At 39.2% G+C, this 133,325-nt stretch overlaps 3 protein-coding genes across 3 annotated transcripts; 1 reads left to right on the forward strand and 2 right to left on the reverse strand.

Annotated features, from left to right (window-relative positions):
- Positions 1-18,878: 18,878 nt before the first annotated feature.
- Positions 18,879-44,647, reverse strand: SEC23IP (SEC23 interacting protein; the record flags this gene model as incomplete). The annotated part of the gene is given in 22 exon segments (XM_082486057.1): positions 18,879-19,158; positions 22,388-22,488; positions 25,603-25,765; positions 26,676-26,861; positions 28,583-28,685; positions 29,440-29,595; positions 30,253-30,459; positions 30,637-30,732; positions 31,107-31,277; positions 31,880-31,998; positions 32,813-33,021; positions 34,398-34,539; positions 35,210-35,299; positions 35,633-35,753; positions 37,040-37,129; positions 37,474-37,667; positions 38,183-38,378; positions 39,827-40,356; positions 44,169-44,328; positions 44,331-44,453; positions 44,455-44,560; positions 44,562-44,647. Coding segments are annotated over 21 exon segments (3,330 nt in total). The 3' UTR covers positions 18,879-19,158; positions 22,388-22,406.
- A 2,592-nt stretch (positions 44,648-47,239) lies between these two features.
- On the forward strand, positions 47,240-61,994 carry MCMBP (minichromosome maintenance complex binding protein; the record flags this gene model as incomplete). Its single annotated transcript, XM_082486395.1, has 13 exons — positions 47,240-47,314; positions 48,087-48,205; positions 49,792-49,910; positions 51,326-51,477; positions 52,213-52,313; positions 54,017-54,324; positions 55,210-55,333; positions 56,975-57,092; positions 57,768-57,933; positions 59,865-59,998; positions 60,643-60,807; positions 61,212-61,300; positions 61,619-61,994. The coding sequence occupies 13 exons, from the start codon at positions 47,240-47,242 to the stop codon at positions 61,743-61,745; spliced, it is 1,797 nt and encodes a 598-aa protein (XP_082342521.1). The 3' UTR covers positions 61,746-61,994.
- A 2,061-nt stretch (positions 61,995-64,055) lies between these two features.
- Positions 64,056-112,276, reverse strand: INPP5F (inositol polyphosphate-5-phosphatase F; the record flags this gene model as incomplete). The annotated part of the gene is made up of 20 exons (XM_082486297.1): positions 64,056-66,717; positions 67,921-68,008; positions 68,770-68,898; positions 70,181-70,254; positions 70,346-70,417; positions 71,432-71,630; positions 72,159-72,276; positions 73,803-73,931; positions 76,069-76,189; positions 76,934-77,011; positions 78,361-78,485; positions 78,939-79,006; positions 80,880-81,059; positions 83,364-83,562; positions 85,099-85,155; positions 85,465-85,632; positions 86,319-86,447; positions 87,862-87,998; positions 95,172-95,252; positions 112,180-112,276. 20 exons carry the CDS (start codon positions 112,274-112,276, stop codon positions 65,583-65,585), a joined length of 3,384 nt encoding a protein of 1,127 aa, XP_082342423.1. The 3' UTR covers positions 64,056-65,582.
- Between the last annotated feature and the right edge of the window lie 21,049 nt (positions 112,277-133,325).

Genomic DNA, 133,325 nt, shown 5'->3' on the forward strand with positions numbered 1-133,325 from the left:
GGAGAAGGCTCCAGAGAGACCTTATAGCCCCTTCCAGTACCTAAAGGGGCTACAGGAAAGCTGTGGAGGGACTTTTTACAAGGGCACGTAGTGATAGGACAAGGGGGAATGGCTTCAAACTGGAAGAGGGGAGATTTAGATTAGATATTAGGAAGAAATTTTTCACTCTGAGGGTGGTGAGGCACTGGAACAGGTTGCCCAGAGAAGCTGTGGCTGCCCCATTCCTGGAGGTGTTCAAGGCCAGGTTGGACGGGGCTTGGAGCAACCTGGGCGGGGGGAGGTGTCCCTGCCCAGGGCAGGGGGGTGGAATTAGATGATCTTCAAGGTCCCTTCCAATTTAAACCATTCTATGATTTTATTCTACACACTAGTATAGCTCCAATTTTAGCAGAATAATGGCCAGAAAGAGGATGCCGGTTGTTGGCACGAGCTTATCAACTACTGTATAAACATAGTTTTATAGGAAATGTCCTTAGCAGATCATGCTGGTAAGGGCAACTGGATTCATCCTGTCCACTGCCCTTGTCTGGAACGTGTTGTTTGAAGGTGGAATTGTTGCTCCTATATAACAAGCACAACTGAAACGTAATTTTTGGCTGAACTTCTTTTCAGAGCTTCATTTATAAAGGAACTTGATGGCTGTGTAAAATTACCTTATTCTTTCTTGTATACAAAGATTGGATTTAAACAGTTCAGATTGTCAGTTCTGTCCCAGGCACTTTGTATAGATGAGTTTACAGTTTTATGATTCAGCTGTATGGGAGAGAAAATACGATGCTGTGCTAAATGGTAATAGTAAAAGCTGTACTTTACTCATTTTTTTCCCAAACAGTTTGAGGATTTTATTTTAATTCCTTAGTTATATTTTAATGACGTTTTTTGAATGAAGTTCAATTTTAATTTGTGTTGAATTTGCTATGTTAAATAGACCACTTCCATTTATTTCATATAAATGTTTTGCATGTAATTTTATAGTTTCTGCAAGAACACATTACAACTACTACGTCTTAAATCTTATGAGATAATAGAAATGTCACAATTTCATGTTCTGCATCAGAGATAAATGGAGCTGTCATGCAATCTTCCTTTTCTGACAAGAAACCAATAAACCAAGAGAAGTAAGAAGGAAAAATCCTCAAAAAAAAAAAAAAGCAACCAAAAGAAGCTGTGATTGATGGGCACGTAACTGAGCTAGGATTTCCATGAATAATGTTAGTTACACAATATGCCAAAAGACAGAGTTTCCAAAGAGAATGATTTTATGATTAGATGTAAATTGCAATCAGGACCAGAATAGTTCTAGGAATTAAATGCTGCTAAGCATGGAAATGAAGAAAAAGCATAACTGTTCTCATTTTAAATAGGGGTTTGTTTTTCTTGGCATCTTATTTTGTGGCAGCTGTCCTGCTTATAAATTACGGATTTAGTTTTTTTTTAAATTGACAAGTGAAAAATCTCATTGAAACAAACCCCTACCTGTGCTGCTGATAATAATCCATGTTATTAAATCTGAAAGGATTTTTTAAAATCTCATTTACTCTTCAGTAATTTACACATTAGATGTCTTGGGCAATAAAAATATCTGTAGTTGCTTTGCTTTCTGGGATGTCATGTTTTAACAGAATTTTGTAACATGTGAAGTGCTGAGAGAGGTTTGTAGGCAAACATTTCATTCCATTTCAACAAAATAAAAATACAATAAGAGATTTTAATCAATATGCGAGCCTGTTAAATGTATTTTGCCATCTCACAAAACATAAATTATCTGACAACATTAATAGAGAGACAACTTTTGAAATTTGGTTTTAGAGGCCAACGCGGCAGAATAGCTAACCCAGGCTGTCCAAGCACAAAATTCCAGCACCCAGCCCAAGGCTGTGGATGGAAGTGGAAATTCAACGTGTTCAAATCTGTGCAAACTCCCAGTAATCCTCTGCACAGTAAGACGTCTATGGGATACCTGCGAAGGGGCTGTGACCACCTTACCCTGTTTTTTCTTCTACTCTTCCATTTCTCTCAGGCGGAAGACCAGACCAAGCTATCGGCATATTGTGTGAAAATGTGTACGTCTGCAGACACTTGTTGGCACTTGATAACCCATGTGCACCTAAGTACCAAGCTTAAGACTCTGGTTATTGAATAAGGATCCAACATGTGCTGAAGGATCTACCCCTGGAAAAGCCAACTTCAAAGTGAGGCGACTGTCAGCAAGACGGCCAGATGCGTTGCAGGAAATGCGCGTGTGCATCGGTACCGTTTAGGAGGAAGCATGTGCAAGTTGAAAGGTATGGATTGCTGTTGTTCAGAAACGTCAATGAGGATTTACAGGGAAGCGATACCGAAGAACTTAAGAGGTAGCCAGCTTTGTGCTCTTGGCAGCTTAGCAGGACCTCCTCTCGGCTGTGGCTTAGGCTTGGGCTGCACAAAGCACTGGGCGACGCTGCTGCGGGCACAGCGTTGGAGGCTGCAGCCTGACTAGGTAAGATATGTGCAGAAGAGGGGGAGGGTTTTAATACCCAATCCCATGAACACTGCAATGGCAGTAAATATGAATCTGCTTCAAATTATGAGGCATGTTACTCTGTTTGCTCAGAGGAGGGACTTTATCGACCTATTTTTAGGTAGGTTTTTTTTTTAAAATCCTTTTTCAGTAGACTTTCAGCTTTAACTTCTTTCCTTACTCCTTGGAGTTAAAACTAAAGGAGGAAAAATTTGTCAACTTTTGGTTTCACATCTCACGCACAAATTATCTTACTACAAGGTCAACATTGCATGCATTGTTCTCCCATGGATTGTCTGCATTTGCTGATAATTCATTCATTTTCTGGCTCATCACCTCTTCCTTCCAAGGGATTAAATGGCCCTCACGTCTCCTCGAGAAATACGAGAGAGCTTGATTGCACAGGGATGACAAGAAGGATGAATGGATTGAATTTCGACATGGCTCTTTCCTTTACTCCTCTTATTTCTCTGCTTCTTGACGGGAACACAAAAAACGATCTGCTGCCAGTGCAAATGCGCATGAGGAAAGCAGGATAGACCCACGGGGAAATTTTACTCTCCAATAAACAACTTAGGGCAGATGCTAACAGGTGAAATTTCCCTGCGGAAGAATCCCTCTGAACGGGAGGGTGCTGCTGTCTGCGGGGGGACTGGCACAAACCACACGTCCTTCCCACCCGTTCATTTTTGTCTCTGGAAAAACTTCTTGCAATTGGTCTTTCCTTTTCCCCGTGTCAAAAAAGAAATTTTAATTAATTTCCACAGCGATACTAAAAACTTTATTTCCTTATTCCTGAATAAAAGTACAGATGAAGTGCCCTCTCCCTGACACATCTTCTCAGGAAAAATCTGTGTGAGCGTACTGGATTTACACTGCAAAACAAATGACTGTATCAAAGCAAGATACAGGTTTTGTTATTTTATTTGACTGCCTTTATTCCTGTATCTGATTATTTAATGCCAATAAACACATTGGTTCAACTTTACATCTTGGATCCCACAAGGCAGGACCTGTTGCAGTTATTTTTACTTTCCAACGGGATTTTTGGACATCCCGTTCTCTTTACATTTTTGTAAACTGATGGACTGAACTGGACATGGAGAGAGGGGCTGGAGGTTGTTGGTCCTACCGACGGGCTCTCCAAAAGCATGCCAAGTCAGACCTAAAGTCCTACTGAAGCACTAATGAACTCAACCACCTTGTCTGTCAGCAAAAGTCATGCTCTTTCAACTGCCTGTCCATTTCTGATGCAATTAATCATCATTTTATGTGGTACTTCCCACATTCAGTACTGGGCAAGAAAAATAGCTAGTAATTTTTGCTCAAGCACACTCAAAAAGGCAAAACTAAAACAGGTTCTGTGGCATATATATAATGGCCAATATGTTACATTAAAGGGTCAGTAGAGCTCCTAAAAGCCATTATTCCCCTGCAGTGGGAAATACCAGAGTCATAAAATTCTCCCAGGCGGGGATATCTGCTGTAGTTGAGTTGAAGGAAGGAGATGAGTTCACAGAATCATAGAATCGTCTAGGTTGGAAGGGACCTTTAGATCATCAAGTCCAACCATCACCCTAACACTGCCGAAGCCACCACTAAACCATGTCCCTAAAAGCTGTCGGTGCTGTGGACGCACCAGATGGTACTGTGAGCCATAGGAGGCACTTGTGCCCTAACTGAGCTCCTAAGAACTGAGTTATGCGGAGGCTAAGGAAGCTCGAGGTCACGGAGCAACAGAAGTGCTTTAAAACTGTTTTATTTCTCTCCATGTTGTGTTTCTGAGCAGCTCAGCCCCAGCATCAAGCGCCTGCGGGGCTGAGCACCTCGGTGGGAGCCTTGTGCTTGCGCGTGCCTCTGAGCCAACGCAGGCTATTATCAGCTCGAGCACCTGCTTGCAGCTTCACAACTTGAAGGAAATGGACTCTGAAAAAAAAAGCTCGCTGTTAAACTGGAGTTTTGCAAGTGACATGTCCTGTGAAACCATCAGGAGCCGATAACAGAGATTGTGCAGAGCAACAAGCGCCCCTGCTCGCGTTGGCTACACCAGTCATTGCCACGCAAACGTCAGAGGAACTCGCTGATAGTCATCATACTCCATCCCGTACTCCAGCTCACACCTGTGATTCCAGTCCAACTGTGCAGCTGCTGCTTATCAAAAAGCATATTCAAAGAAAACATGATTTTTTTCCTGTTCAGCATGAAACCCATCAAGCCACCACTTGCTCAGCTGGTGAGCGCTGAACCAGGGCCCCCTGAGCGAGCGTTTCTGCACGTGTGGGTGGCTTTTCTGCACAGACCTACCCAAACGAGCATCAGATCCCTTTGGTGCCCAGTCCATACCAATTTGCTGTGTAAGCAGGCAGTATGACTTTTCTGCCAAGAGATGCAATGAAAGGCAGTACACGGTCCGTATTCAAGTACGTAGCTGAACACGCAGCTAAGCTATATTTAAGCTAATTGGTATTTTTGCAGTCCACAGGACACGTTCACAGTATCAAGGTCTCTTTTTTGGAGGGCAGGGTATCTCATGAATACAATCCTTGCTTGGGTGAAAAGCATTGTCGTTATCTTTTACTAAGAACGATACTTAGGATCAATCTCGTGTATATTAATGACACGCTAATTGAATCTGGAAATTCATTGCTCAGGAGCAATGGATTCGGGGCTAACATTAGCATTTTATAGCTTTGGATAGAATGCAAGCAAGGGTTTTGCCAAGATAAACACAAGGTTTGCTTTTATTGCTGGCAGGCTTCGCTAGAGCTCCATCGTTACAGCTGGAGTTCAGCAGAAAGCTCAGCCTGAAGTCTAACTCGTTGCTGTGCTGGAGGGGAAGTTCTACATTATCTGCACTGAAATTCCCTTACTAAAGAGAATTTTAAGAAATTGCTGTCCTGTCCTTTCTGAAGAAGTTCTTTCTTGAGGCTCAGCATGGAAAGGTAAAAGATTGTAGAGGTCATTGTTGCTTTAAAGTGCACACAAGAGAGTAGGAAATAAGACATGTATTACCTTTGCATTGCAGGTTGCCACTGGTACACAAAATTTACCACTGGGTAATGGGGAAGGTTGGACAGAAAAACTCTTTTATCAGTAGAAAGTTCTTGTTAAAACATTAGCAGCCTATTTTTGAGCCAGACATGGCTAGACATCCCGTCAAAAGTTGCAGGGGGCACAAAGGAAATTATGCTCCACTTCTTTGTCCTCAGAAGTTCTGTGGCTTATCAGGCATCTAGAACAAACTTATTTTCCCTCTATATTCCAATGGGATTTGACAATCACTCCCTTAGTTGCCTCAAAACACATTCATCCAGAGAGCTATGTTCCTCACATCGACTTCGTCCGCCTGGCTCCGGAGGCAGGGAGTTGTGGAGCCCTTTAACAAATCTTGGCAAGTGGCACGTATTCATTGCATTGGAAACTTGGTATATTCCTAAGGGAACTGCTTTCAAAGATGACAAGCCATCTGTCTCTACTTCTGGTGTTTTCTCTGCTTCCACATCCGTATGTTAAGGTAAAAATAATGTTTTCAACTTGAAAGCCTAATTTGGTCTGTAAATTGCAGCTTGGCATGATCAAATCTAGTTTAAGCCAGACAATGAAGGTTTTTCCATCACCATTCGGGGACAGGAATTCCTTCTCCATAGCACTAACGGCTCACATGTTACTGCCCCCAGTACTTGTATTTATTATGGGATATCATATCATCACAAAGTCCATGTTCTGGACTCCTGCTTCTTTCACTCAGATCCATGATCATTTACAGTAACCATCCTGCTGCATTGCCTGCTCTCTCCCAGTGAAATTTCTATTACGATAAATATGGGCAGTGTAAACAAAATGTTGCAAAATATTGCTTTGATTAACAAAGTGCTGCAAGAATGCACTGGAGAGTCTGTGTTGCATATACGCACACCTGGAATGAATAGCAGTAAAAGGAAAATATTATTTCATTTCTCCGCCGACACGTCATGCATGGGCAGAGCTGAGCCCATCCTGCAGACAAGATGCGTGTCTCCGCGACCAAGAAGAAATGAGATCAAATAAGATGCTCTGCGCCAGGCAAGGCAGGCATCTTGAAATCAGGCATTTTGCACTGGCAGGACAAGGGGGGCAAGAAGCCCAGAGCGTACAGAAAGCGTTGGGGACTCTTGACAGCAAGAGGGGGAGAGAGAACAGCACATCATCTCAGCCCTTCACTTCTGGCAGCCTCTGTGGATGGTGCATTTAGTGATGGCAGAAGCAGCTGTGGAGGTGGGCTTCTCACAGGGGGACACCTCTGGAGATGTTGTCACCCTTCAGGGTACAGCAGGTGGAGGGACAATGTGGTGCCAGCCATGGGCACTCCAGCTTTCCCACCAAAAGTGTCCTCAAAGGGAGGCCCAAAGGCACGTCCATCAGTGGCCTCCCAGCCACTGTGCTGGGTGGAAGCGAGGAGCTGCTCAGCCACAGGAGGGTGGTGAGGAGGGTCCTGCTCCCTGCAGAGACTAGTTCTCTGCAAAGGATTGTGAAATTTTACCACCAAATCCATTCTTTATATTGTTTTTCCTAACAATTTTCAAAGGTTAAGATTGTATGAACTTTTCCTTTCCTTCCCCCTCCTGCCATCAGCTTCAATTTTAAATGAATTTGGTGAACTTCATAATGCTGACCCCCTGGCAGGCAAAAGCACAGGATCTTTCAAGCTTCTCCTCAGGGCTGGGGTTGATATAGCACTGCTGTTGAGCTCATTGAATTTATGCCTGTTTTGAAATACTTCTGTCTTTCCTACCAACTTTCAAAGCTTCACTGGTGGCCAAGCATAATCCCTGCAATGTTGGTGGCCTACAGATTATTTTAACTTGTACTTAGGTGAACCCTAATTGCTTTACCCTCAGTGCTTCCAGTACAACATCTGATATGATTAGCTATGCCATTAATTATCTCATACTTTAACTATGAACCTCCTGCTGAAAACCAAGGAAAGGTCAATGCACATCTAGAGAAAATGGTACCTAACAAGGTACATTTATCAGCAAATTAGGCATAATGTGAGTTCAGCACACGCACGCAGTCTAAAGGGGTTTCACTGGTGTGCTAATGGTACCTGTTATCCTCCTAAGGATAGACGCATGTAGTCAACAGGATACTGTCTGGCTAAAACCTCCCATGGGCTTTAGTGCACAAAAATCCTTCATAAATTACAACAAGTAAATCAGATTAAAGAATGCGAAAGATATTTGGTAAGTAGCTCAGTCAGCAGAGATATTGGTCAAATCATACCGGACTAGCTGTTGTTACAGATAATAATTGCTACATGCTTTTACTTAGAGTAACAAGAAAAACAATAGTCAGAATGTTCACAGTTATCATCTTACTATTATCATACACTCTATTTCTCTCCTGAATGTTTCTTAGCACAGAGAGTAAAAAAAGAAAGACTTCTGGACCTGAATTTTTGTTCTAAAATGCTGTGACATTTGGATCTAAACACTTCAAAGGACACTTTTCATTGCAACATGTTTCCCTGTAGTTACCCATACAATCTTTTTGTTTGTAGTGTTTTCTGAAGTGTTTGGTTCCTTTTTACCCTTGCATCAGATGCACCCTGTTGTCTCTTTCCTTTAAGGATGTTTAACAATATAATGTTGCAGTTTGTAATTTTCACTTGGTTTGTTTCAATTTTGTCACCATCAACACGTATTTTCCATATATATTTTCTATAGCTTGACATCACTTTTTACTACCCAACCTACTTTTCTTGATTTCAAACATTATCAGCACCCCTAGAGTACAGTGACGCTTTTTGGTTTGGCTTTTCAACCAGGACTTTTCAATCAGGTGCCTCAGTCTCATTCCATTCACCACATTCTTAGCTTAGATACTGTTGAACAGGACATCACCTTAAAACTGCAAGACTCAGACTTGAGAAATCTGGGCAGGAAAGGTTTTACGCCATCTCAAACTGGCCAGTGAATACCCAGTGTTGGCGGAAGATTACCCTACTGTGGCAATGTCCTTTTACCTAACTCCTATTAGAGTCAACAGAGAAAATGCCTCTTGATTTCAGCAGCAGCTCATCTTAGTATGGAGGTAAAACACAATGACCCTGAATCACCTGGTCGCTCTTACATTGTGCCAGCCGAGAGTTCCAGAGAAGCTGCCTGTGATACCGCTTTATAACCAGAAAGCTCTGCTAGAACATAACTTTGTGCTGCTTGAGATTAAAAAAATAATATTAAGCATTTGGAATTAGTAATAAACACAACAGGTAAGGAATCACACAGTTGTCTATGTCCACAGTGAAGGCTGCCAAGATCCACTGTTAGTTTTACCCTCTGAAGAGTATCAGTTCACCTGACAGTGCCAATTCAACAGCCAGAAGGTAATAGCATTTGATCCTTTATCATCACTAGCTAATAATCCTTCAGCCTTCATACAACATCCTTCACCTCAAGAGCTCGAGCCCCTTTCACAGCCCACGTGGCCCGTTGGCTATGCCTCTCATTTTTATAACCAGTCTTAGTTTTTGCCTCTTTGCTCGGGCAAGGTTTTCACCCTGAAATTTGCCTCTTCCCTACTTGCTCCTCTTTTAAGTGCTGCTGTGTTTTCCCATTCATCCCACTCCTTCCTCTGCAGTGACGCTTGTCAGACTGATCCGTGCCACCATACCCCCGTACTGCATACTCCGCTAAGCAAACAAGAGGATTCTGCATCTGTAAAAGGCAATTGGCTGTTTCAGAGAGCTGTTTGCAGAGGCGGTGGGATGGCGGTGGGAGTTGAAGCCAGACACACGCAGGCTGCCTTCCTCTGTCCTCCCACGCTTCTCCTCCTGCCACGGTGCACCTCACTCCCTGCACTTCGCTCCTACTAGGGGTGATAGGAGATGAGGTGAAGCTCTTACTCCAGTCATGAAGGAAGATGCTTCCCTAAGTTGCTCCCCCAAGCAAGGGAAGGAGCTTCGTGGGGTCTATGTTCCTTCTGCAAGTGTTTTCCAGGAAATATGATTAAAAGTTATCTGGCCTGACCTCATACTGCGAGTTAAATTTTCTTAAAGTTTTGATACGTGCAAAATCTGAACCATTCTTCAATTTCATCCATAGTCTAAAAACAACAACATGATGAAGTGAGACTGGAAGCAAAGAGAAACCATCCTGGAAGAGTTTAACACGCAAAAAATTAGGTCAGCTGTATTGATGCAGGTATAATACGCCTTTGAATTTTACTGCAGACCTCAGGTTGATGTATTTTTTTCATGAGTGGTTTACCTATGCTTCTGCGCTTACCATCTAAGTACCATAAAGCTCCACTGTATCTGGGGACTAGGTCTTTTGTGCCTGTAATCTTCCAATCCACCAAAGCTCAATAAACGCACATTTAAGTAATTTCAAAGTAATTTAACCTTTTTCCATATCTTGGTTTATTAAGAAGATAGCAATAAAGGAAAAATATACGAGGATTGCCTGATGTCTGTAGGAGCTAAAGCACTATAGCATCTCTCATTCCCAATACCAAACACATGGAGCAAGGCTAATGAGTTTTTAGGATTCAATTTGGAACGGTTTTTCTTTTCTAAATTAATATATGTGGAATATATAGATCACTTACACATGCCCACATATATATATGTATGTATGCATGTGTGTGCATATATATACAGGTAAAACATACATATACATCTATGTGTATATGCATTTATACCTAACCATTAGTCCTACATAGTTATGGTCTCAGTTCAGTTACGAGTTTCTGTTAATAGCTCTTTTTATACTATTGTCAGGCGTCATTGTGTTCTAAGCGGGCTCTCTCCTGAGAGGATCTCACAAATCATTCAATATGAGATGTCATTATATTTCAGTCAATAAACTTGTACCGCGATCCTATTAGTGAACGATCTTCCAGCGGCTAAAACCACATATATTTGTACAAAGGATGGTTTGAAAAACAAATCTAATCTTGTTTATTGACAGAGTTCAGTCCTGAAAAAATGGTCTCTTAACAAATTATTTAGCCAAGATATTTCGCAGAAATACTGCCACCTTCATGAAGGAGTTTTTGAGGTTATTTGTTTCTACTCTACAGCTGCAACTCCCATTTTTCACTCAGCAGCACTGTCATTATTTTCTCCACACGTAGCTTCCACTGAGAAGCTAAGGGGAAAAAAACAGAGGGAAAGTATTTGTTATGACATATCTGTGCTCCTCTTTCCCTGCCACTGGCTACTTTATATTGGCAGAAATCCGAGATCTGTTTCTCCCTCTGCTCCTTTCCATAGGTCCCCTCCAACGCCTCTTAAGAGAGCCTCCCTGGAGGCTGCTAGGGCTACAGCTTATTATTTAGAAATTCAGAGCTGTATTTTCTTAGTTCTTTCTGCAGACGGAAAAACTGGGGAAAGGACAATTGTATCTGAACATCCTGCAACACAGAGAACATCATGAATCCCCTGAGCTACAAACAGATGAATAACTAAATGTTTCACAATGCCCATAACAAGCCTTAGCTTGGGAAAACTTTGACTTCTGCCTACACTCAAGCGAGCTCCTTTTAGTTTCTGAATAAACCCTTTTCCCTACAAATGCACTCAGAGCAGTCTCAAGCATAATTATTGCTTCGGTTGCATTCATGAGGCCATTTTAACAAGACTACATTAAAAGTTATTTGAACATTTTTTTGGCAGAAAGGGAGATACAAGGTCAACAGCTTGCCTTCTTCTCCTCTCAGACCTTTGTTCTCTATTACCATCTCTTAAATAGACACACTTCACTTTTGATTGCCTGAATTTGTATGGATCTGAAGCTATTTTATTGACATATAAAAGATGTTTCTTCTTTTATAGCCTCCATAGGTAAAGGAAGCCTGGAGAATCCTAGGTTTTGAAAGTCATGGAGCAGAAAGCACCATTCCCCATGCATATTGGAGAGCTGCGTTTTAGCTTCAAGGAGGCACATTATACAGGGTTCTTGTACCCTCCAGGCAGTTCAGCTGAACACTGCTGCTGCGAGCAAAATCACAGAATCATAGAATCATCCAGGTTGGAAGGGACCTTTAAGATCAAGTCCAATCACCAACCTAACACTGCCAAAACCACCAGTAAACCATGTCCCTCAACACCACGTCTACCCCCCTTTTAATTACCTCCAGGGATGGCAATTCCACCGCAGCCTGTTCCAATGTTTCACCCTTTTGGTGAAGAAATTTTTCCTAATATCCCTCCTAATCCTCCCCTGGCTTAACTTGAGGCCATTTCCTCTTGTCCTATCACTTGTTACTAGCGAGAAGGGACCGATCACCACCTCTCTACAATCTCCTTTCAGGTAACTGTAGCCTCAGACCGACCCCCACCTCTCTACAATCTCCTTTCAGGTAACTTCAGCCTCTTTTTCTCCAGACTAAACAACCCCAGTTCCCTCAGCCACTCCTTATAAGACTTGTGCTACAGAGCCCTCACCAGCTCCGTTGCTCTTCTATGGACACGCTCCAACACCTCAATGTCTTTCTTGTAGTGAGGGGACGAAAACCGAACACAACACTCGAGGTGGGGCCTCACCAGTACCGAGTACAGGGGGACGATCACTGCTCCAGTCCTGCTCACCACACTATTGCTGATACAGGCCAGGATGGTGTTGGCCTTCTTGGCCACCTGAACACACTGCTGGCTCATATTCTGCCTTTTCTGTCGGGCAGCTTTCCAGCCACTCTGCCCCAAGCCTGTAGCGTTCATGGGGTTGTTATAACCCAAGTGCAGGACCTCTGTTCAGATCAGTGAAAATTTACACCGCCCAAATAGGACAAATACTTAGTTCCTTGGGTTTTCCAACAAAGAAAACAGAAGGTTATGCTTTTCTGTGCACAGGTTGCTTTTGTAGTTAGGAATAAACTCTAAAAGGACGCGCAGATGATGGGAGTACTAATTGAAGGTTGTGCTGCCAGTCAGAGGGACCTCAACAGGCTGGAGAAATGGGCAAAGAGGAGTCTCGTGAAACTCAGCAAAGGCAACTACAAAGCCCTGTACTTGGGGATGAACAACCCCAGACACCTGCACAGGCGGAGGGATGACCAGCAGGAAAGCAGCTTTGCAGGAAAGGTCCCGGGGTCTTGGTGATTGTGTGAATAACATCTACATTCTTGCTTTTTTCACCGTTTGCATCATGCAGCAAGAAAACATAAGGTTCACCTACTTCCACACTCTTCAGTCAAAACCCCACGTACAGGGTGAAGGATGCTCTAGATGACTCCCAGTTTTGGTGCACCAGATCCCAGCTAACTGTAGCAATGATCATCTTTGCCTCAGCCTCCTTCCCTTCTCTGGCTGGGAGGCACCCAGGAGCTGGGTGGTATCCAGAGCCTGTCTTCTGCTTTCCTTCACCTCCTTCCTATCACCATGGGAAAATGGTAATTCTTTACAAGAGACCACTACAATCTGCATCTAAAGCAAATAAAAAACACCCGTCACTGACTCTGTGGAAATGCTGAATCCCAGCAGGTCTGTTTGTAATCATATTTGCACTGGAGTGGTTCCATTAGCCTCTGGGAAGCTAATCCTGATTTACAATAATGAAAATCAGACAGAAATCTAGAGCCAAGCTCACATTTTAAGAGTTGCTATTACAAGAGTCTGAAAACAACCGCCAGACTGCTCCTATTAAACCAAAGTAAGCTGTCAGTGACTTAACACCATTTCAGTTAAATACAGATACGCCAAGAGTATTGAAATGGAACAGGCTTTTGAAATAATTTCCCATTATTAAGTACAAATTCATGTTTGTTTTTTTTTTATTTCAACATTGAGGAACACATCCTAATTCAAAGTGATGATTAAAAAAATGAAAGTCCAAGAATACTTAGCTCAGCCTGAGAAATGCTGCCCTGCAAAGGGCTGCCCTCCAGTGCCCACTCCTGTTATGTTTGAACATTCGGTCTCTGCCAACCAGCACCCTGGCACTGGCACCAGCCACTGATCATTTTACAGGAGAAAAAAAAATGCTAGATTTTAGAATTCATCATAAGAAAAAAAAATAACATACAGGGAGGAATCAGGGAGGGAGAACATTATTATGGAAATACCATTTTAGACAGAGTTCGTAACACATTTCTCATATTGCAGACACAAAGTTATAAATATTAATGTAACATTCATTGGGAAAGGACCAGGACAACTCCAGAAGCACAGTTACTGAAAAATTTCAGTGTTATGCAAGACATCTCCTAGCACAAGGAGAAATTATTTGACTATGCTTTTTTTACAAAGAGATGTGTGAGGAGGTGTTCCCAGAGGACAGAAATGTTTACCGCCGGCAGAAGCAACAGCTCCTGAAACAGCAGAAAAGGAGCTGTGGTCAAATGTTTTTCAAAAGAAATATATTTTCAATGAAAGATTCAATTTCATTCAAATGTGAACCTTTTGGAAAGGTGCTGGATTTCTTAGAGAGGGTGTCATTTTTTCCTTGAAATTAATTCATAACAATTTCCATTAAATTAATTTTCCATGAGGCCTCAATGCAAAACCAAACTGTATCAGTCTCATATGTATCATAGCATATGAAAGAAGTAGCCAGAAAGGTGTGACCTTTCAGTGGAAACCTATTAGTTTCTCGCTTTTCTGTTTGTTTGTTTGTTTGTTTTTTCAATTTATTCTGCACGCTGTGTAATTTTTCTGTCTGTGCCCTTCATTTCTTCTGTGGCTTTGGGGCACTCACCAACAACCTTCGGTTCTCTGCTGTAATGCTACCAGGATGAAGCAGTCGCAGAAAACAAGAGTCAGTCAGAGGACCTTCATCCTTCAAGAAACTTATTTTTGAAAAATTGTGCAATTTAACAGATTTGTAGATATAAGATCAACACGTGCTTATCTGAAGCACTGCATGGCATTCAACACAGCAGTTTCTTCACAGAAGGAGAGTGAAGGCATTTGCTTTTCAACACTTTCACTAAACGAAGCACTGTTATCTTGTCAAAAGTCTTCAGGTCTTCATTAATGTCTTCAGACACACATATTAGGGCACAGATAGTCTCCCATTATAAAAGCGAAACTCAGGCTGCATCAAAGCAGCACAGGGAGTGAGCATCGAGTTCAGAAGAGCCTCAGGAGAACGCTTAGCATGAATGTGTTAATCGTAGGAAATATTGACCTAAGTTGCTCAGCCACCCTCAGCCGCTCAATTAAGGGAGCCAATCAAGAGGGACAGGGAACTGCTGGAGCGAGTCCAGCGAAGGGCAACTAAGATGATTAAGGGCTTGGAGCATCTGCCTTATGAGGAAAGGCTGAGAGCGCTGGGACTCTTTAGCCTGGAGAAGAGAAGGCTGAGGGGAGACCTTATTATGGTGTACAAGTATCTAAAGGGTGGGTTGAAGGAGGATGGAGCCAGGCTCTTCTCAATGGTTCCCAGTGACAGGATGAGGGGCAATGGGCACAAGTTAGAACACAGGAAGTTCCGTTCAAATACACGGAAACACTTCTTTACGGTGAGGGTGACAGAGCACTGGCACAGGCTGCCCAGGGAGGGTGTGGAGTCCCCTTCTCTGGAGATCTTCAAGACCCGCCTGGATGCAGTCCTGAGTGATGTGCTCTGGGCAATCCTGCTTTAGCAGGGGAGTTGGACTAGATGATCTCTAGAGGTCCCTTCCAACTCTGATAATTCTGTGATTCTGTGAATCTCTCACCGGCAGGCCAGGACACAGGTGGCATTAGTTAGAGCATCTCATTCATGGCACAGGTGACCCATTTTCTGAGTATGGAGCATTTCCTGGAGCAGCTTGTTCTTTCCTAAGACTTTAATGATGACTATCTGTCCCCAAATAACACTGCAGGTGCTCAGGAGTAGGAAGGGAGAGAAAGGGTAGATTTAGACTAGATACAAGGCAGAAATTTTTCACTCTGAGGGTGGTGAAACACTGGCCCAGGTTGCCCAGAGAGGTAGCCAATGCCCCATCCCTGGAAACAGTCAAGGTCAGGTTGGACAGGGCTCTGAGCAACCTGATCTAGTTGAAGATGTCCCTGCTCATTGCAGGGGCATTGGATTAGATGGCCCTTAAGGGGCCCTCCCAACCCAAACTATTCTATGATTCTGAAATGTCTTTAGGAAAGTCATAGCTACACAGGGTGACATGAATCTTCTACTTTGCACCCCACCACGTGGCTTCTGTCAGCAAGAGTCACATTTTCACCCTTCTGCTACGAGTGACTTGCAGTCTTTTGTCTTAGCATGAACTACTACGTGGTGGTCTGTTTGAAGGACTGCACTGAAGAGTACAGCCACCCCACAGGAGCTACCTCTTGGGTTAGGCAGATGGTGCTAATATCACTTTGCAGCTCACATCATGCTTGTTCCAATATTTCTGAATACGAGCCTCCTAGCACAGCTCCATTCAACACAGGACTGCCCATGACTGCAGTCTGTATTTTCACAGGAGGTTCATCACCTGCGGTAGCTTTAGATGCGTGGTCAGGGCTGCAGAACACAGCCAGTATTTACCCATATCTCATGTGAAAATCTTGAAAAAGTTAAAGCCTACAGCCAAACTGCTAAAGACACTAAGGGTAAGAGACAGAGAAGAGAATGGGTTATCTTTTTCTCCATTTACTGCAGCTTAAGGAAACTGTCTCAACTTCCACTTTCACACTGAAGAGCTTAAAATTAATAGCAGAGATGAACTGTGTTTTCCAGGGGGAGCCTGGAGCCCCTAGCCTAAGAGTACTGATGTGAATGCTCTAAGTACCAACAGCAGAATCAAGAACTTCCCTCCTAGCACATCACCCCTTCCCCACTTCTGCCTGCTCTTGAGCCTTCAACTATTGTTCTGTAAGTTAATTTAGACAGTTTCACCTTAATGTTTCAATGCTCTTTTCTCCCATAGAGGCCCCAGGGCCAGGATGCAAGTATACTTTTTTTTTTTTGCAGGACACTTTCATATTGACATGAGCAGGTGACAAGAAAAGCCAGAGCAGAATCAGAGCGGCAATGGGATGGCTGTAATTCCAAACACTGTGGGGTAGATGAACTAATTTCCCCTCCTTTCCCTGTGCTATTATGCCCTGCTACACAGACATTTTGATTTAAAAAAATCTTCTCCTGGACAATCTTTACATGTTTATGATCACTTCAGCACAGATGAAAACATGGCAGGGAAAACTTTAAATTTTTGTGTATGGATTACCTAATTAAAGTTTAATTAGCACTGTCTGTTTAATTACGGATTATAATACCTACTACTCCTATTTAGAAAAGTCAAAATAAATAAAAAAACAACAAACCTACAGCAGCATATATCAGAGGCTGTGCTGTATATGGTCTGCCCAGTATGTTGTTGCAGCACGCTAGAAAGACTTCTGCTGAAAGTAATACAAACATCTGTAGCAGATATAAATTCACTCAAACTCCATTTGGTTTACAGTTTTTCTTCATTTTATATAATCATTGGCTGCACTGTCATTTTTCCTTCATTAATATCTGATCTTCTGTTTGTTTTTAAGATGTAACAATTGCTAGTTACTGTAGTTGCAGTCAAATTTTTATCTATATAACTAGAAAAGTTTTAATGCTATATTCCCTAAACAATTCTTCCGCTCCACATGGTCCTCATTCACCTACAATATCCTCCTGTGCATCCTTCCATTGCAAAGTAAGCTCCTCACCAGCCAGGGCCCTCCACGCAACAACATTTCTCATACACCCATAAAATGTTACTGTTCCTTGGCGCTGCTGTTCCCTCCCAGAGGGCTCTATCACAGTCCATCAGCTTTACAGTAAAAGAAGAAAGTGAACAAGACACTGTCAGAGCTATTAAAACACATGCATCAGATTAGTCAGTGTTGCACGGAGTTGATAAAAGTAAGTGCATAACGTTCCACTTTATGATACTTAAGATGAAAACAAGGCCAGTGGTTGTGGTTTGTGGGTTTTTGTCATTTTTGTGTTTGTTTTAAATATATTATTTGTATTCTAGCTAACAAATACTGTAAAGCTTAGAAAACTTGGTCTTCAGAGGTTAATTTACAAACATACAAATATGTTTGTTTTGGATAAAAAGGTTCCTTTGGTAAACTTGCTTCCCCAAAAAAGACGGAATTTGACAAACTAAAGCAAATCCAGTGGAAAGTCTCAAGATGACTACAGGGTTGCAGCACATGGCATGCAAGATATCAAGGAAAGTGTTCTGTCTTGAGAAGCAAAGCAGGAAAATCTTATTGTTTTCCTCAACTAATTCACGTGAGAGTACAAAAGATTACAGAGACGTTATTCTGGAAGATGCACAGAGAAAGGACAAGAGGCAACATACACAAGCTCCACCTGGGAAATTGCAATTGTATATCAAAAAAAAAAATTGCAATCATAGTAGCCAAACACTAGAATAGGGGCCAAAGAGGTGAACAAGGCCCTAAGCCACTCCTGCCCTGAGCAGGGGAGCTGGACTAAGTAACCTCTCCAGAGGTCGCTTCCAACCTATTTTCTGTGATGAAATACAAAACCTTGCTGTAAAGACCTGCTGGAAGTAAGGTATTTTTAATTATAATCGCCAAAATATATGCACAAGAATGTGTATTTTACATATACCAGAGGAGAAAAAAAAAAAAAAAAAAAAAACACAACAAAAAAACCAGACTGCATTTCAAAATTCATTTACTGCAATAAAAGGCAAATAGTCAGTAGTAAGGTTAAGTCACTAATATTAAGAAAAGCCACAATTTTCATGTAAGTTGAAGCCAGAAGAAAGCTACAGAAGCTCAGTATTCAGAGACACGAATTCAAAGGATTCTCTACGCCACTCATCTTAACTTCATTACATGAAAACGGAGTCTGGATTGCAAGTCTGGACCTAGATTATTATCTAGCACCCATAAGCTTCAGATCCATCTATTTACATTTACTGTTTTGAGATATTAAACTGCAAGGTCAAGGTAAGTATTATAGTTCTCACAACTGCAGTCTACTTTCACTAAAATTACCTTCATTACCAGACAAAAATATTATTTTAAATTGTTCTTCATTTCAGGAGATGTGAACACTGAACTAGCTGTAACAAGCTTCTAACATTTTTAAAGTCAAAGATTCGTTTTTACTTTAAAAAACTCCACAATAAAACTCTTAACAGAGGCTTAAAAAGGTCTTTATAAAATAATCTCCATCACACTTACAATAGTAAGAAAATTATTCTGGTTGCTAGTTTTTAGTAAATATGAACTGTTTTGTGTAATCTCTATTAAAGACAGTTATAACTACAGTTCACATTTTATTTTTAAAAGGTGGACCCAAAAACATGTTAAGAAAAGCAGATTATTGCTGTTTCTCAACAAGTCCTTTTTAATAAGGACATACTGCCTTGATAGAAGTATGTTTGACTGCCAGCTGAGACAGGATAGCTGAAGGAAAGAAGTTATGATTTGCATGCCAAAAAAAAAAAAAAAAAAAAAAAATATTTCTTCAGCGATCACTTTATACTTGGCAACTGTACAATTAAACTGATTTAAGATCTAAATTGTGTCATTCCATCCATCTCTTGAATGACAGTGCTGATCATCTCAAAATTTAAGTTTGCTTGAAGTGACACAAGAAGGTAGAATCTGAGTAAGTTCTGGACTGGCAGAAAAAAAGTCTGATGCTTATCCTGTCATCTGTAACTATGAAAATACTAGATGTTCTTCAAAGTGTTTTTCACCAGGTCTGTCGGAGCAACAGGTATGGCTGTGCAGAGAAAACAGAACATGTACACATGGGAAATATGAAACATCAAGTTTTCTATTCCTGCAGTAGTATGAATAAAGTTAAATATGCCAACATTCAATCTCAAGAGGACTCAAAAGGATCTAAAAATCCATACACATTTTTCATCAATTTTTTAATACAATAAGCTCCTGAAATATACTTTTTGCTGACACAAATTGGCAATTACAGTTACAAACAGAAAGAGCTCACAACAACTGCTCATAGGATGTCATTCACTATACATTTTAATTAGCTACTAGATTCTTTAACTTATGGTAATAAATTATCCTTCTCTATTTAGAGATAGAAATAAAGATGCCATAGTTTATACATCCGAGCTTTAATATGCTGGTGCATTCTCCTCCCTTACTGGGTCCCCTAAAAAGAGCTGTAAAAATAATATAGAGAGAGTGCATAGTGACTTAAATCTTCTAACCAACATAGTGGTAGATACTTCTGTGAATGTAATAAAAAGAAAAGATACTAGTGGTGGCTACATTTAACTATAAAAGGACAAAATTCTCATTTGCAAGAGTAAATTAAAAACATCTTAGTGTTTTCAGTTTCCTTGCAACCAAGTTACCAAAACAGGAAATGAAATTTTCAATTTATGCATTAAAGTTATCCCAAGCACTTCTTTACATTGTTCACATGAAGCCCTGTGTTAGCGTTTCGCAAACAGCAGCTTCAAGATGACCTAGAAGAGCTAATTCAAGTCACTCATACAAAAATAAAAATAGAACTCAGTAGAAGGAAACAGATATTGGTAGCTACTCACCAATTTTAAGTGCAACCAATTGTTATCATATGTAATTTTAGCTAAGATAGTTGTTACCCATAGATGTCAAAAAAATAAACACCTCCCAAGACAGAACACTACGCAAACATGCTAGGCAGCAGATGCTGTGCATTAACGCTCCCCTTCTTTGCTTTCAAAATCCATCCTCCATATGATGGAGCAGTGATCGCCTTAGTCCCTCTTCAGCTTTCAAGAACACTGTTTGGTCAACTTCCTCTCTCCAAAAGAAAACAATCTGTTAATTCAGGCAAGAGATAAAACCAAACATCCAGCTCATCCCTTAGCTTGCCTCTGCTGCATTTTTATCTGCTCCAAAATGACCACAGTCCCCAGGAAGTGAAAGGGATTTGCTCTGGCTAACAGCACCATAAAGATCAACATTCCTGAGCAGAGGCAAGCAGGCTAGTAGATCCTGTCTCTTTCCCTCTGCTGACAGTAGACACCACGAAATTAAACTGGACAGCAAGAGCAGTCCACTCTGCACATCAAAGCAGGGAAGTGGTGAGGTCTCAGCATCCAAATCAACTAACATGAAAAATACGAAGAGGGAGCCCAGAGCTACCTGTGACATTTACTCTTTCCTTTGAGCAGCCCACAAACAGAGAGAGGCTGTTTCTTCAGATAATCTACTTCTAGATTGGTAAATGGATGTTGCTGTCATAGGCATTGCTGGATAATCCATTACCTTCACAATGCCACCCTTCACATCTGAAGGTCTTAGAAGAAAAGAGAAAAAGAAAAAGAAGAAACCCGCATGCCAGCCCTACCTGACTACTGTCTACCACTGGGGGAGAATTTTCCTTTTCCCTACTGCAAGACTTACGCTGTAATATTTCATGCAGCATATGTAGAGACATTTCTTCTCATGTAAAAAAAATCCTGGTCTTGTAGTGTGCAGCCTTCCCAAAAGCACATCCCACTGCCCTCCCATTTAACCCTCTGGGACTTGAATCCTAGTCTCAAATGCTGTTCAGTCAAGCAAGCGCTGAGAGAAGTTCTGAGCGATTCCTAATGGTATTACAACCACACAGACTTCCTTGACTGTGCTTTGTTGCATGACATCTTGCTAAACCGTTCTCCGACTGTGTAGTTCTCAATGAAAAATACAATTATTCCAGTGTCTGCTGAAGCTAAGCAATAAACCCACTTCCAGCTTTGTGGTGATAAATTAACACATCCCACCCTCTGCAATGAGACAGAACATTACTTCTGTAGCAATAAGCTTCATCTGATTTCACCCTAAGTGTTAGTAACTAAAAGCAGAGAAAATATTCTGTAACTATGGATTGAGAATCTGCATAAGCCATTGCCATAATGGATACACCACTGGCAGTGCTGTGCAGCCAAACAGTGCCTTTTTCCTATTATTTGGCCAGGCTTTAAAAAAAAAAAATGTATTTCATCAGCTATGACATTTCATTTTTAAAAAAGATGTTATCAACTGACCATGACAAAAGACTACTAAAACTGTATGGTACCAGTTAAAGATATCTAGAATATTCCTTTGAAATGTCAAGTATTTCTCTTCATACTGGGTATTTATGTACCTTGACATTATCAGTTCTTCTAAAAAAATGGAGAAATACATCAAAAATACATCTTGTTGTACGATTCCAAAAAGGCAAGGTGCATATTTCTTCCTTCTTGCCTCTCAAAAGAGAATATAACCTTTTCTATAACATCCAGTGAGGCAAACTGGTACAATACAGATCCTCAGCTAGGGCACACACATCTTAAAATAAAAATACCTGCAAGTTATATTTTATAACTCAGGTACTCAATTATATCATATATTTAATTTATTTTCAAAGTGAACCAACTTCCATGCTATATCATTTCACTTGTTCTACTGAAATTCTTAAGCTATACAATAATAAAATACTGGCATATATAGAGATCTCATTTAGTAATTTATCAATATCAATGTTTAACACCCTCCTACGAGAGAAGTGACTTTTTCCCTGGCATACATGTGCACAATTGGTCAACCAATACCACAATTTGCACGTTACAACACTGAACACTGTTGGATGTTCTTTAATCTACTGCACTGTAAATGAAATTTCATCATATCCAATATTACCAAGTTTTCCTATACTTGAACATTCACTGAACAATTGAATTGAGGAAGAAACATGATAAAGAGAGATCATATTTTTCACATACTTGTACTGGCAATTATTACCCCTTACCAAAAACTCTGATAACAGGTATCTTTGGGGAATGAAGGGGGAAGAACTTGAAGACTTCCCCTGCATCTAAAGTGTAGAAATTGTTTTTCCCATCAAAATAACACTTTGCAGCTGCCTGTTTCATAATTTAAACTTCAGAGGAAAAAGGGAAAGTAAAAACATCTAAGTCGCAGCTGAATTTGATACGAGTACATAAGTCATATTAGAACAAACTTACAAATTCATGTATCTATACATCAATGTTGTGGCTGTTCAGGATTGATATTCATAGTCCTGTATATTTCTTTGAGAAACAGCAAGGCAGTGTCTTCAGATCCCCTATGAAGAATTTAGAAAAAAAAAAAGTGTTATTTTGGTAGGTCCGTGTTCTAATTCATGTCAACCACACTTCATTGCATTCCAGGTCTCCAAAAAGTTTGCACAACCTATTGCCCTAGTATTTATCTTTTGGGGACATGACCTTACCTCCACCAAATTCCATTGAGCGACAATTCTTCATCAGTTTTGCATTATTTCTGCTATCAGCCCTAGCCTACACATTTACCTTTTTCTACTATGTTGCCCCCAACCACCTCCATCCCCCTTAACTTGCTAGGGCTGCAACTTGAAATTCTTTTCTCTACCTACTTTGATCTTATTCATTTGGCTTAAGTATCCTCAAATAATCTATCACTTTGTCTTCGATGGGCTCCTGAATATATTCCACCAAGAATACATTCTGCTTGGCAAGGCTTTCTTCCTTTACTTGCTCCACTGCATCTACTAGTGCAGTGTCAAAACTCAGCCTTGCCAGTTCTATCAGCAATACTCTAATTTTTCTCTCCTAACTGTGGCACTTCCTTGTAAACAGACCATATTAAATATCCATAGTCTTCCTCTTTTCCTTAACACTAAAAAGTAAGGAAGTTCTCAAACAACTTAGAGATTAATATAATTCTAGTGCCATGTTTCCAAACTGGAGTTTTTCCTCCCCTTTTCAAAATCAAAGCTTTAGGCTATCTGAATTTCAATGTAACATGGACAAGACTTAATTTTTTTACTTGACTACAGTGTTATTTAAACACACATAAACAATACCAATCTAAAAGAGTCACTGTGAAAAAATAACAAAGCTAAACAGGTAGATTTTAACAAAGTTCCAAAGCCGCAGGAGTTGTTAGATAGGGATAGCTTCCTATGCTTTTTAAAAGAAATTACACAGGGAGACAGTAAGACATTTATATGGTCAGAACTGTGATCTTCCAAATGTGCAGAACTTCATATACACAACACCAAGATGGAGTTAAATTTGCAAGCTAAGGGACTACAGGTATTTTCCACAACTGAGCATAGAGATACTGGCCACATCTCTTGATGGTCTCCACTATCAGAAAAATCAAGCAAACAAGCAAGCAGAAGGATCAACTTGGAAGCTCTGTTCTCTCTAGCATACAGATCATTTCATTTAAGGCTTTCCCCAACAACCCCCCAAAAAAAACCCCAAACAAAAACAACAAAACCAACCAAAAAAAAAACCCCACACTCTCATTATTAGGTTGTTAATCATCATGTTTATCTTCCTTCTTTTAATGACAAAAAATATAAAAAAAAGCTATGGGTAGCAAGTTTTAAAAAACCTGGCAATGATCGGCTGCCGCCTTGTGGAAAAGAATTCCCCATTCTTTCAACTCTACCCATGAAACGGCACTGCCACCATGGGGTCACCCAGTGCTCGGGGAGCCCTGCCAGAGCTCACTGCTCCACAGTCCTGGCACACATCAGCACCACAGCCTTGATAATCTCTTCTCCGGCAGCTACTGATCTTTAACAACGTAAGCTATACTGACTTTAGTAAGATCCTTCAATTTCATATTTTAACCTCTGGAAAACTGCCTGCTTCCAAAAATTATTAGCTATTGAATATCAAAACTTTAAAAAGTGTAGAGCACCACTTGTGCAGCACCTGCTAAACTCAGAACAAGAGACTAGTATTTTGCCTACTGAATAACAAAAATAGTCACCCCCCACACCAATGGCATTTTGCACAGCTCAGCAACTGACGTCCCAGCTTGTCTTACACGTAAAGGTGCACTGTCATGTTGCCAAAGACAGTTAACACATCCTTTGCTCTACCACTCCACATCTTGTGTATTTTCATGTGTGCTTAATTTTATGACAGTAATAAAATGCAGACAATGACATATCAAAAAAAGAAAAAAGGAGAGCAACTCATAAGGGCAAATACAAGTCAATAGTTACTGCTACTCCTATAAATGAAATTATATCTTTCTCCATTTGAAACATGTAAGCACTTAAAAAAAAAAGTAAATCCAAATCCAGATAAAGTAATGGCGTACTGCAGCTCTGATTACATGATGACATCAAACTCTTCTTGTTCTATAAATTGTTCTGTATATGTGCAACCACTGTACACAAGTGGTAAATCATAACATTCCAAATTTACAGAGAGATCCACTGTGCCTTTTTTCTTCCTTTTATTTGTTAATCTTTGATAGCAGAGCATCAATATCCAGTAATTTCATTCCAACATGAAGAGGTAATAAAGTTTTACTACATATTGTAGTCTAATACAATTCCTTCATGAATAGATTTATCTGAAAAACTACTGTTGTGAAAATGCTCATTAGAGCTCTCCTTGTTCTGAAAATTATTGTAGCTAAAGGTGTGTGTTTTGAGTGTCAAAGTTCAAGAGACCAGTATGCAATGTCTTTATTGCAAACAGGACAATAGATTTGTTTACTTTGTGCTAACACAGAACTTTATTTTGAAATGAGATTAGCTAATAGTGACATCTAGGTGTGACACCTTGAGACTGACATTCCTGGACAGTCATACATGCTGTTTACCTTAATACTCAAATCATCTCAACTATATAAAATTTGAGCATCCAGAGTATAATAAATTTCTCTTTACAGTATGCCTGCATGGGAAGGCAATATCTTTCCAAATGAGAGGCCATTTCAGAATTAAGTGATAAGGATCTCGTATCCAACTCAACAGTCACCTTTTCCAAAAGTTTCAAAGATTACAAAGACCCAGAAAACTCAGGTCCTTAAAGTCACAGGTATACACATAGACCGCTGGAACAACTCCTATTCTGGTCGCTTTATAACTGGTTGGTCCTTTTACAACAGTTAACTTCTCAAATCAGCAGCAGCCTGAAAAATAGATCTGTGTACATAAACCCATCTTTTTTTGTCAAAATGTACTTGAAGTGAAATAGTAGGGCATGATTTTTGACAGAGATCACCTGAGTTTTAATATAAAATACTTGAGACAGGAAACATGATTCTAGCTATTATCATATTGGTCGCAGGTAAATAACAGACAACAGGAGGAAGATAAATGGTAGGCATGTCATTACCAACGTTTAAAGATGTACAGTTATAACAGAAAAGTGCTATTTATAGAATCATAAATATTTCCTCTTACCAGTAGCACAAATGACTCTGTAAAGCAAAAAGGTATTCATTGAAGCTTTCTATTGGTTTTTCTTGTAGAACGTAATCAATACGACGACCTCCATTTAGCATTCCAACCTTCACTGAGAAATCTTCATCTTTTGGAGGGTCTGGATTTTCAGTGATCTTTTCAGCTAAAATTAAAGAGTTTAAGATTTAAACTATTTTCAAACACAGCCTGCTTGACTGTAATCAAGAAATATCACTTATTTTCCCTGCTATAATTTCCAAGTGCTTGTAATAAGACAATAATAACAGCCTCAACTGACTAGCACACCACTGCATAGTTCAGAAAGGTTACTGGAACTGTAAGCTTATTTCTTTCATAACAGTTTAAACAGAGTTTGTTTGAAAAACAGCTCACAAAGTAGTAGCTGAGCAATTTTAAAAACAAACCCCACTGTTTATACATAGACATATCCGGTCCTTCCACAAGTGAATAACCTGAAATAATGTATTTTTACATTCCCCTTGCATAGAGTCAATCACTATCCTCAGTTAAACTAGGAGCAATGTTTTGTGTTCGTAAGTATAAACAAAGCCGGCATTACTAAACAGCAACAGATAATTCACAACTGGGAAGCCTGCCCTTGGTATTATCAGTGGTAATATCTATATCTGACTTATTTTCCTCAGCAGTATTTTTTCCTGTTAGAGCACATACTGAAATGCTTCTTAGCTCATCCCAAAAACTCAGCAAAACACTGCCGAAGAGAATAAATCTCACAAATTAATATTTGTATGTACTAATTTGACCTGAGAAGAAAGAAAACACAACTGATTTAGAAAGCTGCCCTTCTATACAGAAAGTTGAGAGATTACGTAAACTCAAGCCTAAAATATCCTTCAATAAGATTTAACGTTTCCTTTCCTAAAAGACAAAAAAATGCAGCAGTAGATCTTACATTTAACATTAATATTCCAAAAGCAGAAGCCTCCTTAATAGGGTCAGGAAAATCAATAGCAAGCAGTAACTAGGATGCTCAAGCTTCTACTAATTTGAGATCGATAAGTTATAAAAAAACCAGCAATGTGTCCACATACCTTCTACCACTTGCTTTTCTTCCTCCTCTTTAATTTGGTTAGCTACTTTCTCCAGTTCTGCTTGTAGCTGAGTCGAAGATGTATGAGCACGTGCAAATTCGTTAAGGGTCTGCCACGCACTCTTCAAAGAGCTAATAAAACCCTGTTTCAGATCAGATCCCATACGAGAGAGAGAGTCTTTCAATTCTAAGAAAAAGAAAAGAAAAAAAAATAATTAAGAACCACCATAGCAGAAGGATTTAAAATTATAAACTAAAACCAGAACAATTAAACCCTGTCCTAAAAAACAACCCTATTACCAGAAGAAACAGGCTTGCTATGTCATGAACGAGTGTTTTGTGCTTCTCTACTCCATTTAAAGAGATTAGGTGAAACATAATTAATACACAATTAATTTCTCACTCTATGGGTCAATGAATTAACACCTACTAGCACAGGAAACAGTCCAACAGCCTCCAAGTCCAGAAGGGTCCGCAAAAATAGGTACACCAGCCAATCCCTCAACACCCAACACCACCCACAATCACTCCCTAACATCCTACAGTAAAGGAAAATTAGAGAGACTAGTTTCAAACTCCAGCACAGCAGAAGAGACCAGAGGAGCTCTCAACATCTCTTGCAGTAGTAATGAATTTGGAGAAGCACTCTCAGCCTGAAATTCTGCTACAGCTCAGTAATTGTGTCACCAGTAATGAAGCTGCCATTCAATACTGGTGGGAAACTCCGAGTGAAGAAGAGCTCTTCACAATAACTGGTTAGAACCACATGGGTCTGTTAGATCAGGGCTCACAACTATTCCATGGAACATTCATCTACACCAAAGAAAAATCATAAAAGAGCAACAGACCATATTTTTCTCTTTACCATACACACTTTTTGAGAGTTGTAACCTAAAATATCCCTTCACAAGTACCTCATCTAATCTAGGAAAGCAGACGCAATTCTAATGAAGAAAGACTGAGGGAATTGGGTCTCTTTAGTCTGGAAAAAAGATGGTTGAGGGGGGACCTGATCAATGCTTATAAATACTTATAGGATGGGTGCCAGGAGGATGGGGCCAGACTCTTTTCGGTGGTGCCCAGTGACAGGACAAGAGGTAATGGGCACAAACTTGAGGAGGAACTTCTTTACCTTGAGGGTGGCAGAGCACTGGAACAGGCTGCTCAGGGAGGTGGTGGAGTCTCCATCTCTGGAGACATTCAAAACCCGCCTGGACATGTTCCTGTACAACCTGCTCTAAGGTGGCCCTTCTCTGGCAGAGGGTTGGACTAGATGATCTCCAGAGGTCCCTTCCAACCCTATGATTCTAAACTATAGATGATGCAGAATTTCTCTGTCCAAGTGCCTAAAGACAGGCTTTCAGGACAGCTCTGTGAAATTGCACAAAAGTAATTTTTCAACTATACAGGAAAACTGACTTTCCTTATTAGGCATGCAAAATTTAAGTATAGCACCTTGATTTGATGTGTACTCGTGAGCAACAAAATCCAGTCCCTGGCCAACAATGGCTATGGAGTCACCTTTTTCCTCAACTTCTCCAATACTGAACAGACCCTGGTTAAACACTTCAGGGTTGTCATTAGGGACAAGATAAGAGAAACCAGTAAATTTAGTTTCTATTTCACATAATCTTAGAAATTAAAGTGAACAAGCAGTGTACAGCAATTTTAAAGTGGAACTTTGGTAATTAGAAGCTCAAATCAGGAGGAATTATGATTATTATATCTGAATGCAATTGTGAATGACCAACTTATGGAGCTGGGAGGAATCCCCTCTGATCTTTAGGAAAAACATGGAGTTAGATATCCGGGAACATTCATTATTCTCTTGAAATTTCACAATATTCTAATGTATCAAATGAATAAATTAGGAATGAGATCCATATATGAAATAAGTTTTCTTTTTACCCAGATGAAGTCTTTTTCTTCCTTTATGATGTGGAATGAGAACTGGTTTTAAATCCATGTCTTCAACAATCATTGGTTCTAACCTGTAAGCTACTGGATCAAGCTGTTAAGAAACAACACAATGACGTTTAGTTATCTTTGAAATTATTCTAATTATCACATGTCAATAAAAAAAAAATCCCTATTTATGATTAAGAGAACCATTTTTTAATTCTATTCTATTTCAGTTTACAGAAAGTCAGTTCATGACCATTTAGTTTAATCATAAGATTAAACTGTTTCATTAACTAATTAGGTCTTGTTCTCCTACACAGATACTAAAGAGGAAACACAACAGTGAAAGAGCAGCAAAATTTTCTTGCGCTCTGATGTTCTCTACCAGCATGTCACTGTTTAATTGTTAAGCAAGATGGGACAGAAGAGAACAAATATACCGCATACACTGCAAAACCTCTAGGGATTTCTAAATTTCCCAGAATCTAAACTGTAAACTCAGAAAAGTCCTGTAAACAGCTCAAATACAAACACTTTATAAAAATCTACAAGAGTGGCTTGAAATTAATGAAAAAAAAATTTTTTTAAGCTCTGAAAATGAACAGGGCAAATATTATCAAGCCATCACATACCTAGAATTCTAGGTATGAAACCTATAGCCAGCTCTACTTCACCCTTGCAGTAAAGACCACAAATATTTGGTATATATATTTCACTTGGGTCATTTTTTTTTTTTTAAAGGGTGTTTTGGGAAATGTACGTAGGGGAACAGAAGGGTAATGCTCAGAGGTTACAACTCAGTATTCTGCATTGTTGTCATCTGCATCAACTAAAATCAAATCTCAGAAGTACTGCTTACTCACCGGATGATAGATATTGAAGAATCCCTTGCAGGTAGGAAGCCTGTAATTTTCATCAATCTTCTCCACACCTCTCACAGTAAGAAACACACCAATAGGTGAACCAAGAGCAAAGAAAATATCTGGTTCAAAGTCCAATGCACTGTAAACCACAGAAACCTACCAGACAGAAATCAGATATATAATCTCTCAGAACTGCCAGCTAGTTAATATAACGCTCAGCTGGGAAGCAAAAAGAAGTTGTGTATTAAGTCAACCACATGCTCACAGTACTTCCAGAAAGCTTCAGCTGCATTGCCCTCTTCCATACTAACACTATAGGTACTGGTACACTTTAATACTATAATACTAAAATGCTTTTCTTAAAAGCCAAACTTCCTGTTTTAAATATTTTTTTAAACTTTTTTTTCCTTTTGATTTTTTTTTAAGTTAAGTTTGAGGTAAAACTTAAATATAACAGCATAAATGGATTGATTTAGGCTACCACGTTAAATGTAAAGCCACAGAACCATTCAATATTGTGGCACTCGCACAGTTCTGCTCCTGGAACAGAACCATGTTTACAGCTGCTCACTGCTGAAAGAAAAAAGTGAATTGTAGTGGCATCCTTGTTATAGTAAGTTTTGTTTTTCAGTAATCTAACCCACTCTCCCAGCCCTCCCTCCTACCAAAGGGTAAAGTTCTAGGTAAATGTAACTTTTGTACATCAATCAAGGGAAGTAGCACAAAGTTATCACTTAAAAAAAAAAAAAAAAAAAAAACAAGCAAAAGGACAGAATTGTTCCAAATACATAATTTAAATCTACGTAGTCTCACCTGGCCAGTTCCAACTTCAAAATACTCATAGTCAATGTTCACAGAAGAAACAGATGCACCAACTGGAAGCTTCCTCTTTGAGTGTAGCTGACCAGACTCTGAAGGCGAGACTGAAGTACCTGTCTCTTTTGCTTTCTGGGCATCTTCTTGAGTTTGGAGTGTGGCAGCCAGCACCGCTTTCTTTTCTGCTACTGCTTTCTTTTGTTCCTTTTGAGACAAGTTGCAAAATCAGGAAAAAAAAGTTTATTTCACAGTCATCAAAATTCCTTTAATATATCCATGATGTCAACAAGTGTGCTAATGAATAGAAGTTACTCCACAGCAAGGAAGTCAGTTACATTTGCTTAACAACTTTTAATTTCATTCCTGAAAAAGTGTATTTACCTGCTTGGCTGCTTTGTCTTTTACAAAATTAGCTATTTTCTTTCTTGGTCCAAGAGGTATCCCCATTTCCTTCAGGTCATCAACTGTACACATCAGCTAAAAAAGAAAAACACACACACCCCCCAAAGCATAATTTATAACTTTTCCAGTAACTTATACAATTTCTTATTGGCGATGACTTATGAATAAGATAAGACATTTTATAAAGCTACAGAATTTACAAACAATTTAAAAAGACATAATAAAAATTTCCTCAACACAGCTGGGGGGAAAGGGGGTATGACACACACCACACCAAGAAAAAGAGAGTTTTGCATAACATTTACTCTTCATTTCATGCATTAATCGTCTTACCTTTGCAACTGCTTTAATTCCTCATGGTATGCTAAACTCAAAGAAAAAATAAAAAAACCCAAACATAAATCTCCATACCCTGGCAAACCCCATATGTCAAGTGAATGTTACTGTACCAGAGACTCCATGTCAATTCGCTCCTTTTCAAATGTACTTGTGTACTCCGACAAACTAAGCATTTCCAGAGTCTTCTGCAAAGTAGGAACATCATCATCTACTTCAGGCTCACAAAGATCATCACCAGAAGTAGTAATTGAGGAGCCCAAGGAACTGGTATCTTCAGTCATCTTAACAAAACAACACAGAAAGAGCATCACACCATCTAACAGTGAAAAACCAATATGCAGCAGGTAAAAACATGTTAAATTACTTTCTCTTAAAAGCATTATTATGTAAGTGTTGTAAATGTATGCCCATTTTTAGTAAACCGGGATACAGATTTTCCACTAGTAAAAGACCAGCAAAACACGTAATTAAAAATTACTAAGAGAGGCAAAAGGTTTCTTGAGCTTTCCGACACTCAGAAATATTTCCTTTTAATCATCAAATCACTGGTCACTGTTTCTAGCCTGAACACAGATAAATTCTTTCCCTCTTATGCATCTTCCCCATCATTCAGATACTGTTAAGACCAAATTACATGTCCACAAGGGTCAAACCTGATGTTTACGATCAAATCCTGTTACTGGCCTACTTGGAACTTGAGAAAGATGCAAATAGTTTGTCCTGAGAACTAACAATATTTACAAAACCACACATATCCATTAACATGTTAATATGTACTATCAGAACCCACAACCATGTTTCAGCTAATAAATTCTGAAAACTTAAGAAAAAGTTGCTGAAAATATCAGATCTACTTGCCTGGAAAGACTAGCATGCGAATTACCTGTTTATCATGAACAGCCGTGTCCTTTACAGTCCCATTAACACCAGAGAATGGTCCACTATTTACTGATGAAGCCAAGTCCTTCTGGTTAGACAATATATCAAACAGAATTAAGGAACCTAGAAACAGGAATTAAAGTTGCCTTGGGAAAAATGTCAAATTTTCTTGTCCCTAAAGCCCAAGCAAGATTTATATGCAACAGTAACAGCGATGTATAGATTGATCAAAAAAGATGGCTGAATTAAAACTAAAATACCCACATATTATCTTGAACACAATAATTCTCAGCAAAAAGCAAACTTTTTTTTTCCCCCTGTTCACACTTTGTGTGGTTGCCATGATTAAACTACCTTTCCTTAACCATCTTGGACTGCTTGCCAAACCGGAGGAAAAGTTCCAGCCCAAACCAGTACGTCACATGTTGTTATAACACTTACCCTGTGCTCCAAAAAAATATCTTACTTTTACTAAGTGGGTGTTCCGAGCCACAGAAGTCGCCCACCTGACAGGACACCAGATAACCCGTCAACTTTTAAACACAAATTAGACACTAAGTCTTCATGAAGAAAACTAAAGGGGGGAGAAGGAAGAATGTACACAGCTGTGAAGTACCAACCTTCTCTCATTTATAAACTTAGCTATTGAGAGGTGTTTGACCTTTAGTCAGCAGTATTCTGAAAGACAGCCATGCCCTATCAGCTAATTTTAGCCTCACGCTTAATGAAGGTCCCATTTCCCTTAATGCAGGAATCATAGAATGGTTTAGGTTGGGAGCGACCTTAAAGATCATCTAGTTCCAATCCCCCTACCATGGGCAGGGACACCTTCCACTAGACCAGGTTGCTCAAAGCCTTGTCCAACCTGGCCTTGAATACCACCAAGGATGGAGCCTCCACAACTTTCCTCTCCCAAATCAATTCCTTAGATAATTACCTAAACTGTGCCCAGCCACAGAGACTCCTCCTTTGAAGTCTGGGTTGCGACTCATGAAAAGCGCATACAAACGATTCATTTCCATCCCCACTTTATCCACAATCGTCTGACAGTAGGTGGGGCTGTTGTAAAACAGTATGTCAAGGAGTGTTTCATTGGTGAAGTGGCGCAGGCGTCCAATGCTTGGCAAAGTGATTTTTTTTATGTTCCTAGTAACACAAAATCATTAGAAGCGTGAATGGCTTTAAAAAATGCAGATAAGAACTTTGTTAACTTTTGAAATGACAGGTAGCAGAAATGCAGTGTAAATACTACAGATATGGTCTCTACAGACATTAAAAAAACATATAACCTTCAGGCCTTGTTGCATATTCATACATTAGTGCTATCTGCTGATTGCACATATTTGCAAAAGATACAGCTCCCTTTTTCCTCTCCAGGCTGAAGGGATGCCTGAAATAACCTCTTCTCTGTTCCAACACTGCTCTTATATAGTAACAGGGAAGTTCTGTGAGCAGATTGGTAGAAGTGGAAGAGAAAAAGAACTCGCTTATAAAAATTGAAGGTGAAATTGAAGTAACAGGCAACATAATACTCTCTTTTTGGAGAAAAAGCTTGGCATGACCACCTGCCTGCCTGGAGTTAAGACAGCTGCAGTTAGAACTGAGACTGCCTTAGTTGCCATTGCCTGGTTTGATTAACAGAATGAGGATACTTCCTCAAGATAATGCAGTGTTCAAATAAGAATAAAAGACTAAGACTCTAGGAAAGCAGTATGACCTGACTGAGCTAGAACAGTCTGGAGAACACCAGCATGCGCTCTAAGTGGCACAGGATGCTACCCTCGCAATTTCTACTTCCCCATCTTTGAGCAAGAGAAAACAGCTTGAAATGTCAAGCAACAACAAAGGGATAGGCACCAAGAAGCAATTTTAAAACAGATGTTAAAATGCTGTAACATTCCTACCCAAACGTAGAGACTTTGTTTCAAAAAACAACAACAACAACAACAAAAAAAACCCAACCAACAAAAAAAACCCAGCACCTTAACTCAACTGCCTAATCATAATTCAAGTACTACTCTGGAACTGGACAGAGGGCTCACTGCCTTCCTCAGAAAGAGCACACTGGCATCTCCTAGGGTGAGACTCAACAAGACTGAAGGAAGGTACAGGAGAGAAAACTCTCCATTCTAAATTGTACATACCTGTTGCTGGACAATACATCTCCATGCTCACCACCTCATACTTACAATTACTATCTCTACACACTGATTCATCATCATGTATCAATGCATTAGCCACTTTCACAAAAGCGCAGTACTGAAAATATGCATGTGTGTATACATATTGTATCACTCAGTGTCACAAAAATAAACAAGAAAAAATACTCCACATGCCTATCCACTTTACTGATACTTCTCATCAAAATGTTAATTAAAAAAATTGGTGATTCTCTTTTGTAACCCAGTCATTCATTTATTCATGTAGCCTAAAGAGCATATTAACTTCTCTTTTTATCCACTTGACAAAAACTGTTAAGATGCAGCTCATATGAAGTTCTCAACATTAAACAATATACTGACCTGTCTACACCTGTTGCATCTCCATGCAGAGAGCTATGCCAGTGAACTGGGAGGAATTCCACCCTGCTCACTTTATGTTCCTCTAAAGATTTCTTAAAGTGAGCCTGCAACAACTTCAGAGAAACAGTCCTAAAATCATCAACTGTAGAGAAGAAGAGTAATGAAAACCTGATAGTAGCAGTACTCAAGTAACACACAATTACAAATATTCTTTTCTTTCCCTCCCTCCCACCTCCAATTTTTGACATAGCCAGAACACAAATGAAGGAAACTGTCAAATGGAAAAATCTTTTCAGGCATTACTCCTTCAACTATAAGAAAAAGTATTTTTTTTAAAGTGGGTTTTCTGGAAAGCTTTTATTTATCTCACAATCAATGCATTTTTACTCCATGACCAGACATGGCTTTCTTAATTTACTCAGTTGTGATGGGGTTGGCTGTTTGATTTTTTTTTCAAAAACAAAAAAGCAAACAAAAAAAACACCCCACACAAACACCACCACACACAAACCACACACATACACCCACACCACAAAAAAAAAAAAAAAAAAACACCACACCCCAAAACCCAAACCACTCTGCAAGTCTAATATGGAGGACTAATAATAACAGTTAAGGCTGTAAGTGTGACTAAACACAGATTCTGCTTTTGGAAAACAATTAGGAAAAATTTCTATCAGAAATTGAACTTCTTAACATTAGAGACCTTTTTTTTTTTTTTTTTAAAGAGATGCTTATCTGAATACGAGATACAGAGACCAACATTTAAACAAATAAGAATACAACTGCTTATTAAACAAGCAAAAACTTACCACATTCAACAATGCTTCTAAATCTCAAGTCGCATACAGGACCTATGCCATGAACCATAAATACTAGATGGTCAATTTGGGACATTTCTCCTTTGGAAAAAGAAAAAAAAATAAAAAAATCAGAGTATCAATATGTACTGCAGTGCTGAAGTTTAGAGTCAAGCAGTGTTAAGATATACTTGCTATATAAAGCCTATTACATAAAACGGTTCAAGACATGACATAGCCCACAGGATGCCTTTCATTAAAAAAAAAAACAAAACAAAACCAGATAAATTCTTTCAGGCAGCTTATAAGGAACATGTTTAATCTTTAGACTCTAGGCATGAACAGTGCATTGCTACCTCACCCACTAGGGTCCAACATTTGCACTGAAACAAACTGACTGCTTAAGCTGCAGACCCACATACAGTAATCACATACCATCAGGAATTTCATCATGGTCATCATCGATTCCACGTTTTACTACCCTTGGTCTTGCCTGACCATCTTGAGTGGTGCCCCATTCATCTGGTGTAGCAGAAGGTTGGAACTGAACTATGACCTGAAAAAAATACATTGTCCAATTATAAACACAAAAAAATCTTATGATTCATATTGTTAGTCTGAAAGTGTTGCATGGTTTAACACACTTTCTGTTTGATTGGTTTATCTTGCATCTGAGACAATGTTTTCTTTAATTAGCATGTATGCAAAAAAAAAAAAGCCTTAGAAAACCCTACAGTTATTCCTTGTAGCAGCAACAGCTTCACTAAAACTAGATTTTGAAATAATACAGATAATTCCCTTTACCTTAAAAAGCAACCAGATGACTTAAAAGTAACCATAGCTGTAGAAGCTGGCCTGGTCAGTGATTCTTAACAATTTTAACTCCTCAAACAAGCATTATTCAAGCTCCTCTTTCCTAGACCCCAGTGCCCGTTCTTCCTTTACTGATTACCATTTTTGTAAGGAAACTGAACACTACCCCTATTTACAATTACTCTATCATGCGGGGGGGGGAAGCAGTGCTTTTCAGGGAAGGGTAACAATATTCATAGTAGCCCAGAAACCCTAGAAAGCAAGGAATTCAGTAGCACGGCTGTTTATAAGACAACACTGAGTCAGTACAGTCTGAACTGATATTTATGACAGCAAGTGGTTTAAGCCTTCCTTCTCTAGGTCTTTACTGGACAGAACTCCTTAACCAGCATTAATAAATGCTTAAAGTAGGAGCAACCATGATCCTTTCTGGCCCTTGAATTATTGCATTTATTTATTAATTACTGCCTCTGTGATAAGTGAACAGTTAACAGTATTGCTCAATGAGGCTGAGGTCCATGTTTTAGTCACATGAGACTGTCAGCAGAGTATTTAGAACAACTTTTAAAAAGCTTTTTTTGCTATACTTTCTCATGGCCTAAAAACAGTTGCACTGGAAGACTTCCCATGGCTTAGATAACACAAACTAATTACCTTACAGTTAAATTAATGCTCTTTTCCACAGGAAAGCTCTTAGTTTAAATTACCTTCCATTTGGTACAGACTGAGGTTAAACTAACTCAAATTGCCTCCTGTTTGCTGCTGTTACACTCAGTTGAAATATTTACTACACAAACCCTTCTTCTTCTTAGGTTTCAGAAAGTATTGTCTTTTAATCACATGACAGCACATCGAAGCAAGCAGCAGTTCAGTGTTCTATAAACTTCATCATCTTTAATGCACACATACCCAAATCGATCAACAGGTACCTTTCAAGCAAGTTTAAGACTGCATTCAATTTATGCTTCCACCGACGTGCTTATTAACCCCTAATGAATTCTGTAAGAACCAATTGCCAAAATCTGTTACCTTAGGATTATGCATAACAATTGTCTCCCCATTTGGGAATTCAAGTCGCCGATGCCATTGATTTGTAGTTACAGCCCTTTTATATTCTGCCTGTAACAGTAAACAAGTTACACAAAATCAGCATGCCTTCTCAGACAAACTATTTTTTGGCCCTGTGCATCATCTGTAATGTTAAGTTTATAATTTACATAACTTTATTTATACAAGTGTCACGTGAAGCACTACACAAACTGATTTTAGGTCACAGCTATGCAGGACCTACCACACGCACAACGTGGCCTTCCAGCCACTCCACCTTCCAGGATTTGCTTACTTATGTTCCAGAACGTACATTCTGGTAATCATTTTAATGAAACACAAAGAAGTATTTCTAAGGTCATAAATACAAAGAACGATCAAGTTCTTCGTGAAGTTTATCTAAAGGAAATACTAACCTCTAGCTTATCACTAAAATCCTCAGTGTAAGGAATAAACCGGCTATCCTTGTCTCCCTTATAAAACCACATGCATCGTCTCACTTCAGAAGGCTCTTCTTCCCAGTAAACAGCTTTCCTCATTCTGTCATACAGGTATACATCATAGCGTCCCCCGTCAGTGCTCAGAACCACACTCTCAGGATCAGGCTGGACTATGATACAAAAGTCACACTCGGTTACAATACTAGCACATGCGATCTTTTTTCTCTCTCACCCCAGCCCCAATCAGTTCTGTGATGAATATTAGGCCATCAAGACAGAGAGTTATAACCATGGAAAAGAAGCTTCATAACATCAGACAGCCACTGTGTTGCTCCTAAAACACTTCTAAATGCTCTGTACACAACAAAAAAAAAGCTGTGAACAACTCCCAAGTGTGAATACTTATTCCAGAGCTGACAGAGTTTAACAAAAAGGCAAAACAAGACACAGATAACTAGGAGGACTATGCAAAAATGCTACATCCACTAGGAACGTACACCTTAACACTGACAGCACCAATCAACAGATCACGTAAGTGAAATAAATTAAGTGGCACAGTATAGACCTTCAAGAAATGTATTAACATTACTTAGTACTGCCCTATCACTCTCTCGTACGTGAGTGGCATTACTCTAATATCTTCCTTCTAGTCCTTCTGTTCACCTCTGAGTAAGCTACAACTTACCAGAATTATAGACTTCCTCTAGTTTTGCAGAATCCAGAATGCTGAATGGCATCCATATTTGCTTGTCCTCCACCTCCTTACAGTAGAACCAGTGTGGCTGAACCGGCTCATATTGGTTCTGCAGCAAAACAGGAGGTGCCTGGACCAGAGGACCTGCAGGCCTGGGAGCTCGGAGCTGTGACTGAGACTGTGGAAACTGAAAATACATACAGGCTCATCACCTCAATCTCACATAGTTTTTACAGAACTGATCTATACTTTGCTATTGAGAATACTCTTGAGCCTTTATTTCTAACATTTTTTCCTCCCCAAGAACATTGCCTATAGCATTTCTAGAATGAAAGGTAAGTCATCCACTTTATCACGTTTTTGAAAACTTATACCTTTTCAAATTGAGAAAGGATGTGAATTTCATTCCCACAAATACTTTTAAAAAACTGTTACGGTCTAGCACCTTGACCACCTAAAACCAGTAAGATTTAAAATATTCTCCTAAATTTTCAAAATTCAGGCTGAGCTTATTTCTTACAGCCACCAAATTTGACGTGCAAACAAAAATGCATTTTTCTCATTATTCATTTATACACAATTACATTTTTGCATAATGATTGTCAATTTTAACAAGTGGCCACTTCAGTAATAGCTCTCCTGCAAAATGATCAGGACAGACAGATTTCAAACTCAAACGTAGCCTCAGTGACGCAAGAAAAGTAACTGATTGTGAAAGGGACTATAGCCTACCTAAAGTTGATTTCGTATAAATTGTACAAAGATCCCAGTTAGTTCAGTTGAAAGCAAGTGATGTCAGCAGTAGCAACTGCTTTGTTCAATACGTTTAAAGAAAAAAAAATACTAATACATTTTGCAATATATAAAATCAAGCAAACAGAAGTTTTGAAATTCTTTAATCTAAAAGTCCAAATTGCTTAGATTCCACTGTCTTTGCTGGTTTTTGTCATCATATAATCTTTTTATTCTTTATTCACAATAGCAGCAGTATATCAACGGCTCAGGCAAAATAAAACCAATTTTTTTTGTTTTCAATGAAAACTTGTCAGGTTATTACTAACCCATTCACATTATTTTAATAATGCTTTTGTGAAGGTAAAAAAGAATGGAAATTAATGCTTTGTATCACACAAAATTCTCAATCGATGCGTTTCAAAGGGTTTGCTGACAATTCATGTGACTTAGATCATAATTTCAAAAAGTGCTGGCTTCACCAGCAAAACCAGCTTGAAAAAAGATTTTTAGCCCATATCTCGCAAATAGCTGAATGACCTGATTTACAGCAGAGACACAAACAATGCAGCACCATAGCTGAAATGGCAGCAAACTCGGTGAGAGACAGAAAAGAGCAACAAAACTTCACAACCTGGCTTTGTTTCTGAAGTCTGAGGCTCAAGTAGCCACAGCCTCAGAGTACACCCACTTCAAAAATCAGGAAGTTTTCCTAAAGCAACAGTTCCAGGCTAGTTCTAGTGAAAAGACTTTGCTATCAGAAATGGTTCAAGATTTTTTCTGGGTTTTTTTTTGGGGGGGCAGGGGGGAAGAAAACTTCAGAAGACAAAATATGTAATTCAAAGAGGAATGTGACTGAATAGTTTTGTTCTGGTACCAGGACAACAGGACTAATTTATATACCTGTGTTAATGTCCCTGGAGGTGTCTGATACATCTGGACAGGCGGTACAGAGGACTGTGGGTGAGCAGGTGCCTGACTCTGTTGCAGCTGCGGTGGAGTAAGGTATGGGTTAGCTCTGCTGCTCAGGGTGGTGTGTCGATAAGGGTTATACCCCTGCTGAGATGTTCCTTGGGGAAGAGTAGATGCATTTGCAGGCGGGGGACAGCTCTGCTGAGGAGTCTGATAAGCCGGAATTCCCACCTGTGAAGTAGGTGGTGCACTGTAAGAGGACTGTGATTTGGGAATATGCGGTGAAAAGGCATTTTGCCCATCCTGTGACCCAGACACAAGCGGAAGTGAAGTTGAAGGCCTGGAGAAGGCTGGTGCTCCACCAGGTGGTGCAACAGTTGTTAAGGGAGGCTGCCCAATACTTCCAAATGGATCACTGCTACTAGGGACTTGAGAGAAATAGTTGAAAGTCTGTGGTGGATTGGAGCTGGCAGAAGTCTGACCCAAGAAGCTGTCCTCTTCACCAACATCTGCAGAATCATCTGCAAAAACAAGATCATGACATATTGCGAGAGGTTCAAACTAGTCAGTGTATGTAGTCAAAGTGTTCTGTAACATTATCAGCGATTTCCAAAATTCTGTTGGCCCCCATGAAGCATCACAAGCTTACACATCCTTGATGATTAAACACAGCATAAAATGAAACAAAAGATATCAAGTCTTCAAGAACATTTAAAATGGACTATAAAAGTCACTCACTATACGCACATAAAGCAACAAAAACTAAAAATCTGAAATAAAAGACCAAAGTATGACTGAAGTCAGGGCCTTCTCAGGCCAACTTGGCAAAGATTCCAGGGCACTAAAATCCCTTCCAATTTCCCTTATGCCTACCAAATGCAAGAGCAGCCTTGGTTCCTTTTCCCAAACCAATCCATTCTTACCTGCTCCTTCAGCAGTGCTCTCACAAGGTTTCCCATTGGACTTGTAAGGTGACCACAACTCATCACTCCAAGTCACTTGATGAGCAAGACTTACTCCAGTTCTCCCTAAAAATCCTACTCTAGACTAGCACAAGAGCTAAATCTCTGGTGCAGAAAAAGAAGTCTTCATTCTGCATAATTGAAGGAGAGGGCTTAAAAAGGTGCAAGGACATGACTGCCCTTTTGCATTGACAAAATACATAAACCAAGTCCTGGTCTATCACAGTTTTCTGCTTTGCAATGATCTAGTAACAAGCAGGGAGAAAAGTGGTTTGATGTTATCATAGGTCTTGCAGTAAACTCAGTTTAATCCGGGATGGTTTGAGCATCGCTGCCTGGTGAGGGGGGAGCACCTTGCAAGCAGCCAGTGCAATCTGCAGAAGATATGAGAGTGTTGTCATCTGCTCTGGCAATCCAATTAACCCCTAGCCATGGGGAAGAAACCACAGAGCTATCATTGCTTCTCTGCTACTCAGTCCCCAGCCAAAGAGAGGGAGACCAAGCATCTCTGCAGCTACAAGCAGTCAGTAACAAATGTCTCTATCTGCAGCCAACATAACTGTAATATAGAGTATCAAGGGACCACAGGGGAATCCACAAAGAAGTCTCCCTAGGAAGATGCTGTTCTAATTAATTAATCATAAAAGAAGCAGCTGCTATGACTAAAAAAAGACTATTTTAGCCATCTTTTATTTAGCAGTCTTTTCAGACGGCATCAATTTGAGTCAAGCATCACCTGCATGTATCAATTTCTCTTACTTTCACCGATAGCATTTTATTCCACTTTGAGGAATAAAACCCAAAACCTATGTATGTGAACCATTGTGTGAAGAATACTAAAACCATTTATAAGCAATGACCACTATGAAGTCAGGCCTATGGGTTATCTCCCAACTACAAGCAGAATCACCATTTATACTAAATAAAAGGTCTCGACTTCTAAACAATAAAATAATTCTTCCGTTTACATTTCATAAACATTGTAGAATAGAGAGAAGCATACTGTATACCATGCTGTCAATTCTCAGCTTTCCAAAATAACTGGTAGCAGAGCAGGCAATTAGCCTCACCACATGTCAGATCACGACAAACACCTAGCAATGTGCTGAAGAGTTTTCAAGGCCTTAACCAAATGCCCATTCACAAAACACCTGCTATTCTCCAATTTCAACTAAGTTTTGGAGATTTAGTCTGTGTCTCCTTGCAAAACGAGGTTGACAAAAAGCTCTGCCAAAACAAGAATTATATGTATATATATATATACACACACACAGTTGCCTTTTTCTAATTTTGCAAAAACTACATTGGAACACAAGTCCAGACTGGCAGAAAAAGCAGCACTTCATACAAATTTAAAAGTTTCCTATGAGTGCACAGCTTTGACGTACAAGGGCAGTATTCTTCCCATATATAAAACAGTCTTTCATCAACAGTGACCATGTGACAACGTCCTGTATATCCCTCCCTATATAAGATAGAACCTTGTCATTCACAGATTGTAACCTGACAACCACAAGTGACATTAGTCCACTTCCTCGTTGGGAACACTCCCCTCTATCTACAGTAAGTATGCTTCACCCACACCTGAGCCAGAGAATGTATCTTCTGTCATCAAACTGCAAAGCACGAAACACACATTACTCACTCTTGGAAATACAACAAATTTATGGCTGCACACAGCTTTCTAATGTTGACTGTCAGATGTCAAACAATTCCTGAGATCAACTCTTATTACATTTTACACAATTTAAAATTCAAACTCAAGAGCTTGTTCTTTCTTGCTTCAAACTATGATTCAAGATGCAAACTGCTCTACACAGCCAGATCCCTATGACACCTGGCTGGACAAGTGGCGAGCGCAATGGTCCACAGAAACAGAACATTTAACAGGACATGGGCCTTACTTGGACAGACAGGAATTTGGCACAACCTCTGGAATTGAAATTCACTCCAGTTGTTAAACCATGAATCTTCATCCGATCAAATTTTAAATAAGGTGAAGAGTATATGTTTCAGAACATTAATGAAATTAAATCAGATTTTCTCCCTGGCTAGCTTTGAAATCTTCAAAAAATTGCCACACAACAGTCACCTGTGCAAAGGTACTGGCCAGACTAGCACTTAAAAATTACTTCTTTTAAAATATAAAAAACAATGTATATTTGCAAGAAATAAAAACTCTAAGGATTGCACAATGGAAGCAGAAAATATATCAGCTACCTAGATACCTCAAGTAAGTAGGAATAACATGTTTTTCTCCCTCCTGCCCAAAAAAACCTAGTCGATTTAATAAAGTGTTTCAAAGCCATACTTGGCAAACTAAATCTACTGATTTCCAGCTATATTAATACTTATTTTAGCTAAGATACAACAGTGTTGAAATCAAGTCTCGGATTTTGGACTCAACACATATGAATACTGTCAAATTTAAAATATCTGATTTCTAGATGCATTTCTACTGTTTAGGGCTTTAATCTCAGACTGAATGCATTTCCAGCAAAATCCGTTCCTTTCTCTGAAACTGTTTGAGCATCAGATTTTAAGTAGCACGTGTTTGTTTCACCATTAAGGCTTTAGGGAAAGCATTTTAAAACCACGGTTAAATTAACAAGTAAATTTAAGATGCCTGCTTAACACACTATTTTCAGACAGGGAAATCAGACGATGACATGAAAGAGGAGCTTAAAAAAAAAAAGTGAAAACATTAGTATAACCCTGAATGGAAGCACTGACAACTTCTAATTGCTGAAACAAATATGCCAATCAGTGAACTGAAAACATGATAGCCACCCCCTCACCCTAGACACAAGGCTGAACACCACAAAGCACACACGAGAAAGCAGAACACATACATCTCGAGCAGTGTGCCTTTCATGAAGCATTAACACCCAACCCTTGGCTTCAAACTGGAGCTTTAGATTAGATATTAGGAAGAAATTCTTCACTGTGAGGGTGGTGAGGCTCAGGTTGCCCAGAGAAGCTGTGGCTGCCCCGTCCCTGGAGGTGTTCAAGGCCAGGTTGGACAGGGCTTGGAGCAACCTGGGCTGGGGGGAGGCGTCCCTGCCCAGGGCAGGGGGGTTGGAACCAGATGACCTTTAAGGTCTCTTCCAACCCAAACCATTCTATAATCCTACGACCGCCGGCGCTGACAGCCCGCTCAGAGATTAGGGTCTAACCGACACGTAGCGGGCCCAGACGCCGTCCTGGCCCGCAGCACCCCTTGGCAGGCCCCGAGTCGGCCCCTCATGGCTCCCACCGACCCCGCAGCCCGTTAACCGGCCCTGCCCCGCCAGGCTCCCGTCCAAACCCTCCGCGCCCTCCCGCTTCCCTCACAGCCGCCCCTCAGCGCCCCCCCCGGCCGCCCTCCCTACCGGCTGCCAACAAAGCGGGGCCCGGCGGTACAGCCGGAGCCTGGCTGACCGGGATGAAGGGCACGGTGAAGTTGAACTCGGTAGCGGAGGAAGAGAAGAGCAAGTTGGTACCGCCGCCGGTAGCCCCGGGCTTCGCCGCCGCCATGGCTGCACCTCCGGCCACGTCCCTTCCCCCGCGGCAGCCCGGCCCTTTCCGCCCGCAGCGCTTTGCCCGCTTCTAAGATGGCGGCGGCGCGCCCTAAAGGCCTCTCCGCGTCGGGGTGAGGAGGAGAAGGCGGGCCCGGCCTTGGCGGCGCCGCCATTGCCGCAGGAAGAGGAGGAGGAGAAGGAGGGCGGAAGCGGGGAGCCCCCGTGCGAGGCTTGCGAGCGGGATTTGGCGGCTGCAGGGTGCCAGCAGCTCCCTGCCTGCCCTCGTCCCCCCCCGCCATGCCGTGCGTGGGCGACTGGCTCAACAACCCCTTCAGCATCGTGCAGGGCATCTTCGGTGAGCGCGGGCCGGGCGGGGCCGGGATCCTCTCAGCAGCCACCCGGGCCGCCGTGAGGGGCTTTCCCTCAGGGCGGGAGAGCGGCGGGCCCGGCCGGGGCGAGGCCGGGGGAAGGGGGGGGTTGGGGGAGCGCCCGGGTGAACCGGGAGCAGTAGGGAGGGAGGACGGGCGGCCGCTTCCTCCTTCCCCGCCGGCAGCCTCCGGGCCGAGGCCTCCGGGGGGGGTGGGCGGCCGGCCATCGGCGGCGGCTGGAGCTCCGGTGCTGGTGCCTCAGGGCCGGGCAGCAAGGGCTGCCTCGGCTGGGCAGGTCGGGGTGGGGAGGGAGGGAAACCCAAGTATATTTTGGGTTTCGGGAGCAATATGTGCTGGCTACACGGATCGGTGGTGGTATTCCCAGGGCCGTCAGTTGAAGCTGTTTTAGCGCTAGGCTTGATCTTCACCGAAGGCGTGTTGGAATCGAAATTTCTGCAGTGCACGTAAAGCAGAAAGCGTCACCTCACCTCCTCCGCGCTCTAGCTGGGTTTCAGGAGACGCTGTGTTCGTCTTAGTTTGCTGAAAGGGTATAAGATGGAAAGTCAGTGCAATTATAAGAGACATAAAGTAGTCTAGAATGCAGTCATTTGCCCAGAATAGAATTAAATGTTTAAATTGTTTCCCTTGTTATGAGAATGCTGAACAGAAGTCTGTTATGTGATGCTAATGCACACGTAAATGTGTCTTGTTTGTAGCCCAAAATGTTCCAAACTCGGATTGGGAAAAGAAGGTAACCGAATACTTCAAGGAGAAATTAAAAGAAAATAATGCTACTAACTGGGTAAGATTGTTTTATTCTTTTAGAGTTATGCTGTACTTGAGTTTCGTTCTTTTTGCTTCTTACATGTTTCTGAGAAGTTCTTCCTTTTCGTGATAAGTACACTTCCAAATTTTAGGCCTAGACTTTGTGACACGTTATTTACATCTCAGTTGCTTTAATCTCTGTGTAAAGCAAATATGTGAAACCCTGACTGAAACCGGAGAAGCCGACCTACTTGTCTTCAGTGTACTGTTTTGCCCTGGGCCATAACTGCTGAATGCTGCCTGTTTGTGGTACAATCCAGTAGATGGCAGGAGCTGACAAATACTGTCATTTTTGAAAGTGTTAATGCCTGGCCCGTCTACTGTGAGTCTGCAGTGTTTGTACACCACAAGTTTCTGAACTGCTGTTTATAAACCCCTTCTCTAATCATCTTCTATCACGATACTGAAAACTTTCTGTGGGTTGAAGAAATAGCTGCTGGGGCTTTCGGCTTTTAGGAAAAAATACTTTCTGCTAAAACTTCCTTATCAGGCCTGGTTTTTGCAGTTTAGCAAGGAAAGTAAAGCATGCACACTTGAGGTCTAAAGCTGATATTTTTCTAAAAGACTGTAGCAAAAATGGCATTGTGGAACACTGCTAAGTGGATTAGAAACTTTCATATCAAATCTGTTCTACTTATGGATAAAACAAGTGAAAATGATTTGGTTTCTTTTTTTCTTCCTCTGTCACTGAGAGTATTCAGTAATCAGTATTTCAATGACAGTTTAAATCGAAGTGTAGATGGCAAAATTGTGTTAAATTTACAACATTAGAAGGAATTGAAAGAGCATTTTCTTATTCGAGAAGCAAGAGGGAATATATGTGTTTGTTAAAATACCATTTCTAGAGAGCCACTTCTGGGTTTTGTTACATTTTAATATTGGATGTGGGTTTACGTTTTTTTTCAACAAAGTTTATCTTCAAAACCAGAAAACTCTGTTCTTATTGCAGCTCTCATTATTTCAAGTTATACCACATGCCTACGCGTTGATTTTTTTTTTTTTTTCCTTCTGTCTTTCCATTGTCATGTAAACATATGTGAAAAAGACTTGGAAATTAACATAAGGATTTTCCATGGCCTTCTGTTACAAGAAATCGTGCATGCGATTGCTCTGGTACCACCGATATATAATACATGGTAAAAGCGTTGTTAAATGGGAATAAAATAAGTAATAAATTCTGTTTAATACTGCAGCTGCAATAATTCCCAGTGTAAGAGTTAGTTTTAAATGTTGTTGTAGAGTTTCAGTGACCAAAATGCATTTCTTTGTAGTCTAGTATTGGAATTGAGAAATGAATAGAACTGGTGGCTCTGGAACTGGAAGAATTTGGGAACTCTTAAGTGTTTTATAATCATTACTATTTTATTTTTATAATCATAACTATTATCTGTAACAGCTATTGCAGAAATTTCCAGTGTTGAGGTTTACACACTTGTTACTGCTTGGATTAGGGCTGTAGATGTGAGGAAAAAGTACTCAGAAAATACACAGTATGTTACCTGGTGAGGCACTGAATTGGCATTTGATCGTACCAGCAATAGAGGGTTTGAGGCAAGTAACAGTAGGATATACCAGATGATCAGAGAATAAGTTGGGTGACAGATTTTGTGCTGATTTTGGCTTACTTCAGGACTTTTCTTAATATTTATATACCAGTTGTTTAGAATAAGCTCTCTTTTATAGGTGCCATCACTGAATGATGTTCCCGTACATTACCTGAAGCCCAACAGTTTAGTGAAATTTCGCTGCATGGTTCAAGATATGTTTGATCCTGAGTTTTACATGGGAGTATATGAAACAGTTGACCCAAACACAAATGCTCGTGTAAGTGACATATTGATGTATTTTTTCAGTAAATGTTTAGCATTTTCTCCATTCTAGTCTTTGTATTTCCCCTAGTTTCTGAATTAAACCTATGGAGTCTGGGCAGCCATACATCGCTTCTTACATTTCTGTTGAGGAATAAAAATGACTAAAATAATGAAAGTATGTCTTTGAAGGACTTTAGACTGCAATGATTTTGGTATAAGTAATTCATATTCAGGATGCTGTCAGAAACATAATGATTGCATAGCCTTTTCCTTCTTGACAGGTTTTGCATTTTGGTAAATACAGAGATGTGGCAGAATGTGGGGTAAGTTATACGAATTTTGAGATGACATATTAGGCAGAAAGATGTAGTTTTTAAGTGCAGTATAGCTTATTTAGTACTTGCCAGTGGATTCCTGGAGATACTGCTCTTAAAATGCAAAATTAATCTCAAGTTTGAAAGCAGAGTATTCTTTACTGCTCATAAGCATTCTAAGTTCAGCAGGCTTCAAGCCGTTTCTGTTGTATTTAAAATTTGTTTTGCTTGGTGGGGGGAATGCTCTTGCTCTTGAAACTTTTGCTATGGAAAACAATTTACTTTTGGTAGTGCAGTGCAATTAGAATCAAAGCATTATAGATACAAACTTTAGATTCGATGTTTCGTGAGTATGTAATCTTGCATGTTTGCTGTAACTTATGGCTGAGTAACTGAATCTGTGGGATTAGTTTTTAAAAAAAGAAAATAAATTCTAATCAGATTTTTAACAATTTTTTTTTGGTATTCTAGCCTCAGCAGGAAATTGATTTGAACTCCTCGCAAACAGTCACCTCCGAGAGACAGACTTTCTACTGCGTTCCAGTGCCTGGCGAATCAGCATGGGTGAAAGAAATATCTTTTTTGACTGGGCTAGTGCTCTGTTATACCAACAGTGATCACTGACTAATTCATTTGGTTTAAGGAGACAAGTTTATTTAAAGTTTCTTTTATTTTGAGTGAATCAGGAGAGGTGGTAGGTGTAGAAAAAGAAAAAATTAGTGATGTGCTATATGCACAAAGAGGATGCAAATGAATTTAGGAGCATTGCTTTTTGATTTAGTAGGGATTTCGACTATATTTTCATGTTTGCTTGGGAGAGTCTTGAAAATTTCTGTTAATTTCTATTTGCAAACGCGTAGAAAAAGAGGAACTTCTTTTGAGCCATGGGCATTCCATTGGCATTTTCTGATTAAATTAGGACACTGTTGTATAGTAAGAGTCTCACAAGGACCTGTAAAAATACCTGTAGCTGAGCATGTTAAGACAATAATTCCTGGAAAATTGAAGTGTTGTGTTTATAATAGTTTGACCACAGTATGTCGTCTTCTCAATGAGTACAGGAAACATTTTGGGGAGAAGCAAATCGTCTTCGATTTCTCCTATTAAGTTGAATTTTCTGAATCAAATGAATACAGGATGCTTATTTTAGGAATTTTATATTCTCTTCTCCTCCAAGGGTGTGAGGGAGAGGTCTAGAAAACTTTGATATGTTGCATTTTGTAAAAAGATAAGAATTTGAGAGAAGGCTCTGGGGAGATCTTATTGCGGCCTTCCAGTCCCTAAAGGGGGCCTACAGGAGAGCTGGGGAAGGACTTTTTACTAGGGCATGTAGCAATATGACAAGGAGGAATGGTTTTAAACTGGAAGAGGGCAGGTTTAGATTAAGAAGTTTTTCACTTTGAGGGTGGTAAGGCACTGGCACAGGTTGCCCAGAGAGGTTGTTGAAGCCCCATCCCTGGAGGTGTTGAAGGCCAGGCTGGACATGGCCTTGGGCAACCTGGTCTAGTGGGAGGTGTCCCTGCCTATGGCAGAGGGGTTGGAACTCGGTGATCTTCACGGTCCTTTCCAACCTAAACCACTCTATGATTCTATGATTATGAAAATAGTGAACACAATTTCAATGTTTGCCCATCATGCTAAGAAAAAGAAAAGTGTATTAGCTTTTTTGAATTTAATTTACAAGTGTAGTATTGCTAGTATCTTATAAGTATGTGAACTTTTTCTGTTTCTTTTTAAAGTAGTAATAATAGTAATAATTATATCAGATAGCAAGTCTTTAAGTACTATAATGTCTTTTCTTTAGGCTTGAGATGTGGCAGAGAGAAAATTCTTGAGATTTTGGGTTGTACCTGACCATAAGCATGTTCTCTGGGCATAAAAAACCCCACCTGTTTTTAGAGATTGATAGTGGAATAGCACTTGCTGGTTTTTAGTTTCTATTTTCAACAAAGCCAATGACTGCCGTACACTTCTTAAGCTGGTTATTTATGTGTCTAAAGAGATGATGTCTAGATAACAATTTAAATCATTATTTTAACATCTTGCTCAAAACAGGACAATAGCATTTTTTTTTTTAAAAAAAAAAAAAAAACAACCCAAAACTAACTTACTTTCCTTGAATTTTCTCAACTGAGTCTGTGGTTGTCCTTAATCTGCTTTTTTACGCATATATTAGCGCAAGCCAAGCTCGAGTTAGTCCTTCAACATCCTACACACCAAGTCGCCACAAGAGGAGCTATGAGGAAGATGAGGATATGGATCTACATCCATCCAAACAGAAAGACCAACATATGGGTAATAGTCCTTATTGATGAATAGTTATTGTGATACCTTCCCGGAATTTGCAGAAATTTCATTCTCAAATATTGCAATATTTGCAGTTGTTTTAATCAGTAGTGTTAATGTAGCCTTCATAACTAATTCAGTGGCTTTGTTGAAGTCATCAGTGAAGTCATCAGAGCCTACAGTGTTGCATGTTGTATGTATATTGTATGACTTGTTGGTACTACTTTCTAGAGTTAATTCCTGAAATTAATATTTTGTACAGCAACACTTGTGTCTTACCTTTTATATGTAACAGCACACACACAATTTAAAGCAGCAGGCTGAAATTTAGAAGTTCTTGTTTAATTTCCCGCTCTATTGCAGATGTCATGGTAATCTGGGGAAAATCATGTCTCTCACATCTCTGTGTGGATGTTATTGTGTAAATTGAAGCCAAACTACATCTCAGTTAGGTGCTGCTTTGCTATGAACGGTAGTATATACCTAAAAAATATCTTCCAGTCTTACCTCTTTTTCTAACATGAGACTTATTAATCCAAATTCATAGAGGAACCAGATTAATACCAGACACTTGATGCATCCTGAAGAAAGCTATTAAACCTTTTAAGAGGATGGTATTTCAAACAGTAGCAGTGTTCAGAGAGTGCGGTTCTTACTTATGCTGTAATCAGTTTGTGAACTATTTGTCTCGATGCTCTTCTGTGGAGATGCCACTGAAACTGCCATGGGTTGGGGGTTTTTTGAGATTTTGGCATGTTTTCTTTTGAACAAGATAAAAGGATTTAGTTTAAAATTGTGAGTCATTTTAAAGAAAAAAAATTGTAGAAGCTATTGCTTTCTTTGGTGTTATATGTCTATCAGGTTCATAAGCTGAATTCACATTTTTCTTTCTGTCTTCTTACCAGTTTGCAAATGTTTTATTAGACAGTTTATACTGTTTTGTCTTCATACTCAGACTGCTCAATTATAGAATAGATTTGTTTGGCTTTATTATTGCTGAAAACCTACAGAGATTTTTAATGTAAACTGTTTTGTTAATGCATACTCTTACCTTTAAGAACTATCTAGTTTTTTGACCTTGAGGTGCAGAAAAATATTACCTTTGCAGTCCTACTGAATTTAGAATAAAATAATTCACACAGTTTAAGCATTACATTTTGAAAATCGGATTGCTTACCATGTTTGGGTTTCTAAGACACATAGATCTTTACCAGTACTCACACTCACACGTATCTTGATGATATAAAATATGCATTTGTGAGACTTTTCTATTGAGTAACTGTGTCTTCTGTCAAATATATTGCTTTATTAAATATATTTGTCTTGAACATCTTGTTAAATTAGTTTAATTCTGTGTTGCTCACTGAAGAAAGTTGTTCACTTTTGCATTTCTGTTTAAGGAGCTTGAATCCTTTATTTTTCAGGCAGCGGAGGTGATATCCATGGATGTGTGGAGCCAAAGAGATTAGAAACAGAGGCTTCTGCCGGTCATCATCTTATTTCTCCCAACTGCTCCCCTCCACTTGACTTAAATTTTCCATTGCCAGGAGAGAAGGGACCAGCATGTCTTGTCAAGGTAACAAAAGTGGAGAGATGATGAGATGGCTGTGGCCTCAGTGAGGCAGGCAGAATCTGAAGTTAGAGTGTTGAGTAGTAAGTCTTCCATTAGTTTATGGGTGCAGAAATTGTCTTTCAAGACCACAATTTTGTTCCTGCAGATAATTACATTGTTTCTCTTCATTATTATCTTGTTTCTCCTCACTGCCCCTGTAGGTGAGTTGCTGAACTCCTTAGACATCATTTATTAGAGCTTGCACATTCTCAAATGAAAAAATCCATTGCTAGATGCTCAAGGGTGTAGCTGATACTGACTCCTGATATTTTGCTTTTAGGAATTGCCCTCTTGAGGGAAAAAAGTTGTGATGGACACTACACATGTTTGTATTGTATTTGAAATAGTCTTTGATTCACTGGTATGCTGTATTGCTCGTGAAACTTCCAACACAAAATTTCTATGCTGTTACTGTGTTGAATGCTCCCTTATTCAGCAAATCTTGATAAGTAAGATTAGGATACAATTTTTTTACATTTGTGTAGCAAAAGAATGCCAATCAGAAGAAGCATGTAATCATAGAAACTCATTTTTCCAATGTAAGCTTACTGACACTGAGGACTAGGAGGGACCTCTTCACACAGACTGTTTTCAGCCTGCGGTTGAGTCTCCTGAGATTTTTGCTTTTGTCTCTTTTTGTGTTCAGGCCTGCATATGGCCCATCTGGCCCTGTATTTTATTATTTACTCTTTGTGGCAGGTCTATGAGAGCTGGGATAGCTTCAAAGTCAATGATGTTCTGGAGGTATACGGTATATTGTCTGTGGATCCAGTGCTGAGCATAGTAAACAATGAAGAGAGGTAAGGCTCCTCTGATGCATGATCCCGAAATGAAGGAAGTTTTTATTTCAACAGGCGAATTATTTTGGCTGTCCCAATCAGAGAAATGTGTAAATACCTAACAATTATGCTTAAGAGGTGAATTTTGTTGCTTAAAAAAAGCTTGATGTGGGAAGTGTTAGATCCACCATCCTGTAAACAGAAGTCCACTGTATTCTGGTACATCCATGCCCTTGGTTAAGCGATGCATCTTTTTTTAGGGTGTTGTACAGTCTATAAAGCAGAAAGTGCTTCTATAGCTAAATGTTTTGTACCCTTTCATGACTATTAAACTTTCAATTTATAAGTGAATTGTGAACAAAGCTTTCAAATAAGCCTTAAAATTATAAAATGCCCTTTTGAAGTAAGTCCATGAAAGTTGTTACAATAAACAGTTCTGAAGAGTAAAAAAAAAAAAAAATAAATAAATTGCATGTCTGCGTGGAGAGTGAAAGTGACCAAAATGAGTGAAAATTGGGTTGATTTTTTTCATTAATTAGGGTATATCATCACATTATACTGCTGATAGAAACTTCTCATTTCACTTGTCGTTCTGCAATTACTTGCTTCACAAAATACAAACTAATTAAGAAGGGCACAAAAAGTCAATTTTTAAAATAAAACTGTTGACCAGTCTAACAAATGTACTGCTGATGTCCTGAACCATTGTGCTTTAAATTATTTCTGTTGGTGAATTTGTTTACCCTTCTGATGAGTACAATATGGAGAGTGCAGTGTGAATCCTTTGTTGTGCCAACTTCTTAAAAGTTAACTCAGCCTGATCAGCTGCTTTTGGTTATCAGCTGTCTGACAGCTAATCCCAGACTGACAGCTCAGTTGGTCTGTCATAGGTTGTTGTTTTTTTTTCCTGCGTGTCATTCTATCACAAATGGACAAAATGGTGGCGTTTAGCAACATTTTGAATGCAAACAAAAGAAGTTTCTTTTAATGGAAAGAGTCGATAGTCTGTTAGTGGACTGCTGAAGAGGCTTTGAAGTTATAAAGCCTTGCAGCTTTTAAAACCAGTACAAGTCAAATTTGTACTAAACTTTACTGTCATCTGAGATAGTCACTTTAGGGATCTTTAGTTTCTACGTAAAAAATGAAGACCATCCAGAAGGAATTTTGTAAGGCATCATCAGGGAGAGAGCAAAGCTTGTGTACCTGAACTCTTAAATTAAGAGGTAATATCTTCAAGTTTATGCTGAGGTACATTAGGATTTATTTACTCACTTTTTTTTACTCAGCCAGTGATATAGCTGTTATGTGACTGTCTAGAACATCTTGTTATCAGGCTCCAGAACCTGGTGGAGTATGAAAATCCCACATGTGCATACACAGATAAATGTAATAGATCATTACCTTATTTTCTTAAAAGTTACTGTTTAGACTTCACTCAGTACATGCTGGGCAGAACAGTGTAATTCTTTATTTGAAGCTACAGCTTATTAAATGGTGCAGCAAATAATAAATGTGGGTTGGTTTGGTGTGTTTGGGTTTTGGATTTTTTTGGTGTTTGGGTTTTGGTTTTCAGAAGGCTAAGATTTGATTATTTTCTGAAAATAATAGAATCAAAAATTTTTTTTGGTCAAGCATGCTTTGGCATTTCTATATCATTATATAATTGTGATTCAGTATTTATGGTGTTTATAAAAATCATGAAGAAAGTAGTTTGAATATGGGAGGAGTTACCAGGAGCTGGGAGCGGATGTTGTTTGTTCCGTTGTGCCCTGTTCTTGGCCTGGCTCCAGCTGCTCTGAGTCAGATGGCGAGAAATTTGTGTGGAATGCTTCTAAGTCCAGTTGTGCTGTGCCCTCTCCTACGGACAGCTCAGCCCTCGATCCTATGGAGTGTATGGACACGGCAGAAGAACAGAGAGTACACAGTCCTCCGGCCTCATTAGTCCCCAGAATCCATGTGATTTTGGCACAGAAATTACAACATATTAACCCGTTACTGCCTGCCTGCCTTAATGAAGAAGAGAGTAAAACCTGTGAGTATCTCAAATTGACCTCTCTCTGTGAACATGTAAATGTGCAGTATCCTAGTTCACGTGAACAAATACTACTTTGCTCAGAGACAAACGTGTCAATGGCAGGGTTTGAATTTAAATCTTGTTAAATGGAGGAACCATTCAGCACTACAGAACTGGACAAGATGCAAGTGTTTGTGTGATTGCTGATGTGTTTATTTTTCTGAAATAAACGTGATTTATATGAAACTTGGGTTTTGCATTCTATGTGCCCAAGGATTTTAGCAAGATGTTCTGCCATAAGGTTTTATTTGTTTCCAAATGGAGTAGTGAATTTCTGGAAAATTAGATTTCCAATTTAATGTTACAGTAACAATGAGAAACATACCAACACCGTAAAGAATCATGATACTGTGAGGAAAATAAGGCAATTCTGTTTTTAAGCAACTATGCTATTCCTTGTAGCCTGTTTGACTGTTGGGTTTTTTTTGTCATTGAATTATTGCATGCAAACCTTATTAATTAATACTTATCATTTTCTTCCTTGTCCTGAGCTGTGCTATGTGTAAGGGTTTGGGGGTTTTTTTCTGCCTTTAATATTAGTATGAATAGACTATCGATTTTAGAAATTTGGCTCCAAACTTTACAGCCTTCTGCAAATGCATTACACAATATCTAGTTAAAAGGAAAGCATTTCCAAGGAAATGTGGAGTCACTCAGGTTTTCCAAAGCCAGTAATTACTCAGTTGGAAAACCAATGAATGTTTGTTTATTTTTCCTAGAGTGCTTTGGAGTAACCATTTTCCTTCATCAAACTGTAATGGAAAGTAAGGTTTATATAGAGGGAAGAGGGTGAGGAACAGCACGTTTTCTGACGTTTGTTGTTGTCTTCTGCTCTTTTATCAGTTGTTTCTAATTTCATGTCTGAGCTGTCACCAGTGAGAGCAGAGTTGCTTGGGTTCCTCACCCACGCCCTCTTGGGAGACAGTTTGGCTGCTGAATACCTTATATTGCATCTCATCTCTACCGTGTAAGTATTTAGGTGTTTGCTTAGTATTTATTTATTCATCTTTTAAAAGAAATCTCCTTTTATGGGGCTCTTCACCACTCTGCAAATAAATGGCAGAAATAGCTTAAAGAGTACTTATTCCAGTAGGACTTTGTCCAGCTAGAGTTGCCCTGTCATAATAGACACAGTAAACAGATTCAATTGTCTGAAATAACAGGAAGTTTTGTTAAAATGCCAGTTTTCTGGCAGTATATCCTTTCAGTGTTCCTTTGAAAGCTGGACAAAATTTCCAAGATACACTTTTAAACGGAGGTATGAAAACATCTTTTTGTCTGTAGCTTCTTTTATTGAATGGGACATGGATCTGACTTCTTAAAGAAGGCATTTACTAACTGCAATAAGTATTGTTTACATATTAAAAGATACTGAAAGGTACATTCTGGGAATTTATTTAATTAAATGTAGACATACGTTTAATGAGAAGTTCAAGTGATCCCCATTTAGCATGTGATAGAAATTTACCACCTGAGCTGATGCTGTAGATCACAATGCATGCACATTCAGCTGTCTTCGTGGCTGATTAAAGTGGATTTGTGTAACATTCTCTTATGTTGGTTTGAACTGTCATTGGAGGGGACAGCAACATCCTTTGGCTCATTACAATTTCAGGTGTGAAACTTCAGACAATATGTTTTCATTAGACAAAGTATAGTTGCCAAGCTCAAATTTAATTTCAGTCTTTTCAAAATGAAAATGGATTCCATTTTCAAAAAAAAAAAAAGAGTAATTTCTTTGTAAATAAACCACTTGTTTTATGGTTTTCAAAAATTCTGTGCTGCTACGAACTGAGTAGTGCAGCACATATTTGTTTAACAGAAGTGATTACAGAGCTGTAACTGGACTCAACATCTTACCTTTCTCATACCTGCGACTGATGTGTAAAAAGCCATAAGATATTTTGCATCTTCAGTGAGACAGGGGGTATCAAGATAGATCCAACCATAATGCAAGGTCTGCATAATTATCAGCCAACAAAATTTATGGTAGGTTTGTGTTTACAGTGTGCCCTGAACCCTTGTCCCCATGTAAATACTTCAATATCAGTATGCGGGGTTTGTTTGGTTTTTTTCATTCTGCACACACTTCGTTCTTGCAAGTGGGACTGTGAATGCTCTAACAGACTAGAATGTGTTTTTTCTCTTAGCTGATATCACAAAAAAGTTGAAATTTGTCAAGAATGGGGAGAAGATATACAGTAAGAAGAGGGAGAGGAAAGCTGAGGGCAGGTAAAGGAAATGAACAAGCACAATAAGCAGGGAAATTGAGACTGGGCAATGAGAAAGGAAAAGGATGAAGGAGTGTGTTTACTGAGTAAAAATAGAGCACAAGGAGAACAGGATGTCTGGAAGGCACAATGCAGGATCTCAAGCACTATACGTGTGCTGCTTTTGTGCAATGCTGCAAAGCCTTCCACAGCAGCCTTCAGCCTAACTTAGCTCCCTGAACACTGGAGGAGGAAGAAAATGCGGCTGCTATTTATGTATGTATTAGTATTGAAATCCTGCTAGCTATCAGAGATACTGCACAACCCTCAAGCTGGTTGACACCTGTATTCACCACGTTAATCGGACGCTTGCCTAACCTGTGTTATTTTTGGTTTAGTTATGCAAGACGAGATGTGCTTCCTCTGGGAAAATTCACAGTCAACTTGAGCGGGTGTCCAAGAAACAGCATCTTCACAGAGCACATATACCGCATAATCCAGCAGCTTGTTCCAGCAGTAAGAATAATGGCATTATAGTGCTTTAAAATTTGTGATGGTAGATATTGGACTAATTGTTGCAAGCAAAGAACCAACGCTTTAGTTAAAAGGCAGGCTTATTAAACAAAGGCTACTGCTATCCATGTAGAGAGCAGATAAAAATGGATATATAGCTTTCCTGTCAGCTGAAGTCTCTATTTACCTAGTCATTTAGAATGAATATGGAATAAAATTATGTCCCTCTAGGTATTAAACTGACAGACAGGTGCTGTATACTTTATTTTGTCTTTCTGGATTGAGATGCTTAGACATTTTGGTCATTTAATTATCATGTCATTACATTTTGTCCCCAAGTTTGTGGATACTGTTCTGCAGAAAAATCATAGTTATTCAGTTTGGGGTCATAATAATTGTACTGCTGCAATAAATCATTTGTTGTTTTTTCGCTAATCCTAGATGTGCAGTACAGGTGATACGAGTTCTTAACAGCATTATTTTCCTTTGGGATTTTTTTTTTTTTTTAAGTGTTTAGCATTTGGACATTTTGGATAAAGTGTATTCTGTACTGTGGTGACAAGTTTTGTTTTACTTACTGTGGAGGTTCACAATTGTAGCTCTTGCTAAAGGAAACAGTATTTACTAGGGAACCTGGAGGAGAGGAAATGTGCTGATAAGTTTCTTTTCTCGTTGCAGTCCTATCGCCTACAAATGACCATTGAAAACATGAACCATTCACGATTTATTCCACACAAAGACTACACAGCTAATCGCTTAGTCAGTGGAGTATTGCAGCTTGCCAGCAACACTTCCCTTGTAGTAGATGAGACTCAACTTGAGCAAGGACAGCTTGACACAACAGGTAGACGTTTATATATTTTAAGACAGTCTTGCTAACTGTGTCCCAATGATAAATTTCTATTACAAAACTGTTTGTGGTTTCCATTTCCTATTTCATTGCGTGCGCTAGCTTCCTGCTAGTCTGCTGCCTTCTCAGACAGCTTAAGGCTTGATCTCTTGGTTTTTTTCCCTATTTTACTTTCTGTATCTGGTATTTTGCTCAGAGATGCTTGTATTGAGTAAAATCTCTATCCAAACCACAAATGACCAATAATGAAAAAAGATGGTTCCTAGTTTAGTATAGCTTTGCATTGCAGAGAACTCTTTGACACTTGGTGTAAAAGGCCACTGATTTGAGTAAGTCTTTAGACCAAAATACCTCTGATTCATTGGAATGGCCTTTCAGTTTCCTGTGATAATGAACGAAGAAGTGGGGGAAGCATATGCTCCTGCCTTGTGATTTTTTTACACTTTTACTGTATGTATGGATACAGATATCTGTGGTGATTTCAAGGAAAGAGGAATAGGAAATCACTGGAAGTTGACTTTATTTTAAAACAAAAATGTTATCTTGAGAAACCTGCTCGACTGTGTGACGCTATAAGCCTGTTGGGTCTCCCTAATGTGTATCAGTACTCTGTCCCATTCAGGCAATTAGTCTGGTAGAACTAGTGAGGTTCAGATTTCAAGCTGATTCTGTTTAGAAACATAATCTTTTTTTCTTAATTACCGCTATTAAAAGTTGTTCATTGAAATTATTCACTTATTTTTGAGTCCTCAGTATTTTTTATGTTACTCTGCTTTAGTAGTTACAAAATTTTACTAAAGAAAATAGTAAAGCTAGTAGAAGACTTTGTATTGTCTGTTTCAAAAAAAAAAGTCAAAACATGAAAAATTCCCGTTTACAGAAAAGTCTTGCTGTGCTGGTTTATAGGTTTTCTAAAACGTTTGTCCTTAATGTCTAAAAAAACCTCAACATTCTATGAAATTTTCATTTTAAGTATTAAAAATTGCAGGTAAAAACAGCTTGTTCATTTTATTTTGTTTCTTTTGATGTGATGTTGGTCTCTACTGAATTTAAAATTAAAAAGTAAGAACTTTTAATTTCTTGTAACAACGTTGGGAACAAAATTTAATCCTAGAGAAGAATAAGGATCTTCAGATCTAGTAGTTGCTTTGGAACTCTAGGAAGTTACAACTTAGAGATTTCAAATGGGAAAATGTCCCAGAAGTAAACCATAATATTAAATTTGCCTTTATTTATTAATTTTGCCTTTATTTGCAGTATAGTAAATTAATAGTAATTCATTAAAGGCAAAAACATAACAGCAGATGTGTCATTTGATGCAGTAACACTGCTGAAGGGAAATTAGAATTCCTGGGTGCATTGGCTTTTCAAAGGGAGAATTCCAAGAGTTAACCAGTTAATTCATCAATCTTAACTTTCTAGATTTTTAATATCTTAGTTCCATGTATGGCAAGTGGCTTCTGTAAAAATTTGGCAAAATGATAATGAGTACGTTCTTCAGCTATTCTGGTCTTGCTGGCCTGTCTAATGTGTTCTTTATCCAGCAAGACTTTTTTTTCTTTTTCTTCCTTAAGCTGTTTAATTACACTTTCTGCCAGGTACTTTTGTTCCTCTTGAGATTTTTTTTTTTTTTTCTTTGTAGATTGTTACCTGGCTTTACAGGACCCATGAAAACATTAGCTATTAACACATACACTAGGCCAGATACAATTTACACTTGAAATCCTTCAAGAATTCTTAATTTAGGTCTTAAGAACTCGTTGTCTCTATCTGGAGGACACCACAGGCACAAGAAGAAGCAGGATGCTTGCAAGAATTTTTCTACCAGCTGCTCATTAGAAACAGACTGGAAAAAAAAAAAATAAAAATCAGCTCTGACCTTTGTTTAGGTCCAGTGGTCAGCGAATTTGTTCTTGCTTTTTTAGGTGTACATAATGTGACAGCACTAGGTAACCTGATAACTTGGCAGAAGGTGGATTATGACTTCAATTACCACCAGATGGAATTCCCGTGCAATATTAATGTTCTTATCACTTCAGAGGGCCGATCACTCCTACCGGTATGGCAAGGTCTTCCTGAATTTGGGGAATACTTGCAGTTGGTAGCTACTTACTTAGAGCGTGGCATTCCAGGGACCAGTGAAGATGGGAAAATTGTCTTCTGACCAGGGGTGGGTACGATACTAGCATTAGTTCTCCCTCGTGGCTGCAGCCAGGCCAAGAACCTGTTCAAAGGAGAACCAAGAGATTGACCTTCCCTCCTCCTTGGCTGAACAGCGTAGCGATGGCAAGGCAGCGACTGGAGTTACTAACGGGGATCCCAGCAATGGGTAACGCCTGCAGCTACACTGCTGCTCTCAAAACTTTGTTCTAGGACGGTAGTCTCTGAGGCGATGGGCACTTGAATAAAGGACAACGGGTCTGGCCTTGACCTGGGGAAAATGGAGTAGCTGAAGCTTAGATCTCTTGTATTCCAGCTTTATGAACTCAGCCTTTGCTCTCTTGCCTCTCAGTGAAACTGGGTCCTGCTTGAATAAGGACTTCACGCTGCTTTTCAAAAAGAGAACCGTTAAATGTCTGAGGAATGAATTTTGTTTTACCTTAATTCTGGGAAATAGTGACTTCTGTTGCTTTAGAGATTGTTACTCTTGGAACAGACAAAAATAGGATGTAGAAAGAGATGATATGTAATTCTATTTTTCAGTCAGATTGCCAAGTCCACTTACAACCACAGATAATTCCACCAAACATGGAAGAGTATATGAACAGCCTCCTAACAGCAGTGCTCCCTTCTGTGTTGAACAAATTTCGAATTTATCTAAGTTTATTGAGGCTGCTGGACTACAGTATATCTGATGAAGTGACCAAGGTATGGAAGACTTCACTGATGTCTTTTCAACTGTATATACAGATAGAAAGCACCTTCATAGAAAGTCATAGTGCTTTCCCATTGTTCTCCCTGTCGGTGATTCTCCTTGAAATTTTCTAAAAACCAAACAGAAGCATTTTCTTCTCCTGAGTGTGCATTCAAGGATTTGTACTCGTGTCAGTGTATACTTTATGTGTACTCTGCTTTCTAAAACTTACTTTGAAAACTAATTATTTTCCAAGATGAGAACTAGCCTATTTTTACTCAAGGCTCACTTCCCGACAGTAATGAGTTAAAATGTTTCTCCTGTAATTCAGGGTCGCTATGGTGTTTAGCTCGTTAAAAGCTCACCTCATAGTGAAGGTTATTTTATGCCACTTAATTATGTCCTGTATTGTTTATAGGCAGTAGAAGAAGACTTTGTAGAAATGCGCAAGAATGACCCTGAGAGCATAACAGCTGATGATCTGCACAGAACTCTGCTGGTAGCCAGGTGGGTAGCGCTGTGTGCGGCAGCTGGAGACTTTCTAGCAAGCTGATACCGCGTGAAGGCAGTGCTCAGTCTGCAGTTTGACTGCAGTTGCGTGAGGCTGGCGAGCAGTCGAGAGATGGAATCGCCTCTCCCTTTGTTCCTCTTCTCACAGATTCTTAGTTAGGCGAAGTATTTCCTCCCCGCTTTGTGCACATCCTTTCTAGTTCGCAGGGTGCTGAAAGAAGACTAGGTTTGTACTGAGTTAGCTTATCACACTGAATTAACTTAAACCTGACACACAGACGAGCTCTTACTTAATTGCTGTTTCTGCTCATCCAGGTTCCTGTCTCTCAGCGCGGGGCAGACAACGCTGTCAAGAGAGAGGTGGCTGAGAGCGAAACAACTGGAGGCATTACGTAAAGCCAGACTTCAGCAGCAAAAATGTGTTAATGGGAATGAACTTTAATATTTTGTGGATGTCGCTATAAAAATTTGTCTAATCCTAGATGGAACCCATACTAAGATTGGAATATTGTTTATATCAGTTTTTGTAGATAATTTATACCAAAAAGTTACGGATATTTACCCTTGCAGTCTGAACACACTTAACTCTGTTCAGCCAGTTAAACATATTTTATGACCTTTTTTTGGAGCCTGTTTTGTAATTGAAAATTGGTAACGAGCAAATTGTTTGATATTAAACTTTAATACTGAAGTTTTGTAAATGTATTTCCTTTAATAATAAGCAAATTCAACCCAGAGTCCTTCATACACAGCAATGGTAGGCTCTGTTCTGGAATAAATTTGTGATGTAATTCTTGAAGGGCTGAATTTTGAGGAGCAGAGGTTTCAGCTAGCCAGCAGCTGCAGGAAACGTTGACTGTAGTAGGTAGAAGTATGTAGTGTTGCTTCCACGAGCTGAGGCACATTGCACTCATAGTAGAGTGTAAGAGTGATTACATTGTGGTATAAAGAAGTGATTTGATCTTACCCATGACAAGGTTCCAGCACGAAATACATCTTTATTGTACTTAGAGAAGACCATGACTAACTTCTTAAATCTCTCTAATGAACTTTATTCTGGCACACTTTTTTTTTTTTTTTTTTTAAATAAGCATTGACTGGAGAATTCCTGATACTCATGTAAAACCTGTCTTATATTACCGGTAACGCAGTGTGTTTAAACTGTTTGAATAATATCAATTAAGCATTAAGAATGGTCTCTATATATCTTATTCATGCTGTATAGTTTGAGCTGGTTTTCAGAGGACACACTGCCCCTAATAGGACTTGCAGAACTAGTTTGACAAGGGTGGGTTAAGTAGTGAAACATTAAACAATATGGAGTCAGAGTAATCCAGAAAGACTCTATAATAGTGCAGGGCTGTCCTTGTGGAGCCAGCCTGCGAGTCAGCAACGGAGCCCGTTCTTGATTTTGCTTCAGTCAGTGCTTTTCTGACCAAGAAAACGGCTCCTCAGCCTTCACTTAGTGCTTTCTCATGACTGAGATTGTGTGAACAGGGACTTTTTTTTTTTTTTTTACTGCATTTTTCCTGTTCTAAACATGACATTGTTTTTTGCTGCACAGCCACTCTGAAACTGTCCTTTTCATCTCTGCACAGTAATGATAATTTGAGTATTTATTATGACAAACAATTTGTGTGTATCTTAAACTTGAGCTATTTGATACCCTTTCAAATCACTTACAAGCTTATTTCTTTTTTCGAACACTAAAATGAGTATTCATGGTTTCATCTGACTTGTGCTACATTAATATGAAGTTAAGCAACTGAACAAATAGAAAGAAAATTAAGTTTCCCTTCAAAAAGCAGCTGGGCTGGCTTAGTGGATTGTTTTATATATTGCCATAGATTATTTGAGACTATATTTCTATTATTTCCTAAGTATTAGAAAATTCATAATCTGGAAGGACATGATAGGTTTGGATCACCAAGCAGAAAGCAATGAACCATTACAGCAGATCAGGAATTAGTTTCCAGGAAACTATGCCCCAGACTGTTGACTAAGCCATATTTATTTCTTTTAAATATAGGAGTAACTTTATAGCTATTGGTACCCTTGCCCTACAGCAGTCTTCTGGACTGTAGAAGTCACTACAGATCAGTTTCTCTTTCTCCTACCAAAATAATGACAAAGTATTTGATTTCCTCTCTCTCCTCCAGAGCCTTTACAAGTACCAGGGCTTCAGCAGTGTTTAAGGTGTATCCTCCTAAACTTCTCTTTATGACTTTCCCCCCCCCCCCCCTCCTGAGTTCAGGGCTGTAGCAGTGCAATGCCAGAAGAAAACAGTAGGCAACTTCAGTTGCATGTGTCCCCTGAGTGACAGAAGATGCTACTAGTGTCTAACTGCCCAAAGGGAGCTGCAAAGAGGACAGAGCCAGGCTCTTTCCAGTGATGGGACAAGAGGCCATGGGCATAAACTGGGAGAGGGGAGGTTCTCTCTGAACATTAGGAAATGCTTTTTCACTGTAAGGGTGACTGAGCACTAGAAGAGGTTGACCAGAGAGGTGGTGCAGTTTCCACCCCTGGAGATCTCAAAAATCTCTTCTGGACATGGTCATGGGCAACCAGCTCGCCCTGCTTGAACAGGGTGTTAGATTAAGTGACCTCCAACCACACTGTGACTCTTGAGCCAGAGAAAGTCAAGACAACCCACCCATCTCCGAAATGTAAAACCCCACAGCCCTAGAGCTCCACATCCCTTAACATCACATGCCAAAACACATCTTTTTCTTCCACTTTTTTTTTATTAAAATATCTCATGTATATTGCTCACATTAAAATACAGCAGTAGTTCAATTTTAAATATAGTCACAAGTATAGACACTCAAAAAACCCAAACCCACATCACTTTAATAAAACAAATAAATAAATCAAATTTGTTTATCAAAGTTTCAGACCATGGGCATTAGATGATAATCATTTCAGACACACTAGAAGCCCCAAGACACTGTACTACCCTACCCATGTGACACGATTTTCTTGGAACACCACGTGCAGCCTATCTACAGTACATGGACAAGAACATGGAGGCACTGGGTCTAGAATGGTGGTTATAGTTACAAACCACAGCATAGTAAGGTCCTGCTTGACAGTAGCTTTTGGATAATGTCCTATACTAGAATGGCATGGCAAGGCATTTCTGGGAAAGAGTAATTTAGATAGATTTAATCTTTTGACACACATAGATAAGGGGGGGTTATCTAGTTCCCAGGGTGAGTGGATGCTTAGCTTTATCCTGCAAGTACGCAAAGCTTGAGCTGGTAATGAATTTGGTTTTGATTAGATGCTGACAGCTATGCTCTAACGCAACACTGATCTTCTGAAACAGTTCATGTACCTTCTGTTTCAGAAGTTATTTGGACTTTTACATCTGGACAGTTAGAGTATAGTTTAAAAAAAAAAAAAAAAATCATAGCACAGAGGGACACAATGCCTGAAGGTCAGGTATCTTGGCTTGTCTTGCTTTACACAGAGACCAAAAAATTAGGGCAAGTTGCCAGTGTTTGGTATTTGGGAAAAAAAGGAAATAGGAATAGCTTTACATGGGCAAGACAATTAGAGGGCCTTTGCTCCATTTCCCCTCATCTAAAAACAAGTGAGAAAAAACACAATTACAAACTAAATTTGCACTGCAGGATCTTGATTATTTCAGATTGGATCTATATGTTTTATCTTTACTGAAAGTGTCCCAGGATACGTGGAAAGAAAGAGGACAGCAAAAAGAAGTCTTAATTTCTGGTTAACATAATTAAATTCAACAAAAACGCATCAATTCCCATTGTAGAGGCACAATTCATAGTAGAAAGCTGCATCTAAAACTTCAATGGAAACAAGTAAAAATACTAGTTCAAAAATAAATAAAGTGTAGTTTACCGGTAAATTATTTTGCTGGTGCAGTGCAAGGTAAGTAAGGTCATAGAAGTGTAGTATCACCTTTTTAGTATAAATACTTTCTACATAAGTCAGAAGAGCTACAAAATTAGTCTCCAAAAATAACTGTGCAACACATTTAAGACAGAGAGCATGCTTACTAAATCCCAGTGTCTAACCTACCTGTTTAAATATGGTTTACCATTCATTCTTTTGTCTCAGCTGCCTGAGGGAATTCTGAAGCTCGGTCAGAACCAAACTCATTTGCATCTCTCACTTCCTGTAAACAAGTTATCTATATTATTGATCCCAGTATTCAGTAGCAGTTCATGCCACAATGAGTCCTGATATAGTTTTTTTAGTATTGTATTAAAAGCCACAACTAGAAGAACACTTCCTAAATTAGCAACTAGATTTGAATTATTCGTGTCTGGCATTGCGTAAACATTTCTTTCAGTTCTTTTTGTTTGATTTCATTTATAGCTTCTGGTTCTGCAGGGCTCTTCTGGACCTTCGCCACAGCAAAGTTAATCCCTTGAGTCAATCCTGCTTGCGTGATGTTAGCAACCTGGACCATGGAACTGCGAATTTTAGCAAAAGGAGATACAGCTCTGCTGCTGCTACTGTCAGCTGGAGAAGGAGTCGTGTGGAGTCCCGTCTCGAGGTTACCAGATACGGACCCTGGGCTTTTATGAGGTTTAGTGAAGTCAGTCCCACCAACAGCCAAGAGCTGAGGATTAGGCTCAGAAGACTGTACATCCAACTTAGATGGCCTGGAAGGAATGTCTCCGATAGCTTCAGCCTTGGTTTCTGCCTTCTTAGATGTATTATTGCTGGTTTGATTTATTATGTGATGGGGCTCTCGAGAGCCAGCCTCAGCCTCCAAAACATCCGACATCTTATTCTGAGCATCATGCACAAACCTCTGGCAGTACACATCAATAGGTTTAGCAAACTCCATCTCCACATTGTCAGCAGAAGGCAAGGGCATGTCTTCACAGTCAGACCGGCTAGCCTGAGAGACATGGATCTCAGATGGAACGTGAATGCTGATGTTCATGTCAGTGCTAGTTATAGACTGGGACCGACTGCCCAAGCGTGGAGCTGAGGCAATGATACCACAGCTAGGCAGCACGTAGTCTGTCTCCCCTATGTTCTCTAGAGAGTCAGTAAGCTGGTTGTCCTCATCGGATTTAGAATTAGTCAGGAAGTCATCAGAGTGGAACGAATCATTATCTGATACTTCTGTATCAGATTCAGCATGGACTTTAGTATCTACCACTGGATTCTCTAAAGTTTCAAGGCTACTATCCGATTTCCAAAGATTCACTTTCAAATTTGGTTTTAAAAAATTGACTTTCACTTCAGGTTTAGTAAAGCTGCCTAACTTCCGAAGATTGCTCATGTTTACATTGGATTTGGTTTGTTTCACCTTTTGATTGAGAGATGAGAACTTGCTCAGTAAGTAATTCTTGCCTTGGGCCAGGGACCCTCTGTTCTGAGACCGAATGCCAATGATGTCTTCATGAGGTTTACTGCTCTTCCTGGAAAAAAAGAAAGAGTCTCTAATGTGCAGTAAAGGCAGTCTCATTTATAAACAAGTATTTACCATCTTCCAGTCCTTTCCTTACATACTTGTACCCATAAAAGCTAATCAAATTCAAAACAACAAAAACAAAGGAGGGTTGAAACAGAATGGCAGCCAAACAAGGGGAAAAGCAAGCTTCGGCAGGCATTTCCAGTTTTAGATGAAACTGGATTTAAGTTCTCTGCATTTGTAACCCTGACTTTGTGTACGCTGTACTTAATAGACAGATTTAGTAAATATTCAGTCTTCAGTACCTGTAAAAAAACAGCAAGATTTTCTTGCTACATTTTCTAGTCATCTGTGAAAATAAGCTGAAGTAGTAATAATAGAAATAACAGATAGTTATTGAAATACATGCCCTCATAGTTTTTACTTTACAATTTACAATTGTGCTACACAACACATTTTCTAGTGCAGTCTGAATTGGAAGTGTCCAAAATAAAGCAACAGATCACACTTGAACTGGTAAAACGTGCTAAACTTCAGCTAGTCATCCTCTTAGTTCTACTCCATTGTCCTTTGTAAATGATTTCCTCTCTGTTAACACCTCACCAATATTTGTAGATAAAGGTTACTTCTGTTTAGTAACAGACAATTGACTTGGAGAAAACTACCTAAAAAATTCCAGTAAGTACTTTCAGTTATCACCTATGCTTTCATGTGCTATCTTCTCTTAGTAGGCTTGCAAAAGGAAGACCTTCTGTGCCATTCTGAGTAGCACTTAGGAGTTCAGAAGTTTAACTTCAGCCTTTTTCACAAGACCTGTAATGTCATTTGGATTTGTTAAACAACTGCAGTGGAATCTAAACCAGATTTAGACTTCACAGGTTGTCTTCTAAGTACAGAAGCACACATTAAGTTTAGATAGGAAAAATTAAATTTGACAATCACAAGCCATCTGATTTGCAGTATGTTATTTACATTTGGTAGTGTATATTGTTTATAAGCACACGTATAAAATACTATTCTTGCTTATACTTTTAGGTAAGCACCTGCAGATGGTTAGCATTAGAAGCAGCGTATGGACAAATTAACTCCTAGCACAGTAGCTAGATAACATTTCCTTTAGGCATCGCATATGACTGTCACCATGTACTGTTAGCCACTGAGCAGAGAGCAAAGGTGGGACACATGGTGTTAACATCATTTAAGTACTCACCTCTCTAGCTTTTTCTCAATAATGGGCACATCTAATCCCATTGCTTGCTTTGTAATTCTCAGCATTTCTGCAATGCACTGGAGAGTGTCTGAAATCCAATTAGCAGCTTGTTAAACCTTTAAGAACACCCTTGAAATCCCATATTCCAAAATCTAAAATTCAACTTACTTCCTTGTAACAAAATTAAGTCTGTTTGGTTTTGTTGGTTTTGGGTTTTTCTTTCACGCTACAGAACAGTTGCACCCTACAAGTTGCAATTCTGATAGAAAGCTTACAAAATAACCTTAAAGAATAGACTCTCATTAAGTCCTAAATACTGGGTGTAAATGAATCACTGCCACAATTCGTCATTTGTGGAAGGAAGAGAAGCAACTGTATTTATTCTAATCCTTGTTGACAAAACTCAGTGTTCCAGGTAAGAAGTGGTATTTTTCTTTTATCAGCATTCATTTAATTTAGTTAAGCAACAAGCAAGAACATTTCTAGACATTGATTTCACTAAATGAATCAATTTCTTCCACTCTTTAGGAGCTAATTTTGAAGTTATTTAATCAGGTTTTTGGATCACTAAAGATTTGGACATGGAAATGTCTCAGTTCTAGACAGACACATTGCTTTAAAGCCATACCTGAAAATTATTTTTTCTTTGTATTAAAACAGCAACATTCCAGTGCTCACACAGGAAGCCACATACAGGGGTGTTTTGTTGGTTCCTCGCCCAACTGGATTATATTAAAATTTATCCTTCTTTAGAAGTTATTTTAAGAGCAATGGAAAAAGTGTTTCCTAGAGAAATGCCGGTATACTGAATACACTTTTATGTATAAATCTTTTACATATGAAACAAACCTTTTCCATCTTCTTCTGGGTTGCGTACCACAGCTCTAAGAGTGTGAAAATACCCACTCATGTCTTTGTATTTGTAATGCAGCCTCATGCAAGAGAACTTGGGTTTGCCAAAGAGAGTAGGCTCAGGCCCTGAGAAAGAAACCAGGAGATTAGAAGTCTTCTTTAACCAAACATCAAAAGAGATAGTGCAAAGACTGTACCTAAACATATGTAAGAGTTAAGTGTCTTTCGGCATAAAGGGCTTCATGTTTTCTTTAGAGTAGGAAAGACATTTTAAATGAAAGGTTTTCACAATAACTAAGCAATCAATTACTTAGAAAAAGCAATCAGACCCTCTGTGTATGTCTATAATAATCCAGCCTGATTGTTTATTACAGATCACCCTTTCAAATGGGAGAAAAAAAAAAAATCTATACTTATTACATCCTGTGCTTTAGGGTATGCTCCTGCAAGGATTATATTAGCTTTCCCTTTATTTTTACCAACTGGAAGCAATGTAATTTTCAAGATTGAGACCAGCTCTTCAATGCACTGCATCATAACTATATCATTAAACAGGGGTTTTTTGTTTTATAAGTTATTTGATCTAGATATTTCAATTATATTCTTTATGTCAGGATGCATTACAGATCTCCACAATAAATACAGCAGTGAGAGAGACCTTTCCACTCAACTTCTGGAAATTGCACATGGATAGTGAAAGTTACAGTAACGAGATGATGAAATCACTATGCATTGTATAATGGAGGATTAAACTCTACTGGGGGGGTGCACACACTATGGGCCACAAAAGTTTTCCTCCCTTCTCTCCAACTGGAACTCCTTTTTCATCTTTAAAGTCAAAGATATCACATCTTTAATACCTTCAGCTGAAAGTTCTGGATTTAGCCTGTAGATGTTACATTCTTTAGTCAATAAGTCAATCAGCATAAGGTGATTTCATAATAGCATGTTTCTTATCAGACCTTAAGAAGAATTTTTAAAAAAAAAGCTATGAAAGATCTAAAGTACAATTCAGCACCAGCTGCTGTATTTGGATGAGAGAGAGTGCACTGAATGCACAGACCTGTGATTCATTATAGAAATTGATCAAATTGTTACTGCCAACTGATACATAATAAAATTTGTTTTGATGAATCCATGTTTTAAGAGTTTGAAAGAAGGAAAATTTTAGAAGCCTACCAGTGATCAAAGTTTCCATTTCAAGCAGTGTCAAGACAAGACTGACAGAACACACTCAACTCTGGCATCTGTTAGCAGCCAGAAAGTCCACTATAGCTAGAAAAGTGCTACACAGGACATATGCAATACATTGAGGCTTGCTGTTTCAATATATTTGTAGCATGCTTTGATATGTGCTCAAGCTGTTGTTTGAGAGCATTCAAGAAATATATGGTGACTACATTCTTACCTATTTCTATTCTTTCCAGAGCTTTAAGACTTAACCTTTGGTACTGATTCACCTTGTCAATTTCATCATCGTAACTAGAAAAAAAGAACAAGAATTTAATGCTTCCTACTAATCTAAACCAAAGCTACTAGAAATAAACTACATAAAGAGAAAGTGGTAACTTACTAGGCTACGTAGTAGGCAGAATTAGAAAGCAGCAGCAGAACATCCACATCCTTATGAGTGGCATCAATGAGACTAAGGAAGGGGAGGAAGAAGAATGAATACAGGGGAGAAGGTTTTATTTACACAGCTGTAACCCACCCTCAGTGTATTTTAGGGACACTTTTATAACTGAGGGCACATTACAACAAGAGGTTTCAGTTACGGTATGTTATCTTGTGTGATGCTGCTACCTCTTCACAGCCACTGAAAATCCAAGTTAGGCGAGACACTTCACAAGCCAAGATCTGATGTGTCATTACACTGCACCACACAATAAGTGGATCCATATAAACAAAACACTTTTAAGCCTGGAGTTATCCAATAGCTCAAATAGGTCAGCAGCAGGTCCAAAAAATCAACAGAAAACCCACAAGCTACTAAAAATCCTAACGGAGAAATGGAAACATCTCAGACTCAGTGAAGGTCTGTACTTTGAAAAGCTATCATAACATCCCACTTTGCTATTTTTAGATGCTGAAGTTCAACCTACAGAAGATCTAACCACTATTTTTCTTTTACAAGATGGTGAACTCTGAACTTGATAAGGAGACTTATCAGTGAAGTTAGAGTTTATGCTCACTACTTGCCATACAGAGAAATATAGGCTTTCCTACCACTGACCCATCACACAGGATTTTAATCTGATTAGATATGGCTTTGAAGTCAAGTTATACTTTCCCTATAAAGCAATAAGGAAAAACAGCCCAAACAGCCCCTTCTAGAACTAAGGGTGGTTAGAAGTTCTTTGTGGTGCCTACCACATTTCAGCAATATTATCTGAATGCATGCATTTCTGGGTGATATCTCAAAGGTAACTCCAGCATGCACCAGTTTTATGGCACTTTGGGAAAAGCACTTGTTTAGAGGACCTTTCCGTTTACAATTACAAGTATTCAATCCCTTCAAGGATTCCTGTTATTCTACAAAACTGTTAATTTTCATTCTGTTAACATATCAGCTATCAAAGTCATTTAACATCAGTAGTACTTAACAGATGTGTCTCAGTAGCAGCCAATCAATGATTGATCAGTACATTTTTCAACAAACCTCGGATCACAGTCAATAAGTGCCCATCCTCCGTGGAATTTTTCATCATCTGGTAAGAGCAGTTTCATGTAGCTCTGCAACAGCTGGCTGATCAATTCCTGATGGCTCCTCAGGTTCTCCTTGTGCAGGGCTTCATGCTCTTTCTCTTTTGTAAATATGGAGTAAAGATCCTCTGTTACAGGGATACCCTGCATCAAATCTAAATAAAACACACAAAATATCAAACAAGGAACCAACATTTAAGAGTGATATACAGCAATAGCCTGTGATTACTTTTTAAATTCCTTCCAAATGTTTAATATTTGAAGATACTCTAGAAGAATGGTTAGTTATTCCTTCTGAATAGAATGTTGCCTGAAACTGAAAACTCAGTAGGCATAACACTGTTTTCTCTCAATGAAAAGCTGGCATTAGTTCACAATTTTAACAAACACTTGCTACATAAGTTTAACTAATAGAGAGATGTTACAAGACAGTTAACACGAAAATGAAGTTAGGAGCAAGTTCTACAATGAGTTACACTGCATGTAATCCATCCAAATTGCATGTTGTTTAATCTCCAAATGGAGAATTGTCTGTTCCACTACATAAACATGAACATTATATCTGCTCAGGGTGCTTTTAAGCTTCATGAAATAAAAAAACAGTCAAAAAGATAAAAGCAAAGATGATTTCAGTAAACTTTTCTAAATACCATAGTTCAGCTTAGTTGAAATTGCGTTCTTACCTATGACTGCTTGCCTATAAGCGTCCCTGAAACGATTCAGGTAGTATCTGTTTGCTGAATTAACTCCATCCTTCATTACCCCTGCCAGCTTTCTTTCACCAGTCCTTGTGAAGTCACCCTGTTACACAAAACACAATCATTCACATATGCAACTTTGAAGTAGCAGTCTCAGACAAAAAGCTTTGGCATTCTGAAACTCAGAACTGAATGGATGACAACTCAGAAATGGTGTTTGAGTAACTATTTCATATAGAATTTGAAAAAAAATGATTTTCAAAGAGCATCTACTTCTCATGGCAGTGTTTGACTCTGCAGAGAATCTTATGCTTTTGACAAACCTATGATTCTGTATGAAGTCTTAATAGAAAACAGTAATCTGGACATATATGCCAGCTAACATTAAAGCAGAACTTTTAAGACATCAGTCACTGGGATGCTTGAACACCTCAAAAACACCCCTTATTTTTTGGCCTTTAATGTCAAAGGAGCACTACTGGAACAATGGAGAAAACAGGGGCATACTGAAAACTTGTTTTGTTTTGGTAGCAGAAGCAGAGAAGAAAACAAGCATAACATACTGAAGAAAAATAGTACATATCCTCATAAACTCAGAAACAAAAGAAAGCTTCTAGGCCACAGGAGGCTTAGAATCTGAATAAAAAGCAGGTTTGGTAGTTACACTTCATTAGAGGATTTTATTTGCAGAGACACTCTGAACACTGGCACAGAGCAGTTCTAAAAGCCATGCAAGCTACTATGAAGAACATTCCAAGTGTGTTTCACTTTCAAATTAAAAGTAATATCACAATTAACCTGAAAATAAATTTAATCCATGAACCTCAATGAGTAGAGAAATATTCAAGCAGAATGGCTGAAAATTTATATCTATAAATCTGAAGCACAGAACTCAATTTAAAGTCAAAAATATTTACCACCAAGACAAGCATGTCAGGCTGGTTTTTACTATTTAAAAAAAATATTAACATAGACTAATCAAAGTTGACTAGATTTAGTAGACAGATTTAAAGAGATTCAAGTGTTAAGCATTTTCACTGTAACGGTTTTTCCAATGCCAAATACCAGGAATACTAAAAAATGTTCCACCAGTGACTATACACACAGAAAGTAGCTCAAAGTCTGATTTTTCAAAGCAGCAGGAGTGAACAGCAAGGAATTTCATGCCTGATTCCTGATCTTGGTAGACAGATTACATTACAACTAGTTAAGAAATGCCTTCAGAAAATATAACTACTATCGCCCTACCACCTACATATCCTGATTTGCATTTTTGAGTACTGTAACTGCTTAAAAGTACCACAAACATGCTTAAATATAAATAGAAGTAATGCTTAACAGATCTTAAACTCAGCTCAGCTAGGCTTTGTATCTAGATGTGAAATGAACAGAACAAAGTTAAAAAACAGCCCGCACAGCCACAAGACACCTGGACACCCCAGTCTTCTCCAATTCAGACTATGCGCGATACAAAATGTTCTTCTATTGAAAGGCCTCACCTCTTGTCAAGATAAAAACACACAGAACATTTGGTTAACTTTGTTACATATACAAGAGTTCTCTGCTGGACATAAAACCTGTAATTAACATACGACTCATCATCAGAACTGATAACTCTTCACCCTTTACCTTTAAGGCTGCGGTACCAGCATACTGCCGACTTATGGCATCTCCATTGTTCGCCCATATTATCTGGTAGATTCTATTGCATTTCACTGGCAAAGGCTGTTCTGGTGGCATCACACCCAGTTTTTTGAGCTGCAATTTGACATGCACATTAATATAAGGTTCAAGATAAAAACAACTCTCAGTATCAGAGCTTGATGAAGAAAATGCGAACACTTGCCAAGCATTTAATTGTTTAATTTCATATGACCTGAAAAAGGAACCCATTCTGCTAATTTGTCAGACTAAACTAATTGTTAGCAATGAATCAGCAATTCATTGTTAAAGATCATGTCACTGGACGCAGCAGTGACATTAATTATGGATGTAGCAGTTAATCTTCAAAAGAAATTAGATGAAGGGAAAAAGTTACTCTAGATTACTCAAGATACAGAAAGTGTTTCTATTTTCTATAGGGGACTACAAGAAGAACAGACATCACAGAACTTTAACATGGATAAACAAGTTAATGTCTTCTATTGCAAAGGCATTCACAACCTCAAAAGTCAGGAAAATAAATGGAATCTCTTTCCAGTTACAAGAAAAAGCACACCAGATTCTTCATCTTTTGCTTCTAGACACTAAAGCAAATGTAGTGGCTCCATCTTCAGACTTACTCCTCCCCCAAAATAAAAACTTAAAACAACTTTGTTGCGTTTATTAACACTTGTGCACTTTGGACAGTTAGTGTATACACTGATACTGAAAGTAAGATATCTTACTCTTCAGAAGAGCCAGTACTTAAGTTTTTCCAAAATAAGTCTCGGGTACAATACAAACTTAAGTCTTTTTACAAACACACTAAACTGGTAAAGCAGCAGTTTCCCCTTCTGAAGTCAGTATTACCATACATAACTGCAATGTAGTCACTAAATGTTAGGCCAACTGCAGGAATAACTTTGACTAAGTCCATAGGCAAGCCTCAATTTATAACCAATAAAAAAAACGCTCAAACACTGCAATTTAGATGAAAATCAGTACAAGTCTGTTCAGTGACTGTCAAAGCCCTATCAAGTTCCCAGATGAGAGAAGACAAGTCCTATGGTTCCAAGGAAGCACAAAGGCAAGGTAAATGTAATTCTCAGTCTTCTACTTCATTTAAGTCACCTTCCAATGCTCAGGGCATTTCTCAGTTTGGAGCTGATTCCAAGTACTTCAGCTATAACATAAGAACAACGTAGGACATCACAAGCTAGTACTACAGTAACGATTAATGAAGTCTTATTCACAATCCATATAATTCTTAATTTTGAAATATTGCCTTGCAACTCAGAGTTAACATATACATAAATCCCATTCTAGAATAATGGCTGTGGGATTGCTGGTCCCACCCCTTGTTCCCAACACTATGTCAGGAGTTCATAAAAGCAGATGACAAACAGGAACTGCCAGATACAATGGTTGGAGCCATTCATTATTCATCCTAATGAAGGACCCACTTCATTCTTTATCATTCACTTCAAGTATAGTCAGGTTTGTTCATTTGAGGCTGGGCTGTAACTGAATCTTCAAAGTTCCAGATACAGTACTATTAAGTCTTCACAAGGAAAGACAATCATCACTGAGCTTCTGTATCAAAAAGCAAACAGGGGGTGGGGGGGGAGGCGCAAACAAGAGGATGACTAAAGGAAGGACTTGGCCTACTTGGAAATGTCTTCTCTATACAGAGAGAACTATTCCAGAGCATAGTAGTCAGCCATCTAGGATATTTACATCATCAATTAATTGTTCCTCTACACACACAGGAGATAAGTAATCTCCCTACCTGCTGCACCACAGTATTTCACTTCAAAGTGGCTAAAAGGATCATCCAATTTCTAGTTAGATTTTAGTCCTTTAACATCTCCTTTGGAGCAGAGATTTGGAGTTTGGCTTTGTTTTTTGTTTGGGGGGTGGTTTGTTTTTTGTTTTTGTTTTTTTTGTTTGTTTGTTTGTTTTTAATGTTGTATTACTGTACAACTTAAAGTGACTAAATCAAAACAAAAGAATTCTCTCCAAGATGTGGAGAGACAGGAGTTTCCTCTCTGAAGGAGGAGACTAGGCAATGCTGTTTTAGAATGATTTCAAGTTATTTTAGTTGCACATATTACTTTCAGCTTCATGGCTCTCCAAGTAGGTTGCAAAGATCTTTTTCAGCAGAGGTTTAGCATTTTCCAAACACACAGATTTCCCTGTGAATAGCAATGAAGTTTGAGGTACTCAGTACTTGTAAAAGGACAGTTGTACATGCCTGCTGTTCCATGACCACCCTTGCAATAGCAGCCTGCACAACATTGGTACGATCCAGACAGTCCATGCAGTTAACTCGAAAAATTCCTTCCTGTTTACAGATCACACCAGCTTGGTCAACCCTTTTAACAGAAAAATAGAGTAAAAGCATACTGAGACACTTAAAAGCCAGCTAATTTATCAGCTTCTACAAGCAGTAGAAAGTTTTACACATGGAATACTATTTATAATTGCACTCATCACCCCAGCTACACCCCACTCAGATTTAACTACTCTCATTCCCACCTATACTCCTCTTTAGTCTAGGCTACATGTCCAACACACATCCCATTGGGGCCGTAAACTTGCTATGTAATCAGATGTTGAATTCAATTCATTCATATATAATACAAGCTTTCAAGAGAAAAATAATTTAATTTCAAAAAGACATAGGAGGCAATGACAGCAACATCTCACTCACAAAATACTGTATATCATTCTGTGTAATTGACTGAAGACTGCAGCCACACTCATTACCAAAATGCATGAACTTTAATCAGTACAAACTACAGGTCAAACGTGCCTACTGCTTTTAATAGTAACATTGGCGTTTTAGGGTTTGTGGGTCAAATAGTGTTTCACATTAGGTATAAGAAACCCTAGAAGTGTTAAATGCAATAAGCCTCAGGCAGAAAACACTGTCAGAATTTTTGCTGTTACAGGTATAGAACACCAATACTTCAGAACACAAAAACAGACACACAAGCAGGGCACTAAGAAGAATATAAAACATGCCAGTTATTCAGAGGCCTTGATTTTTGTCATATATACTGGTTTGTTTTTTCTACAGATATTTCATACTACTCTAAAAACAGTTAAGTACCTACCAGCACCACTTCATGTCAAGAATAATATCATGAATGGCATCAGTCAGTGTTTGAACATTTTCAAACTTCATTCCTCGGCTAAAATATAGAATTTCACAGAAGTTAGTTTGAACTGGAATAGTGATTTTTCTTTACTTATTTTATATTATTGGTAATGTTAACAAAGGATAAGTGGGAGAGACAAGACATTCTGTCCTGCAATAAGCTTTTAAGAACAGCCAATATTCTGAACTATTTTAAAGTACAGTTCAGTATCTAAATCCAAGGCAAGAGATTCAGATCTTTAAGTTCTCAAGAATTTGCATTCTTGAACACTGCTTCCATAAGGAAGAACAAGTGTACAGCTATTCAGGTACATGCAACATTCTGATCTCATTTTAGGTTTGAAATTGGGGTGGCCTGTCCTGCTTTACCAGTAATTCCACAGAAAAAAAAAAAAAAAAAAAAAAAAAACAAACCACACCTACAGACATATCACCCCCTGCTCTCCCCACCCCACCAGGTTATTTTCAGTATTGTTCTCTATTCACTCATGCTCACAGTGCAAAAAGAAACAGTCCTGGTCACTACAGTAGTTCTTAGGAGAAAAGCAAAGAAACAAAAGTGAAAGGTCATTTAAGCAAAAGATTAAATATCAAATCAATTCAGGATGTCAATAGTCTTACAGAAAGGATGTCTCTTAAAGGCTGTGACTATTTTGAGGGTTTCTTTCCTTCCCCCCCCATCCTCCCAGACAATATCCACTAATGACATACTTATTCAATCAGTAATGCTTTTCCAGGCCAGATACAGTCCCTAAATTAAGTTAGGAAATGAAGATAAAAGACAGTTTTTAGACCCCATATTTGTACGCAAATGCAGTCTGCTTAAGGGAAGCATGAGAAATACATGTCTGTGTGACAGACTACATGCTTGGGCACTAGACCACACCAACATCAGAGCAGAGCCACAAAACCAGCAACTATTTATAATGTATTAAATTAAAATCCAGTGTATTTTATAATGGAACAACAACATCAGGGTTCTGAAAGAACCCACCGTATGTTTATAGAAACAAGCAAGAGAAACAGAAGAATGCCTTGTAGTAAAGAATTATGAGCAGAATGCTACACAGTTTGAAAAGCAGGTCAGCCACAACTTTACATTCATAGCATGTTTAAGGAAACTCTCTTGCTTAAAATGAATAACAACTTCTACGCTTTGCCAAATAAATAACTGCATATTTAACAGGCCAGAGACACTAGATCAAACAGAAGTGCTTGGTTATCTAAACTTCAACTTTTATAGTGCTTTAGGTTACAAAAAGTATTCTTCCTATTAAAAGTGTTTCATGCAGAAGTAGAAATAACAGCTTTTCTCCTCCCTTCTACTCTCCTTTCATGCTAATAAAAAAAGATGCAAAGTGACATTTTTAAAAGGTTTCTTACCAGTGCTCATGGAAGTCAAATGAAACATAAGTGAGATTTGCATTGTTGTACAGAAGAACTTGTTTAAGGTAGGCATCTCCAATAATCTTCTCTCGGCCTGTCTGATCCACCAAATTAATAATAACCTGTTCAAAAGTTTAGTTATTTTAGTTTTTTAACACTTGTCACCTGCTACATGACTTGCTTAGATATATACCATGGAATAATAAATAGCTCCAGAGTTAAATAAAAGACTTGTAGGTAATCTTGTTGAAGTTACAATCTTTACTTGATCTTGGGTACAATCTAGCAAACTCCAACAGTTATCTGCCTACTTAAGTTTTAATACAAAGAAACTATGAATTCACAAGACAGGTATATAAATGTGGGGCTTACACATGTCTAAGTTATTGCTGGGTTTTAGGAGGTTACTTACAAGGATACTTGAAAAACTTTGTAAAATTCTATTTATGTACAATCCTTCCAATTGCCAATGAGTTTCTAAAAAAACCACAACCCATATCACAGACAAGAAAAAAAACATTAACTTTCATCCCCTGCATTTTCATAAGATGACTATTTTATCATGTTGCACTCACCTGCTTTTTGTAATTTTTCAGCTGTTCTTCAAAATGTGCACGAAAACAGGACACTGTTTCATTTTCACCTACAAGGTAGAACAGCATTAGACAGAAAGAGCCTAGTCAGCAACAAGCCCTGTTTGCAATATTAAAACATGCCCAAACCTATACTCTAAAAAAACCAAGATATCTTAGCTTAAAGTACTTATACACACAACATAATACACTGTACAGAATTACTTTCATCAATATGCTCAACTTCAACATTGTTTTTCTACTACTATAATGTACAGGAAACACCATTCTTAAATTTTGCTTTACTTTGCTTTTTGTGCAGAGCAGATTGGACAAAAATTTAACTTTTAATAAGCCTGTTTAATCTTTCTACATATGCACCACATACTCACATAAACATGTGAGGAGTGTTTATATTTGGTTTGCACCTTTTGAAAAAGCAAACTGAAGTACAAGAAAGATCTGCAAATTGCAGAGGGGGACATGCAGGGCAGGATAAAACTTAAAGTGTTATCCAGTTCTCCTAGGAGACAAAACTACTTGTAACTTAAAAAAAAAATGCTATTCAGTTGATTCACTGATTCCTCAAAGTCTCAATTCCTACCCATAAATCTATAAAATCAAATAAAATTCCTCAATATTTTTTGAAACTAGTCATATTTAAAAACAAAACAAAAAAAAACCCAAACAAACAAAAAAAAACCTGCTCAGCTCTATACACAGATGTCACAGCACAAGCTTTCAGTTGGAACTAAATCAAGTGTTGCTGACAAATATCAGAGGGGGGATTGGGAGGTGTTTTATTTTCATTTTCCTCACTTTATAAATTTAAATTTCCATTTCCATGATGTGGCAAGTCATCCCTCTCCAGTAATCTCCAGGTTATTTGGTACAAAAAAGTCACAAGACACCTAAATCTGTTGATGCATCTTCCTTAGGTCTGCAAGGATAGTAACCACTTGTCAACTTAAAATTTTATGCTTTGCCCAAATTCCTAAGCAGGCTCAAAGGCCCACTTTACTATGTCTTACTCAAGACACAGGGAAAAACAGTCCTTTAACTTTCCAACATCACAGCCCCTTCTGAAAGAGCAGATTTCTTTTCAGCCCTAAAAATAGTTTTCACTGGCAGAAGGCCAGACCTGCTGATGCTAGAGGAGAATGTGAATCCAACACACAAGCTGGGCTTGCAGAAGTGCATACTTATGATCTAGGACGCCAGTCAACTGACTCCAGCAGGAACCTGATTACACAAGAACATGAGCATACTAACTTCCTGCCGAGAAAAATTTCTCTTTTACAATGCTAAACCTAGAGAAGATTCTGTGGACCTCTATATTTTAAGAGAGTTCAGGCTATGAATACCTAGTTCATGCAAGCATCCAGATTTCCCACAGTCTTGTCAATATTCTTACATGCTTTGGCGTTTGTGTTATCTTTGAGTAGAAAAGGAAGCAATTTAGATCTCACACAGCCCACTAGATAGTACTTAATTTCAGAAGACAAAAGTCACACTACAAAACTGGTGTTAAATGTCTGTTTTCCCACACTAAAATAGCAGTTCTTCATGCAGAAGAAACCTTAGCATAAGTTAACTTTGTAGACAAAGATATTTGTAGGACATCAATGTTTAGGCAGGTTCTCAAAAGACAAAGCCAAATTGTCTCCCTTCCCAACCCAGAAAACACTGCAACAAGTAAGACTAGATGTAAAACAGGTACTTCATTAAATATTGACATTCAAGACCTGTTGGTATTTACCATGGACAAGAAGTCAGAGCTCTGCATAGTTGCAATTAGAGTAGGAGTTAAGTGGGGTCAAGTCATTACTGTTATTCCTGGGTTTTAGAAAGTGCCACTGAAAGACCAGTGGCAAAGCAACAACACTCCAATGAACTTATTTCTAAGGGAGCTCTGACTTTTAGGTATTCCACTCAAATACTTACTCTTGTCCAGTCGAGGCCGTGGGTTATATCTATATCCAACTTGGCTCCAGAAAACAGGCACAGAGCCTCTTGTTTGTATAAATGAAAGAGTATGATTATGAACATGAATCAGTTGCTCCGTCTCAACATAATTTGCCACATTTCCATTTTTATCAACACCTCTTCGCTTATACCGCATTCCTAGGAGGAATGAGAATAATCAATTCATATTTAAGTATTAGTCTTAAACATTAGTAACTTTTGTTACTGGTTTTGACAACAGTAACATTCTAGCCAAAATCCATGATCAATGGTAGGAGTGACTCCTATCGTAGCCTAATCCTCAAAAGTTATGTTGACTATATGGATAAAGTTTATTTACTGATACACTACAAGAAGTAGAAAGTTGACAGGGCAAGGCAGTCTACTGGCACTATAAAGTCATACCTGTATCTAGACCACCCTAAAGGGTACAATACTTCTTGTTCTGTCAAGTGTAGCAGAAAGTTTTGCTTTAGTGCTTGGTATTTTCCATGAACCTAAAAGGCCACTTTTACTGACAGATGCTCCCCTTCTTCCAGTAAGAAATCCCACAAGCAGCCCAAGAAGACTTGCACGTTCCACAGAAGACTTCCTGACCTTGTTTCAACCTGTATAACTCTGCACATTAAGAACAGACACTGCTCTCCTGACTACAACGGTTTTTGCCTATCCATCCCTGATCTGATCATTAAACAGAACAGATAAGTCTTTGCATATGGAGGCTTGCACATCCTTTATTGAAAGGACAGTACATCACTATTTCTGAAAGTATGTGTGTGGTAGCAAGGGACGGTGAAAGAATAAGTAAAAAAGGTTGGAGAAAAATTCAATTTCCATGCTATAAACCATGGCTTTCAGTTCCACAAATAGGAACAACTCTGTTCCATGTCCTGAAGCAGCACTGGACCAAGTTTTTGAACTGAACCCCAACAGCACTAGCTAAAGACTACGGGTGAGAAAGGAAGCGGTTAGAAATACGGAAGTGAAAGGAATGTAAAATACCTGTCACAGGGACCTTTAAGGGGGCTTTCAGACACCCTTTACTTATGTCCTGCCACCAATAGCGGCTGTTACACCAAAACCTAAACTAAATCACTGCACAAGAAACTTCAGCCCCCTTATTTTTGATATCTCAACTTTTGCAGACACTAGGTTCTTACCCTCTTAAGCCTAAGAGCAGCTGTCTTCCTTTATTTCATGACACCTTTCCTTGGGCATGTTGATGGTTTAGGGCAGTGATTTTCTGTATTTTTTTATATCACAAACAAGCTGACTGACAAATAATCAGTGTACTTCACATAGAAGTATCTTAAGCTTTCAAATCGGTGCCTTCTGTTTTTTGGCAGGGCTTGGAATTTTTAGCTACAATATTTCAGAAATGAAAACACTTTGAACTCTTGGCTAAAGTTACATATTACAGAACGAATTAAACAATTCTGTAATTATTCTTTAAAACAATGCATCAATTTACTGAAACAATCTTTTTGTGTCAAGAGAGAAAGTTCTACACAGTTTACACTCTGGACTAACAATCAGATGAGCATGGTGTCATTACTAGTAAGATGGAATCAATAAGCAATTTGCCCTCTGTGATTCAGTTTCTGTAAAACAATTTAGCATAATCAAGGCATAAAGCAAACTAGGTACTACCCTGAAACCCTCAAGTATTTACTCTGAGTTGTTCTGAAAAAATAATTTTCCCAGGAACTGAATTAAATGCATTGAAGTGAGCTGTGATACAAAGGCCAGTCTCATATCAGGGTAAGCTCACCAGTTTTTGTCTTTTTTTTTTTTGACATGTTAAAAACCTGTGTAGGAAAGGGCTTGGGCACAGCAGAGAATATCTGATAGACTGAAAAGGCTTAGAGTTGAACAGGACCTACTAAAGTGTAAAGTGATTCAATCTTTCTTTCCATGCTCCTAAGGACAGAGAATATTTCGTTTGCCTTGCTACTATTAGAATAAGTTAAATAAGGTGCAAGACCACAGCATGGTTCTTATTTCACGCTTTGGCCCTACACAAACATTTCTTGGGATGCAGGCACACACACACGCCTCAAGCCTCTATTCAGCTGCTGTCAAACCCTCAAAAGGAAGACCTTTGAAAATTTAACTCCACCCAGGCCTACTGAAAATATTGTATTAGGACAGAGGTGTACAAAAAGTCCTAAATGTTCTTCGCAAAGATGTAACTTTATCTCAGAACCGTGATCTCCAAGGAAGCATTCAGTGCCCGAGAGGAGACTAGTGAAGCTCAGTTAGTAACTGCTCTCACGAACAGCTCTGTAGTGTTTTATGTGCTACAGCCTTTCCTTTTCTCCTATAAGCAGGGAAGGCTGGGGCACATACTTTGACAAGAGCTGACCATCTGCTGAACAACACAGCGCTCTTCCAAGTTTTATCTTCTGCATCCCTCTCCAGTGTTCAGGAACAATCCCAATGCCTTGAACTACGTTTGCCTACCAGCTCTGTGCCGACTCCGGCGTGAAATAAGTGCCACCAGAAACGTCGGATGAATGTCATCTACACAAGTTGATTCCTGAGGAGGAGTTTCAGGACTGCTCTTATCATCATCAGAAGATTCGCTGTAGTTTACTACAAGCTCTTCAATTTGCACAAATCCTTGTATGATGGGTATAATCCAGAAATCCACTTCAGCATTCTGAAGGTTACAAAAAACATTTACATTCTTTTTGGTTCTACATTACACCTACAATTAATTCTGTCATTTCTCATGTTTATAAGCCGTTGCTTCACACGCTTTAAGTTTTAAGAATTTTGCCATATCCTTGTCTTATTTCTGCAAGAGGTACCAGCATTTGTCCTCCATTAGTCCTAGGTCTTTTAAATCAGGAACAAGAAAGAGAAAGCAACTTAAGATTTTTCTGTAGATAAAGCAAGCTGCAAAGCAAAGCAAAAAGCCTTCCTCTACTCCCAGCTATCTAGGGATAGAAGAGAATCCTTAAGTATTTGAAAGCTTCTTTTCCCCTTTCCCCAAAGGGAGTTTTCATACAAGGTTACATCTGATGTTTAAACATATTAAAAGCTTAAGTAGTAAGTTCTCATGTCAAAGACAAAGACAGTCCAGACAGAGCAGCAAATATTAGTAATTTATTATCTAGTTTCTGCTTTAAGGCAGTTTTACAACCTCTGTGTGGACATACAGCGTATTACATCTGTATAGGTAGTTACATAAAAATTTAAAAGTGTAGTGTTGTTAGCCTGTTTTCAGCAAAACACACTCGCATAAGCTTTATATGGGCTAACTTAGTACCCAAGCCAACTGGTTCAGGGCTCTGCATATTAGTGCTTTATTACCTTAAAACCACAACTTCTTAAACAGAATTCAGATCCAAGTTCTATACTAATTCAAGGTTATCCATTTTGTCTTATAACATGCAAAATACAGACTTTCACAGAGCACCTAGGTTTACCCTGCTCTGACTCCATAAGTATTAGAGCATATAAAATGAAAGAGAGATGCAATGCATAAGGTAGGATGTGCGCTGTCATCTTCAAAAAAACCTAAGACTTGACCTAAACTGGCATACAGCAGTAACTGTCATTTATCTAGGAGGTTAATTTAAAATGAAGTGAGATTATGTGTTAAAGACAGAGTGGTGGTTCTATGTTTCTTTTTTGTGCCCATTAGCAAGGAAAATGCTCTATCTACTACTCTGCATAACTGTTCCAAATAACTTGTTCTGCACTGCTGTTACATTGATCAGCTGCTCTGTTCAAGGTGAACACAGTATTCTCCACTTAGGAAGACAAAAATCTTGTCTCAAGAAAACTTTGGAATTCAGCATTTTCTTTCTTTTCTGGCTCCTCCTTCTTATCAATCAGCTCTGTCCAGGGATAATCCATTCCACAGATGAATACATCTTAAACTTACCTTCAGAAATTAACACAAACAGATCACACATCAAGCTTTCTGCATTGCTTTATTGTAATAATATTAAATTCAGCTGATGTGCATTAATTAGCAATGATCACAGGCTAATGAGAAGGCTGTTGGAAGGCAGGATGGGGGAAGAAGGTAATGCCAGCTGCTCAACTTCAGGAGGCACAGCCCTGATCCTCACCTGTCTGCCAAGCAGGTTTTAAAGTAAACTTATATGAGGCCTTAAGTAAACATTTCAACTAAAACTAAATAATGGTTCTCATAATACACATTATAGTTAGAAGTAAAACTCACATCCATGCTGATGAGTTCTTCAATCATGTGCTTGTTCCAAAAGAATCTGTCATCAACCTGTTTAAAACAAAAAGGGCAGTTTTTGCAATATTTTACCAAAGATATTGCCAAACCTTAAAGACACCAGTGTTATTCACTACAACTGTACATACAAGTCTAATGTTCCCTACTTTTGAACACAACAGCTCAGTTGAAGACATGCTGCTGGAGACTTCATTTCCTTACAATGAAACTGGTTACAGGACGCAATCTTTAGTTGCTGTAGATGACTCCTCATAGTCTCTGCTGGTATCAAGTGTTGACCACATACATTACTGAACAGCATATCTTCCAAAAGGAAATAAAGAAAAAACTACACACACTTACTTTTCGCCACAGTGGTAAGTTAGTTTTCTCACACACACTCTGTCTCTGCACAGAATTTGTTAGGTCATAGGTCAGGCTGTAGTAAAAGGAGTCCGAATCCATGAACATTTTGAACAACTCCTCCAACAATCTCTTCTCCAGCTTCTCTTTTTCTTTGCTTTCTTTAATCTGAAAGAAAAGTAATGGCTTTCTTATGTTTTTCCCTCTGACTGAAAAGACTCCAGCCCTATTTGCTAAATGCCATTTCTAACCTTGTAGGACAAACAGGATGATCTTAAAATTCCTAGCAGGGATAAATACAAGGGCCAGTATCTTCAGAAATATCATGCTATAACTTTTAGCTGTAAGAGCATTCAGAGCAGTTAGACCCTGAGACATACTACTTGAATAGTCCAGAAGTCTCAGTCTCAATAGTTTCTGTGAAATCTACCTGTTCTAACATTAATGTTGTTCGGACTTTCAAATCTAAGCTGTTATTGCACAAAAAGCATTTTGGTAAGATTGCATGGTGTTCTCTGAGGAACTGTGCGCCAAACTGCCTCCAATTCTATATGGTAAGAGATGCTTATGCAGAGCAATTTGAAGAAGTTTAGAATCCCACTAGAAGCTAATCCTGGTAAGAAGGTACTCTTATTAATTCTGCCATAACTGTACATTTACAAAATGAAAAATCATATAAGAGCAATACTTAAATAATAAAAAATTAAACTGAACATCAGGACAGTAGTTGAACATTCTGCAGTTTTTCACTAGTTCTCTTTTTAGGTCTTAGTACTCCATTTGATTATGCACCACTACCTTTGAATTATCAACTAAACATTAAAAAAACCCAAGAAAACAGTAGAAAGCTTTACCTTCTTTTTATTTGGAGCAGACACATTTGATTTAATTTGGGTAAGAGTCTTCAGCAGAAATTTTGTGTCATCTGGGGACTGTGTAATCTTCTCTGGCTTGTTTATCCCAAAGTGGTGCTTTTTACAAAGCTAAATAATGATATTGAATTAAAGCCAATACTTAAATACTCTTTAACAAGTTAAAGGAAATTTTAATTAAGTCTATAAAAGCAAGACTGCAATGTCCACAAACCTAGGGGAGACACTCTGAAATACAGGGGGAACATGCAGGTTTCTATCTATAGCATAGTTCTCCCTCTTTTTTATAAAAGGCATTTTCTCCTGGGATTGTGAGAAAGTTTACCGCAATTTGAAGTGACTTGAGTATCCAGATGCACCTCAACTTCCCACCCAAAACAGTGTAAATCAGTATTACTCACTTGTGGGTTTTTTCCTTCACCTTTTAGAAAAAAAATCTGCAACATTTAAAGCAAGGTTTCCCTTGAAGCAAAGTTATAGCATTAAGATTCCAAGAGGATGGAAGCAAGAGCATCCCTTAAAAAAAAAAAAAAAAAAAACACACACACACACAACAAACTCTCTCCTGATTCAGAGGGCAAAGATATGACAGCTTCTTTCCCCCAAAGACACACACACAGAAACCCTATCTTAGAGATATTCAGGGATAACCTTAGGAGTAACCAAATTGAAGTACTCAGGAGAGGGCACTGCAGATCTGAGTTCTTGTACAAGTTTCTAGGCACAGAAGCACCCAGCAGATGCACTATGTTCTTGACTACACGACTAAGAACAGGAATGTATTACATCTAGATTTCAAGTCATATCCTTGTATCCCAGACCCTGGGAGGTTCTAATGCCCAGACTCTGAAGCAGTGCTTCCACAGCTCTTCATGCTCCTAGAGCTCCACCAAAGCTTTGGAGATCCCATGTTACTCTTTCCCTCTTCAGGAAAGGATTCTCATGCTGTCATACAGGTACCATAGAGACTACCACATCATCCTGCCCACCCATCATCAGTCCCCTTGCCACACACACTCAAAAAAAGAACCCCAAAGCCAGAACTGTTCTCCTAACAGTCTACAATCACAGTGTACATCGTCTCAGAGTATAAGGATTTAATGAAAGTCTTACCATCCTAGTCATTAAGACCTAATAAGGAGAGCTTTTTTTAAGCAAAAAACCCCTGAGGTTCCTGTATTAGTCCACAGCTTTGTCCCTTTAGATAATTCCAGCAGATTCATTTCTTTTCTCAAATGATCTGTTGCTCAATTACACCAATAAAATTTTGTTCTTGGGTGATACTTTCAAGAGTCATTATGAAATTGTTAGTTTCATTGTAATTTCCCTCCCTAGCAGAACTCATGATTTCTATTTTAAAGAGACCTCTAATCAAAAACCAGCATTTAAAAAGCAAAATTTGTTCAATATGACTGCATACGCCAGGAAAAAGAGATAAGATGCATGTGTTCAACTATTACATTTCACATTTAAGTTTCAGTGAAGCAAAAGGGGGAAAGACAGAATTCACTGCAGATAGTCATACCTCTAATTCCAGATCCTGAGGTTCTGTTTCAGAAAGTGGAATAACTGCAATCTTTGTTATTTTGCAAACCTCATGGTCTCCTGGAAGTTTGCCAATCAATGCTTTCTGACGAATTAAAAGTAGCCACCACGGTAAATCTGGAAAAAGATTAGTAGATGCTTTGATTTGTCTGTCAGGCATTTACTCTGCTTAGTCTGCCAGAAGCTTCTCCCCAGTGTAAAACCCCTGCCAGGAATCATTTGACTAGAAGACTCCAGTGAATGCTGATTCACTATTGCTATGTTTTGTCATTATGCATTGCAATAAAAAAAAAAACACCACACTCTAAAAACTAATACTTACTCTGTCTCTAATATAATAAGGAGATTAACTATTTCATAGATTTACCCATTAGAGGTAAAGTTACCACTGCTTCACCTATAGCAATTAGGCAACCTTTAGGATGGTGCACATTCCCACCAATGTCACTAATGGCACTACAATTTGAAAAGAATAGCTCAACATAGCAAAGTAAGATTTGCCCTTCATACCTTTTATTGTGTATGAAACAGCAAACAAGACAGACATGGGTACCAGCTGATTACAGATTCATGAGGTAAGAAATCTAGTCAGCAAACATGGACTGCATCATAAAGCAACTCATATGTTTAAACCTTCACAACATCATTCCTGAAATATATGCATCTAAGTGGTATAGAATTAATAAGCCAAAAATTAATGAAGATACTGATAACAGGTGCATTCCATACACACATTCAATCTACAACATATAGTTCCAACACTTTAAAAAGAGGCAGGGAAACAGAACAAACATTGCCACTGACTGCTGAATAGTGCCTGGACATTAGCTTCCTAGGTTTTAATGCCTCGGTTAGCTCAGTAGCACGCTAGTAGTACGCTAGGCTTTTATGACTCAAAAGTGAAAGTTCTGTTAAGACAGATGGAAAAGGCACAGAAAGTATTAGACACATATACACTCACAATTTCTCCCAACTGAGAAGCAACTGAGTTTATCTGAAGAGGTCACATACAGACATTAAAAGCCTGCTACGTTAGACTTAAGTATGCTTCCACACCTGTGACAGTAGATTATGTCATATAACATGCCTTTGAATACAATATCAAGCCTTTAGGGAAAAAAAAAAAAAATCTATTTAGGGGCTTTATAGCAAATGCAAAGTCTGTTTTCCTTGCTCAGTAAATTCTAAACACTATTTTATCCTCCGAGTGCTTAAGAAAAATCCAGGGTAATGTGTTTAAAGTCACAGGACACCCAGAATTGTTCTCTTTCCCACATCTTCCAATATACTCTCAACATAGAATTAAAGGTCTATCAAAATTGCAAGCATCTTTCCAATAACTGCAATTAAAAAACCTTGAACATTTCTGCCCAAGTCTGACAAGACATGTTTAAACAACAGTTTCTTCTAAAGAAAAGGAATAAACTTTGTAAATAGACTGCTGTGTGTTATGATAATCCACTCCTTAGTCTGATTGTATATCACTATCTTTAGAAGACAGATGTGCTTACATTGGGTACTAAAAAGCATTTAAAAAATTACATCTCCTCATAAACGCACTGTGAGAAGCGGAGGCTGCCCCCCAATAAGGGAGGAGGAAGGGGTATGAATTCATGCATCACTTTAGTGTACATGATCTTCTAAAGGGAGCCCTGAGCCACTTCCTGAAGACAGCATCAGAATCGTAATCTCTACAGGGTCACAGAGACAAGTCAGGTTAGGAGAGATCTCAGGATGTCACCCTGCTCAAGCAGGGTCAGCTCCGAGGTTGGACCAGGTTACTCAAAACCATGACGTAAGCATAGTCGCCTAAAAACTAGGTGACCTGTGCTATTTTTGTTGGTCAAAGTATAAGAAATAAAGACAAGAGAGTGACAGCAAATGCCAGCAAGAGAGTTATCCTTACTGACAGCAGGTACTGGAACAACTCTTCTGTACAGGTACAGGCAACACGACTTGGAGAACACCTGCCTTTGCCTCCAGCATTCCACCTACCAGCCATGGGGTAAGGTGGAAATAAGAAAAGGGAAGCTGAGGAAAACAGGACAGATTCTATGCGACAGTGAGAAGACCAATGAATAGGTAAGAAAATCCTTTTAAGATGGGAAAACTGAAATGCTGCCAAAACACAAGCAACAGATGAAGATGTCTACCACTTAATCCAAGAAAGAGTCTACCCTTTTTTACATCGCTTTCTAGTAGGCAAAACCAATACAGTCTCTGGAAACCCAGAGCAATCCAAGCTTAACAGAAGGGTAGTACAATAGGGCATCCATACAGATATTCCTGTTGGGCAGTCCTATGATCTTATCTATTCCCACATACAGAAGGGTAACCACAACTCTTACTCCTATGAGGACATCAGCAGTGTATGTCATGTAATATGCCTTTGAATACAATATCAAGCCTATCAAACAAAAGAGATGTTCTTTTAAGAAAGGATACCATCTGGAGCGCCAGTGAAATAATCAATATGAATCCATTGGAAAAGAGTATTATGTAAAGGATTTCTAACTAGATACATCTTGGTCAAAACTGGAAAAGAAAAAATCTGCCTACTCTTTATTTTGCCTCATATTAACAAACCCTGGTAGCAGTAAACAAGATCTTAAGAGATTATTACAGCCAAGTGAGTTCTGTATCCTTTTATTATTTTTAAAAACGCACTCAAAGTCATCTTGGTGTACGTTTCAAAACTCTTTGTATGATATAATAGCCAGAGCCACAGAACATGGAAAGAAAACAGGAATTCCCCAGCAGATCAAAAGAAAACAGTCAGGAAGTAATTATGCAGATAAGTATGCCCTAAAGTAAAAGCTTCAACAATAGCCACAGAAGCAGCATATTGTAATTGCCAGCAATATCTAAATAACTGAATCCCTAGAGTATGTGCTTCTGCAATTAAAAAAAAGTAGTTCCACAGAATAGCTTAAAAAATATTAGTTGTCTACTCAATGTGGGAGGTATGGTGTGTACAGAAGAACACTACAGCTACGTATCATTCCAGAAAAGTCATGTTTTAAATCATCTCTTAAGATCTAATGTTTGTTTTCAGTGTTTTATGACGAGCAGATGGCAACAACTAATTTAAAGTACTACATCTAAAGTAAGCTATTACCTCCCATTCCTCACTAAAACAGGAATTTCGCTCTTTTGCTTCAACACTGTCAGCACACCACTGCAGTTTTTCTCTAATACTTCCCAAACGATCTAGCATTTAGTTTCTCCAAATGCTTTTGCAGCAACTTCTCTTAAACCATGCATAAGTTTACTATAAATGCTTCTTTCTGCAAGTATTTTGATTTTAGCCAAGAAATTCCATGCTACTATTTTCTTACTTTTGTTACTTGAGTAACTTAAAAATTAGTTGCATGCAACACAAATATTTGAAGTTGTTGATTGGATGAAGTTACAAATTGCAGCAGTTACATCTCATTGAAGATATTTCAGATACTGAACCACTCATTGTTTCTATCAAGATTCAGAGGCACACTAACAAAAAAAGTTTTCCTTTCCTGGGGTTAGGGAAAGAGGAACTCCATTTCCCTTCTGTTTACTGAATCTACGCAGCCTTGGCAGCAGCATTTAATTTGGGTCTTAACTAACCAGCAGTGGAAGAGCACACCAAATTGATACAAGTACAGATATTAAACCGCACAGGAGTGTGCTCTGACCAAACAGAAGCATGTGGTGGTATTGAATGAGTTAAGTGGAAGTTGCTGGAACTGGTTAAGAAATCCAGCTTTAGTTATAATTAGATATACAGTAGTAACTATGAGCCTATTCTAGCACTACAATGTTTGATCAACTTAAGTAGTCTTTGATTAGAAGTCATTCAACTTCAGGCAACCATTACCATTTTAGTGGATTAATGTATCTATTCTTTTATTTTAACAAAAACCACAAGCTCTTTCTGGTTCTGTATTGGGATTTTGACAAAAGGAAATTGAGTGGCTAACACTTATAAGTTGATATGTATGCACACTAACTGGACCACAAAACAAAACTAACATTCTAGAAAGGAGACACTGTTTATGCAAGAGATATGCTTGCCTCTATACAGGAAGATGATGCAGAGACAATTTTAACTGTGCATCTGTACCAAGAAATTGTGCAGTGTTGTTTCAGTAAGTTCTCTACAACACATCCTAAAATCCTTTTCCTCCTATTCCTAGTCTTACTACACATTTTCTTACAAGTCATCTTGGGATGGACCAGAAAAAATTAAGAGACCATATCCTTGAATTCTGATATTCAATTAAGATTTTGTTGTTCAAGCATCTTAACGTTTAAGACAATTCAGTATTAGGGAAGAACCGAAAGATACTTTAAGTAGACTTACATTTCCAATATTAGTGTACAGTTATGGCCAGAGTTACAGCTGACACCCTCATGGCAAAAATTCTTCAGAGAATTAAGAAATAAACGAAGTAATATTGGTTAGCTGGTTTCTAAGAGACTGCTTCCCTGCCACAGAAGCTTTCCTACAAATTCTCCTGGCACTAGGCCTGTAATAAAACCAGCAAGATTAAGAGTAAATTAAACCCCATCCCTAGTTACAACAAATTGGCAAGGGCATTTTAATGCTAAATTAAGGACAGACCAAGACTGACTACAGGAACACTTCAAGGTCATCTTAGGACTACTCCAACATTCTTGCATTAAGCAAATCTCTCAAGAACATATAAGTATCTATGCCCAAGACATTAAAGTGCATAAAGGCTTAGTGACAGCTTAGAGTGCACTGGTAGCAGCTTCAGTATTTAAAAGGTATTTAAAGCTTCCAGAATTAGTCAATACGTGCCAAGCATTTTTAAAACACGCCAGCACCTCTTTCCAACAATAGCTAATAAGGTTCTGAGCAAGACAAGCCCATACAGGACTCCAGTGAGCCAAAAGAACTCCAGAAGAAGTGTTCTGATCCTTATAGTCTAGGGGCAGGGCAGAAGAAATCAGAGGAACAAGTCCTCCTGTTCCAGTTCAGCTCTGGGAGAAAAAGCATTTCACCCAGCTTCCATAGCACAGTACTCTTACTAAGCCTGGAGATAACGGTCCACCAACATTAAATATTTACACAACTTCTGCTGATAAAGTTTCCCAGTGACAAAGATTGATACAAGAATAAGTAATGAAGACAGGTTACTGTTACAGAGTGCTACACTTGAATATGATCAAGCGAGAGTTCACTGACAATAACAGGTTTCAGAAGACCTATTTAAGACATCTCAGTCAGCCTTCTCATTTTGACTGCAACCCAATGGAGGACACTCATCAGCAAATGTCAGCAGATTCAAGGGAGCAGTAGTTCTCAGCGGAGCAAGGATAAATAGCTGGAGATTGTCTCTTTCTTCAGATATTTAAATGTAGAAAATAAATGTCTGTTTACAGGACAGTTGCATGACTAAGCACCAGAACACAGACAACAGGGATAGTCTATGAACAGTTTGTGATGGTGTCATCTGAAGAAGGCAGAGAGGAAAAAAATGCTTCCAACTGGCCAAGGCAGCAACTGAATGGAGTGCCTGGATGAGCATACCTGATTCAGTAGCTCTACAGGACACATGGAAAGACGACCAGATATCAGACTTACTACCTGATAATCTGTTTACTTGATAACAGCAAGCTGGCACCTGTTGAATTGTCACATGCTGGGGAAAGTTTCAACTCAGCTTTTATAAGCAGAGGAAGTGCCTCACAATAAGCCCACATGGAAGGATATTTGGTTGCCATAACACACTAGGCCTTCCAGAAAGGATTTGACAAGGCCTTCCCCTTCAAAGGCTTTTATACTAGACTCCCTAGAGAGGTAGGAAGGTCTTTGTGTACCTAAGTGCTTGGTTTAAAAAAAAAAAAAAAAACCACACACAAGACAAAACACCACCGCCACACAAGAAAACATGCAAAAAACAATCACTGAGCATTTTCCCACAGCAGAAAGAGGTCATTACTGGAGTTTAGCCATCATTCATCATGAACAGCACATGCTGAACACCACAGATAACCTGGATGAGGAGAAGAGAAAGTGAGATGGCAGAGTCTGAGCCACTTCACATCATCAGATCTGAAAAAGGATAGCTGAATAGATCTGTAGAGTGAGCATAGACAAAAATATCAGGTGAAATTCAAAGACAACAAAACAGTGCGATTGGAAAGAGGATGTGATCACAAACTTCATGGAAAGATGGGCTCCAAACTATTACTCTCAGAAATGAGACCTAGGGGTTACAGTACCTATGGAGCCAGAGCATCTCCTAGAACTAGACCTGTCATACAATCACGCAGTGGTATAACAGTTCCTGGTCCCCTCCTCCCCTATTGCTAGTATGCCACTGCTGTCTTGACTAATCTGTTTCTATTCAACAGACCACAAGCATCTGATCTGTTTCAGTACTTAATCCATTCTGCTGTCCTGGAACACACTTGAAACTTTACCTGTATTGATCATATTGCCAGGCACTACTTTAAATGCATTCACAAAAAGAACAGCACACAGTAAGTGAAGAAGAGTTTACAGCTAGTTTTCCTACCTGTCAGTAAATAGATATCCAGAGCTCTGCTGGCAGAAGAATCTTTCTAGACAAAGCTGGTATATTTCAAAATAAATATTTATCATGGCTACAGGAACTTGCAGCTGACTAAAGCTAAAAGAGCATTAATCTTATTTTACAGGAAAAAGTTACTAGAATCAGTTAGACAGGCTTAACATTGAAGTCACAATGCATTCTACACCTGCTTCCATTTTATAGCTATGACTTACATTAAATAATAAGCCTAAGTGCTCCTTTTACTCTCAAATAATCATCTATCAAGGTGGTAATTATTCTTTGGGTTTTTATATAGCCTTGAGAATTCAAGCCTTATATTTCTGTGAAAAACTTCCATCATTAGTTTTTGCACAGTACTATAGGATAACAAAAAAATGCTTGAAAGGATTATTTTAAAAGGTGCAAGAATTTTATGTGTATCACATGGAATCTCAGATAGAACTTCAAACACAAATTTCTACTCTTTGTGAACACAGCTCTCCATTATTACAAGACAGTGACAAACCAAGACACATACACTGGAAAGTAGAGGGAATTTGCATCTGCAGCTCTACTGTAATCACTTTGACAAGTTCACACAGTTGGCAAGTACCCCTCCATTGCAAAGAGCACTACACAGTATTATTTGTAGTATCACTAACTTTAAAACAAAGTGTGTTAGCAGAAAAAAAAAAAGGAAACACACACACCCAAGGAAAAACACACACACACACCCAAGGAAAAACACACACACACACCCACATACCTGTATGAAGCTGAACTTTACCAATGACTCCCTCAACCAGGCCCAGACAAATGGGATTCCAAGCCAAAAGAAGATCAGTGGCTGCAAAAAAGAATAAAGTTTATGGTTTGTTTTTGTTATTGTTGTATTTATATTTTATATTTTCATATAAAATATTTTAATATAAAAATATTTTATATTTTTATATTATTTATAATATAATAATTTTATATTATATTTTTTTAAGTCAACTCAACAGGACAATTAATCCAGTGACGGTCATTCTCTCTACTTTTCCCACCTTAGAGGGTACAAAACACAACCCGATTCCTGCAATAAGACATATATGCCGTTCAACTTTTGCATGTTACCAAGTAGCTATGAGAAAATTACTAAAATTCCAATTTAAACCCCTACCCCATATCCTTTCCAGATATTTCAGAAAAAAGCAAACTGAATCACTGTAGCCCAAAACAATTAATGGAGGTTTAACTAACTTCTGACATCCATTAGAATTTGTCACTGAACTGACATTTTACATGGCTATACTGAAACTGAATACAGATCATTAAGTTAAAGTTGCTTCACAAACCTAGCAGATGTTAACTTTCAGCCCCAGCTGTCTCCCATACCTATCCAATTACTATTGGCTTCACATTCTCTTTCTATATACATGCACACACAGTTCCTCTTTTGTTAAAACACTCTCACAACTACATGGAATACCAAACTACACAAAATTAAGTTTTAGGTTTCTAGTTCTCCTACTATTAAGAAATTCCAGTGAAGCACAGAGGAAGTAGAAAAAAAAAAAAAGCAGGAAGGCAACACTATCAACTTTGTGATCTGCGAGGCGTACTCCTCTCAACGTGCATTCAAGTCACAACTTGGAAGTCAGTATTGTAATACAAAAGTGAGAAAAGTATCCTATGGTCACACACACACACATTTTTGATATTCAGTAAGTTTCTAACAGTGATGTAATACCCGTTCAAGAGTTCAAGACTCTGGGAAAGAGAGAGTTTCAGAAGTCAAATCTTAAGTGAAGAGAAATGACTAAAAGCAATTAATACCTGTGCAGTAGGGAACAAGGCAATGGAGGAGAGAAGGGTTTTCTATATCAAGAAGGATAAGAAGTTTGTTATTATCTACCAAAACTCACTTGTTCCAGGGTGGAAGTGTTTCTCCAGTTTTATCATCCAGACAAATTAAGTACCTTAGGTCCCAGTGTAAGCAGACAAACATTTGAAAGAACAAACTCACACAATATCCTAAGATACAGAAGAATACAATCATCCACTTACATACACTTTATTTACAAGACCTCAGTTTCTTCTTGGAAGTCTAAGATCTGCAGGTGCCAACTCATAGTCTGGTATTTTTTTTTTTTTTTTACATATTTATTTTCAAATACCATGTCCTCCTTGGAACATTTGTAATTTAGATTTTGCTAATCCAAGAATGCACATTTACACTCAGCTTTCAGCATAACATTTAATGGCAAACCAGACTCAACAAATTTCATCATTAAATACAAGGATTTACATACGATACAACAGAAATGGTTTAAGTCGGGATAGATCTAAATTGAATTCATTTAAATCAAATAGATGACATGCTTTTATGCAGACAAGCAAGAACTAAGAGCACATGGCAGTGGAATTTAAAGCACTGTTTGCAGGATGCAGTACAGAGCTACAATTAATGTGTGTAACCAGGCTGTACCATTTCATGCACTGTATCTGCAGAGAAACTCCTGGTTCTTCCCATTTCACTGCAGGAGTTCTACAGACAGGTACTTGGTCTGTACAGAACCTAGTATGAATCATGCCATAATTGTATTAGTCTCCTTAAGAACTTCATTTAGATAGATGAGCACCAGGAAATAAGTGACAGTGGCTATGACAATATGAACAGTTCTATTTACCCTCTGACCTTGCTGAAGTACCTGAACTCATCTTGTATCTCTACACCAAAGACTCATGCTCACACAAGTTCTAGGACTCTAGCTCAGAGTTACAGTCCAAATAACATGCAAGAGCATCTGTATGCAAATTTTCCACTCAGCACTATCAGACTTACAAGAAAGAGGAACACAGGCAGCTTTCCTCACTCTCAAATCTTCTACCTTCTTTCCCAGCTCACCCACACAATCCTAAAGTCTTGTCTTCACCCCTGGGAATTTTCTAGAGCTGTATAGTCTCAGACTTCATCTACTTTTTGCTATCTTTGCAACTGACTTCTGCATTCATATTCCATTGCAAGAGCTAGAAACAAGCCAGATACATCAAGCAGCCAAAAAAAAAAAAGCTAGGCACAGGGGGCATTTAAAGAACAAAATCACTGAAGTTTACCATAGCTACTATAAACCTAGTAACCTAGAATACCATCCAAGTCTTCTTAAACCACTGATTTCCTTCTATGACAACAGATATGATACTGTGATACTGTGATATTAGTAGGAAAGCTCTGGATATTAAGTGAGGTTTTCTTCTAGTAGCTTACAAGAGGGAAAAAAAAAAAAAAAAAAAACCACAAAACCATGAGAAGAGTATTTTTAATTACAGATATAAGAAAATGATAGTTTAGACTTGCCTGTAAAAGAACATATGGAAACTGGTATCGGAGACTAGGACAAGTGGGTCTTATGTAGCTGTTCTATTAGTTTTGTGGGTTACTCCGAGATATGTAGCCCTAGACAATCCATATGCAGTGTCCAAGACTTCTACAGAACACCTCTCCCTAGTAGCACAGAGACACAACGAAAACTGGCTCTAAGCTTTGAATCCTATGTTCACTTATAGACAAGCTTTGGAAAGAGAGAGAATGCATTTAGAGTTAAATGCACATTAGACTTTAATTTGCTGTTTAAAGACAGCAAATATGGATCTACCAGCTTGGCAGCACTGGCTCTTGAGATAAGTGTGATTATCAAGCTACCAATAGTGAAGGCTGACCACTTCAAGGAAATTTTCCTTGGGGAAGGCAGAGCATAGAAAAAAAGTGACACATACATATATAGCATATAGAGACACATACATTTGAGGAGATTAACATTTTTTCAGTGTCCAAAAAAAAACCCTAGATGCAAAGAAGTCTCACAGGAGAAATCCCTGCAGGCTGTGAAAAAAAAATGTGGAATCACACTGACTTTCTTTGGTGATAGTGTGTGAAAAAAAAAAAAAAAAATCTTTGATACCATTTCTAGAGAACTTTCTATAGGAAAGTGTTTGACAGCATAGAAGCAAGTTATTTTAACTAAATAAAACACATCTGATTGCAACCTTCTGATTAGAACTTCATTACTGGTTACAGCTCAGTTTCCTGTGTGACAGCCATATCTCAACTCAGAGCCAACACCCAATTGTGCTAAACAAATACCACAACAGTAAATACCAATATGAACCTCCTGCTTATGAAGAGTACGCTCTGGAAGCATAAGATGGATGAACCAAATAAAGTTTAAACTACAATACCTCCTCCCCCCCCAAAGAATATGGACTTTCATGTTGAGTGCAGTCCTATTTACCCTATTTTGGAAGAAGCTGTCTCCAACTGTTGTCTAATACTGTAAAATTTTGAGACTGTTTGCTTGCAGTTGTTTAGTCCATTTGGCAATGCTGGCAGCAGCTATCTTCAGCCACTGTCTTGTATCTTTGAAAATTATAACCACTTAATCTTTCGCTTATGTAACAGTTTTAAATATACAGAGATCCAAGAAAGTTAACTGCAATCCAGTAGAAGATTAGTCTTTAACTGTAAAATATAGCAGAATTTAAGAGGCAGCATAAGTGGACAGTGATACATGTTACAGAACGTATATACATTTTTTTTAAAGCCAAGGGGGAAAGCAACTGTACAAAATAAAACTGAAAATCCTCAGTTAAGTTTTCAGATAGCATACATAAAAGACATGTGGCCACTTTTATTACTGGCAAAACAACACATGGCAAGTTTGATTTTTTTTTTTTTTTTTTTAAAAAATGCCTTGTCAATAAGCATTAACTACCACAAGGCTCAAAGAAAACACTGGACTTTCATCTACACCCAAAACAGACTGAATGCTTTGAGATATAGTGTGAAATCCAATTTATCAAGACAATTAATCATTTCCCCACACAAACATCTTCCCACAGATGTTGTACCAGCAGTCTAGTGATCTCTTGAAACTCACACAGCCAGGAATAAAGACATACCAACCTGAAACCACAACAGTGTTGTTGAAAACAGATTTCTTACAGTATTGTGCTAGTGATAATGAGCACTGTCAAAATAGTCATTGTCCCTCAAAGCAGAAAGTAGGAACTTGTGTGCAAGAGGAGTCACTACGAGCAGTGGGCTGAGCCCCACGGAAGATCTTCCCTTACTCACGAAGTTCTCTGGTGTCCTCAGTTTGTTTAGAGAGAATCGCCAGAGTTTGATAGGCCTTAACACATACCCTTAATACTTTTTGGTGTGTACTTGCTTACCAAGTTTCCATCCCAAAATATGAAATTGCTCATTCTTTCCCTTACCCCGCTAACTAAATTCAAGCTATTGAAATAAGCGTTGCCTCTTTTTGCCGATTCCTGCCAGAGATTAACAATCACTGACGATACATTCACATGACTGTATCAGCATTGTAGTCGCAGCACAATAGAACTTCCCTCACAAATTCAGAACAAAACCAGCTTTGATGTGATGACTTCCACCACCCCTCAGAGCTCACCAGCAGCAGTGCAGAGCCAGATAAAGTTCCTTTAATGCTTTGTGTTTACACAAACATAACCCTGAAAAAGGTGACACAAAAGCAGGTTGGAAGAGCATCAAAAGCCAAAACTGCTTTCTAGATCTTTCTCCAGTCTAACACCAGCAGAGCTGATCTGGGGTCAGGCACAAATTCTGACAAGAAAACAAACCACTGCTTTGGGATAAGCCCCTTGCTCAACAGTGAATGACTCTAGGCAAGCCTGAAGAGTTTAAGGAGGTGGGCTATCAGCTTCCTTTGGGGAAAAGGCAGGAAAAAAAAAAAAAAAGATTTTATTTATAGTCACTTGAATGCAGCCCTTACTGCCTAGTTCAATCCATCAAATAGCTATAACTATTTATCTTCCAACCTTGCTGTAGGTCAGGGAGTATACTCACTCCTCTTATCTTCCTCAAACTTTGCTGGCTTTCAGGAACGGACCTTGGCTAGAAAGTGTTTCCTGTCAGTGTATTCAGTATGGAAAACAGACACAATGTCACTGAACTTCAAGCTTGGTTTATATGTAAGTGTATAAATGCAGACATAAATGCACATTATTTCTCAGAAGTTCTTTCCATAGCTTCAGGGAGTAGTAGTTTTCCCCCACAAGCAACAGACATTTATATATAAAAAAGCTGAGCAACTCACTGTAAATAGCCAAAGTAAAATGTTACATTAGCAGAGCTGGAAGATTGACACCTGAAGTGTTAATTTTTAGAAAACAAACCTTCAATACGATTTTTAATGAGATTTTTCTTTACATTGTGTCTGCTTTAGATCAAAGACAACAACAATATGTTATTATTAGCACTACTTGACCCTTATGACCTCTTGTGGCTTTTCAAAGGGAAGTCTGCCTCCAAGTTCCAGTTCATCTTTGAATACTGCTCCGAAATATTAGCCAGGATTAAGAGATTACAAGTTAACTGGGAAAACTTAAGAGTAAACTTGAACTTTTGTCTTGTAAGAAATAAAGTACTGCTTACACAAACAAACTTGGACTAATTAAGTTTTCCTTTCAGCAGTTTTCTAAATTTACTTTTAAGCTACTATAATTGCAGAAAAATGGAGTATTAAGACTTTTAGTATTATAAGTACAAGCTCTATATTGTCATGAAGTGTTAACTTTATTTACTTGCATATTCTCTACCAAACTTTAAACAAGTTACTCTTTCAGCTAATCACCTGTTTTAGTTCTCTTTAATTTGTCATTTATACAGCTTGTGCTCTCTGCAAGTGTTATAGTCTTGAGAGCCCTCAATCACTTAAAATTTAAATGCTTTGCTTTGTAAGAGAGAAGTGAAATCACCACTACTCCACACCTGCCTGCCTACACGCACACCCACCTTAGGAAGCCTACAGCTAGGCTACTCTACAAGGATTTCAGAAAAAAAAAAAAAGTGTTCTCATTGCTACTACACCTTACAGCCTTGCTAGAAAGCCTGCTTATCTTCCAATGATGAGAAGCGTGTTTTCCAAACAGTAATTCAAGGCCAGTTTCTTACAGCATGCTTGTCTCAACTATAGAAGCACAGCACACTATAAAGTACACATCTACTCGCCTGTGTCTAAATCACTTTCATTTTCCTAGTTTCTTTGGACACCAAGTATCTCAAAGTTAGACTAGATAAACAGGAACCGTTCAAGCACAATTCAGGTTGTATAGTGACAGATATGAAGCAATGGGGAGAGGAGTATACAATAAAAGTTTGCATTATTGCTGCAAAAGCAGGATGCAAGACCCAGATAAAGTGCCCAACAAAAATTAATCCTTACTACTTGCTTTGATAAAGAACACTTTGTATTCTGTTGCAGTTATAAAATCCTCCAAGTCACCAGGCATTGCTCAGGAAACTTAACACATGGAAAACGTCCAATTGTCTGGAAAGTATCCAGTATTACAAATAATTGCACAAGGAACTCCTGTACCAGTTGCTATTACCAGGTGAAAAATCTTTCCACCAAATAGAACTTGACCCTGTGAATCAGTGGTCTCCAAGCTTTTTTGATCATATATCACCTCAGTAAATACATACATATATTTGGGGTGCATGCTAAATATAATTACTTATAAATTATATACATGTTTTACAGTACTAATATTACACACACTATAGAAGTTTCAAATTTAAGAGATAAAATAATAGTTTTTAAATTGTGTTTATCTTTATTTATGGTACAAAATATTTACTTCCCATACCCCAATGGATTGTCTTGTGCACCCCACTTTAGAGGCCACGGCTGCAGGTGGTTACATGTGTGCAACAAGCTGTTCAAGGCATTTCAGCTACATGAAATTACAATCACCTCCTCACCCCTTCCACAAACCTGTAAATACCATTCAGATAAGTGACCAGCAGTGACTCTTAACATGTGAATAGGCACTAAGCCCCTGAAGCTCAGTGCGTCTGTTTAGATTTTGGGTTGGTTTGTTTTTCTCCCACTTTAAAATTCCATAGAATGGTTTAGGTTGGAAAGGACCTTGAAGATCATCGAGTTCCAACCCCCCTGCCATAGGCAGGGACACCTCCCACTAGACCAGGTTGCCCAAGGCCACGTCCAGCCTGGCCTTCAACACCTCCAGGGATGGGGCCTCAACAACCTCTCTGGGCAACTTGTGCCAGTGCCTCACCACCCTCAAAGTGAAAAGCTTCTTCCTAATGTTTAATCTGAACCTGCCCTCTTACAGTTTAAAGCCATTCCCCCTCTTCCTATCGCTACATGCCCTAGTAAAAAGTCCTTCCCCAGCTCTCCTGTAGGCCCCCTTTAGGGACTGGAAGGCTGCAATAACATCTCCTCGGAGCCTTCTCTTCTCCAGGCTGAACAGCCCCAACTCTTTCAGCCTCTCCTCATAGGAGGGGTGCTCCAGCCCTCGGATCATCCTCGTGGCTCTCCTCTGGACACACTCCAGCAGGTCCATGTCTGTCTTATGTTGGGGACTCCAGAGCTGGATGCACTACTCCAGGTGGGGTCTCATGAGAGTGGAGTAAAAGTTGACCACAACTCTGAGTGTGACCGTCCAGCCAGTTCTTTTTCCACCGAGTGGTCCATTTGTCGAATCCATGTCTCTTCAATTTAGAGACCAGGACATCGTGTGGGACGGTGTCAAATACTTTGCACAAGTCCAAGTAGATTACATCAGTTGATCTTCCCTTGTCCACTGCCACTGTAACCCCTTCATAGAAGGCCACCAAATTTGTCAGGCACGATTTGCCCTTAGTGAAGCCATGTTGGCGGTCACCAATCACCTCCTTGTTTTCCATGTGCCTCAGCAGAGTTTCCAGGAGGATCTGCTCCATGATCTTGCCAGGCACAGAGGTGAGACTGACTGGCCTGTAGTTCCCTGGGTCTTCCTTATTTCCCTTTTTGAAAATAGGGGTTATGTTTCCCCTTTCCCAGTTGGCAGGAACCTCGCCAGATGGCCACGACTTCTCAAATATGATGGCTAGTGGCTTAGCGACTTCATCTGCCAGTTCCCTCAGGACCCGTGGATGTATCTCATCAGATCCCATGGACTTGTGCACCTTCAGATTCCTCAGGTGGTCTCACACTTGATCTTCACCTACAGTGGGTGGTTCTCCATTTTCCCAATCCTTGCCTTTGCATTCTGCATCATGGGCAGTGCAGCTGCAGTCCTTGCCAGTGAAGACTGAGGCACAAAAGTCATTGAGTACCTCAGCTCTATCTCAGGTAACCAGTTCTTGTGTTTCCTTCCAGAGAGGGCCCACATTTTCCCTAGTCTTTTTCTCGCTGACATACTTAAAGAAGGATTTTTTGTTTGTCTTAATGTACCTGGCCAGATTTAGTTCTATCTGGGCTTTAGCTTGTCTAACCCAATCCCTGGCTGCTTGAATGATTCCTCTTTATTTCCCTTTATTCTTCCACTAGCTCTGCTAGTAGACACATACTTTCTCAGAAGTGATACAGGTAAGGAAATAATATCTTTCATCCTTCCAAAAGTAACAACACTGTTGTCCTGGTTTGAGGTAAAACAGAACCAATTTTGTTCAGTAACTTCGCTTCTTAGCTGGGCCTCTTCTAACTACTGAAATTAACTGCATATTGTGCAGAAAATGTTCACTCTCTCAGAGTGATAAGACCAATGTTTATAGCTGATGCCCAGGCATGGTATGCAGAGAGGCTCTGCTTATACTTATTGCCATAACAGCCAAGGGCAACCAACTTTGTTATTTGCCACGTTGGAGGGTCGGAAGCGGAAAAGCATAGGGGGGTCCCACCTGCAGGGAGGAGCAGACAGGACAGGTGACCCAAAACTGACCAACAGAGTATTCCATCCCATCTGCCTCATGCTCAGTATAAAAGCTGAGGGATCAAAGGGTCATGGGCTCTTCCTTCAATGGCCGACGTCTGAGGAGGACTCTGTTTGTCTGCCTGTGATCCCGATCCTGAATCCAGATCCGGAATCCAGTTCCCGTCCGTCACTGATTCCGGCCTGGGACTGCCCCAGTGCCAGCCGGTGACGTGACCGTCATCTCGGGAGCTTGATACGGTTTTGTATATATTTTTCATTATTTCTTTTTATTTTATTATTAATATTTCATTAAAGTAGTTTAGTTTCTTCTAAACTCATAAGTCTCTTTTTCCTCCTCTGCCTCTCTCTTTGTAGAGGGGTAGAGGGGTAGAGGGGAGCATCTGTCAGTCCCGTCTGGGGTCCCTCGGGTCCCCAGTGGTGGATTTGGCCTAAGCCACGACAACTGTACTGATTAATATTCCAGACCAACACACATTCTCATTTTCAGCTGGTATTTCAACAAAGCTCAAGTTGTTTGCAGGTATATCCTTAAAGCTAGGAAAGTAGTAGGTCCACAAATTTTTTAATCCTATTTACTTGGTAAGAGGGAAATTATCAAAAAGGCAGGAGAAAGATTTTCTTCAAACCTACTTACAAAACTGACAGTTCAAACACTACATTCACTCATTCTGAAGATACACTGTCTTAAGAAGTCTGCTCAACAGTTGTATTCTTTTGAGTATAGCTATAAGAAAGCTATCCCATCCTCAAAAAAAATATAAACATAAACATTAACTGAGCAGAAGAATTTCACAATTTCAAAAAAATAGTTTGTTTTATTTATCACTGAACTGACTTATGTTAATGCTTCTTAACAGCCATGAGAGAAATACTTGGCACCTGTGTTTCAGGAATAGAAAGTAAAGTATTTCATGCCACACACACCATATTCCCCCTCCCCCCCCCCCCCCCCCCCCTTTTTTTTTTTTTTTTTTTTTTTTTTTTTTTTAAAACTGCTGGGGACAAATCAACTATTTAATCAAATGACAATAAGCATTTAAACATTCCTGGAAGACACTTCAGCATAGGGAAAAACTTAAACATCAGCCATATGTGGCAAAGTTGCTGTTTTTCCTAAACTGGGAAACAGACAAGGAGAAAACAAATTGAAAGTTAGCAATTAATGACAGAACAGCAGATTTGCCATTTACATTTTGCAACTACCTCTTGGGCAAGGTCATATACTTCTAAATTTGGCTCAATTCTGTTTTGCACAATGATGGCATCTTATATGATTTACTTCAGCATCTCAATATGGTGTTGCCAGCTACCCCATACCATGTTATCAGAGATAAAGACTGACTACATTACTCAAAACAGAGCATAAGTTTTCAAGCTTAAAGTACATTCAAGTGACTTGTTTTCAGTTTTTCAGAGACACAATGAACACTGTTTCACAGCCTCTATTAAACTAAGATTTCTTCCTTAAAAGGAAGAATCTAAGTAGCATTTCATTCATTTTGGTTCAGCTTTTCAGGAAAAAAAAAAAAAAATATCTCCCAATTTCCATTGGGAGAGGAATTACAGATGTTTGGAACAAGAATACACAACTGATCATTGAGTATTAATATTCCTGTTTACTAAAGCAGAGCTTTCATAAAAAAAGTTTCCACACTATTTCCAAATTTCTCCTCCAGAAATCTGTCCAGTTTCTTCTCTTCTTGATACTCATTCCTATTTGTTTCCCATGAAGGCACGTGAAATGCAATGACTTTAACAAATAAGGATATAGTTAGAACACGATCAGCTGATAGAGCCGATGACTATCAGCTGGAGTGTTAACTCCACAGACAGGAACTAGAGCACTTCACAAAAGGTTTAAACAAATGGAGGGAGAAGAAAAACCTGGACATACCCATAGGCACACGCCTTCTCAGTGGCCTGTTTTCATCGTCTAACTTACAAGTGTTATTTTCTGGTTAAGATTTTGCAAGTGATACTTGCAAGAGTAAGTGATATAGCTGTATCACAACTGAAAATGAACTGGGGAAAGTTCTCTGTTGTTTGCTTAAATAAAGAGAAGAGTTAAATCATCCTTGATCAAGTTAGATTATCATAGCAGGATAGTGTGTTTTCAAGAAATACAGATTTAGTTGCACATGCAAATTTCTCAATTAGAATAACCATATGCATTTTTTTAACAAATCCAGAACATTCAATGAACAGAGCTACTTTTTTAAAATTTTAACACTTAAGAAGCAAAATTTGAGTTATCAAATTTGTATCTTATTCTCCCAAAACCTCTATGTATATTAAAAATTCATGTTCTTTATAACATTAAACATGAATCACGAAACCTCTAAACAATGACAAAAAAAGCATTTGTCAGTAGTGTCAAATCTTTGAGATGTTTGAGGGGAAAAAAGTACAGTTGGCCAAACTCTGGGCCCCAAGTCTCAATACACAACCCTAACAGAATGACTTTCTGAAATACACATTCAATATGTAATTAAGCTATATTTGAGACCTGTTTGATATTGTACTGAAGGATTAGCTTTTAAAATAAAATTCTAAACCACAGTTTGAGGGAAGTATTTAGTGGAAGTTATTGCGGTCTCGACATCTCAGCACTCCTGTTGCAGCTGCCATGCAGCACAGCAGTTTGGAAGAGAAGGACAAAACGTTTTCCTGTTGTCAGTCTCACTCATTACCAGCAAATGCCTCACTGCCCACCAAATCACTTTCCAAAGACACCGAAAACCTTCGGGAAGTGTCTTAAAAAACCTTCCAGCTTAAGAAGTCACAGCACTAACCATTCTTTCCGGAGCATAACTTCAGCAACATAAGGTGCCTCCTGTATGCTTAACAGTATCAGTTAAAGACCACCAAAAAAAAAAAAAGAGAAAAAACCCCCACCACATTCCAATCTGCAATAGCTGTTTTGAAAGAACATTAATAGCATAGCAAATAAATGGTCACCTTTTACTACAGTTCAGGCAGTTTAAAATTTACACCGTGTGAAGTTTTAATGTTTCCTTACACACACAGCTGAAATATCATCCACACTATTAAACTGTGAAAGAACCTCGTAAGAACAACGGTATGCACAGACTGAAAAAACACAAGCCTGATACAGACCCTTCTTAATTGAAAGGCTGCTACCTGTCAGTGCTCTTCTATTTAGTTAATACTAACACGTGAGAGATCAAAGATGAGTCTGAGGTCTACTAGCTAAATACAAGCCACAAAAGTCTACCTGAATTACAGGTTTCTTTTGATTTGGGGGGGAAGAGTTTGGGTTTTTTTTCTACAAAGCAAGCAACTTTCAGATTTTAAAAAAGCATTAGCATATCAAGCTTAAAAGGTTTTTCATGTATTTGTTTAAAACCTAAAGTCATCTCAGTGTGGGCAGGAATTCCAAGACACCTGTGCATCTGAGTTGGGACAAGTTTGGCATTTCCAGACCTACTCAACTTGTCTTCTGCTACTATGCCTCAACAGAAAATTAACCAAGAAACATGTCACCACAAGATTTATTTAATTCTTACCAGGTTAGGATGTAGCATACCATCAACCCATATAAGTCTCAGTTTTAGGTTTACTATGCCATGGATGGAATTACAAAGTAGATCTTATGTAATGAAAGTAGAAAGTAATTTATCTCTGGTAAATACATTTTAAGATCTTGCCTCACAGTCAGAAGCTACAAAATTGACTAATGTACGTAATATTCAATAAGACGAAGGATATACAGCAGCCTACCCCTCTCCCTTAGTCCCCTCTGTTGTCTTTTGTGAGAAGGAACAAGCAGCAACAGGGAACTAAGTACGCAAGATTTTTTAAGCTTACATTCTTGCTGGGTTGCAGCTAATACAGATCAGTTCTGACATCTGGTTTGTCACATATGCCACAAGTATGTTGTGCTGACAACTACAGAAGGATATGGAAAAGGGGGAACAGAATGAGCAGGCAAGGGTGAGAAACCATTCAGTAACGATTACAGCTAAAAAAAAGTGTCAAAAACCAGCTTGAGGTTCTTTCTGAAGTAACTTGAAATTTGGAGAGGATTTTTCTAAAGCTACAACTATCTCCTCTGGAATATTTTCCAGAATACTTAGGCAGTTTCCAAGACATACCACTAAAACTCAGGAAATCAGTTTTATATTAAATACTTAATTCAGTAATATAAATTAACACTCAAGCCATCATCCCTCAACTATTCTTGGGACTACTCTGTAGCCTTAAATCTACTGATACATCTTTGGTATCAGTGGCATTGCTCCTTACACCATTCATTAGCTCAAGGCCTTCACTAGAGCACTTGCAGGCATTAGACTTCAACCAAAGGAACTGCTCTTCTCCTCCAGTCTACAATCATGAAGAACAGTTCAGGAATTCTGACAAGTAATTTCTACACGATTCCTGTAATGTCTTTGAGCAGAAAGGCAAGCACACATTAGCTGGCCTAATGATTTGTGATTCAGAGAAGATTTCACACTATCAGACTAAGACACCTAACCTGAAATGTCTCCCTGGACACTTTGAGAATATTGTTTGGTAACATGTCTCTCATTAAAAGAAAATTATTTAAGAGGCATTATTTTAGTTGCTGATTCACAACCGTTTAAGAGATGAAAACCAGTACTGTAACACTAATTTCCTGAAGTACTGAATACTCATTTGCCTCCAATTATAGCTCCAGATGTAACACATAACTTACTCTTACAAGCAGAGGTGATAGAGTCTTTGCGCATGAAGTCCCTATAAATTGTGTTAGAATAATTCAAATCTGCATCACTCACAAAACATCTAGTAGGTTTGTTTTTTTTCCTGGTTTTAGTAACAACTATTCCCAATCTTGTTTAGTCTGACATTACTGCCTGGAATATTGTGAAGGTCAACACAGTGATAACAGAAGCTTTTACCCCTTGAAATAATCTCATTCCTTTTTCTGCTGATAAGAAAATGGTGAGAAGAATTCAGTGTCCTCAATACTTTTGCTATTTACTATATGTGTATGCACATGGATATATGGATACATAATTTATACCAATAGTATCAATAAAACGATGTTTCTAATCTGCGTAGAACTAACAGTCAGGAGATGCCAAGCAAGGCATAAGCAGAGTAAACCAAGAGTGAAATCCTGACCAAGACCTGATGTGAGGTATTTAAAGCATGGTTGAACAACACATGTTTTTTTCACTACACTGAAAAAAAGTATCCTGTAGACAGCTAAATTCCTAACAAAATCTATGATGCCAAAGTGACTCATGGATTTCCTGCAGGTAACTCATCAGTGCTTTCACTTCAAAGGAAAAATAACACCAGAAACACCTTGTAAACATAGGCAGACATCCTTCAAACTAGGGCCAACCTCAGACTTTGCTTATAGCAAATATTTACCAAGGGGTTTTTTTCCTTTTTTAAGTCAAGCTGTTCTCTCCATGATTCAAAGAGGTCAGAAATACAGCTTTCAAGATTAGTGAATTTCTGAACATCCCTTTATGGTTGAGGGTGGAGAATATTATAAAGCTTAGCATCAGTTCTTTAGGTTCAGACCTATCAGACAAAGCAATACTTTGCAAGGTTTGCCAGTATTATCTATTTCAACCCACAAATGTGTAAAGATTAATTCAGAGCAGCCTCTGTAGGACAGGATAAACTAAGGTCTCCAAAAACAAGTAGAGACACATAGTTAGATTATAGCTTTTTGACAGACTATTAAACATGTCAATAAACAAGTTATGACTTTGCTTGTGTTGTTGTTTTTTTTGTTGTTGGTTTTTTTTTTTTTTTTTTTTAATATAGCAGTGACTCATCACACAGTAATCCATTTACTCATTTCCGGTCAGTGGCCTTGATTATAAATGGTCAAATGCAATAAAATCATAGACTTGAGGACATCCAGCTTTGTCTTAATACAAGCAAGGGCTACTGATCCAAGAAATACTTCTTCCGAGTAAACTGTTTCTTTCTTGGGTTTACTGTCAACATACTAAGGTATTTTATTTCACAGCCCTAGAGCCCACTTTCAACAAGCTGATGCACAGAGTTGGAAAAACAAAACTACAAACATTCCCACTGAAATGGGAAAGTGTGACTAACAATCAGAAAGTTTCAAGCAGGCTAAGAGACTTCAATATCATATTACCTTTCAATAACCTGCAGGTCCCACATAGTAGGGATCACATGTAAACTGGCTGAAAATTTAGAGACAAGCTAAGGACAAAATCCTGCTGAACAGCATGCAGACAAACTCCCAAGCACTGGCAAAGCCTCCATGAAGTTAATGGACGTAATGAAGAAAGGAAAAAAAAGAAAAAAAAAATCACAGAAATGGCCACATGAAAACAAGAGACTGATGCTTAAAGCTTTCAAACTACAGTCTCCAGAACTGCAGTTCACTAGTCTGTGCTTTTATTACTCTGGGTCAAACAAAAGCTTTTATGGCTATGCAGATGATTATAACTATAGCAAAACCAAAACTGAGGCTTCCCCCCTCCCCCCTGCAAGAACATGCATTTCATTGACTAGCAGTATTATTTGTTAGCTTAATATCAGGTATTTTGTAAGATGATTTATAAATCGAAGTATTACTGGACTTTAAAGAATAAGTGAAGCTGCTGGAACAAGAGTCAGGTTAACTTGAGATAGACTGTAATTTTATCTAAGAGATGTAAACAAATTGCACTGACAAGACAAAAGCATTAGCATGACTCAAGTATGAAAACATAACACAAGACAGACCAGTATGAAAAACAGTTCTTTGGATAAACACAGATAACAATGGTATTTCATGCTCACATATAAAGTTACTCCAACGTTTTAAAAAAGCTTGTTAAGTGTACTGTACTCAGATAGCCAACCTGGGCATAAGCATGCTTAATTGGCTTTTTAGCCATAACATGGATCCTAATTTTAGAAAGTTGTAGGTAACATCTGTGCAACCCACCGTATATTTTGTGAAATATCCAGCTATTTATAGTATTTAACTTATAAGCAGGTACACCACAGTCAGTTACATCTAAGTTACACCCATTACTCAGATCAAGCTAATTTCTAAGGCTGGTTTTTCATTTTATAGACATCTTTACTGCCTAGCCTCCCAGAGAAGGTATTATAATTCCCATTGTTTCAAAACTTCCGTTAACACAACTCACTTTACCTCCAATTTTTGTTTCCACTACCTTCTCTGCAGCCTGGTATCAATATGCAGAGACCCACCCTCTGTAATTGTCACCTACACTGCTTACAGTCACTGAAAAAAAAAAACAAACCTGAGAGCAATTTGCAAGTGTGGAGACCTGTTCAGTCCCTCCCAAGAGGGGAGCCCATCCGCCCCAAGAGGCGGTCCCCCTTTCCCAGAAGCGCTGGCCAGCATCACTTATATAAGGCTGACACCAACACAAGATGGCCCTTCGCACTCCGCGATGCTCCCGCCAGGGTCACCAGAACACCACGAACTACTGGGGTTACGCAGGGGGAGCTGCCAGGGGCGGCCCGGCTGCATTTTGCAGAGAAACAAACCCACCAGGAAAAAAAAAAAAAGGAGGAAAAAAAAAAAAAGACAACAACCCAGCTGCAGAAGGCGCGTTTCTGGCTGGGACAACGCTGCCAGGGCACAGGTCATCTCCCGCACCGGGAACAGCCCCGGGACGGCGGCAGCCCCCGGGCTCTCCCTCCGCCGAGCGGTGAGGAGACGCGGCCGCCCCCCGCCCGCGCAGGGCCGAGCCCGGGAGACCCTCGGCGTACCGAGCTCCGCCGCCCTCACCCGAGGCTCGGCACCGCCGCCGGGCGCCCTCGGCGGCGTTTGAGGGTGGTGTGTCCCCTCCCCGCCGCCGCCCTTTCTTCCCTTCAGCGACCCTCTCCCCGGCCAGCGCCAGCCGCCGCCCTCGCCTCCCCACAGCGACCCTCTCTCTCCCCCGGCCACCGCCAGCCGCCGCCCCCCGGCGAGGGCACCCCGGGTGGGTGCCGGCCCGCCCTTCCCCTCACAGGAAGCGGGCACCGAGGCGCTCCCCGGCCCCGCCGCCGCGGCGGCGGGGGCTCACCGGCTCTCAGCTGCAGGCTGCCGTCCCTCCGGCTGCACCACAGCGCCCGCTCCCCGCTCTGCAGGATGTAGTGGTCCTTGGCTTGGAACAGCTCCATCCTCGCACGCCGCCGCCGAGGGAGAGGGAGGGAGGGCGGACGGGCGAGCGGGGCGCTCCCGCCGCTCCGCAGCCCCGCGGCGCGCGCAGGGGGTGGGGCAGAAGGGGGAGGGCCAGGGCGGGGCGCGCTCCCGAGCGGAACGCGGGCGAGCACGGGCGCGCGCTGCCACAAGCGGCCCGGCCAGTCCCGCCGCCGCCGCTCCCTCAGCCCGCCGGCCGAGCACGCGCCCAGATTCCGGCCTCGCCCCCTCCACGTGACGCTGCCCGTCAGCACCTCACCGCCCCCTTTTAAAGGTGCAGCGCGGCGCTGGGCGTGGCTTTGCGAGGGGCGGGGCTTGCGAGGGGTGGGGCTCCCGCGCCCGCCCGCCCGCCCGCCCGCCCGCCCGTGCCTCGCGCTCCCCTCAGCCCTCCGTCGGTGGCGGGAGAGGCTCCGAGGCCCGGCGGGGATGGTGAGGGGCGATGAGGGAGGGCCGGAGGGCGGCGGGACGCTTTGCCTTCCGCGGCGGGGATAACTGGGGGCGGGGGAGGGGTGGCTGTGTGTCCTCCCCTCAGCGCTGCCCAGCCTCGAGGCTCCCCCGGCGGCGGGGGTGGCCCGGCCCTGCTCCCGAGCGGCCCCGGCCCGATTCCCGGTGCCCCCGCAGGGCCTGGAAGCCTTCATCAGCACAAGCCTCAGGAGGCTATAGCCAGCCACCAGAGGCGAAGCGGTAGCAACCGAGCCTGTATCCCCCAAGATTTTTTCAGCTTTTCCCCAAAGGAGAGCAACTTTAGTAATTGCTGGAAACAGGCAGGAGTCGATGCAGTTATTTCAGCTAGCGGTGAAAGAAAATAGCTCAAGACTCATTATGGTTTTAAATATTTATATAGAAAGGAGCACCTCCTGATAACAGGGGTAATGATACCCTCCCTATTCTCCCCAGGCAGCGCTGGAAAACATACCAACAAACTCGTCGTGGCTGCAGACCCTTCCCAGCCTTTCCGCCACCTCTCCACAGGTTTCCAGAGCTTTTGTTTTGTTTTGTTTTGTTCACAGAAGCTGAAGTCCCACTCCCTATAAAATTGAAGTAGAAATGGACAGGGACAAAAATCATCCTCCTGTGCATACACATATTTGGGAGCAGCTTAGTTTGTTGAAAGAACATCTTCAGTACATCTTGAAAATCAATGGTGCATGCAAGTAAGTAGTTTTACATAGTAGTGGAAAACCAATTTTCCCATCTTTTTGTTTATTTCCATCTACCCGTCTTAAAAGAATTATCTTTTTTTTTTTTTTAATGTCTCTACAAAGGCTTTATATTATTTTGAACGCAGGTTTTTTTCTTTCAAATATAAGGTCAGACTTCTGACATTGCTTTTATCTTTTAAGTACACTTAAATAATGTAAGAACAACATGAATGGAACTGAACTGTGCTTGATTTGATAGTAGATGCTAGTATCTCTTAACATTTTCCCCAGGGGAGGTATGCAAAAGGATGCACTATACTTTCTTGGCTACAGATCCCAATTTTGAAAATGCTATGCCTTGTGAATGTACTATAGCTTCCAGTATAGCACTGTCCTGCCTAACTCGTGTATGTAGCACTCAATGCCATTAGCAGAATGCTGGTAATGCTAGTAATTCAGATCACTCCTGCAGGTACTGGACAAGAGAAGGGTTTAAGTGGCTTCTCAGCATTTTAATAAATATCTCTTTTTAATTACTTTCTTCTTGATTTTCCATAAGCACAATGTCATGTATTTTCAAAGTCATATCAAACTACACGGAAATGCAGTACAGGGATGGATTCGCCCACGGCTTGTTTCCCAGCAGAACTGTGTGCTGTTTTCTCACTTGTAAATAAAATACATTCATAGTGCCATAAAATGAAGCCTAGCCCAAGTAGAGAAGGCATTGTGAAATTTCAGGTAGAATGAATGGACAGCAGAACTGTGATTGTAATGGGATATATTTTGTGTCTCTAACTGAAAGCTCCTGGTGTGCAAAGAAAGCTGTGTCAGTTTTAGCTGCCTGAAGGGAAGGATGAGGAGCAGCAAGAGCCTCAAGTTTTTCAAATACTCAGCTCAGTAAAATCCTTGCTGCATCTTCTCCTGGAGAAAAGTTATTCTGTGACCCTGCAAGGCAGCTGGCAATTGACAGCTAAAAGAGGTTATTTTGTTCTTCTCTCTCTTCCCTGCCTGGCACCATGAGCGGGGCAGAGGGACAGTAGTTTAGCTGGATAATGAGTCACAGGGAGCCAGGGATCTTAGTGGCAGTAGCTGCAGCATTCCCCTTTTCACAGAGTCGTGTGTGAAGCCTTAAGGAAAAAAGAAATTTGATAATTATTTCGGGCCGAGATTTGCTAAGATGTGTGGTGAGGCAGATTTTTGAGAAGTTAACTCTCATTAGGTAGAAGGCTCTTTTAGCTGTCAGTTGTACACACCTGCCTGCCTGAAATATTTTGTTGTTTTCTGGACAGTGCAAATAAACACCTTATTCAGTGGTACTATTCCTTCATTTAATTGTGTAAATGTAAGCATTTGACTTTTACATATACATTGAATTAATTATCTGAGAAACCCATAAAGATTTTAAATAAGATGATTAATACTGTCTTGTAAGAAAAAATGATAATCAATATGAAAATGACAGTAAGAAAGATGTCCTGCACCCTGCTATGGACTCCACCCACTCAAGGGGGCTCCATGAACAGTTTCCTTGACATTTGTCACACAACAGGAGAGTGGGAATCACCAGCTGGGGCATGGGAACTAGCAGCTCAGGGCAGAAATTTCCAGAATGAGTCGGTTCTGTCAGTGGCAGATCCATTTTAGGAATTTCCCTCCTCTGCCAGAGGTTTCTGCTTCCCTTTGTCAGGCCAAATCAAGAGTTTCTTTGGACACGCTCTAGCTGGGAGCACTGAAGCCTCTGCTGACATAGAGGGAGGGGCTACTGGGGAGGTTAGCCTCGTTGACTCACAAATAAAATGATTTACCAATTATTATTAAACTACCTACCATTGAACAGAACTACTTTAAAACCATTCTTTGAAAAGACTGGTTTCTCTCTCATACAACTTTTCTCCATTAGTGTATTACTCATATATATTAGTTATGCCACAAAACGTGACTAAAGGACATTAAGAAATGAGAAATTTCATTATTAAATGTTAACATTCAAGACCCAGGTAAGAGCTTGACTTTGGAAGGTACTGAGCATCCAGTCTAGAAAAGCATTTAATTGTATGCGTGACTTCAGATGTATAAATTAAATATGTTTGATTGGACATTAACATCTTTTAAGATGAGTATGTGCTTCAAAACTTGTCTGGTTTAAGACTAGGAACTGAACATCTCAGTGGGTCCAAAACGTAACCCTTTACTTTTGCTCCCATTTCTTTCCTCTAATTTGGGGCAGTCTGCACTATCATATGCTAAATATTTATCACTGCCATTTGCAATATCATCTCTATTATGCACGCATTTCCCAAATAGTTCAGTGTTGTAATGCAATGCATACGGTTGCCATTAAAATAATTCAGAGTTCCTTGCAGGGATTCGAGATCAGACTTTGTTTTGCTCTTGCTCACCCTTTGATCAGGGTTTTTTTCCCCTTGGGTCCTTTTCTGTTTACATTCATTGTGTTTTCCATAGATTCACAGCTGTGCAGTGTTTTTATGAGCCTGTCAACTTTAGTTAGCAAAAAAAAAAGGGGGGGGGAGCAATTTTGCATTTTTGCAATTCATTGTTAATAGCTAATGGTAAGGAAGTGCGTAGGCTGACAATTAGTCATGCACTCTCACTCTCAGTATTACCTGATTGCCCACAGCTTGATTTCAAGTTTAAATATTGATTAATGGGAAGTGACATGATTTAGCAACTGTCCATACTTGGAAGTGCAATTGACTGGATAGATGGGACAAATACACAACTCTTCCTGGGATGAATGATACCAGTTTTGGAAATGACACTGCAAGAGACTGTGAGGATCTTTATTTCTAAATGTCTGTGATTGAGAAGTTGTGGAAGTTTTTTTCATTTGTTTGGCTTTCATACTCCTGGTAGCTTCCAGACGAACATCAGAAAAATCTTTGGCAGTGAATACACGTAGAACATCTTTGAAGTGCTCCTGTTTGCCTGCCTGATATTGTTATGATCAGCTCATTCCTCTCTTGCTATCAGAGATACCAGTTCATAGGTGCAGTTGGTGGAAGTTTTATAGTATGGACATTTGCTGCTTTGTTTTTCACTGACAGGATAAGCTATCACTTATTAGCTGTCCAACAAGCGGAAATAATTTTTGCCGCCTTATTTATTCAAGGTATATTCAAGTGTAGTTGTTTACGGGGTTGTCAAGTGCTATGATAAAGGTGATAAAAAGCAGTCTTGCAGTGACATCAGGCAGCTTCCTCAGCACTTCTGGATGCATCCCATCAGGTCCTATGGACTTTTTCTGTGTCAGCTTATTTAACTAGTCCCTAACTCAGTCTTCCTCTACCACTGGTAGGACTTCTGTACCCCAATGTTTCTATTAGACACAGAGGCGTGGGAGGCCTGAAAGCAGATCCTCCAGTAAAATCTGAGGCAAAAAAGGCCTCAGCCTGTTCTGTGTCCTTCATCACAAGGGTTGCCCATCCCACTGCACATTGGGCTTAGAGTTTCTTTGGTCTTTTTGATGCCGAAGTAACTATGGAAGCCTTTCTTGTTACCCTTTGTACTCCTTGCCAGTTTTTAATCTAGCTGTGCTTTCTCCTTCCTATTTTCATCCCTGTGTGCCCAGGCAATGCATCTGTATTCCTCCTTGATAGTCCCTACCCACTTACGCTTTCCATATGCTCCCCTTTTTGCATTTGAGCTTAGTTAGGTTTTCCTCATTCAGTCAGGCTGGCCTCCTGCTATGCCTGCTGGTTTTCTTGCAAGCTGTTTTTTTGCAGGCAAGACAAACTGGTTTCCCTGTGGAACCACTCAGGTGGTTCTAAAGTGTTCCTACTAATACAGGAATATGAATAATAAACCCATGATGCTATACCCTTACTGTCTTAAATCACATCCATGGATTAAAGCTTCTACAATATTCCAGTCAGCTTCTTTAATTTACCTAATTCTTCATCACATATTTACCAATCTGATAGCTCCCCAGCTGTGTGAGATGGTTAATAAACTATGATGTAAGAAGGGATCTTGAGTTACTTTCCTCTTCTGAAATATTTTTTTGAAAAGGCTTTTGTGTGTTTTTTAGAGAGATTATATTATGCATTGAACAGACACACTAAAAAGCCTGCTTTGAGAAGTCACGTCCTCAGAACAGAAGCAACATAATAGGCTCTTCTGGTTGGCAATATAGCAGTTAAAAAGAGATTTGTTTGTGACAGCCAACAATTGCCACCAGTACACTTCTGAAATACCTGTAAATGTACTTCTATTATTAAATACTCTGAAATATACTTGTATGTTATGTTTTAACACAGAAAAATAGAAAACCACTGGCATGAATATTAGCTTTTGGCAAGAAAATTAAAACTTTCACAAAAACAGGGAAAGCAGTTCAGCATAAGAATTTTTGCCTGAATTTATTTTTAGCTTGCTTTCCACTGGAATAACTTTTTCATATGGCAGCTGTAGTTGTTATCTCTAAAGGAAGAGAGACTCTGGTATTTCCTCGTTTCCCATTAAAATCTTTTACTTGCCAATGGGAATATTTCCATTGACTTCACCCAGTTTCACTGAACACATAGGAAAACAATAACATTTTCCCTTCAAAGCACTGTGTATGTGGTTAACATCTGCAATATACTATATGGCTTATGGGTAATGTATTGATTTCCCTCTGTTGCACTTACTGTTAAGATCAAATCAATGAGACCATTTGCACAAATAAATGAGAATCTTTTTACTGCCTACAATTCTTTTATTCTACAATTACAAATTTCACTTTTCAGACTACCAAGCTAGTGCAATCACACATGAAAAGATTCCTTACTGTTGTTGGTCTGCCTTCATCAGTTAAAATACTATTTATAGTGTACCAAGGCCACACTTAATTCGTAATTTCTCCAAGGTAAACAGCAGGCTGCTCTTCACAGCCATTGTAATAAAATTCACAGCTAATTTAAAACAGATTCTACTTGCTTTTCCTCATCTGATCGCCTAGGTATGCTTCTTTTCCAGTGGTTTTGTAAGTGTACAGAGTAGACCAGTTCAGACACAGAAACTCCTTCACCAAGTAGACTGTATTTTTTGCTCCACAGCCCCATTTCAGTCTTTTCGTTGATTAAGGGCTGATTAAGCATTAATCCCATTTGCCAGAAAGCATCAAGGAAATCTACACAACAGACTCATTTTTCCCGAGTGTGCGCTTGTGCACATTTGCCTTACAAGAGACTTTCCTTTCTAGACCTATGTTTGATTAAAGAAAGTTTCAGTGTAGGTGTTTCTAAAACAGGCTTCTTCACAACCATATGTGCCTTTATTGCGGTGGCATGAGGTCACAGTTTGGGCTTCTGTGGAAATGTTTCAAAGACAACTTCGTCATCTTGGTGGTTATAGCTACAAAACAGGATTTAACTCTGTGTCTTGGGAGTGGAGCAGAATAAATTTAGTGGAAAACGGGAGTGAAATTCACTACCAACTCGTTGAAGATATGTTCAGCAAAATAAGATTTTAAAACAGTCTGAGCAAGTTAATGGTTTTATTACGTTTTGAAAGAGCTTACCTCCCTTTCTTTACTTTTAAATTAGTCTATTTTTTAAGAGCAAAATACTTCACATGTTGAAAGAAACCCAAGACTTTTGCTTTTAGAAAGTATGAAAAGTAGAATTTTAGGATCACTGCAACTTAAGATGTCTTTATAAAAAAAAAAAAAAGAAAGAAAAAGTTCTTCTGATGCCATTTAGCCAATTTGAATCAATTTTGTAAGTGGCTTTCTTGGAAGTTACTTTATTTTCCCTGATTTTTTTTTCTACTTTAATATTATAGAAACAAAAACCATCCAGTTACTTATCTTTGTAATATTATTAGGGTTCACTGAATCCAGCTTTTTGCTCAAGATTTATCATACTTTCTGTCACTATTTATGAATATGACTACTCAGTTTCTTAGTATTGAGGCAATTTGATAGTAAAATAGCAAAAATAGTAAAGTATATGTATTCTATTCTTGGCATAACATAACTTTGTGTGCTGTGAATACTGTTGAGGCTGAGCATCAAATAACACCTGAAGAACAGCAATAGTTACCAAGCACTGAAGTGTTATACTTTTCTGTCACTTTTCACCATTTTTGACTGTCTTATGAAAAAGAAATGTATTAGTTATTCAGTGCAAAAATCTCTGTCAGTTGAATGTGATGGAAATAAATGCAGTAAAAGTCTAACTTTCCCTGGGTTTCTTTTTAAATCACTTTTCTCTTGCTCCCCTTTCTCATGGCACTTATTATTTTATACAATATTTATTAATTACTATGGATTGTTTACATTACTGTCATGCCCCAGAACTCTAGTTATAGATAAGGGCCCCCACTGTCCTATGTACTGTACAAAGCCAGAGCATAATGTCTATTCAGATTCCAGAGATTTAGAACCGTTACAAAAGACAAGGAACATAAACATCTGTTTCTGTTAAGGGATGGACTATAAGATAATGCGACATTCTTGATCAGCCTGGAAGCTAGTGGTCTCAGCACTCCAGGATTTAAGCATTACCGAGTTGTAAAGGAAAACATACTTTAGTACTCCATTCAATTGTTATTATTATTTTTAATACAAAATATTTATATTCTATCACTTTATTTGACTTCATTTTCTATGTTGTGACTTAACGTGCCTTCAAAATAGCATATGTACTTGCATAGTTGCAGCAAAAGCCTGTGCAATAAATTAATTCAGGGTCAAATTCTCCTTTTCTTACTCCAGAATATGTTCCGGAGGGAAATTTTCAGAGTAACGTTTGACGTGCTGTGACATTCAGCAACAATACTGCTAAAGCCAGCTTAAATAATCATTTCCTCCTTCCCAGCTGTGTGTTTCTATTCCTGTACCATGCCTGCACCGTACAGCCACAAGCATTTGTGCAGCATATTGTGAACTGAATTCAGGGAACTAATGCAGATGCAGAATAACCTACTAAAATGAAACTGGACTCCAAACAACACTAACCAGAGTGAAAGTACGCTTACCTGGCCCTTATTGAACAGAAGCAGCCTAATTTTTTAAGGTCAGGATTTACCTTAGTGTCGCTCACTTGGCAATTCATTCTGAGTTGCCAAGCAATGCAGACTCAGATCACATCTATATTACGACTGCGCAAATGACAACCATGCCTACATTAGCAAGCAGTGCAGTACCACAGGAAAGGATTTGGAGAATAAAACAGCTGGTGCTGCGGATCCAGCTTCTGCACTATGCACATTCCAGGAGCTTTATTTAAGATTAGATCTAGTTTTGTCCTACAGACCCCTTAGCAACCAGAGCACATTAGATGCAGTCCTGGAGTGCATCTTCTGGTTTTGTTTCAACCCAGTTCATGTGCTCATCCATACTTAGAGCAGCAGAGCCCTGTGATGAGACACAGAGGGTGCCATCCAAAGGAGCTTTTCCAGCAACCTTCCCAAATGACAGGAGCTGGAACAGTAAGAGTGGTCTTCTGTAACCCTGGCTGTATCTCAACCAGATTTGCTAGCACGGATATGCTGGCTGAAGAGGTGATTATTAACACTGCCAGCGTAGTTACTGTAGCAGAGGGATACAGCCATAATAAAATCTTATTGACATACATACCCACTGCTCTCTAATAGAACTCATGTTTATAGAACTGCAGCCTCTACACAAAGCTGCATTTATACTGCAGGTAAATACATCAGTATTTAAGAGAAGAGTAGGGATGTATGAAGTTCTAAGAGTGACACTGAATCCTTTTCTCCAGAGAGTAGAATCTCTAGCTGCTAGGCGATAATTTAGGTCAAAAACCACTATCAGCTTTTCCTTCATCTGTGGCTTGTGGATAAAAAAAGTCATGTATAGAATTTGCAATCCTCAAGCTCTTGATGTGCAGTTAAGTGCTGTACCGGTAATTAGAATTCTTATGACTCTCAAAGGGCTACACCAGAAGATTAGAAGAACTTTATTGTCCTGTGAGATTATAGTTCCGTACTTGAATAACTAGGATAGATGATCATTGCTATATACAGTGTTTATTGCTGGCTTTGCATTTCTTGTGCAATCATATGTAGGTCATCGTAAAACCTAGGGAAAGAAGATAGACATGAGACTGAAAGAGAGGGCTGACAATCTGAATCCTTGTCCTGTCTGCCTGGCCTTGGATAAATAACGTACTATCTCTGTACCTCACTTTTACATATGTGACTAAAGGTAGTATTTGCCTACTGTGCAGAGGTATTATAGCCTGACTATATTGATATGTGTAAAATGTTTTAAACTGCTATGGTGAAAGAGTTTACACTCATATTTGTATGCCGATAAATGAAAGCAAGCTCTATATTTTATGGAAATAATAATAAAAAAAAAAAATATGTAAGACTATACCTTAGACAAACCGGGGAAGTTCCGTATTGTCATTGGAGACAGTCGTGTTTTGCGTTTGTGAAGGGGAATGCCAGTGAGAAGCCAAGGTGGAATCAGAGCCACAGGTAACACTTGACAATTACTAACATGCTTTTCACTTTGTTTGACATTTTAATTATGTTACAACATATATATATATTTGAACAATATCTATACTCCATATCTATAATAGCTTTATACTCTGGGTCTATGACTATGTGTGGCAAATCAGACAGCTATAACACTGTGACCATGTAGCTACTATGATATGTAGCTACACAGATTATTCAGCTTTACCAGAAGATGTTTCTGAGAAAAGATTGAAGCCATTCCTGAACAAAATTTTAAAACGTCCTAGAAACTACTTATAAATAGTCAATTACCTCTTTAGGGGGAAAGTCACACGAAGAATTGCAAGGCACCATTTCATTTATTGAGGCATCGTAAGTCTGCCATATACACCATTACACAATATAGAATGTAGGAGGAAATAGATCTATCATCTCTTGAGTAATTACTGAAGGGAAAAATTACAAGCATGTGTTGTTGTTGCTGGAGTCTACACTATGTCATCGATCCGGTAGGACCAGGTGGTGACATGATAACCTTGGAGAAGTAAGTACTGATCTTGAGAACTAAGAGAGGATGAGCAAGGCTCCAGAAAGCAGGAAAAGTATTTGCGCTTCTAATTTACCATTGTTTTCCAATGTCTGTGAAATCAATGGGAGGCTATAGCTTTATGTATATTGATGAATCTGTGCCACCATCCTTAGCCCTAAAAAAGGAAAAGAAGGAAGACTCAGGGAATTTTAATCAGTCAGACCCTTTTCTTAAATGAAGAAAGAATAGAAAAAAATAATAAAAGTACGTACTTTCAAGTACCTGCAAGACAACAGTGTTAAGACTGTTAAGACACAATAAATTTAAGATTTAATCAATACCCTTTCTTCTTAGGACAGTAGCAATCCTGGGTGATAGTGTATATCCGCACTTAATATGATCTTTGATCCTGTCTCTTGTGATTTTCCCATAACTACCTAAGGAAATATGGTCCAGTTATGACACCTCCAGAGTCCCAAATAGTTGGGAAGTTTCTCTAGTAGAGTGATCACTAATAGTTAACTCATGAGTTAGTACTGTCCTGTATCTTTACCGATGGCCCAAATAATGGAATAACAAGTGTACTTAGTAAATTATCAAGCTAGGAGGGCCTGAAAGCCCATTGGGTATCAGGATTCCATTATGAGATTATTGTGACAAGTTGAATGAATTAGCTGAAATGAAAGAAATGACAGGCAAGAGAAAAACTTCCAAGAGGAATGATCATCTGTATAAATGCAAGCTCAGAAACAGCCAGTTAATTGGAAGTTCTGGGGTAATCCTAGATCATAAATTGATCAACCAACCAGGAACAAAAACATAAAAAACAAATCCAGTTATACTAAGATGAATACACAGGAGCATTATGCGTAAGACCTATGCAGTAATCCTTTTACTCTACTATGAGTAAGACCTCAGTGGGAATACTATATTCAGTTTGATACAACCATTTCAAGAATTAACAGATGAAAACGAGCCAAAGGAAATCAGGATTGTTCTGAATTTTAGCAGCTGTGATCTATAATTTGAAGAATTAGGATTCTTTAGACTAGTTTCTCATGGAGAAACAGGAAAACAGTGTTGAAATATATAAAAATTGCTGGAAAGAGAACAAGAATAACTGGTTTCTTTGTTTGCTGTCACTGAATCATAGAATGGTTGAGGTTGAAAGGTAAGTGTGGTGCAACCCTTCTGCTCACAGTGAGGTCAGCTAAAGCAGGTTGCCCAGGGACAGGTCCAGTGGGGGTTTGAGTATCTCCAAAGATGGTGACTCCACAGCTGCTCTGAGCAACCTGTGCCAGTGTCTGACCACTCTCATAATGAATAACTTTTTTCTTATCTTTAAGTGGAATTTCCTGTATTTCAGTTTGTGCCCATTTCCTCTTGTCCTGTCACTGGATACTACAGAGAAGAGTCTGACCCCATCTTCTTTTCTTCCTCCCATCAGGCATTTATACACATTGATAAGATCTCCCTTGAGTCTTTTCTTTTTGAGCCTAAACAATCCTGGGTATTATCCCAGATAAGACAAGAAGTAGTGAGCAAAACTGCAGGAAGAATGAGTTAGACAGAAACAAAAAATTTGGATAGATAATCATGGAAATAGGCTGCTCACTGAAATTAGCTGGACAATATCCACCACTAGTGTTTTTTAAGAACGGTGTGGGCAAGACAGGAATGTGTGATCTCTTCCTATTCACAACCTATGATGATTTGTTGCAACCTTACTTTCTTGAATCTCAGTCTCTTTGCACATCTCCACATTCCTTAACCTTCTTTTCATCCGTCCCATTCTGTCTTTCTTCTCTTGTGCATATATCTGTCAAGTAGTAGCAGAAGCTCCTGTCAAGGCACAGCAACCCCACAGAACTGCAAATACTTGCTAGCTAACCAGAAACTGCAACATTCATCCTACCTCACCCTCTTCACTTGCTGCTCTTCTTCCAGTTGGGTTCTGAGTGTTTAGAATGGTGGCCTTATTGTCATGTCCTGTGCTCAGGTCTCGTAAGGTTATTTAATTTAAACCTGCCTCATTATGAATAATGTGAAAATTGAACTTAGGCATCCAGATCCACCCGAGAAACAGTAGGATTTTCAAATGTCAGGCCGATGGATTCTAGCACTTCCTTAAGGCTGTAGATACCTTGTCAGAAAGTTTGGGCCATAGCCTCCCAATTTATTGTTTTAAATAAGAAAAAAGGCTTCTTTCACAAGAGTTTTTGTTTCTTCTGTTTACCCATGCTTTCTTTCTAGGCATTTATTGTCCAAATGTACTTTAAAACTTGGCGGAGATTTTTTCAATGTTTTCCAAAAAAAGCAATGAGTAAGCAACATAAAGAAAAAGGTTCACACAGAGAACAGGAAAAAAGAGAAAAAAGTCTGACATTCCATTTTTCCCCACTCAGCCCTGCTTACTTCTTTACAGAAGTAGTAGCTCTGAATGTGCCCAAAAAAACCCCACCCCCAAAAAAGAGAAAACAAACATGACCAAGTCCCCAAATAACTTTCCTGCTCAAGTGAAAGGGGTTGAAATGAGGTTTCTGAGACCAACTAGTGCATTATGCATGCAATTGTTCTGTTTGCCTGATTTGTTTTGCCTCAAGCCTCAATGTTAATTATAGTGAAAAAGCTAAATACAGACTCTCTATTTAAATTTGATAACAATCTCAAAAATAGATGCTACTACGCTACTCTTAAACACAGTGCTCATCGCAGCAAATGCAATTTAATGCTAAGAAAAACAACTGTGGTCATAGATTTGATTCTCAGTTGGAGTATATCATTTTAAGTAGCCATGTATCCTTCAGTTTTGTTCAATGTATTTAGATTCAGCTTATGGAAGATAAAATAAAGAATTACATCCTGTCACAGCAGTATAGTGCCTATGGGAAAAGGATTCAGGAAGGACTGGGAATCAACACTGCTGGGTTATACTACTGCTACTGCAAATAATTTACCATAACGCTTGTAAATCAACCAAGTAATAGGCATACGACCTATCCCCCTGGAGTATTTTATGACTGGAAAGCACTTTGGAATCATATATTTAAAATACTAGATAAGTATAAGAGCATGCAAAGTTCCCTGAGATGAAAGTTAGGTGAAAAATAATCCCCAACCATTGTGATAACAGGATGAATTTATGCAGACAGTACTCCATTATGCAGAGACCAATTTTTGCTCTATGCTTTACATGTCCTCTTCTTACAGTCCAATTTGTTCAAGAGAAGGCTGCATCAGCTATCATATCAATAAGATTGGAGGAACCCTAATAGTCAGCTGCTTGTGACTTTCTTGGCAGCTTTTGTTGCTGACGTAAGTCACTTTAAAATAGGATATGCCATCACTCCATCTCAGGGATAAAGGTAGTTTATATGAATTCTGGCCTGGCCTGGCTTTGAGAAATAGCACCCTCGACAAAAGAAAGGTTTACTGAGTAAATGATTGTAATTTTAATGTCTTGCTCTTTTAAAATGAGCCTTTCAGAAATCAAAGTGTAGATATACCAGTCTTGGTCAGAAGGGCCCTCTGAAGATCTTTAGTCCAGCCTTCCACTTGAAGCAGCACTTTTTTAAAAAGCAGAGCTGAAATTTTATATTTCGCTGGTCCTCAGAAGCCTCACAGTGCAGCTCCCCACTGCCTTATAAGGAAAAATCACTCTGGTACAAAGTACTAGAACTACTTAACTCCTGCTCATATTTTGTAGTTTTGCCGTTTTAAGGGTTTCAGCCATCTCTTGCTAGCCTATACTCGTGTACTGAGCTGAAAATGATGCTCATGTGCCATAACACTGATACAAACATTACCTGCTCTGGCACAGAAGTGCCCCCCTCAGTGACAGTCCTTGTTTCTTGTGCTGGTCTCAGGTGGGATTTTTTCCATCATCATATTCATATATTCATATAAAATTGCTGAGTTAGAACAAGAACCAGTATTTCTTAGTGCCGTAGCAGACATGAGTAAAATCAAGGAAATCAAGGAGTTTTGTTTCTTTCATAGATTTTTTTTCTATATTGACAGTAGGTACTGTAAAAAACTTAAAACACTCAAACCTAGAAGTGCCGGTGGATTTCTGCAACATGAGCTGTGAGCTGCTGTGGCACAAATCAGTTGTGTCACCTTCTCCTCGCTCATCATTCCACACTCAACCCTCAGCGCTTAATTAAAAGTGTATTTTAAAGCGGCTGTTTCAGACAGGGCCGCCGAGCCCCTAAATCCCCCCCGTGCCCCCCCCCCGATTTCAGAGGAGGGGATCCGTGGGGGAGCACCGGGGTTGTGCGGCCGCATGGACGGCGGAGCCCCGCGGCTGCGGGGAGGGAGGCGGCGGCAGCACCACCACCGCCCGCGGGCTTCCGTTGCCCTCTGCTGGTCGCTGGGGAGCGTTCTCGTCCCGGGTTCGACGTCACGCTGCTGGGTGACGTCATAGCCGGAGCTGAGAAGCGCACCTGACGACGGCTGTCGGCTGCGATGAGCAATTGGGCCGTATTTGCCACTTGCGGTAATGCAACTGCATCAGGTGGCCCTGGGAAATAAATTTTGTCACGGTATAAAATCACACGGTGTATGCTGGGTTTGATAATAATGCTGTAATTCTTTATGTTTCTGTACATAACTGCTGGCTGTATGACGATTGCTAAATTACCATGTACTGACATTGTTAGTTTCTTCCACTGATTGGATTTTGCTGTTATCAGTGCACCATGGCAAATAAAGTTAGTTAGAAGCATGTTTCTTGGCTCAAGCCCAAATAACTTGGGTTTTTTTAGATTTTAAATTTGAAAGATTGTCAGAGCTTGGTTTTGCCTTTTGCATATGACCTGCTTGGATCACACTTGAAATCTCCATACAAATTAATACCAAAATTGGTCTTTTTTCCTCCATCATTTACATAAATGTACTCATATTCTGTTCCAACCTCTGCAAAGGAAGCTTCAGCTGTGCAATCCTTGGGGCAGAAAATTCACCAGGGAGAACAGGGAAAATCGCAAGCAGAAAAAGCTCCCTGACTTTCCTGCCCATGCGCGAGAGGAGTGTTACAGGACAGGATGCATCAGGAGTGGATTACACTGATGGATCAGGCTCTGATCCAAGAATTACTGGAGGCTCATGCAGAGTTCCCAGTGGAAAACTTCTGGGCAAAAAGCAAAAATATCACCATGTAACACTGGGACAATTTCACCATCTAGATGAAGGAGCTTGGATGGTACAAAATCTGAATCAATAAATTATAAAAATAAATGCTTTAAGCCTTCTTTAAAATCTGAGAACAAATATTTTAATGAAATGAATAGTGTAATTTGCTTGGAGTGGTGATCAAGTTTTCTTCTTCCATCACCTTTCTCTGCATGCCAATTACGTACAGATCCTCTGCTAAACTAGTGTCAGTGAGTCTTCCCAAGCAGTGTGTCCTGAAGCGAACAAACCACAAGCATTAAAGGGGCAGTTTGTACCTTTCAGCTGTTGCCCCGGCTAAGCCAGGTATCTAAAACCACCTCTGTAAATTATGCACGAGTGCATTTTTCAAGAGCTGACAAAAACAAGAAAGCATGACTTATGGTAAAGAAATTAAGTACTGGTTTGTCAGAAGAAAGCTCAATACACATTCACGAACAATAAAGACATGGCTAAATTCCACATTCCTTACTCAATAAAAGCACAAATTCGAGTGAATGACTAAAAGCTTTAAACCTTTTCTGGATGAACATTTATATAGGGTCTGATTCTGTAATGGGCTGATTCATTCCCTCCTATTGAAAATCCAAGCCTACTGTATAAAAGCTAACCTGTTAAATAATCTCAAAAATGTCACTGAGAATAAGGTATTTGAAACTACACCTTTGCTCAGTGTTTTTTCCACTTTAATTTACCACCCTTTACCTCAGTTAGGTTGTGCTCAGTTTCAAGCCTGGAGGAAATTAAGAGCTGCTGCTAGTGTTCAGTCTAGAAGTGCTGCTGGAAAAATTCAAGGCTTGTTCTGCCCAATTCTGCAGGCTCATATTTCTTTTGAGGCAGGCAGGGATTGATGGATTAGGATTGTTCGTAGAGTTAAACTTTGGAATGAGGATTAGAGTTGTGGTTATGGAATAGAGGTGCAGAAATGAGCCAATGGCTTTCTTTTGGGTATATAAACTGTAAACCAAACTGATCCCTCTACAAGGGGATTACTGTCCTTGTGTAGATCCCAGACTGGAAACGGTTACTGGTTTTATGTGAAGCTTGAGAGTGTCATGTGCAAGTAGGGTTCTACAAAACCTAGTTTGAAAGTCAAATCTGAAAGTATCCTGGCTTTTAAAATGCTGGATATGTCAATGTTGTTTGTAATAACTAAGACTGCAGGAACCCAAGGCCTTCAGCACCCTGCAAACCTGCATTAACCTGACACCTTTTATAAGCTTTAAAAACAATTGTAGGAATGTAGGCATCTACTAGAGCCTGCCACCACAGCATGTGAGCATCCTGCCAACATGTTTACTCACTGCTGTAATGAACACATGCAAGATTAGAAAGTTTGTTTAACTATTACTGGAAACCATTTTCCATCACAATCTTTCCAGCTGTTTTACAAATACTGCAGGAGGAAATTCTGCCTTTGGGCTCATACGCTTGGAACGCATAATGGGGGTGCAGGAAAATTTAGCAGTGCCGAGCTGTAACCCCAGGGAGCTTTTCATGCGACTGCACCGTAGGTCACTATGAGAGTAACATACAGGAACATCAACTGACATGAGCAACGTCAAGGGAAGTAAGACTTGCAGCCTATCCTGGTTCTCTTGTCAAACAACATCACGTAACATGCTTTAGATTATGTTTGCCTGTGCTATGGCACAACTACATTATAATTGCGAGCACCAAAATAGGGATGTGGACATAAGTGAGTTGGTACAGTCACGCTGTAAATCAGAGGCAGAGGAGGAACTAGAACCTGGTGATGCAGAGAGCCAGTTTCTCAGCTCTATCAAATACGTATCCTGTAATTTCATACCTATATACTTTTTCTTAGCGTAGTCAAGCATAAACTATTTAAGGCAGGGATTCTCTATGCAATTCTATCTTATGTAACAAGAGTGATGTGTCTAATTGTTACTGCAAAAAAAAAGTGTAATAACAATGATTGCTATGATTTCTGCCTTCCCTAGTAGTGCGTATTTTCCTTGAAGTAATCGGGGACTTGTTGCTAGGTAGTTAATATTTAAGGTACCTTAAATATTTTAATGTGTCTGTGCCTGCTGTTTCTAGGCAGCAGTATTTGTTTATGATATTGTTATACAACCCTTTCTACCTTATATCCTTTATTCAGTGTAATCTAATATATACAGTTAAATTTCAGTCCTTATATTTATTTTTCACAGAGTGGCATATTGAAGTAACTACTGCTAAGAATGATAAAATATCTCTGATGTAGAAGATTTGTTCTTTGTCAGGATGCACTGCTAGCATTTTTTTTCACTCTTTGGTCAATTTTCAAAACTGAATAAAATATTTCAGGCCAGTTAAAAGTTGGTAGTGCTTCTGTGCACTTTCAGCACCTCTTGCAGATGCTTACATGTTTCAAAAGTACAAATTCCAGTATTTTGGGTGAAATCCAATTTGGATTGAACTACAGTTACCTTGATCTTTGTGCTCATGCTTCCAGGTATGTTCCATCTTGGAGTTGGCTCTATACCTGGTATGCAGGCACATAGAAATTTTGATAAACATTTGAATTTAATGGCTGAGGATTGAGATCACCTTTAATTGGAGAGATAAATTTGAGTTGAACTCCCAACTTTTTTGAACAAGGTGTCTAAATTGTCAAGAGAAATCTTCACCTGCAAATCGTGCTCTATATCTCACTCGTTCCTAAGAGGTAATGGACCAAGCGAAAGAAAGAGGTTTCGTGGTAGTTGGAAAGGCAATTGAGGAGAGCAGGGATGGAGATGAGACAAGAGCTCATCAGAAATGATGACACTGAGGGAAGGTCCTGGGGACCAAGTAATCACCAACACCTATTGAAATGTTTAGTTAGGGGTATGTACTATCATTTCATTGATGCTTTAGAAGTAAAAATCTTTTTTGCAGCTGGGCAACACTGCTTTAGGTTTTCCTTGGTTTAATCTCAATTGTATTCAAATACAATAGAAAAACTCACACTGGGTTAAATGTTATGGCTCTTACTAACAGATTTTGCACTCTGACTTGAGCACTTGGAGAGGCAAGAGAGACTACTGACTCTGCATATTCTTTGCCATAGATCTATATGGGCTGCAGAAAACATACATTTCTGCCTGCCAACCCTGTGGGAAAGTCACAAGAGAATTATTCCAGACATTGCTCATTTCTGCAAACAGAAGGAGCTGAGCTCTCCTGACAGGACAGAAATGGATGGGAACTCAAAGTTCACCAAATGACGAAAAGCAATAAGTCAGGGCTTCAAGTAAGCCATGTAGGTGATTTTGCAAATCTAATCTGTTCACCGTCGGGTCCCGCAGAAATACAGTAACGCCAGGCAAAGTTCCATACCCCTTTGTTGCTAAGTTCAGTGTATTACTTCTACTGTTTTGAAATTAAGATACCCGCCCCTTTTTTCTTGTTTAATTCATTTTATATTTGTGAAGGCAGCTGAACAGCCCTCCAGACAGATCCTCTGTCCACTGAGTAGATAGAAGTAGTAACACTTCAAAGTTTGTTATATTTTCTTGCCTGCGCTCACCTCATTTCTAGAAAAGGTACCATTTCTCATTAGGAGAAGCTACTTATTTTCATGTCTGTTTAGTCTCCAGCCTTCTTACCAAGACTTCCAACAATGTTATCAATTAGTGCAAATTCTAACAGTGATTTCTGTATTTGTTGTGGAACATGCCACAGAATACTGCACAGTCCTTGTATAAATGTCAAACGTACAGGACCAGAGATGAAGAACTCCATATTCCATGTTTAACTCTGAAACATGAAGCGTGTCTTTACAGATTGGTGCCCTTTGGCATTCTTCTCTGAAATAGGCGTGGCAAATGCACTTTTCTTTCTATAATCTGAAATATAACCTGTGATCCTCTACTTCTGCTTGCCCTACAGTTTGCTAGTGCAGGGACATATGGATACCGAAGGCTGGACCTCTTCCTTCCTTTCGTGCAGATTCCCGGCTTCTGGAGACAGCAGTGAAAATTCTGGTAGGCAACAAATGAATCAACCTCTAATTTTTACCTTCTTTTTTTTTTAAAGTTTGCCATTTATAAGTTCTGGAGAAGTATTTGACTGAGAATTGTTACATTCCACTGCTTTTTAACCAGCTTCTTGCGTATCTTAAAATAACTCTTGCTTTGGATTACATTGGCTGGCATATGATTACATTTGTATCTAGTATTACACAGAGTGGACAGACTGTTCACATTCATACAGTGGTTCACGGGAGTGTAGACTGATACCATCCAAATACAATACTATGAATGTGTTGTTTGTGCAGAGCTAGGAAATCCAAATTATCCAGTATAAAAGGTTCTTTCTTTGTGCAACAAGGCTAATGTATCTTAGTGTGGTCCATTTATCTTCAAGCAAATGCTTTGTTGTAAGAGGAAAATAGTTTAAACAGATGAGTTCCTGTGTGCCATTATTAGATACTCCCACCCACATAAATAGGAGGTGAAAGTGCCAATAAGATCATTGTATCTATTACTAAAATGATTGTGTTCCTATTTCATTAATGACAGTATTATATGTACAGAGAAATTTGGATTTTGAGTCTTAATATCTATGTTAAGCCTCCAGGAAATCATATGTTGTATGGTTAACTTCTGGCTTCAACCTGTGTTGTATGTACAGCCAGCACTACTGAGCTCAGATTAGCTTTTTCTGAAGGCCTCCTTTACTCAAGCGGCCCAAAAGGGCTGGATTTGTTTCTGTCAAAAAAAAAAATGTTATTGATCAATATTAGCATTTGTAACAAAACAAAAGACTGATCCAATATTAAATGTTTACAGCTAATGATTTAGATTTTAGTTTCGTAAGACACCTGTATTTCTTTACTTGGACACAACAGGATGAAAAGCACAGAAGTTACTGCCCATAACTAGTCCTTTAGTCTAAGCCCATTTTACCCTCATGTTTGTGTACATTTTATTTAAGTTCGTGATGCAGTAGTCTTTTATTTTGTTAACCTGCATGTTTAAAAAGATCAGTACATGCACGTATAAGGGGGGAGATTGAAAACCTACCAAAATAAAATCTTATAAACATACCTTGATTAACCTTTGTCCTCTTCAGCAGTTATATTCCAGCCACCAGAAGCTTTTTTTTTTTATTTTTATTATTACAACTATCTTTTTAAAAAAGTAAAAAGTGCCACATGATATCCTCACTGAGGATACTCATACCGAGACTAGGGCTTTCCTAGGCTGGCTTACATTGCTACGGGAGTGCAGGGCAATGACCAACGCGACTACAAACTGTGCTGTGCTGCTTTCCTGCCTTCTGGGTGGAGTTTTGCTTGTACTCCTTTCCTTCCCTGACTTGTCTGCAAACACAGCTGAGCCAACATGAACTTGGAAGTAAAACATATCCCAGATAAAGGGCTTGTACCTCCCACAGGAGAAAGGGAGGAACTGGAGACCAAAGACTGCCACAGTTCTGTCGTCGCGTGCTCTTGGGGGCAATGTAACTATCTGCTGCCCCTTCCTCAGGGTATGGTATGATTTGGCCAAGTGTAAATAGTCAAAATGCTATATTTATAGGAAACACAATGCCTCGCTGCTGTGATAGTTTAAATATAGAGAACAGGCCACTACTGGCATTTAAAATATCACTAGCTGGACAAGATAGTGCAATCAGAAAATAGCCTAAGCTTTTACTGTGATTCTGTGTACAGGCTTTTCGTATCCTTCTTGCTACTTTTAAATGAGTTGAAACAGTGTCTTTCACTGACTTGGGGATTATTTGTTTCTTGAATAA

The sequence above is a fragment of the Vanellus vanellus genome, assembly GCF_965231255.1.
Source record: "Vanellus vanellus genome assembly, chromosome: 7".
Classification (NCBI taxonomy): domain Eukaryota; kingdom Metazoa; phylum Chordata; class Aves; order Charadriiformes; family Charadriidae; genus Vanellus; species Vanellus vanellus.